Genomic DNA, 144179 nt, shown 5'->3' with positions numbered 1-144179 from the left:
GCACACCTTCAGTTTTGCATGTTTTAAGGAGCTTTCATACGTGTGCAACCTGTGTTAGGAATTGCCTTACAGACCAAATACATACAGATTTAATAAACAATATGCACGATTCACTCTGTGCACAGCTAGCCCTTGCCATTCAATGAAGTTTGCCAGTGCTACCAGCTGGCAAAGTTTTATGCCCGTTCGCTCAGCATAAATCCTCCTAGATGATAGCACGCTCCTCAGATATGTTAATTCTCTCACTACGTAGCAAAATTAGATCAGACGTCAGTATATGTTAAAGTTGTATTCACAGTAAACCTATTTTATGGGTTTCTGAATGAATTATACTTTATTAAGTTATGAATTTTATCATACAGTAATACATTTGGGGCTCTGAGAATCAGAAGGGCCTAAAGCACATCACTGTCAATTGTGAGTTTATAGCATTTATTCATGCTTCTGAAATATGTTGATCTTATGGCGAGCCAGCTTTATCTGTGCTGTAGGCACACATTGCATGTATGAACATTCATGAAAAGCTGTATCGCTGGTTTCTCTGATATTCACTGAAATGTGAGATTGACAGCAGTGTGCTTTGGGCCTTTATGGATCTCAGAGCCTCATTTGTATTAGAATACAAATTACCGTGTTGGTAGACATTAATGCTTGAGTTCAATAATTTTCACAAATGGCAGTTTGTGCTTGGAGTTCGTGGTTTACTGTGTGGGGGAAGCATGAACTATGTTGAATCTGTTTTAAATGCTAACAGAAACATAAAGCTGTGAGAACAGGTCATGAGTCATGCTTGGGTGGCTGTCAATAGAGCACTTACCTGTGAAAGGCAAAGATCCCGAGTTTGAGTCTCGGCCCAGAAGACAGCTTCAATCTGCCAGGAAGTTTCATATCAGTGCACACTCCGTTGCAGAGTGAAAATCTCATTCAGGGAACAGAAAAGTAAATTACCAGGAAAAGTTAGATGATAGGAACTAGGGCCTCTGAAACAGATCCTTTGATCGAGAGAGTGACAAAATCAAATAAGCACGACTACAAGTGAATGTTTAACAAGGAAGTGTACAGTTAGCACAAGATGTGGGTGCAGCGTAAGAATACCTAATTTTCAGCCTGGAGGTAAATTCGTGAACTACTACGTCTGTTAGTGGTCTTGTAAATTTGTCCAAAGAAATGGAAAAGCATGAAAACTCCCACTTACACAAAAAAGTGAAAAACAGAGCTGCGAAAGCTTACACATTATTTCTTAATCACTTACTTATGTACAAAACAAAATTCCATGAAACCAATTCTTTCTTTTATCAGATAAGTTGTGCATCTTACTATTATTGTTATTATTGGCAGTAGCAGTAGATGGGTAAACTTGTTGATGAGCATAACTGTTATGCAGCAGATGCTATTAATTTCATGCTCTCGAATTTGGATAGACTAAGATGTTTTAGAGTTTAGGTGGGCAGTGGAACACCACTTTAAGGTGGCTCTTGGGTAGGATGTCCCTCATTTCAGAGCATGATGATAGGTTATCAGAGCCCTGGTGAAAGATGTAGTTCAGTTATTCCAGTCCAGGGTGGTATTGGGTGACATCCCTACACCCTCCAATTTACAGTTCACACACACACACACACCACACACCACACACCACCCACCACCCACCACCCACCACCCTCTCCTTACATCCCCTCCCCATTCTTCTCTTCTCTCTCACTCTGTTTACCAATGCACCGACAATTTACAGTTTACACACACACACACACACACCCACACACCACCCACCACCCACCACCACCCTCTCCTTACATCCCCTCCCCATTCTTCTCTTCTCTCTCACTCTGTTTACCAATGCACCGATCCACGTTTCCTGCTCCACTCCTTTTTTCCCACCTCCCAGCCCCACAATGTCCTGTCACTGTCCTTCGGCATTCTAGTCCCTGCACGCTCCACCAAACAGCATTTGTCTCTCTCCCCACTAGTACACAGCTATTCCTTCCCCACACTTCCAAATTACTGCCTGCATCCCATGCGATAGTTGCATTCTGGCCCAAGGTGCTGGAGTCAGTGGTCATGTGTGCCTGAGGTGTGCTTCCTTGTGTGTATGAATGGTGTATGCTTCTCTTTTGCTGATGAAGACTGTAGCCAAAAGCTTTATGTAAGTGTCTTTTAATTGTGCCTGTCTGCCACTTGACGTGTCTTCTTTACGGTAAGTAACAATCTGTCTTTTCCTACGTTGTTGATATTCGTATCTGGAGTTTTCATTGTATTTACAAGTTCAGTTTTGCAGTTTATGTATTGTTATACATCATTTGGCACATGCCAGTGAGCTTCCTATTTTACCATAATTCATGTTTGCTCTCTGACAAGTCTGGTATTCTCTCACTAATATGTTGGAGATCCTATTTCCATTGTTATTAATTTCTGCCATGATTGATGTTATCCTTGAAGCAGAGGCTGTATCAGTACATGTAACTTGATTCATTTCTCCCTGATTTATGTAGAAAACTAAATGTTTGAACTGCCCTCTGACTTTGCTTAAATACTCTAAATATGTAGGATAAAAGCAATGTCCTGTTAAGAAGTATACCATGCCCTAGTTAGGTTTTGTATGGGCTAGTTTTAAAATTGACCCTCAGTTTTGGGAAATAATTAGTATAAGTCCTCAGTCCTTACTTGTTTTCCTCTACTCTCTTTGCCATGTATCATCTCACGAGTTTTTATTCTGGAGTATTTTATTGACATATGATTCAGTGATGCTCAGGATTTCGTCTAGGTTTCTAATATCCTCTAGCCCTACACCTGAGAGTCAACTCTGTAGGATGTTAGTAATGGTGTTGCGCCCAAGACGGAAGTGGTGTGCCCCTTGCTGACTGCAAAACATATTGTAGATTGTGATGTGGTGTGCTGTTAATGTGGAAGTGGTCCAAGTTTGAATGTGTCCACTTTGTGCATTATTTTTGCTGCTTTGGGTACTGTCAGGTTATAAGTGCGCTGTAGCCCTTTTTCTCATCTTTGCATATGTCTAAGTACTTGCTTGCTTTCTAAAAGACAACTTTTCTGTCATTTGACTGTACTTAGTCAGATGTTAAAAATATCATTTAGAAACTTCTGGATGACTGATCTGCAATAAAGAAAAATCCTAGTCATATACTATATGCAAAAGTATTAGATTCTCCCCAATTTATTGTTGCATTTATGGAGAGTTTTCTCCTTTGCATTAGTTAAGATATTTTATTTGCAATGAAAGTGAGTTTGTTAGCCACACCATGGCGTACCTGCTGCATCTTGATACTATTATTGGGTGGATAACTGCCCCCCCCCCCCCAACAGATCCTCTGCATATACTACATCTACATTCTCTTCTGAAAGCCACTGTATAGTGAACAGCACCCTATATTGTATACTATTGCTAGTCCTTCCCTTTCCTGTTTCACTCTTGTGCACAGTTAGGGCAGAATGATTATTTGTATGGGTTTGTACAAGTCCTAATCTCCCTTATTTTGTCTGCATTGACCCTATGCAAGGTGAACTTTGGAAGAAGTAGAATTGTTTTGTCAAACGTGCTGATGCTGTAAACTACATCAATAGTATTTTGCAAAAAGATTGTCTTCTTACCTGCAAGGATGCTGTTTGTATGATCGTTTCATTCCTTTATGTCAGGATGAGGACACAATTTGTTAGGGGTGTTACTGTTAAGGAAAGTACATCACTTGATTAATGGACATGCCTTGTCTGAAGCCAAACTAACATGGTCTGAGGCCATAAAACGTTGTGAGACTGCAGATGGAAGCCCATAAGGAATTTTGACACACAGGTGACATTCATATATTTTCCCTTTTTGGTTAGACAGATGAGTGAACATTTTCCAAAAGACTAGTGTTGCTAGATGTTGCAGGACTTCCAAATGGATACCATCAGGCTCAGGGGCTACTGTGTTTTGGACTTGCTCACTGCTAGTGCAGTCTTTTCTTGTACACACATACATATGTGCAGATTGTGGCATTAGCTTTGCATTTCTGTCCTGAGCTGTAGGTACACGCTTGGTCCGTCTGGAACTCATTGCTGGATGGAAGTATGCACAGCAGAATCTCCCCCCCCCCCTTCCAAATTTGTCTTCATACTTGAGTTATAAATAGACAACATCATGGATGTTTATGCACCCGGTCAGGAATTTGTATTGTAGCCTATTCTCTACAGCCTAATTAAGTGGCTATATACTTCTCCCAATTATTGTTTCTTGTATTACTTTACTTTTTCGTGTCTGCAAACCAAATTGTAGTCTTCCAGCCCAGTATTGGGCTATTTCCAGAGTTTCTTTCTTGTCCAGCCACAAATCATTGAGGTTGCATCTGTCAGGGCAGTTTGGACAGGCCAGGAGGCATTCCATGTGTTGCACAGTACACAATCGTACTTGGTGTCATCTACATTACCATATCACCACCTGATCATTTTTGTTTTCACCTGAGCCACCAGTGTTCTTATGGGGTCAGAGTCCTCCATGTTTTCCAGTTTGTTGTGAACCAGGCACTATCCGTGCTGGCAGATATTCATGTAGTGGTTCTTCAATGGCCATGCTTAAGAACCTCGTACAGGATGTCTGTTGCCCAGGCTCGCACTCAATGCCAAAGAGAGGATATTGGTTATCAATGATTTATCTGTGAATTCATGACATGTTCTTTGGGGGCTGGGACTCACACCGGCAGCTCTGTAAAGATTTGGTAGGGCAATGGGTTTTATACACTCTGTCACTATTCGACATGTCTCATTGAGGCTTATGTCGGCTTTCTTCACGTGGGATGATCTTGTCAATACCTGGCAGGTTTATTTGGCTGTAGAGAAGCATATTGCTTGTATGGTGGTTCTCAGGATAGTAGGGTTTGCTCTCCTTTTGCTATTTATGAGTTTTATATCTGGAGGCCACTGTCATATGGATCTTTTCACAGTGGTGTCTGTATGTCAGAGATCTGTCTAATGTCACATCCAGATAGATTGGTTTATCTGTTTATTCCAGTGTGCTTTTATTCCAGGAAAGACTCACTTTCACTTTATTTGCTGAGATTGTATTAAATTCAGTAGCTTTATAATAGTTGTAGTCTTCTTGTATCATAGTAATCTTTCTGGTCATTTTTCTTCTTTCACTTCCGGTAGTGTTTCTTGATATATAAAATGTCGAGTTGCACTAGGGCTGGAATCCATGTTAAACTGCAGCTCCCATTATAATGGGCTGTGTAAGTCAGTTCGAAAGTCAAAGGAAGGCAGTGGCCTGCTAGGTCCAGCAAGACTGTGCCTAATAGATCACTGTGGCATTCAAAACAAACTTCAGATTGGTGACTGCTTTACTTTTAATAGTTTCTAAAGGTGATCTTCCAGGTACTTTGCTGCAAAGGAAGGTTGATGACCATAAATGTGCTGAAGTCAAAATTCAGTGACAATAAAATTTCATTCACTGTTGCCCACAGCAACATTTAATGATGATTGCCAAATAGAAAGTGGAAGTGTCGTTCCCTCTTTTCCATTGTGTGCAAGCAAATCACTGCCCCTCCACACTGACCTATTTCTCCCCTCCCTCCCCTGCTTGCTTGAAAGATCTTGCTTGCAGTGATAGAGCCATCTGGTGATGCATGTTGTGTTCATGGATCAAAGAGAAAATGTTGCCACTCCTACATTTAGGTGTGTTTGAATGTACCATTGCACTTTTTGTAGATTTAGGAAACTTTCTCTTTTCACTGTGCTGTCCACTTCTTTTCACAGCAATGTCTCTAACAAGGTGTCATAAGACATAACCACCTCCACAATGTGATCTCTACAAAATTCTTTTAAAAAGTCATCTGCACACCTAGAGAATGATCCTCATGGCTAATAAAATTGGACGCAGGCAGCAAGTAACATGTAGAAAAAAATAAGATATGAACAAGTCCAGATATGCTTATGAATTCCTCTTCTTTGTAATAACTGCCATATTCATCCTACTTGTTGAGCAGAATTTTGTAGACAACTTAGTACATTTCAGTCTTCGATATCGTTGCCCCCTGCACTGATACATTGTCATGAAGAAATGTGAAAAACAACATACTAGCTATATGAAAAACAAAATGTTTTAAAGAAAGTATGAGTAATGTCTGTAACACTCAGATCAGCTTGTATATATTGAGTACAACACTTGCAATAAAATACTTGTATTGAATGCTTGGATGCCATTACACATTTATGTTGGATGGAAGTCTTAGAGAGCATTCGCAGATAGTAATAGAATTCATGAAATGTAGGTGTCAATCACAATCCTGTATGACAAAGTTTGCAGTGTTTACATTCTGTTATGTGGAATATATATGTTACAAGTTTCTTCTGTCAACGAGAAGCATTTTGTAAGTTTGAGGGTAGCATGTGATCCTGTCAGCCAAAATGCTTCATAAATCTATTGCATCTAACAAGCAATAACCCCTCACTGCTCTCTCTCCGCCTCCAAATACCATAACATATACCTTCCTTTATTTCCAAATTATTGGGGTTACTACTTCTAATGAATTGCCTTTCCTGTTAACTTACAGTCTCCATGTGTAGTTGATTTGCATTGCTAGAAGCCTTACTATAACATTAACTTAATTGTAAAAATTATCCACTAACAGTGCATATAATTTCACTTCCATCCTGTCAAGCAATTTGTAAACTTGATCATGTCCACTGAAGTCTCAGCCATTATCTCCACCATATATGTGAATCAACTTATGAGGTTGTGCAGTTCATGATGTTTGCCTTAAACATATTGTTTCACACCAGCCAACCTCTCAGCAAAACAGTTCTCATGTCTTTGCGTTCACAAAATGGATGACACAGTTTGTCTTTTTTGTTGTTGTAACCACTGGATGAATGTTATGAATAGGAACATTTGAAATTTGCATGCAATAAATTTTAAAAAAATTTCAATGCAAAACACATTTATAGTGTGTTTGTTTTGTTGGTAAGGCACTAAAAATCATTTGCATAAAAAAGGGTTCAAAAAGTACCAATGGAATTGCCTGTGATGAGACAATCTCTTGTTCTGCATTTGAAATTGGGACTGTTTATAACGCTACAGGTTGAACCAAAGCCACCGACTCAGTATAGATGCTGGCATCTTTGTGGATTGAGGATTTGTTAGTACAGAAATGTGTATTTAGTAGCTGTTTGTCTTTGTGTTGTGAAACTTCATTCACATTAGAACTGCTCTTTTGATTTTTTGAACAATGGAGGACTGAAATCATCTTCATCTGAAAGTTGTCGCCAAGAAACACACTTTTAATCAGGGTTGAGAAAAACCCATGGTTGCATTCGGGAGAACAATGGTTCAATCGCGCATTCGGCCATCCTGATTTAGGTTTTCCATGATTTCCCTAAATCACTCCAGGTAAATGCCGCGATGGTTCCTTTCAAAGGGCACGGCTGACTTCCTTCCCTAATCCGATGGGACCGATGACCTCGCTGTCTGGTCTCCTCCCCCCAAAAAAGAACAAAAAAACCCCACGGGGTTAGACTGGATTTTTTTGTGATGTTTTGTACTGACAGTTAACTAATTCAGTTTAAAATCCTACAATTAATTTATTCAAAACACTAACCCATTCTTAAAACTACTTTTAATGGAGAAAACAGATAAATTCTTCAAGTAGACAGCACAACTATTGCACAAGTTGACAAGCTATGGATCAATCTTTTAGAAACTTCTGGTATGGAACTGTGTAAGATCATAATAAAAAAGACCAACAAAGCACTAGAACCCTTTCACTATCTTATATCAAAGATTCAGAAGGAGAAGATTAACTGCTGAACAAGTAGAAAGTGCTGAAAACTGGTTCATGGAGATGCATCCAGGGTGGACATGTTACATCTTTACAGACTGCTGATTCTCATTTTTCTGCCACTATGTTTTCTGGTGCAGTTATAACACAGTTCCATCCAAACAAATGGTGGAAGATAATGGCACTGAAAATGAACTTACCAACAGGGTTTGTGGAAAGCCCCATTTTTGCCCTGCGAACATTGCATCCATTGCGAGAGTCTTCTGTATCTATGTGTTTGCTTGGTCAGAATTAAGAAATAATTTAAAGAAAAGATCTGAGAAATTAGTGAACATCTAGAAAGCTTCCAAAAATGACAAAATTTTTAGTCATTACAATTCTCCATAAAGTTTTCCCCTGGAACTGTAAATGTTATTTAACTGTTTCTCACATTTCAAGAAACATTAAAACCCTGTTATAATAAAATAAATTCCTGTGATGGTAAATAGTTGCTGTCAATAAATATGATGGCTCTTGTTAATTCGTGTAATGGTAACTTGACATACAAAATGTTATAAAATATTCATAATTAGATATATTTGGGGCTATTTACTTTTTCAAATGGGTATATTAAAAAAAAATAACCCTTACTTTTTTGGTCTAGTTAAATTACACTACCTTTTTGATTATAATGGAATTATGTAGAATTCTGTGGGAATAATTATATTATGTGGAAAGCAGAACATCTCACCTTTAGTAGTATGTGATATAGCATAAAGAAATATCAGAAAGTAAGCTAAACACAGGAAATAGTGACAATAGAAGCTGATAAGTGTTGTTGCAATAAATGAATGTATTGCTAAGTGACACCACAATGCTGTGCCAATTGCATGACACACAACACTTGGGTTATTACTGTAATAAGCATTAATATCTTATTTAGTCTTTGCTTCATTGTGTGATGTGAAGTGGGAAGTCTACAGTTTGCTTGTAGCCTTCCTCGGTAAGCCCTATTGAAAATTTATCTGTTATCATATATGCATGCGTTATTTCCATGTTCCAAGATCTATGTGGAAACCGTCATATGTTCACTTAATGTCTTTGAGCACAAACCAGTTTCTTACCTTTGTTAAGGCTTCCTGTTTGCTGCCAATATATCTATATTGCTTCTCAGTCTTTGTCTATTGTGTGTGTGTGTGTGTGTGTGTGTGTGTGTGCGTGTGTGTGTGTGTGTGCGTGTGCGCGCGCGCACGCTCGCGCGCAATTGCTTTCAAAACATTTTTTAAAAACTTACTGGGCATAATCAAACAATGGAAAATCCATGATGGAATGTCACAATAATATGAAAAGGATAGTTGCTACTCACCTTGTATTGGAGATGCTGAGTCGCAGATAGGCAAAACAAAAAACCTGATGACCAAAGTCTCTGGCTTCAGCTGCCAGTCAGTGTGGTCATTTGTGTGAGCTGTGTTCGCATGAGAGAGAGAGAGAGAGAGAGAGAGAGAGAGAGAGAGAGAGAGAGAGAGAGAGAGAGAGAGAGAGAGAGGGGGGGGGGGGGGAGTCCACTGGTGGACACAGTAGAAATTTATGCCTCACGCCTTGTCCCCATTGGCAGACACATGCTTCCAACATGTTTATATAGTTCAGTACCTTGGATTAATTTGTATTTCTTGTTTAAGTTGATGCCTGTATATAGGAAATCAGGTACATTAATGTGCTCATTGTTTCGAACAGTTCATTATTGTGTCTCTCTAAGGTCAAAATTAGGAACCCCTCTCATCTGCATCATTGGACTGTGGCATCTATTTGAATCATGTCGAAGTGGGCTTCCACTAAGTGACCGCTAATAACTTGACATATCATAAAAATAGTGAAAAATGAGGCATACTCATTAGCTAAAGAAAACTCAAGTATGAGGCAGAATCATCAGAGTAGGCACATAGCACAAGAAATAAGTCACCTCCAGAAGACATCATGCTTACACTGTTTCAAACCACCCTTGGCTCAATAATGGACTGAATTCACCAAGAAAAAGAATCCACAAGTATGCTGTATCTAGCTGAAGCCACTCATTGATGATTAGACCCCACAGGGCTACTAGATTGTAAGGATGATGACTGATGATTCACCCACTGTTCCAAATAGCCCCAGGAATGTGAGAGGTAATATCTGAGGATTTAACAGGTCACTCAAGATGTGACAGGTTGACCATATGTTTTTCAAACCAGGAACACACACTTCATACCTGTCAAGACTGCTGTTGTCATCTTGGGAGATGGGAGTGTCCACAGAATACACATCATGAAGATGTAGAAGAGAAGGCAACAGTGGGTCCCGAAGAATGTGGAAATAAAAATGATAGTTTATGTTTACAGTAACCTGAATGATTGTGCCCGAGTCATTGTACAAAAAATACCTCCAAAAGCATCTTCAACCTAAAGTACCCCCTCTACACACATTGGTCTGTCACTGCACTCAGTGCTTTGCATCATCTGTAAAAACACACAAAATTGCAATTGTTGGACCACACTGCAACTCTCCCCTAAGCTGCCGTCCAGTTTGTGTGATGCTCGACTCTTTACACTTATGCAGCTCCATGTGCCACTGTGAGCAGTGGCCACTTGTAAAGTTTCTGACTCCAAATGGCAATCACAATGTTATCTAAAAACTGGCTGAGACAGACCTGCATTCAAACAGAACAGCAATTCCTGTTAGGCCTGAAACATTGTAAATGATAAGGCGTGACATCTGTCTCTGATACCTGAGGTTAGCACCTTTTTATGACTTCTTCTTTCACTATTCCATATGGCTGTGAGTCATACTCTCTTCCTTGCAGAAATTTTGAACAATCTTCATTCATACACCAACAAAATGATAACTTTATTCTCAGTGTAGTCATGGATGCAGATAAACACAACAGATCATTTCTGTTGTTAGTCCATGGCAGCCCATCTTACTACCCTGACTCCACGCAACCAAATATCGTAAACAACACTTCACTGCCATGACTTGCATCAGTGGTAGGGGTTCACATAGCTACCGAATACCAGTCCTGCACCATGAACAGGGCTCCAACATAACCAGTGTGCTTTTTTAAAGGGTGACTACTATTCTGTCCAGAGAACTTGCTAGTGATTAAGTTTGTTTATACAGTAAAGGAAGGAAGAAAAAGACAATATGTACTGAGAAATATATTTTCCTGTTATCTATGAAAGTATCTACAGATTCCTTTCATAGCTTATACAGGTTAGCTTTGTGAGCAAAACCCTAACTCAGGCTGCATTTTACAAGGGTATTAAGTGAGTGCAGACTAATAACATAAGAATGCTGAGAACCGAGTGATGATTAATAAAGCAGATTGAATGATTAAGATGTGAGCAAGCAGTACATTGACTGGGTGTTGAAAGAAAGTACGTATATATAGTTTCTTTGTCAGTGTTCAGTTTTATAAGAAAAGTGGGGGTGATACATACGTCTTGCCCCCTAGTAGTGAAATGGTATAGAAACAACACTTTCTGCCATTATCAATAATATGATACTTGTATAGTTCACTGAAGCTGACTATTTTTAGTGGAGAAATGAAAATGGAAAACAGAAAATAGATAAAAGATCACTCAGCTGTTACAAGCAGCATCAAGCAAAGGCTGAATCAGAGTTCGTCAGACAGAAAAGTCCTTATGGCAGATTTTGTACTGTGTACTTCAATTTCACATAAAACCACTTTAAGAGTTCATTAAGCCATACTTTTTTTGCTAGTGCAGTGCAGAGTTGGTCTCAGTCAAGTATGGATTTTGACAATTTGTTGGAGAATATTCCATTTATCAGAATCTGATGATGTGGATAACCCTCACAACTGGTACTATCCTGTTAAAATCAGTCTAAACCATTCACAATTTTGTAAATTTTTCGTGCTATACCAAACTGGATCTTGCTGGCCTCCATTAAAAATAATAACAAAATTTTACAGTGATTAATTTATTTCACAAGTTTAATATTGGGAGAGAGAGTACTGAACTGAAATAGTTATAGCAATATTATTTTACAGCTGGTGGCCTGGTGAGCCAAAGCCTGTACTGACACGCAGATTATGGACTTAGCCCACTATCTGTGTCTCACTTGTGGTTAAGTGTCAGTTATGTATCACATATAGTATTTTGTATTAAATGAAGCTTCATATGACATTAAGCAATTACTTAAGAAGTACATGTGTTACAAACTGTAGCCCATTTTCAAGTTAAGAGTCATGATTAGGAATAAGGAATTATAAAAGAAAGGTCAGGAAAAAAACATATTTTATTTGATGAAAACAGTGAAAATCTAACAATCATATTTAGTAAAATGTTACAAAAACATTTCTGTATTGAACAAATTGATGCTCAGGCCAATGAACCTCTCCACGGTTCATCATAATTTTCAACTACTAAATTCTTATGGCGTTTCAGATGCACGACCACAGAATCATCCTTTGGAGCTGCTGACAGTAACTCAATCCGAGTTACAACCAGAAAATCTGGATTGGAAGAACTTGGTCCACGTATTATATCAATCTCATCACCAACATTTACCTGCAACAAAAAGTACAAATTGCTGGTATCGTTTATCATGTGTCGTTAACAGTGTGAAGAGAAGTGTATACATCTGCAAAATAATGGGGTTTACAGCAACATATGCACTATATTTTGGGAGCTCATACTGCTGATCACTGTGAACAAACAAAAAGGGTGTGAGTAAGTAGTCTATTCAAAATGACTGTCAAATGTTTGAATGTAAACATTATTAGATTACTGCTTGTTTAGGAGTTATATTAAAATCATAAATATTGTAAAATATGTTTACAAAATTCTGATATGTGATTTAACAAATTTTAGAAATTGTACAATATTTCTACGATGCAGCTGATGGTTACAGCCAAGATTCCTACATCTTCCTATGCTGACCCAATGACAGTGTCAATTACAATTGCAGTGGACATGGGATAACTGAAAGTGGACCTTTGATCCTTGAAAACGAATTGCCTGGTTATATGAAACATGTTTCTTATTACACCAATTCAGGGGTCATGTCTAGGTACTTTGTCATCCAGGCAAGCAGCTGCTCACAACATGTACCAAACCACAGATGAAGGCTTGTGGATGCAGCATTTTGCTTTGGGAACCTGTGGCAGTAATTGAAGACTCTAGAGAGCTGTGGACTATGAGAACATTGTTGCTCACCGTCGGCATCCCTTCATTCTTGATGTCCTCCCTGATAATGATGACATTTTGCAGCAAGAAAACTGTATATACCATAAGGCGACAATCGTGGTACAATGATTTGACGGTCATGACGGTGAACTCATGCTGATGTTTGAGCACCAAATTTAACTGATCTGAGAAGCTGTCAAGTGACAGCTCTGTGCTCACAAACCTTCGCCCAATAATTTACTGGAACTGTGTAACCTGTGCATAGAAAACTAGTGCCACATGCCTCCAGAAACCTACCAAGGACTTACCAAATCCATGGCATTCAAAACTGTCACTGCATTACATTCCAAATGTGGACCAACACCCTTTTCAGCAGGTAGTCATAATGTTTAGCTCATTAGTGTAGCAGACAATTGCCTTGCGTGATACTGTGCAAGTGTTTGAATTTGAAGGTGTCTGTTTGGGCCAGTTTGTGCAATGTATGTCCAAGTATTTGGCTGTTTTCTAAATGATAAGTTTTTTATCATTTAACTGTACTTACAATCAGATGTTGAAAATGTCATTTGGAAACTTTTGGATGTCTGGTCTCCAATAAAAAGAAGATTCTATTCATATACTATTTGCAAAGTTAGCATCTTCCCAATTTTTTGTTGTATTTATGGGGAGTATTCTCTTTTAGCACTGAATAATATATTTTATTGGGAGCAAAAGTGAGTTTGTTCACCACACACCAATGTTATGTATCCTACATCACACCTCTCTGCTGTTGCTTGATACTAGTATTGGCTGAATGATTCCTCCCCCCCCCCCCCCTTCCCCTCAACAGATCACCTTCATATGCTATACCTACATGCTTCAAAAGCTACTGCACAGTGCACGGCAGCCTACACTTTGACAATTGCTTGTCCTTTCCTTACCTGTTTCACTCTTCTAGGACGAGCAAGGGGAAAAATTGACTGTATGGCTTTGTACAAGCTTTAATATGGAAAAAATAAGGGAGTTATTTTGTGCGTATTGGCCTTATGGGAGATGAATTTTGGAGGAAGGAGAGTTGTTCTGTCAAATAAGCTGATGCTGTAAACTTCTTCAGTAGTATTTAGCAAAAAGATCGTCTTCCTACCTCCAAGGATGCCACTGGTATGACAGTTTCATTCCATTATGTCAGGAAGATGATCTAATTTTTCAAAGCTGCTACTGTAAACTAACGTGCATTTTTGATTTATGGACTTTCACTCTCTGAAGCCAAACCAACATGGCATTTAAGCAGTAATTTCTCCTGCACTCCATATGTGACTGACACAGAGGTAGAAAAACACCAACTGTGGGAGTGGGGCGATATGTTGTAACTGAGGTAAATTTCTCTTTTATTCCATGTCAGACATTTTCCCCAGCATATTCCTAACTTGTAGAATTCTTGGGTGTCTTGCTGTGCCACATAGTAATTACCCCACAATCTTTCAGAAACCACATTTGTTGCCATCTTCAGGTGGTCCCTGATGCCTGCTGCTCCGCACCTGCCATTGGATATAAGCCCTCCACCATTCCACTCCTATTGCTATTCACATGGCTGCTGTGGTGGTGGTAGTGGTTGTGGCCCCAGCTCCAAACTCTGATCTCTAGTGTCTGTGCTGCCACTGTTGGGTACAGGATTTGATGCCCAACTCAATTGCAGCACACTATTTGCTTTAATTAGACCATTTTGGACCCTGCTTTCAATGGCCTCTTTAAATACACAATCAGTACGGCCAGTTTTTATACTATGGGAGCTGACAGCTGATTTGGTGGTCTGGCACAATTTAATACAGCATCTAGGTTCATGGCACCTCTCTTCTACTGTGTGTGCAGTTTTCCCACTGTATGCTTTGCACCACTGGCAAGGGATTTGGTAGACTCCTGGTCTGTGAAAGCCTCGATCATCCTTCACTGAGTGTGGTAATGTCATGCTTTTGTCTAGGTACACACTTTCTAAACATATGCCTTATCTGGTTGATGCTGTATCCATATCTTTGGAACGTCATCTTGAAGTGCTTCAGCTCAGTTGGAAGACTGCCTGAGTCACAGGTGGATCATGCCCTATGAACAAGTGTGCATGAAAAGCCTTCATGCTGGGAGTCATGGCGTCTACTGGAGGCACCCTGATACAGACCAGTGTGTGTTGGTTTCCTGTACACACTGTGTCCCAGCTTGCCATGTGGTTAGAAATGGAAGGGTACCATCGTGTTCCACACCCACGGTAACCTGCATGTTGGGGTGCAGTGAATTCAGGTTATGGAGAAATTCATTTAAGGTGTCCCATCCATGTAGCCAGACAACAAACATGTCATACACGTGACAATAGAAACAACTTGGTTTTAGTTGGGATTGTTCTGGGACCTTCTCTTAGAAACCCTCCATGAACAAATTCACCACAACCAGTGACAGGGGCATCTCATGAGGATGCTGTCCATCTGTTCATAATAATTTCCATTGATCACGAAGTATATTGAAGTGAGCATAAAGTTTAAGAGTCTTGTCAGGCTGGTGTCAAATTTGTTTGCTTATCAGTTGCATGGAGTCCTTCAGAGGCACCCTGATGAAGAGCGACACTACATCAAAACTCATCAACAGGTCACTATCGTCGAGTGGAAGTTCTTTTAGATGATGTGCAAAATGAATGGAACAGCAGATGTGAAGTCAAATTTCCCCAGAGATGGGCTCAGAATGGCAGTCAGGTGTTTTGTCAAGCCGTATGTCACTGCTCCTATATTGCAAACTATAGGGTGCAATGGAGTACCCTCTTTATGGACCTTTGGCAGCACATGTAGTCGTGGCTGCACAGCAGCTAAAGGTTGAATTTTCTTAACAGTTTTTGCATCAAAGATACAGTGAAGAAGTTTGATGGGTTTTCTCTGGAGGCAACTTGCGGAATCACCTTCTATCTTCCTATCTGCTACGTCATTGGGAAGTCCATATATTTTTCTGGATGTATTCTGTGTGATAACAGCATTCCCTTTATCAGCAAGCAGGGCAACCAACACTGGCTCGTTATGTTACTAATGGATAGCTGCTCTTTCCGCATTTGGAATGTTGTTTTTCGGTAGTGCGGCACTAGTGAGTATATGACACATTTCATGGCATACTACTCTGGCCTCATTGGTCGGCAGAGCATCAGTGACCTGTTCCACACTTATTATGTCCACAATTGGTAGTGATGTAGAAGTTGAGTCCTTTTCCTAGCACCAACATTGTTGCATCGTTGACTGTTCTTCCTGTAAAGCTGATCACAGTTTCTTAAGTAATCCTGCACGGTTTTCTGTAATGCTGCGATGCGGTCATACTTTGAGGTAGGTTGATTCTAGAGTTTCTTCATTTGCTGTTTGCCTGTACCTAAGTGACGGAGTCAACCCACTTCTATGAAATAGGAGAGAAAGCTGAAACTATTGTGGATTGGACATCTAAAATTTTTTTCAGGTGGTATCCAGGCAGAAGCAAGCACCAAGCTGGCTTACGTTGTGATGAAAACTGCCACTGCAGTCCTTACATCGTGAGATATCATGGCGAAAGATGGTATCAAAATACCCTCTCAACAACTACGCAGGAACACGAGTGAGCAGAGCAGATGCTCCATATTCTGTAGCTTGTCCAGCATCTTACACTTCCTGCCCATAAAGGTATTTGATATGCGATCTGATGTTTCCCTGACATATTTCGAACTTGTAGAAATCTTGGTAGTCATGTCATGATTACTCCATGATTTTTTGGCAAACAGCCATCTTCAAGCAGTCCCCGATGACTGCTGCTCGCCTCCTGTCAGCACCCTATATATGCTGGCCATTACCCCTCCACCACTCTGATCCTGTTGCTATTTGTGTGGCTGCTGCACTTCCTATCATTATACAGCTGGTACATTTGTCACCCGGCCAGATGGGTGGGACAGTGTAAGTGAATTTCTCCATCATCTGAATAAGCTTCACCCCAATATACAATTTACTATTGAGGTGGTACAAGATAGCACCCTTCCATTTCTTGATGTACTAGTGGAACAAAAATCACATGGCAAGCCAGGACAGTGTGTGCAGAAAACCCCCACACACTGATCTGTATCTGTATGCCTCCAGTAGTCACTATGACTTCCAATGTGAAGACATTCCAATGAAATCAGTACAGCAGCATGCAGATAAGACATGCATCTGGGCAGTGTGTTCAGCCTGAAGAAACAGAACAGCACAATACACTACTGTGCATCCTGTTTTTTGGCAATACTTTCAGAAGAACTGGCAGGATCTTGGTATGACATAATATTAAATGTGAATTTTGTCTATCCCCTAAAACATCGACACTAGTAAGCTCAGTAAAGGACGGTGTAGGCTTTTCTAAATCAGGAGTTTACAAAATCACTTGTCAGAATGGCAAGCAATACAGTGGAGAAACTGTATGAATAGAGATTCTGTAAAGATGCATGCCATACTGAAACATGCCAGACAACTAGATCAGTCATGGCTGACTGTAGTATAAAAACTGGCCATACTGGACTACAAAGATACCAAAATACTTGGGCAATTTTCTTCCAACTGACACTGCATGATTTAGATGCCACATGAAATAAGAGCCCAAGATGGTCTAGTTAATAAAGCTAATGACCTGCAATGGAATCAGATGTTGTACTTTGCATGGAGCCTATAAAAAGAAAACTGTTCCTGTTCAGTGAGGTCTGAACCTGACAGTGATAGCATTGACACTAGAGACCAGAGTTTGAAGCTGGGTGTTGCTACGTCCACTGCTGCTGCCATCCACAGTGGTGGCCACACTGCTAGCAATAGGACTGAGCGGTGGAGGGGGTTAATGGCTAGCACATATGAGGAGCGTTTGAAAAGTCCATGCAAAGTCTGAGAGATGGTAACACCAGCATGTATTAAGGTCATGTTTGGTTAGTAGCATCTTTGGAAAGAATGCAAACCAAGTTTCAGCCATATTTTGTGTTTGGTATTCGTGTGAATCAAGTCGAGTGATTGTCAAAAAACGGACAAAAAAGAATTTTGTGTGGTGATTAAACATTACTTTATGAAAGGCAAAATGCCTCAGGAGACTAAAGAGAAGCTTGATAAACATTATGGTAATTCTGCATCTTTGATTAGAACAGTTTATAAGTGGTTTCAAATTTTCAGTGTGGCCATATGGGCACAAGTGATGCTGAACGTTCTGGATGCCCTGCGGAGGTTACGACTCCAGAAATCATTGATAAAATCTGCGATTTGGTGATGGACAACAGAAGAGTTTAAGTGCGTGAGATTGCTAGTGCTCTAGGCATCTCAAATGAATGGGTACATAATATTTTGCATAAACATTTGGATATGAGAAAGCTATCCACAAGATGGGTTCTGCGATTGCTCATGCTGACTAAAAACGGAATAATGTGAAGTGTTGCAAGGATGGTTTGCAGCTGTTCAGGAAGAACTTTAAGCATTGTTTCGTCACTGTGGATGAAACTTGAATACATTACTATACTCCTGAGACCAAACAACAATCTAAACAATGGGTTACCAAGGGAAAAACTGCACCAAAAAAGGCGAATACCATTCCTTCAGCCGGAAAGGTCATGGCGACTGTCTTTTGGGATTCACAAGGGATAATCCTCATCAACTATCAGGAAAAGGGTAAAACTATTACAGGTGCATATTATTTATCATTATTGGAACGTTTGAAAACCAAGCTGCAACAAAAACGCTGGCGATTGAACTGTAAAAAAAGTCTTTTCCATCACGACAATGTACCAGCACACACCTCAGCAGTAGTGGTCGCAAAATTAATTGAAATAGGATTCCAACTCATTTCACATCCCCCCCCCCCCCTTTCCCATTCTCCAGATTTGGCTCCCTCAGACTACTATTTGTTCCCCAATTTGAAGAAATGTCTGGCAGGACCAAGATTTTATTCAGACAAGGTGGTGATTGCAGCATTTAATAGCTATTTTGAGAACTTGGATAATTCCTATTATTCGGAAGGGATCAACAAATTAGAACAGTGTTGGATGAAGCGTGTAAGTCTAAAAGGAGACTGTTGAAAAACAAAAAAAGTTTACCCCAAACACGTGAGTAGTTTTTATTTTTACATGGACTTTTCAAACGCCCCTCGTATAGGACAATGAAAGGAGCAGAGCAGTAGTCATCAGGAACCATCTGATGATGGCAACAAGTCTGTTTGCCGAAATATCATGGAATAACTGTGACATGACCAGGCTGACATGACCTGGTCGGCCACTTGAGAATCTTACAAATCCCTATTGCAGTACTTGGAGACTGATTAGTGCATGTGCCTCCCTTGATACAGAATGCTCAAAGTGACAGACATAAATTTCTGTATTTCTGATCATTAAAATATTTTTCACGTTCCTACCCTGTGGTAGGAAAGTGAATAGTGTTGCAAATTTTCATGACATTAGAGAATAAGAAAACAACTGATAATGATTATAAAGTGAGCTCAAAAAGGAATCAAGTATTTAACAATTGTAGCCTACAAATATACATTACAGAGTAAGTCTTTATGGTGGTTTCACTAGCTTCCACAAGTAAACAAAAACATTCACAGCGCTACAGTTGCAGAAGTACCATAGGCTACTGTAAGTAAGTGTAGACTCATTTCATTTGTTTTTGAAATGTGTAGCTGGAGTCAGCCCAAACAAATGCTGCTTATCACATCTCTCTTGCGAGACCCAGTGTAGATGAAAAGTCTCAGTTTGTTTCCTGTTACAAACAAAATTTTTTGAAGCAGAATTTTACATGCTCATATGATAGAGCAGTCCGAGATTAGTCTAATGCGATTTTTTTTTTTTTTTGTATGTATTAACAAGGACAGTAAACCTTGGAAAAAAAAAACTAGTACTGTGCTGTCACACGGCTTTAGCAGATAGTGCAGGCCACAGCAGTGCTGTCACTGCTAGACTACTGGTCATTCCTCAGGTTTTACTGTCCCTGTTAATACATACTGATAAAATAAGTATCACATTAGACTAACCTGGGGCAAATCTATTGTACACGCACATAAAATTCCACTTCAAAAATAATTTTGTTTGTAAGGGAAAACAAACTGACACATGCCATCGATATTGGGAAGGAAAAACAAACAAAAATTCAAAACAGCATTTTCTATTGGGGAATAAACTTGTATAATAATATGGCCATGGAGATGAAAAAGATTACTCAAAGCAGTTTTTATAGAGGCAGCTAAAACATTCTTCATAAGTAATGCATACTACACAATTAAAGGAGTACTTACTGGACTCATGGGAGTAATTAATAATGAAATGTGAAAATTATAATATATTACAATATGTGATCACAGTGTAGGCCTAACACTTTTACAAGAAAAATCATGTATTCGTGGTATATAGAGTGTAACAGCAATGTCTTATCTCTTTCCTGAGCTCAACATCTTACTAATCACATGCAAATGCTGATTCAGTTTTTCAGGTAGCCTAAGGGGGAGGACATAAAGACGTCCATATTAATGAGCCTAAAGTCAACTTTCCATATAGACTGGGAAGTGCAAGTTGCACAACAGCATATTTGTGGTTGAGGCGTCACCAGCGGGTGTCCTTCGTGTGTACAGCAAGGCAGTGCAAAACTATGTTTTATATTATAAGTTATCTGGTGCAAATTTTGTTAAATTAAAGAACTTTGTACAATAGTGACCAAGCAAATGAGGCAGTGTGAATGTTAAGACACTGATCTCATATTCGTGATGATGGATTTTGCTGTGTCCAGCCATCCTGATTTAGGTTTTTCTAAATAATTTCCGGCAGATGCCAGGATGGTTCTTTCAGCAAGGCCACCACTGACCATTTGTCCTATCTTCACAACAAATATTTATGCTACATTACATTAATAGTTTTTCCATAGAATACAACAGTTGTGGGCAAGTGCTCTACCAACTGAGCTACCCAAACACGACTCTCAACCCATTCTCACAGCTTTATTTCCACCAGTACCTCACCTCCTACTTTCCAAACTTCACAGAAGCTCACCTGCAAATCTTACAGAATTAGCACTCCAAGAAGAAATGACACTGCGGAGACATGGCTTAGTCACAGACTGGAGCATGTCTCCAGAATGAAATTTTCACTCTGCAGGGGAGTGTGTGCTGATATGAAACTTCCTGCTAGATTAAAACTGTGTGTCATACCGAGACTCAAACTCAGGACCTTTCCCTTCCACGGGCAAGTGCTCTAAACTGAGCTACCCAGGCTCTCAGGATGGTTCATGAGTTGTGCTTGGGTAGCTCAGTTGGTAGAGCACTTGCCCGTGAAAAAGAGAGATCCCAAGTTCATGTCTCAATACAGCAACTTCATATCTAAAAATTCATCTGTTGAGGAGGAGGAGTTGTCATTCAGAAATTCTTTTAATTTGTTTTAAAATGCTGACTGGCTATTTGTCAGACATTTGATGCTGTTTGGTAAATGACCTAAGACTTTTGTGGCAACATAATTCACCCCTATCTGTGCCAAAGTCAGATTTAACCCAAAATTTGAAGATAATCCTTTCTTCTAATGTTGTTATGCACATTGCTGTTATTTTTGAATTGAATGGGTTATTAATAACAAATTTTATAAGTGAACAATACTATGTGATCAAAAGTATCTGGACACCATCAAAAACATGTTTTTCATATTAGGTGCATTGTGCTTCCACCTACAGCCAGATACTCCATATCAGCGACTTGGTAGTCATTAGGCATCATGCGAGAGCAGAATGGGGCACTCAGGAGAACTCATGTGCTTCAGACGTGGTCAAGTGATTGGGTGTCACTCGTGTAACACATCTGTATGCGAGATTTCCACACTCCTAAACATCCCTATGTCCACTGTTTCCAATGTGACAGTGAAATGGAAATGTGAAGGGACAGGTGCAGCACAAAAGTGTACAGGTCGAGCTCGTCTGTTGACTGACAAAGCCACCGACAGCTGAAGAGGGTCTTAAAGTGTAATATGCAGACATCTATCCAAACCATCACACAGGAATTACACACTGCATCAAAATCCACTACAAGTACTATGACAGGTGGGAGGTGAGAAAACTTAGATTTTATGGTTGAGCGGCTGTTCATAAGCCACACATCATGCTAGTAAGTGCCAAATGACACCTCACTTGGTGAAGGAGCATAAACATTGGAAGACTGAAGAGTGGAAAAATGTTGTACAGAGTGATGAATCACGGTGCACAATGTGGAGATCCAATAGCAGGGTGTGGGTATGGTGAGTGCCCAGTGAAAGTCATCTACCAGAGTGTCTAGTGCCAACAGTAAAATTCGGAGGCAGTGGTGTTATGATGTGGTCGTGTTTTTCGTGGAGGGGGCTTGCACCCCTTGTTTTGCATGGCATTGCAACAGCACATGCCTACATTGATGTTATAAGCACCTTCTTTCTTCCCACTGTTGAAGAGCAATTCAGGGATGGTGACTGCATCTTTCAACAGGATCGAGCACCTGTTCATAATGCACGGCCTCTGGTGGAATGGTTGCACGACAATAACATCCCTGTAACAGACTGGCCTGCACAGAGTCCTGACCTGAATCCTACTGAACACCTTTGGGATGTTTTGGAACACCAACTTCGAGCCAGGCCTCACCGACTGACATTGATACCTCTCCTCAGTGCAGCACTCCGTGAATAATGGGCTGCCATTCCCCAAGAAACTTTCCAGCACCTGATTCAATGTATGCCCCTGAGAGGGGAAGCTGTCATCGAGGCTAGCGGTGGGCCAACACCATATTGAATTCCACCATTACCAATAGAGGGCGCCACAAACTTATAAGTCATTTTCAGCCAGGTGTCCAGATACTTTTGAGCACATAGTGACGTATTGTGAAGGTACTGTGAATGTCCCCAGATTTTTAAATAAATGTCTGAAAAGTGATCTTGGGTGAACTTTAGTTATTATTCTGATTATGCGCTTTTGTGCAAAGAATATTTTTTCTCTTACTGATGAATTACCCCAAAATATTAAACCCCCCTGCCATAAGTAGTTGAACTCAAATGTTTCAGAAGCTCATCAATGTGTTTCTTCTAATTCAATTTCTCCTCCATGCACACACTCAGAAATTCGGAATAGTCTGCCTTAGCAGACTTCAGTTCAAATTCTATATTTATCAATGGTGTTATGTCATTTACTGTACAGAACTATATATAGTAGATTTTCTCAAAATTTAGTGAAACTACATTTCCAGAGAACCACTTAATAATTTTTTGAAAGGCATTTTTTACAATTTACTCACCTAATTCTTGTTTGTTGGGTGTGATTACTATACTTGTATCATCAGCAAAAGAACTAGCTTTGCATTCTCATGAGCACTGCGTGGCATATCATTAATATGTATTAAGAGTAGTAAGGGATCCAAGACAGAACCCTGTGGCACATTGTTCTTGATATCTCCCTAGTTAGAGGATTCTGCCTATTTTTGCAGACTATTTGTACTGTTAACTTCAACCTTCTGTAACCTTCCAGTTAAATATTAATTGAACCGTTTGTGCACTGTCCCACTCATTCCACAATACTTATGTTCATCTATAAGAATATCATGACTCTGACAGTCAAAAGCCTTTGAGAGATCATAAAAAATCTCAATGTGTGACATTCGGTTACTCAGAGAATTTAATATTTGATCAGTGAAAGCACAAACAGTATTTTCTCTTGAAAAGCCCTTCTGAAAACCAAACAACATTTTGTTAGCACTTTTTTTTTTAAGCTACTCTTGAATGTGTTACTTTTTCAAGAATTTGGATAAGATGTTGGAAGTGAGACTGGGCAGCAGTTGTTAGCAACAACTCTATCCCCCTTTTTAAACAATGGTTTACCAATAGCATATTTCAGTCTATCCAGAAAAATGCCCTGTTTCAGTATGCTACTACATTTGTGGCTTAGTATCCTACTTTGTAACAAGCTTTTAGTACTCTGTTGGAAACACCATCAATTCCATGCAAGCTTTTACTTTTGAGTGAATTTATTATTTTCCTAATTTCAGTAAGAGAGGTGGGCTGAATTTCAGTTTTGTCAAATTGTATAGGTATTGCCGCTTCCATACACAACCTTGTATTTTCTAATGAACACCTGGATCCTGTTTTCTCAACTACACTTAAAAAATATCTTATGCTTCTGGCTTTTCATTAAATTTGATAGAAATATTGTCTTCCGGTGCTTTCGGCTGTCCTGTTTCCCTTTTAACAATATTCCAAATTATTTTAATTTTATTATCAGAGGTGCTAATCTCAGACATAATGATAATGCACATACCTCAGGACTTTAATAACTTTTCTTAATATGCTGCAGTAGTTTTTATAATGTCTGATTTTTTTGTTCTGGATCATTATTCCTTCTAGCTACAAGATACATTTCCCTTTCCATTTACAAGATATTTTTGTCCCTTTGGCAAGCCACAGCTTTTTAGATGGTTTCTTATAATTACGTTTTCTTAGGGAAACTGTTTTCAATCACAAAGGTATCATGAAACGTATTCTACGTGTTTGTATATTTTGAGTTACTTATTTTCATTTTATTATGACAAGTCCTATATCAATGTTAGACAATCCTGGATAAATAAATCACATCAAGTCAAGAAAGAACTTATTTTGTGATTCTGTTGGTAATGCACACTGAATGTGAGATTACACCCTATCCTCTGATTTTCATCAACTTGTCTCTTCCCGGTGCAAAATACTTTATCCTGTGATCCTGTTTTTGTTAAAGCATGAAGATGGCTGAGTAAACCCTCAACATATAGTGCAGATCAGATAAATAATATTACTCTATTATGTAGTGTATTTTATGTCATTCAGTATGTAATATGTACAACATAAATATAAAATCCAATCTGCATGCTATTAAACAGTCAGAACAAATGAATTCGTACTAACCATTCCTGATTATTATTTGACATATCTGTCAATGGAAAATCTTAAGAGCTTCAAAGTAGTATCTTACCAAAGAAGTGGCAATACATATTTAAGACCTTTGTCTTGTACACAGGATTGTGCACCTACCCCACACTGCATGTGAAAAATTTAGGGGAAAAATGAACACAACACACGAAATTACAAAAATCTCTAGTATGGTTTGGGGGGGGGGGGGGGGAGGGGGAACAAAAAGCATGAACCTGAGTAGGAGTATGGGCAATACAATACATAAACTTATACAAATGGGCATTTGCTTTATTCTTCTAATGATAAATCTATCCACAAACCCCTCCGCAAAAAACACTAAATTAAACCATTGTTGCATCATATCATAGTGAATTCTGGTAAGATTATTTCCAGTAGGTCATGCTGAACTTACATGTACACTTTTCTTAAGTATCTTCTTCCCATTTACTCGTATTCGACTTTCATAAAAGGCTGTTTCTACCTTGCTGCAAATGAGAGAACATTATGCATTAAAACAATACGGCAGTTGACCAAAATCACACACCGGTATCAACAACTCACTGACTTTCGTGCCATTCCCATTCCAGCCTTTATAATCAGGTCAACACGCAGCGAAGTGACATTAAACTTCTTAGTGCTTATGCTTTTATCTGAAGGGTCTAAAACTTCTGATACACTGTCAATATCATCGTCTTCGTCTTCCTACGAACAATAAGACGTTATATATTACAGAATTTTAATCACGAATTAGTCAAATTTCACTCTGATGTAAATTATTTATGGAATAGCTTTGCCGTGTGCTTATACTCACTTCGGCACTCTCTCGTTTTTTCGTATACTTGAACCTGTGCGCCTGTATTTCGATTTGTGGCAATGTGCCTACTACATTAATTCGTCTCTGTCCATAGCCTACAGGGACTCTAATCCTAGCACATACAAATGACCGTGCTGATTTATAAAATAATCTGCTTATTCTCACACTAACCAAACCTGGTAACATCTTGTTGCATTGTTTGTAAACATTCACTTGCACTGGCAGTTCTGCAAAGTGTATAATCTACAAGCAGTTTTTTCCCCCCTGAGAGCACAGATATACACAGAACACATCTTTGTCGGCTGAACTTTGGAACACAAGTCAAAAGATCAGTTTTTTTCCCCTTACAGCATAGATATACACAGACCACACAGGCTCCAATCTTTGCCGTGCTGAACTATGGAAAACAAATCAAAAGGTTCGTTCCAGTTCACACACGCAACAAAAGTATCGCTACGGTTAGTAGCATACTGCAGCTGCAAGCATGAACTCCCTGTTTTTTAGTGGCGCAACCTGTGAGATGCAACTTTTGTCGCGACACAAAAAGTTCAGCTTGTTTGTACCACAGTCTAACATGAGAGTCGCGACATTCACTGCAGTAAAAGTTGTTACCGTTTTTACAGCTGGAGCGACCATAGCTTTCCAAGCGGCGAGAAAGGAGAACTTCAGATGTTTTATGAGCATATGTTTGTTTTGCATCTCTTCACGAAATATTTGAATTATTATTATTTTTTGCCTCCAAGAGGCTGCGTATTATCAGAAGGCATAGATTTTTCTAAGAATGATTCTAAAATAAGCGCAAATAGGGGAAAAAATCATGAATGCAATGGCAAGTTACAACGGATTCGTGAAGAAACATCTGTGACGTTGGATAGAACTGCAGCTTACCACTTTGATATCGACGGGATATAAACACATAGATTCACACCTAAGGAGCGCAGACATGTACCACTACATGCAAAAGGGATCGACCCCCATTTGTTGATCTGTAGGCCTACTGTGTTTTACTCATTGTCGCCTGTTGCAACAAGTATGACCTTCATCATATTATTCCAAGTAGGACAAGCAACTGCCAAACAGTGGGAAAAATACACTGTGAGCATAAACCCCAAGCCATGAAAGCCACTAACATTACCAGAAATGCTATCATATGTCAAATTTGCCATTAGAGACTTTTCATCCAATGAAATATGCGCTAGTTTAACAATATCGGTGAAACGCTGAGCCGTAACTTTTGCGTTAAAAGGTTGAACATATTATCACTTATCCCACATGTAATTTGTATGCCTGCCACATACCTCTGTAATGCACGCACTGATGGAAACATAAAACAGCAAACAGCTTATTTTTCGCTTTCAATCTTGCAGATGGCATGCTAATCTGGCTTAACAAGTCAGAGGCATCCTTTTTCACTTGATCCTTCTGATACACTTTCTGTTACCGTCTGTGCATAAAATGATAAGCACTTTCCTTGTTCCCTAACAGTTTTGCACGAAGTCTTGAGATCTGCGCTTTCTGATACTACTGAACTTAATTTTACCACTTCATCGTCAAAGCAGGTCTGTGTTGACGATGCAGGTGAATCTGGCACTGATATATGGAGAATGAACTGGCTGCGTCTGTGTCATATGAGTGTTTTACAGCTTTAGACGGTTTATCAAACCATGTGGCAGTGGCTTATTTCGAATGTCAAACAATGTGGTTTACTGCATTTCACGTGAATTTATTATTGTCTGCATTCATGAACTGATTTTGTTCGACATGTAGCGGAAAAAACTTAACATTATTATAAAGGTAAACAAGGTCTTTTTTCATAAGATGTTCTTGTCTGCTATTCACTATCCATTTTCTTACTCCTAAAACGGAAAATTAATCATCAATATATATGTAGCATGCAAGCAAATCCTCACGATACAGTTTAGTAACATGATGGTGTATACCTTTCAGGGTCCTTAGGAAAGACAAATCTGTTATCTTCTTGCTGTTGTTGCTGCCGCAATTTATTGCACTACGCTACGTTCCCATTTGTAAAAACCATTGTGCAAACCAAAATAAAAAAAACTACTATTCGCTTTCGTTTTCACGATCGCGCCGAGCAGTTTAACTTACTGGCCGCTTGATGCGCTGCTTGCGCTGTAGGCAACAAAATCGAGGCGACGTATCCAGAGTGTGATGTGGCAGCTGTTAAACTAAAAATTAATTATTCGAAATGCCTGTATAGTGAATATAATAAGATTCTAAAATCTAGGAAAAATGGCGTGTCTGCCGATGATATTTACATTCTAGCTGTTGGTTAGTTTGCCATTGCAAACAGCAGATTCGTCTCTGAGTATTATTTCTTTTATAAATGCGTTTCTTTCCCCTGATTAATCCCTGTACGAAATCTATTTTCGGATCCAATAGTTGGATTTTGTCTTCCTTGTATTTAACTCTTGTCAGAGCCTTAAGGCCATAACTTGCACTATAACATTCATACTGGCCCTTTTGGTTTCAGTTTACGCCATATTGAAGGCTGCGCAACTACGTAGAATTTATGGCGTCCTGTGTGAATGGTAGCTCACAATGCCATGCTGAAGCTGACGCGCTAGAAACGGGCCTTGGCCTTGGCCCGAGGTGTAGGAGTTTTGGCTTATTACAGCCTTTCCTCCTGTTCCTGATGATGTGATGATGATGTGGCCTCACTGTATGGTGTGTCCTCTCGTGGTCCGGTGTTGGTCCTGGCTACTAGCATGCATGCCTGCATGCTAGTAGTTTACTTTAGTGTTTGGGCTCTTCTTTGTCTCGCGTGTCTGTAGGTCTGCGGACAGCTTCCTCTCGCCATCGCGAACCTCCTTCCTCAGTCGTATGTCTGCATCCTCTAGGATGTATTCCCAATCACACGGCCTGAAGACCGAGTTCGCGTTGATGGTGTTGAGGTCTTTCTTCATAACGAACTCGAGCAGAATTGCCTATGCCTGCTACGTAGCTCGTACGGCCTGTGTGGGAGCGACGGCTTCCATTCCCCTTCCACCTGGGCGAAGAGGTACGGGTTCTTTTGGGCATTGTAGCACCCATCCCGTAACATGATGGCAATCTTCTTTAGCAAGTCTGGCATGTTTGTGCTGTCCGGGAAGGGCATGATGTCCGAGCGTAGTTTGCCAGCCTCTTCTTGTTTCCCCTGTTGTTTTACCTCCCCGCCGGGAGTTGGGGAAGGGGAGGACAGTGCCATGACCATGGATGTCTCTCCAGTTTCCTGTATTGGTACAGGTTCCGGGGCGACATCCATTTGAGTGGCCACGTCCTCCTCCGACGGAGGGTCCGTCTGTGTGATGGCGTCCATTCCCACCGGGAAAACCACAGGGGAGGTGGGCGTGGGAGTGGGCACCTTCTTGTTGTTCTTGCAGCTCCTCATGCAGCTGCTGGAGCTGACGATGGACAGCGAAGAGTTCTTCTTTAAGCACGGCCTGTTCAGCCACAACGGCGGCTTGGAGGCCGGCCATGGCGTCATCAGTGGCAGCTTCGTGTCGGCGTGGCTCGCACCCCTCGCCAGAGCGGGGGGGGGGGGGAGGTGCAGGGCGGCCGTCGTGGTGCTTGACACTGCCGCAGGGCATGGTGCGAGTTGGCAGTGTGTGGACCGCCACAGTTCGCGCAGCTGCTGGCCACCCCACGAGGCTTTGTGCAACTGCTGGTGTCGTGTGCCACCGCGCACTTCAAGCATGTGATGACATTCTTGCAATCGCGCGCAGTCTGCCCCAGCTGCTAGCTCTTATAGCACTGCACGATCTTGCTGTTCTGCTAAGTGCGCTTGCGCTTTGGCTGCCATCGGCAGTCGCTGTTGTTCCCTATGACATTGATGAGAATTTATAGTGGGGCTGCAATCTGCTTCCCTTTCCGTCCAGCCATGGCGTTGGGCTAGTGTCGTTGGTGTGCGCGAGCAACGGTAACGAAGTGAGTCGCAGTGAGTCGAGCAGCGAAGTGCGTGCGTGAGCGCGTCGAGGGCGTGTGTGTACATGCGTGACAGCAAGCCACAAGCTGTGGTGCGATATTAGATGTGTGTGTGAACCCGGCAAGATTCTCCCAGTTCCTTTGGTTTCTGACTGGCTGAAAGCTTTTTCAGTTGTGGCCAATGGACGGTTGCAATTAGTTACGACTAATGAGAGAAAATTCTTCTGACTGGCTCCAAAGTGTTTAATGACAGTGCTCCAAAGAGATCAATTCCCACATGCCCAGGCCTATATCCTGGACTCCGCTGCTTGACTTGCTGCAGCTGACTTCATTGCTTGTCTCTCTCGCCCGACGCCTTTGTAATCATGTCCAAACGTGGAAAGGCAGGAAGAGGCAAGATTGTTGCCATCATTGAGCTCCCACTAAAGGCAGTTGGGAGGGACAGTAGTGACAACAAGAAGAAAAAGTGGAAGATTGTGGCACAATTACTGTGCTGTTGTTGTGATCTTCAGTCCTGAGACTGGTTTGATGCAGCTCTCCATCCTACTCTATCCTGTGCAAGCTTCTTCATCTCCCAGTATGTACTGCAGTCTACATTGTTCTGAATCTGCTTAGTGTATTCATCTCTTGGTCTCCCTCTACAATTTTTACCCTCCTCGCTGCACTCCAATACTAAATTAGTGATCCCTTGATGCCTAAGAATATGCCCCACCAACCGATACCTTCTTCTAGTCAAGTTGTGCCACAAACTTCTCTTCTCCCCAATTCTATTCAATACCTCCTCATTAGTTATGTGATCTATCCATCTAATCTTCAGCATTCTTCTGTAGCACCACATTTCGAAAACTTCTATTCTCTTCTTGTCCAAACTATTTATTGTCCATGTTTCACTTCCATACATGGCTACACTCCATACAAATAGGCCCTACTTCCAGGAAAGACTTCCTGACACTTAAATCTATACTCAATGTTAACAAATTTCTCTTCTTCAGAAACACTTTCCTTGCCATTGCCAGTCTACATTTTATATCCTCTATACTTCGACCATCAACTGCTATTTTATTCCCCAAATAGCAAAACTCCTTTACTACTTTAAGTGTCTAATTTCCTAACCTAATTCCTTCAGCATCACCTGACTTAACTCGAATACATTCCATTATCCTCGTGTTGCGTTTGTTGATGTTCATTTTATCTCCTCCTTTTAAGATACTATCCATTCTGTTCAACTGCTCTTCCAAGTCCTTTGCTGTCTCTGACTGAATTACAATGTCATCGGCGAACCTTAAAGTTTATATTTCTTCTCCATGGATTTTAATGGTTCAAATGGCTCTGTGCACTATGGGACTTAACATCTGTGGTCATCAGTCCCCTAGAAATTAGAACTACTTAAACCTAACTAACCTAAGGACATCACACCCATCTATGCCCGAGGCAGAATTCGAACCTGCGACCGTAGCAGTCGCGCGATTCCAGACTGACCGCCTAGAACCGCTAGACCACCGCGGCCGGCATGGATTTTAATACCTACTCCGAATTTTTCTTTTGTTTCCTTTACTGCTTGCTCAATACATGGATTGAATAACATCGGAGAGAGGCTACAACCCTGTCTCACTCCCTTTCCAACCACTGCTTCCCTTTCATGTCCCTCGACTCTTATAACTGCCATCTGGTTTCTGTACAAATTGTAAATAGCCTTTCGCTCCCTGTATTTTACACCTGCCACCTTCAGAATTTGAAAGAGAGTATTCCAGTCAGCATTGTCAAAAGCTTTCTCTAAGTCTACAAATGCTAGAAACATAAGTTTGCCTTTTCTTAATCTAGCTTCTAAGATAAGTCGTAGGGTCAGTATTGCCTCATGTGTTCCCATATTTCTATGGAATCGAAACTAATCTTCCCCGAGGTTGGCTTCTACCAGCTTTCCCATTCGTCTGTAAAGAACTCGCATTAGTATTTTGCAGCCGTGACTTATTAAACTGATAGTTCGGTAATTTTTACATCTGTCAACGCCTGCTTTCTTTGGGATTGGAATTCTTATATTCTTCTTGAAGTCTGAGGGTATTTCGCCTGTTTCATACATCTTGCTCACCAGATGGTCAAGTTTTGTCAGGACTGACTCTCCCAAGCCTGTCAGTAGTTCTAAAGCAATGTTGTCTACTCCCGTGGCCTTGTTTCGATTTAGGTCTTTCAGTGCTCTATCAAACTCTTCACGCAGTATGATATTTCCCATTTCATCTTCATCTACATCCTCTTCCATTTCTATAACATTGTCCTCAAGTACATTTCCCTTGTATAGACCCTCTATATACTCCTTCCACCTTTCTGCTTTCCCCTCTTTGTTTAGAACTGGTTTTCCATGTGAACTCTTGATATTCATTCAAGTGGTTCTCTTTTCTCCAATGGTCTCTTTAATATTCCTGTAGGCAGTTTCTATCTTACATCTAGTGAGATAAGTCTCTACATCCTTACATTTGTCCTCTAGCCATCCCTGCTTAGCCATTTTGCACTTCCTGTCGATGTCATTTTTGAGACGTTTGTATTCCTTTTTGCCTGCTTCATTTACTGCATTTTTATGTTTTCTCCTTTCATCAATTAAATTCAATATTTCCTCTGTTACCCAAGGATTTCTACTAGTTCTCGTCTTTTTAACTAGTAGATCCTCTGCTACCTTCTCTACTTCATTCCTCAAAGCTACCCATTCTTCTTCCACTGTATTTCTTTCCTCCATTCCTGTCAATTGTTCCCTTATGCTCTCCCTGAAACTCTGTACAACCTCTGGTTTAGACAGTTTATCCAGGTCCCATCTCTTTAAATTGCCATCTTTTTGCAGTTTCTTCAGTTCTAATGTACAGTTCATAACCAATAGATTGTGGTCAGAGTCCACATCCGCCCCTGGAAATGTCTTACAATTTAAACCTGGTTCCTAAATCTCTGTCTTACCATTATATAATCTATCTGAAACCTGTCAGTATCTCCAGCCTTCTTCCATGTACAGAACCTTCTTTTGTGGCTCTTGAACCAAAGTATCAGAAGATGGGACACTGAACCAGGACCTGGGAGGGTGTGGCTGCATGTGTGAAGTACAGGAAACCGCATGATATGCGCAGCTGTGACAAACCAAGGGGTACCGCGGCCACATGTGTGAATTGTGACAGTGTGCACGCTGCAAATACGCGCAGCTGCAGTTACCTGAAGATATGGAAGTGGCCGAAAATGGTCACCACACATGAAAAGGTGGTCCTAGATGGCAAGGCGGATGCCCCGCCCCATTTCAAGTACTGGAAGCAGGCTGCACAGCCGTGAAGATGACTTTGGTGAGTTCCGCGAAACTTTGCAGAAAGCCATTGATGATGCCATTGCTGCACTTAAATCCACCATGGTGGAGGAGAGGGCAGAGCTGGATGAGATGTACCGACAAGTGACACAATTGAGGGTAGCCCTGGCCCTCGCGTCTCGCACAACATGTGTAGATGCACCAACCCCTACCAGTACAGGGGCAGATGCAGAAATGCAAAGACCATTTCCCTGGGCGATGCAGAAACTTAGGCTGCTGGGGAGGTGATCATGGAGTCAGGCACACACGGCGACTGCATGAAGATGGCACCCTTGGAAACACTCAACCCTTCAGCTTCTGCACTTACACAGACCACAGAGGAGATGCCCATGGAGGCTGATGGAGAAGAAGATGAGCTGTTTTTCGACTGCTTGCCCCTTCCCAACAAGAACTGCACGAGGGAGCTTCTCACCAAGATCGCAGACTCTCTGTAAAATGGTAGCTATCCCCATCATAGAAATCCATATCCTTTAACAGAAACTTATTTCCCGAAACTTATATCCCTCCTCTCCCACATAAACCCTATACATCCATTGGGGGTGTGAATCCCTAAACCAGAAGATTAAAGGGAGGGGTCTGGAGCTAATCAATTGCTACGAGATCTTCACCAATGCAGACTGGAGGTACATAACAGAGAAAGCTGTCCTGTAAATCAAACAGAACTTGCTGCCAGTGGACCACTCCCATCAGACCAAAATAGAGTTCTGACATCCAGGAAACAAGAAGAATAAGAATAAGAAGATGCCAGAGACATCTGGCAGATAATTTCTTTTGTTCCATATAACGCATAGGCCCATCCAGACCCAGAGGTATCAACAATTCGACTAGACAGGAACAGAGGAGGAACAGCTTCCAACAGCTTAAACACCTGTGACTTGGGCCAAGGCCAAGACCCATCATTTAGTGTCAGCCTCACTGTCAGTGGCCAAGGCTATTTGTGTCCAGTCTTGCATACTTCAGATCAAAGAGTAGACCTTGTATCTGACTAAGTGCTTCAGGTGTTTCGCTTTTTAAGTTTTTGTTACAAAGTCCAAGGTAAGCAATTGTCACATGATGGCACTTTTACTTTTTGTTCAAAGTAACTTGAATTTACCAATATTTTGAGTTTTATGAATGCAATTCATTCCAGAAGGGAAATACATTCGTTAGTGATTTAAATTACATGTCCAGTGTAGATGATTTTGCTTTAAATCAAAGGAGCAAGAGACTGAAGATTACTTTGAGAATGTGGTGCCTCAGTACAGTGATTCTGTATTTTTGGAACACTTCTTTGTGAAACGCCACATGGTAGAAGACCTTGCTGAGAGGGTCAAGAATTCTGTGTATTACAACCATCAGACTAGTGCCTATGAAAAACTAATACCCTTAAAGCAAATATTAATTTTCTATGGTGTGATAGATATCAGATAGCATCATTTAGATATGTGGGAGACAGATTTGGCATATCTATAACTACCCTGTTCAGTATCATTCAAAGAGTGACACATTTTGTTAACAGTTTAGTCATCGATGTGATAAAGTGGCCACCTACTGAAGAAAAAGTGGTGGTAGTCACATTTCTGTTGAAACGGATTTCCAGGAGCTGTTGGTGCCATTGATGGAACTCTCATAAAGACTAACAGACTTTGGGATGATCCCAAATCCTATTTAAATTGGACCTTGTTTTATTCCATGCAGTTTCAAGTAGTTGCAGACCACAATGGTTGCGTAGGGGATGTATTAGTTTTTACTAAATATGACGTGCTCCCATGTTTATTTACAGATCTGTTACAAGATGGTTATATTACATCTTGGCATTTCGAGGGGAGCCAGTATTTTTCTTAATTTATGGCCAACTATGAGCTTGAGAACGTAAGTGTCCTGCAATATATGTTAATGCCATAAAATCAAATATTTCAAAATGGCATAAAAGTCCGAAACCTCGGTTCTACTTAAATAAACAATAAAACAGTCAGATGGCAGTGTGTTCTTTTAAAAAAAAATATTGTATGTCTATTGCTCAGCAACATCAAAATATATTGTGTAGCTTCTCAGTTTCTGGGCATTCTAATTGGAGGAAAGTTAAATTGGTCTGTGCAATTCTACACCTTTAAATAAGACTCAGTGTGGGAAGCTATGCCCTGCACATGTAACTATGATGGTTGGTTGGTTTGGGGGAGGGGGCTAAACAGCAAGGTCATCATCAGTCCCATTTGTTTAGGGGAGGATGAGGAAGGAAGTCAGTTGTGCCCTCTCAAAGGAACCATCCTGGCATTTGTCTGAAGTGGTTTAGGGAAATCACAGAAAGCATAATTCAAGATGGCTGGAGGTGTGTTTGAACTGTTGTCTCCCAAAATGTGAGCCCAGTGTGCTAACCACTGCACCACTTCACTTGGTAATTACAATGCTTGATGATATGGTTGATATCAAAGTTGCTTTTTTTGGCTATTTTCCCTCTGTTATGTCACATGGCATAATTTTTTAGCCAATCAACCCTGTGCCAAAAAAATCTATATTGAACAAAAGAGAGGAGTTTCAATCATGAGTGGTATTTGTCCAAGACATTCTTGCAGGAACTCCAAATATTAACGAAACCTCAGAACTTGCTTCCTCTGACAATTTTTGTCTCTAATAACCATTGCTGTTTTACATCTAACAGTGCACACAATGATAACAACAGGTCAAAAAATGATTTACATGGGGAACTAAAACAACTAAGTCTTGTACAAAAAGGTGTTAAGGATACTGTCACACAAGTTTTCATTTCTCATCTACCACATATTAAAGTCCTCGTTTGTGTCCAGTCTACATTTAAACCTAAATTAAGAAAGTACCTTATGGACAAGTCATTCTACTGTCTTGATGAGTACATGCAGATTAATCAATAATTGTCTTTGTAAATTTATGTTATCATTTGTATTTATATTCTGTTGTTGTTGTGGTCTTAAGTCCAGAGAATGGTTTGATGCAGCTCTCCATGCTACTCTATCCTGCGCAAGCTGCTTCATCTCCCAGTACCTACTGAAACCTACATCCTTCTGAATCTGCTTAGTGCATTCATCTCTTGGTCTCCTAGTCAAGGTGTGCCACAAATTTCTCTTCTCCCCAATTCTATTCAATATCTCCTCGTGAGTTATGTGATCTACCCATCTAATCTTCAGCATTCTTCTGTAGCACCACATTTTGAAAGCTTCTATTCTCTTCTTGTCCAAACTATTTATTGTCCATGTTTTACTTCAATGCATGGCTACACTCCATACAAATACTCTCAGAAATGACTTCCCAAGACTTAAATCTATACTTGATGTTAACAAATTTCTCTTCTTCAGAAACACTTTCCGTGCCATTGCCAGTCTACATTTTATATCCTCTCTACTTCGACCATCATCAGTTATTTTGCTCCCCAAATAGCAAAACTCCTGTACTACTTTAAGTGTCTCATTACCCAATCTAATTCCCTCAGTATCACCCAACTTAATTTGACTACATTCCATTATCCTCATTTTGCTTTTGATGATGTTCATCTTATATCCTCCTTTCAGGACATTGTCCATTCCATTCAACTGCTCTTCCAGGTCCTTTGCTGTCTTTGACAGAATTACAATGTCATCGGTGAACCTCAAAGTTTTTATTTCTTCTCTGTGGATTTTAATCCCTACTCTAAATTTTTCTTTTGTTTCCTTTAGTGATTGCTCAATATAGAGATTGAATAACATTGGGGATAAGCGACAACCCTATCTCACTCCCTTCCCAACCATTGCTACCCTTTCATGTCCCTTGACCCTTATAACTACACCTGGTTTCTGTACAAATTGTAAATAGCCTTTCACTCCCTGTATTTTACTCCTGACACTTTCAGGCTTTATATTTATAATGTTAGACATAATTCAGCTACTTTGTTCAATATGGTCAACACGTGAATATCCTTTTTTCTGTACGTGAAGTAATTTGTCATTTATACTTGCTCTATATGTTATTAATTTTACTTCAGCTTTAAGCTTACTCACCAATTCACTATAGTTTTGTTATTGCACATTTGTTTATTCTATCCCTATAATGACACAAATCTGGCACAGTCCACATTCTTTGATCCATCATAATATTGATCAGTGGAATTCAATAAAATAAGAAAGAAAAAATAAATAAAAAGAAGAAAGTAAGTCAAAGTATAATTATTAGATCATCATTGCTTCTATCCCTTCCCCCCTCTCAATCTGATAATTAAATTTACTACACTATGTACAAATTTCACCATCTACAACTTCAGGCATAGTCTACTGAACAAACACCCGTAGCTGCTGTTGTTGAAATAGCTGCCACTTGTTCCTTAGAGCTGATGTACTGAACATTCAGATGTTCTTCATCATCCACCTCACATATTAAAATATATCTAATATCCACTTGCTTTGGTTGTCTATGTTCCTACTTCTGTTATAAATGTATCCTTAACTCATTATCTTCACAAAGTATTGGAGTTTTCACAAATATTTTAAATTCTTCAAGAAGATTCTTCAGGTACAGGGTATTTGTTGTAGCTGTCATCAAGTCAATATATTATGATTCTGTGGAAGATAGAGAAATATGCATATGTCTCTTCATAGCCAGATGAGGTGAACTATATGTCCTGTTGAAGATTTTCTGTCCTCACTTCCCCAGTCAAAATCAACATAGTGTAGAAGGGGATTTGAATGTCCCTTTTTGCAACACAGACCAATGTCAAGTGTTCCTTTAGCGTACTGAAGAATTCGTTTCAAACCTTTCCAGTAAAATTCTGTTGGTTTAATTTGATGTCTACCAAACTAGTTTTACATCTCATCTTGTAGCTGTTATCACATACATCAAACAACCTGTTAATTCTATCTTCATTGCATTTGACTTCCATTGGTGTTTAATAAGTTTTCAATGTAAAGACGTTGACTAAGAAATATTTTGCTATTGATCCTCAGTATATTTACTTGAAGGAATGTTATTCCAAGTTCTTCAATTTGAAATTAATTTCTTCTTAATATAAATGATCTTACTTTACATTTACCATCAGCTGGAATATCATCTACAAATACAGTAGCAAATAAGTATTATAATTATCATTGCTTTCAACATACAGGCATCTAGCAACTTCAGATTGCCAAAACTTGATTTCCTTCATAAAATTGTGAAGTGCTGTGTTCAAAGTTCTTGGTGGCTGCTTTAGTCCATATAAAGTTTTTCTGTGTTTGCTTAAAGTTTCTACCTTAATCACTACACCCTGAGGAACTTTTGCATCAGTTTCTTCAGTCAGTTCTTCATGCAGCAATGTATTTTGTACAGCCATTTGTTCCGTAAATAAACCATGTTCACTCATCACATTAAGAAAAGTTCTCATTGTTGTGGTTGAGCAACTGGAGCTCATGTCTCCTCCAGCCACATGCTTTTATCTCAGCATAATCTTTAATGACTAAATGTGCCTTATGCCTTTCAATATTCCCAGATGCATCTTTTTTACTTTGGACACCCACTTATTGTCAATGGCTCTTTTTATTTGCTGGAAGTGGTGCATAAGTCCAAGTTCCACTAGATGAGAGAGGATCCAATTTTTCCTTTATTGCTTTTGTCCATTCTTCTTCATCACGCCGGCCCGTCACATCTTTAGATTTCTGAGGTAAGTTATCCACAAATGCTTCTGCATTCAAGGCCAACGCTTTTTGCATTCAATGCCAACACTTCATAATCCTCCAAGTACCTAGGCTTTCTTGTTACACTATTGCTTTTCAGCAGAGGTTCTGTTTCCTTCACTTCTGAAGTCAGGGGCTGTCATTATCTTCAACAGTTTGTTCAGTTTCCTCAAAGTTTGTTTCATTCAGATGTCATTGAGCTTCTGCTATGTTCTGTGCTTTGTTGTCCATTTAAACAGAGTCCTTCAAGGTCCATTCATTATCACTTTCACATTCAGATAAAAACTTACCTTCTTTAAAAATTACATCTCTTCTAGATACAGTCTTGTGTCCTTTGGGACAACACAATCTGAAACAAGTGGAACAATATACACTCATAAAGTATTTTAATGACTCATGGCAGACTTAATTTTCAGTAGTTCCTCTGGAATGTAAAAATATGCAACACACCCATACACACACAGTTTCTTCAAATTTGGATTCCTTCCATACTGTAGCATGGCTGGAATTTCTCAGTCTGAAACAGAAATAGAACTATGATTAATGACAGATTTCTGAGCCGAATTGCCTTCCAAGTTTGCATCCAAGAACCACAAAATCTGCCTTTTCAATGATACTAGGATTTTATCACTCTGGCTCTCAGTTTTGCCGAGGTCTGCACCTTATGGTAAACTCGAATTGCACTCTGTTTCTTTCAAACAATTTCATGTGAAATGTATTCAGGACCATTGTCACACCAAAACCTGATGATTTTCATATTAAAAGGAGCAGTGGTCATTCAACAATACACTTTAAAATAATGAAACACTTTGATTTTGACTGAAGAGTGTAAACTGTTCAAGAGTGAGAGTAATCATCAGTGAAATTCACTATACATTTCTTTCCACAAAAAGAAATGGACATTATAGGACCAAACACGTCACTATGTATCAGTTCAAATGGTCTTTTGTCTCGAAATTGAGACTAAATAATTATGTGGTAATCATGTTGGTTTAACCTCTATGCAGGTCAAACATTTATTTACAGTTTCATAAAACTTCACTTTGTTCAGTCCCTTCTCTAGAGAATGAAGTTTTGTCATATTTTCAAGGTTCAAATGTCCTAGTTGTTTATGCCACAAGTCTCTGTCACTGTCTTACAGAGTGTTTCAAAAATGAACGGTATATTTGAAACGGCAATAAAAACTAAATGAGCAGTGATAGAAATACACCGTTTGTTGCAATATGCTTGGGACAACAGTACATTTTCAGGCGGACAAACTTTCAAAATTACAGTAGTTACAATTTTCAACAACAGATGGCGCTGCAAGTGATGTGAAAGATATAGAAGACAACGCAGTCTGTGGGTGTGCCATTCTGTACGTCGTCTTTCTGCTGTAAGCGTGTGCTGTTCACAATGTGCAAGTGTGCTGTGGACAACATGGTTTATTCCTTAGAACAGAGGATTTTTCTGGTGTTGGAATTCCACCGTCTAGAACACAGTGTTGTTGCAACAAGACGAAGTTTTCAACGGAGGTTTAATGTAACCAAAGGACCGAAAAGCGATACAATAAAGGATCTGTTTGAAAAATTTCAACGGACTGGGAACGTGACGGATGAACGTGCTGGAAAGGTAGGGCGACTGCGTAAGGCACCCACAGAGGGCTACGCGCAGCTAGTACAGCAGGTGATCCAACAGCGGCCTCGGGTTTCCGTTCGCTGTGTCCAAATGACGCCAACGTCCACGTATCGTCTCATGCGCCACAGTTTACACCTCTATCCATACAAAATTCAAACGCGGCAACCTCTCAGCGCCGCTACCATTGCTGCACGAGAGACATTCGCTAACGATATAGTGCACAGGATTGATGACGGCGATATGCATGTGGGCAGCATTTGGTTTACTGACAAAGCTTATTTTTACCTGAATGTCTTCGTCAATAAACAGAACTGGCGCATATGGGGAACCGAAAAGCCTCATGTTGCAGTCCCATTGTCCCTGCATCCTCAGAAAGTGCTGGTCTGGGCCGCCATTTCTTCCAAAGGAATCATTGGCCCATTTTTCAGATCCGAAACGATTACTGTATCACGCTATCTGGACATTCTTCATGAATTCGTGGCGGTACAAACTGCCTTAGACGACACTGCGAACACCTCATGGTTTATGCAAGATGGTGCCCGGCCACATCGCACGGCTGATGTCTTTAATTTCCTGAATGAATATTTCGATGATCGTGTGATTGCTTTGGGCTATCCGAAACATACAGGAGGCGACATGGATTGGCCTCCCTATTCGCCAGACATGAACCCCTGTGACTTCTTTCTGTGGGGACACTTGAAAGACCAGGTGTACCACCAGAATCCAGAAACAATTGAACAGCTGAAGCAGGACATCTCATCTGCATGTGAAGCCATTCCGCCAGACACGTTGTCAAAGGTTTCGGGCAATTTCATTCAGAGACTACGCCATATTATTGCTATGCATGGTGTATATGTGGAAAATATCGTACTATAGAGTTTCCCAGACTGCAGTGCCATCTGTTGTTGACAATTGTAACTACTGTAATTTCGAAAGTTTGTCTGCCTGAAAATGTACTGTTGTCCCAAGCATATTGCAACAAACGGTGTATTTCTATCGCTGCTCGTTTAGTTTGTATTGCCGTTTCAAATATACCGATCATTTTTGAAACACCCTGTAAACACAAGCACTACACATAAAACTCTTAGAAGGTATGATTGAAAGGGTACATGCCTGAATCTTTTCAATGAGCTGAAGCTATAACTTTATCACCTTTTCAAATTGAACTCACTGAATTTTTGGAAACAATGCAGTATCCAATCCAGCCTCTTCCAGTTTACACATTGACAATAAATTTTTTAGTTAACTGGACACTACAAGAACATCTTTTATTTGTATTTGAAATTTCTTTCCACAAAAAATACTTTCAGCATCAGCTTCTCCAACATTTCTGGCAAACAAAAATGTACCTGTTTTGGCAACCTTTATTGTTCAACAGTTCCAGCTCATGTAAAAATGTTTCAATCCTAAATTTCCAGTTGCTAAAGATCATGCCATCAAACAGTGGTACGCTGTATTTCTGCATCTTCTGAGCCATTACTGTAAAGTATGTATTGAATTAATTAATTTGTTTTTCTATCTTTATTTGTTGTCCTATAAAACCTAACACCTGTATTTGACAGGTGATGTATTTCATAGGGGCTATATGCAAAAGCTCCCCCCATGAACCATGGACCTTGCCATTGGTGGGGAGGCTTGCGTGCCTCAGCGATACAGATGGCCGTACCGTAGGTACAACCACAACGGAGGGGTATCTGTTGAGAGGCCAGACAAACGTGTGGTTCCTGAAGAGGGGCAGCAGCCTTTTCAGTAGTTGCAGGGGCAACAGTCTGGATGATTGACTGATCTGGCCTTGCAACATTAATCAAAACGGCCTTGCTGTGCTGGTACTGCGAACGGCTGAAAGCAAGGGGAAACTACAGCCGTAATTTTTCCCGAGGACATGCAGCTTTACTGTATGATTAAATGATGATGGCATCCTCTTGGGTAAACTATTCCGGAGGTAAATAATCCCCCATTCGGATCTCCGGGCGGGGACTACTCAGGAGGATGTCGTTATCAGGAGAAAGAAAACTGGCGTTCTACGGATCAGAGCGTGGAATGTCAGATCCCTTAATTGGGCAGGTAGGTTAGAAAATTTAAAAAGGGAAATGGATAGGTTAAAGTTAGATATAGTGGGAATTAGTGAAGTTCGGTGGCAGGAGGAACAAGACTTCTGGTCAGGTGACTACAGGGTTATAAACACAAAATCAAATAGGGGTAATGCAGGAGTATGTTTAATAATGAATAGGAAAATAGGAATTCGGGTAAGCTATTACAAACAGCATAGTGAACGCATTATTGTGGCCAAGATAGATACGAAGCCCACACCTACTACAGTAGTACAAGTTTATATGCCAACTAGCTCTGCAGATGACGAAGATATTGAAGAAATGTACGATGAAATAAAAGAAATTATTCAGATAGTGAAGGGAGACGAAAATTTAATAGTAATGGGTGTCTGGAATTCGAGTGTAGAAAAAGGGAGAGAAGGAAACGTAGTAGGTGAATATAGATTGGGGCTAAGAAATGAAAGAGGAAGCCGTCTGGTAGAATTTTGCACAGAGCACAACTTAATCATAGGTAACACTTGGTTTAAGAATCATGAAAGAAGGTTGTATACATGGAAGAACCCTGGAGATACTAAAAGGTATCAGATAGATTATATAATGGTAAGACAGAGATTTCGGAACCAGGTTTTAAGTTGTAAGACATTTCCAGGGGCAGATGTGGATTCTGACCACAATCTATTGGTTATGACCTGTAGATTAAAACTGAAGAAACTGCAAAAATGTGGGAAATTAAGGAGATGGGACCTGGATAAACTGAAAGAACCAAGGTTGTACAGAGTTTCAGGGAGAGCATAAGGGAACAATTGACAGGAATAGGGGAAAGAAATACAGTAGAAAAAGAATGGGTAGCTCTGAGGGATGAAGTAGTGAAGGCAGCAGAGGATAAAGTAGGTAAAAAGACGAGGGCTGCTAGAAATCCTTGGGTAACAGAAGAAATATTGAATTTAATTGATGAAAGGAGAAAATATAAAAATGCAGTAAATGAAGCAGGCAAAAAGGAATACAAACGTCTCAAAAATGAGATCGACAGGAAGTGCAAAATGGCTAAACAGGGATGGCTAGAGGACAAATGTAAGGATGTAGAAGCTTATCTCACTAGGGGTAAGATAGATACTGCCTACAGGAAAATTAAAGAGACCTTTGGAGAGAAGAGAACCACGTGTATGAATATCAAGAGCTCAGATGGCAACCCAGTTCTAAGCAAAGAAGGGAAGGCAGAAAGGTGGAAGGAGTATATAGAAGGTTTATACAAGGGTGATGTACTTGAGGACAATATTATGGAAATGGAAGAGGATGTAGATGAAGACGAAATGGGAGATACGATACTGCGTGAAGAGTTTGACAGAGCACTGAAAGACCTGAGTCGAAACAAGGCCCCCAGAGTAGACAACATTCCATTAGAACTACTGACGGCCTTAGGAGAGCCAGTCATGACAAAACTCTACCAGCTGGTGAGCAAGATGTATGAGACAGGCGAAATACCCTCAGACTTCAAGAAGAATATAATAATTCCAATCCCAAAGAAAGCAGGTCCTGACAGATGTGAAAATTACCGAACTATCAGTTTAATAAGTCACAGCTGCAAAATACTAACGCGAATTCTTTACAGAAGAATGGAAAAACTGGTAGATGTGGACCTCGGGGAGGATCAGTTTGGATTCCGTCAAAATGTTGGAACACGTGAGGCAATACTGACCTTACGACTTATCTTAGAAGAAAGATTAAGAAAAGGCAAACCTACGTTTCTAGCATTTGTAGACTTAGAGAAAGCTTTTGACAATGTTGACTGGAATACTCTTTTTCAAATTCTAAAGGTGGCAGGGGTAAAATATAGGGAGCGAAAGGCTATTTACAATTTGTACAGAAACCAGATGGCAGTCATAAGAGTCGAGGGGCATGAAAGGGAAGCAGTGGTTGGGAAAGGAGTGAGACAGGGTTGTAGCCTCTCCCCGATGTTATTCAATCTGTATATTGAGCAAGCAGTAAAGGAAACAAAAGAAAAATTTGGAGTAGGTATTAAAATTCATGGAGACGAAGTAAAAGCTTTGAGGTTCGCCGATGACATTGTAATTCTGTCAGAGACAGAAGAGCAGTTGAACGGAATGGACAGTGTCTTGAAAGGAGGATATAAGATGAACATCAACAAAAGCAAAACGAGGGTAATGGAATGTAGTCAAATTAAATCGGGTGATGCTGAGGGAATTAGATTAGGAAATGAGACACTTAAAGTACTAAAGGAGTTTTGCTATTTAGGAAGTAAAATAACTGATGATGGTCGAAGTAGAGAGGATATAAAATGTAGACTGGCAATGGCAAGGAAAGCGTTTCTGAAGAAGAGAAGTTTGTTAACATCGAATATAGATTTAAGTGTCAGGAAGTCATTTCTGAAAATATTTGTTTGGAGTGTAGCCATGTATGGAAGGAAATATGGACGATAACTAGTTTGGACAAGAAGAGAATAGAAGCTTTCGAAATGTGGTGCTACAGAAGAATACTGAAGATAAGATGGATAGATCATGTAACTAATGAGGAGGTATTGAATAGGATTGGGGAGAAGAGAAGTTTATGGCACAACTTGACTGGAAGAAGGGATCGGTTGGTAGGACATGTTTTGAGGCATCAAGGGATCACAAATTTAGCATTGGAGGGCAGTGTGGAGGGTAAAAATCGTAGAGGGAGACCGAGAGATGAGTACACTAAGCAGATTCAGAAGGATGTAGGTTGTAGTAGGTACTGGGAGATGAAGCAGCTTGCACAGGATAGAGTAGCATGGAGAGCTGCATCAAACCAGTCTCAGGACTGAAGACAACAACAACAACAACATATCCAAAAGGTTGTTCATGTGGCATGTGTGACCAGTAATGTAAAACTGTTTATGGAAAGTTTTTGAGTACCTATATTTTAGCATTTGTCCTCTGTAATTTACAACAATAGGATTCGCACAAATGGATACATACTATGATTACTGGACAAGAAGATTTCAATGTGGCTGCATGTAATGAGATGCCACAATGATTCTGTTCAAGAGACACTGTTTTTGTGGAACTATGTAACTGTAGTTTTTACAATGTTTATTGGCTAAACAACCAATTCATATTGGTCTTTATGTATAATTTTATGTACGTAAGCTATTTATTTATCTAGATTTTTGGAAGACAACCATTCATATGTATGATGCAAAATTTGTAATGGAGCAACAAAAATGATTTTTTATTTATTTATTTTTATTGTACTTTACATTAATTGTTTCGATGGCGAATAAAGGTGCTGCAATGCCCTTTATTTCAATTTGATGTGCCCATTGGCTGTGGATATCCACCTGTAGATGAAATGCTTGTTGTATGTTCAAATATATAACATGCATGCACATTACTGGTATTTGTGTTTGTGTGCTATTTGTAGATTTGTTATTATAATTCACTTCATTGATGTGAAGATTAATAGAGGGTTTAGACACATCCAAATTTAAAATGTGACACACCCATTAGTTATGGGCATGTTCTTATACATGAGGCAGGGCACTAACACCATTGAAATGTTCTTGGTGCTGTTGGCTATGTCAGCCTCCAGTTTTATTTTGACTTGCTGAGAAGCATATGTGGATTGTCATACTCTTTCTGTAAAATTTTTAAAGTATTATAATTTTGATGTTCTATTAAGATCAGGCACTTTCAGTGTTAGTATGTTAGGATTTAAATAATTAATTTCTATTGCAGTCGAACTGTTTGTTGTAACTCCAATTTAGTTTTCACTGTTCATTGACAGCCATATTCCGTCTTTTTGTAGTCACAGTAGGCCAGGCTTGAAAATGAACCAGTTAGTTCAAAACAAGTAACCAAACACATGTGCTGAAACTGTTGACAGATTCATTTATAAATTCTTCATGAAATAATAGTTTTATTTGACCAAAGTTAAAATGAGTTGAACTACTGAAAAGATAAATAGCTTTGTGTGAAATACTTTTCCAGATCACAATAACTTGAATAAAGTAGCAGATACAAATAGCCTAAACAGCAGTTTCAAGACAGGTGTTGACTTTGAAGTAAAAGGGAAAATAATGAAGAGTTCTATAATGCCCAAAAATATACAATTATCAGTCAGAACATTATGACCACCTACTTACTATCAATATAAGCCTGCTCACAAGATAGCAGCATCACCCAGAGGAATGACTGCTAGCCAGACACACACACACACACACACACACACACACACACACACACACACACACACACACAGAAACAGTATGTGTAGTTTCTGTGAGCATGCTGTCTGAGTGTAGTATGGGGAAAGTGCCCTGGTCTATCTGAATTTGACTGAGGGCAGATTGTGATGGCCCAGAGACTCAGCACAAGCATTTTGGAAACTGAATAACTTGTTGGATGTTTGAGTAGTGCTGTGGTGAGTGTTTTCAACATGTGGCGAAAGCAAGGTGAAACCACATCCAGGTATCATGGGGTTGTACGACCACTCCTCATTACAGATGCCGTACATTGTAGGTTGGGCAGATTAGTAAAACAGGACAGGCAGTGAACCATGGCAGAACTAACATCAGACTTCAACGCTGGGCAGAGTACAAGTGTGTCTGAATGCACAGTGCACCAAACACTTCTAATGATGGGCTTCTGCAGCTGATGATCTACACTTGTGCCTTTCTTACTGCCCTGATATCAGCAACTATGACTCAAATGGACACATGGCCATTGGCACTGGATGTTGGTACAGTGACAGAGCATTGTATGGTCTGATGAATCCCAATATTGTCTTTATGAAACCGGTGGGATGGCACGAATCTGTCGTCTTCCAGGCGAACAGCTCCTTGACACGTGTACTGTGGGACAGAGACAAGCTGGCAACACCTCCATTAGGCTCTGGGGAACATTCATGTGGGCATCCGTTGGTCCAGTGGAGTTCGTGTAAGGCACCATGATTGCCAAGTAGTATAGTATGCTGGTTGCTGACCATGTACACCCTTCATGTTAATCATGTTTCCCCGAGGATAGTGGCATTTTTTAACAAGATAATGTACCATGTTGTGAGGCTATAAGTGTGATGGAGTAGCTCTAGAAACACAATGGTGAGTTCCAATTGACATTCTCGCCCTCCAACTTGTCAGATCTGAACCTGATTGGACACATCTGGGATGTGATTGGACATGGTGTCAGGTCTCATTGCCCTGTCCCTGGAGTTTACAGGAATTGGGTGACTTGTGTGGGTAGATTTGATGCCAACTCCCTCCAGCGACCTACCAAGGCCTCATTGCTTCCATGCCACAATGTTTGACCGCTGTTACCTGTGCCAATTGAGACCTGTTAAAATATTTGTAGATGATATGAAGACAAATGTGTTATTTGTAAATGAGAAATAATTAGTGAAAGAGGAAGGCGAGTGCTACTATACAGATTTACTGAATACTTTGAGATGATGGGTTCATGGTCCTTATAAACTACCATCCATGGCGATGTGTCTGATGCACCTATACAAATCTCTATTTCAGGGAAGTAGACCTAAAGAAATTCTGCTGAAATTTAGATTTAGAGCTAACTGCATTAGAGTCAGTAGATGTAAAAATGTTTACTGTTTTTATATACCATCCTTCAAATGTAAATTTTGAAAACTTCACAAAGTTGAAACATTATTTATGTCATGTAACATGTCTTCAGTCAACAGTAGCATTGTTTGATGTTTTTAATGTATAAGAAGGTGAAATAAGTGTAAAAGAAAGAGTTTTCTTGAACTTGGTAAATGATATAGCAAATGGACTTCCAACAAGAGCTGATGTATGTCTGAACACCATAATCACACACATAGATATCTGGTATTAGAAAATAAATGAAAATGATCCAGTGCTAACAGATCAAAGTTCATGTATTATGGAGCTTCACTTGAAGACTATGAGAAAACTGCAGTTAAATACATAGTATTTGAGTCATCAAATGATGTCCAGTGGCTGCACAAAAGGCATTATTCAACATGGTGGCGTTGCTGTCAGGGTTGCTCCGCACCATAATCCATAGGTAGTGGTCACCTACTGCAGTGGTAGACCTTGGGCAGCCTGAGCGAGGCATGTCATCAACAGTTCCTTTCTCTCTGTATCTCCTCCATGTCTGACAACATCGCTTTGGTTTATTCGGAGATGCCTGGACACTTCCCTTGTTGAGAGCCCTTCCTGGCACAAAGTAACAATGTGGATGTGATCGAAATGCAGGGCTGACCATCAAGGCATGGTTGAACTACAGGCAACAAGAGCCATGTACCTCGTACCTCCTTCCTGGTGGAATGACTAGAACTGATCGGCTGTCAGACCCCCCCCCCCCCCCTTTTCCTTCTAATTGGTGCTGCTCCTGCATGGTTTTTTACATCTTTGGGAAAGTTTAGTGACATCTATGAACAGTCAAAGGGACTTTGTCTGTGATACAATATCCACAGTCAACATCTACCTTCAGGAGTTCTGGGAACCAGGGTGATGTGAAACTTTTTTTGATGTGTGTAGAAAATATTTTGAATGTCATCTCACCAGAGTGAATTTTTTAGGTGAATCAATTAGCAGAGGACATCTAATAAAAGTACTGATTAGTCATATGTGTTCCTTTGTAAGAGAGAAAATCATTGGCCAGGAATTCAAAAAGGTAAAAGCAATATTAAATTATTTAGAGCAGTTGGATATATTAAAAAGGGGAGGGTGAACATTCAAGCAGAGTGGAGGTAATTATAAGATGTGAACTGGTGGAAATAGTAGAGGAGAGTGAAAAGTCCCAAATACTACCAAATTAAATGGAAGAACAGCAATAAAGGTGCGAATAGAAATTATCATGGGAAAATACATTTTGGAGGACAGTCATTTTTCAGGAGATCACGGTTGTTCAGTAGGAACAGTTATTATAGAGATTATGGAAACCTACAAAATCTCATGCTAGGGACCATACTGAGGGACCAATAAGGTCACCCAAGAGGTTAAGAGATCCAAATCCTTTGGTTTAATTAATTTAGAAGAAGAGAGGTTGTTGGGAGTTGAGTTACTACAGGAAAGGATAGTTTCCAGGGAACCCTGTAATATCAAACCCCTTATTCTATGTATGACACAGCGTGTCAGGTAGTTGTGATGTTCACCTGTTTTACCTCTTCATTGATAGTGTGTATTGTTATACTGGCTGGAAAGTGGAGGTTGGAACTTCAACACTGACTACTGTTATAGATGTAGCCGAAATTGGTGCAATTGCATTTCACAGTTCTTTGCTTTCACTGTTCACAGCCCCCCAATACTACACAATTATACGGCCAGTTCACTGTTGGTAAATGTTGATAAGCCTCATTAATAGGTTGCAGGCAACATCAGCATACTGCTACAATAGTTTGTTGTTGAACATCTACAAGCAGTTAAAATCTAACCACACAGTTAAAAGTTCCTGTAGAATAATACATGTTACAACACATTTCAAATAAATTGTCATTAATTGTTCTAACACATGGCCTATTTGTGTTACATTTATTCCACTGTTAAGTGATGCATTGTTGTTAGTTTAACTAATACGTATTTCCCATATGAAAATCAGCTGTGGACTGACTGTCTTGGGACCAAAAATCAGTCGTTTATATATCCTCACAATAATAGGCACTGAAACTATACATTGTTCGATGTTACAGAAATTAACTGAATACATCGAAAAATTGCTCCTTTTTAACACATTGGACCCGATGGACGTACTAGATATGTTCACTGTGTTTTAACCATAAAATCCAACGGACATATGTCATACGTTCTTCACTTCTGACTTATTTGTTAGTGATTTAAACTGTGTTTTACATTTGTAAGTGGCAAGACTAATTGTTTAGCTTGTTGTAAGTGCATTGTTGATGGCTAGCACACTCGTTTCTCATGAATGGTACCAGTGTTACGTGAACTGTGCACGCGCTCGGAATATTGTGGAAAGTTGTTTTGTTCTATGTTGGCTGCTATGTTGTGCTATTGTGTGTATCCTTCAAGTGTGTAAAAACATAAATAGTGAATATGGCTATCAGACATTGATTGTAAAAACTTAGAGATTGAAGAACTCTTGTATAATGGCTCAGAACTTGACGATCTTTTGGACGACATTGGCGAATTTTTCAGAAGACAATGATGACTCACGTGAGCTGGAGGGTGAAATTTGTGCTGCTGGTAGAAACACCAGTAGTGAGTATGAAGAAGCTAATGCACAAATTTCTATTAGTCAGGCTTGTCATTCAGTTCAGTAGCCTACCCTTTATAATGAATGGTCTCATTGTGATACACTCCCTGAATTACCTCTGTTTGAAGAAACAACTGGAATTCAGGTTCTTGTCGATACATTATCAACAGAATTAGACTGTTTGTTGCAATTTTTTGAACATAGCATGTTTCTAAAAGTAAAGCCAGAGACAAACATACAGGGTGGTCCATTGATTGTGACCAGGCTAAATATCTCATTAAATAAGCATCAAACGGGGAAAAAAAAAAAAAAAAAAAAAAAAAAAAAAGAGCTGCAAAGAACGAAACTTGTCTAGCTTGAAGCGGGAAACCAGATGGCGCTATGGTTGGCCCACTAGATGGCGCTGGCGTAGCTCAAATGGATATCAGCCGCATTTTTTAAAAATAGGAACCCTCATTTTTTACTACACATTCATGTAGTACGTAAAGAAATATCAATGTTTTAGTTGGATCACATTTTTCGCTTTGTGATAGATGGCCCTGTAATAGTCACAAACATATGACTCACAATTTTAGACAAACGGTTGGTAAGAGGTAGGTTTTTTAAATTAAAATACAGAACATAGGTATGTTTGAACATTTTATTTCGGTTGTTCCAATGTGATACATGTACTTTTGTGAACTTATCATTTCTGAGAACACATGCTGTTATAGCATGATTACCTGTAAATACCACATTAATGCAATAATTGCTCAAAATGACTTCAATCAACCTCAATGCATTTGGCAATACGTGTAACGACATTCCTCTCAACAGCGAGTAGTTCACCTTCCGTAATGTTGGCACATGCGTTGACAATGCGCTGGCGTATGTTGTCAGGTGTTGTTGATGGATCACGATAGCAAAATCCTTCAACTTTCCCCACAGAAAGAAATCTGGGGACGTCAAATGCGGTGAATGTGTGGGCGTGGTGTGGTGCTTCGACGACCAATCCACCTGTCATGAAATATGCTATTCAATACCGCTTCAACCACATGCAAGCCATGTGCCACATAAATCATGTTGGAAGTGCATCGCCATTCTGTCATGCAGTGAAACATCTTGTAGTAACATCAGTAGAACATTATGTAGGAAATCAGCATACATTGCACCATTTAGATTGCCAATGATAAAATGGGGGCCATTATCCTTCCTCCCATAATGCCACACCATATGTTAACCCGCCAGGGTAGCTGATGTTCCACTTGTCACAGCCATCATGGATTTTCCGTTGCCAAATAGTGCATGTTATGGCGGTTTATGTTACTGCTGTTGGTGAATGACGCTTCGTCGCTAAAATAGAACGCGTGTAAAAAATCTGTCATTGTCCCATAATTTCTCTTGTGCCCAGTGGCAGAACTGTACATGACATTCAACGCTGTCACCATGCAATTCCTGGTGCATAGAAATATGATACGGTTGAATCGATGTTGATGTAGCATTCTCAATACCCACATTTTTGACATTCTCGATTCTCACACAGTTTGTCTGCTACTGATGTGTGGATTAGCCACGACTTGGGCATCATCATTTGTTGCAGGTCGTGGTTGACGTTTCACATGTGGCTAAACGTAACTGTCCGGTGAACGGGCCGGACACTTTGATGATGTCGTCCGGGATACCGAGCAGCATACATAGCACATGCCAATTGGGTATTTTGATCACAATAGCCGTACATCAACATGATTCGACCTTTTCTGCAATTGGTAAACAGTCCATTTTAACAAGGGTAATGTATCACGAAGCAAATACCATCCGCACTGATGGAATGTTATGTGATACCACGTAATTTTGTGACTATTGCAGCACCATCTATCACAAAGTGAAAAAGTGGTCCAACTAAAACATTCATATTTCTTTATGTACTACACGAATATGTAATAAAAAATGGGGGTTCCTATTTAAAAAAAACGCAGTTGATATCCGTTTGAGCTATGGCAGCGCCATCTAGTGGGGCCAACCATAGCCCCATCTGGTTTCCCCCTTCAAGCTAGACGAGTTTCGTTCTTTATAGTTTTTTTCATTTGATGCTTATTTCGTGAGATATTTGGCCCAGTCACAATCAATGGACCACCCTGTATATGCTACTGATACTATTTATGAACTTTGCAGTCACAACAGATTCAAACCAAATTCTTTACAGAAGAATTGGAGAACAGTGAGGATACATGAAGTAAATCAATTTTTTGCAATCGTTTTGCATGTGTGTGTTGTAAAGAAACCTAAACTTAGGGATTATTGGTCCGGAAACCCTGTGTTTGCCTCACCATTTGCTTCTCAGCTAATGTCATGCGACAGATCTGTTGCCATATTCAGGATGCTGCATGTGAACAATAATGGACTATGGCCACCTCAACAAGAACCAGGCCATGACCCTATGCGTAAAATAAGACCTGTTTGGGACTTTTTCACTGAAAGATCCAGGAAAGTCTTTTATCCATCACGAAACCCGACTGTGGATGAAGCAATATATGTCCTTTTTGAGGAAGAATTGGATTCTGTGTTTATATGAAAGACAAACCAGAGAAATATGGGATAAAACTATATGTTGTAAATGATGCTCCAACAGATTACATGTGCAATGCTGAAGTTTACACTGGAGGTGGAAATGTTGACAATTCTGTCAAATCTCTGCTGCTGACACTATATTCCTCTTACTCGGGAAAAGGACTACAATGTGTCTAAAACAGGTGTTGACAGAGGAGACCACCTGATGAGTTACTATCCCTTCTAGCAAATGACTGTAAAATGGTGGAAAAAGCTTTTCTTCCATATTTTAATGAGGGCAGTTGTGAATCACAATATCAAAATACCAAGAAAGTGTGCATTAACAGATTTTATCTATAAATTAGCAAAGCAAATTGGTTCAAAAAGGAGGAGCAGAAGTAAATAAATGTTCATTAAGAAAAATCTCAATATGTATAACACAAATAGCCTAATACATGACCATGAAACAAGATCTTGTCACCACATCCATCTAGATAGAAAGAACAAGGAAAAGACACAAAAAGTATATTTTATAATGGCATAAAACTGTATAACAAATTACCACAGGAAATTCGAAAATAAATGAGCCCCTCACTTTCAGACAAAAGCTTAAAACCTTCTTAGTAAGTAAAAGTTGTTATACTGTAAAAGAATATTTAACATAGATGTAGGTTATTAGCAACATATGACTTTATCACCAAAATATGATGTAATTATAAATGTATGTGTGATTAGTTATAAAAACTACACAAAATATGAGAAATCTGTTTCATGGTAAATGTAAATGTGTGCTCATGTATTATAAACTGACGACATACATACAATAAATATTGTGCCACAGATGAATTAATAAATAAAACATACATTCAGCATCTGGAGTTGCAAGTGCAAACAAACTCACAGCACATCATTATCCTGAGAAACTTCCACCAGCAGAAAAGAAAACAAACCCAGCTAGAAGGTGCAAGGTCTGTTGGGAACAAGGGAATGCTGCAGGGAAGATAGTGAGGAAAGAGGCCAGGTACTACTGTAGGCCATGTAACACAGGCCTTTGTGTTCCCGAGTGTTTTGAAAGATTTCAGACCCGAGTGAAGTTCTCTAATTTGTAAAAATGAGTAAAGAAATGCACAATTAAGCACTTTACCTATAAATGAAGCATTTAGTAGCTCCTGCTGACAAGTGATTTTAAATCGATAGCCTACCATTCCCTATGATTTTGAAAATTTTGTCCACTTTGAGGGAAAATAAAAATTCTGGAAAACAGTATCTTTGGAGTAGTAAGTCCCTCTACAATTCGTTTGTGCTAAACGTATACATATTCATCAAGAGGAAAGATAGAAAGTTAAGCTGATATACTGCCTAAAGAGGTATGTGCATCAGTAAATTTATTAAAAAATTGTAAATTGTAGCAAATATCCTCAGGATCTGGGTATTGAGTGGATTGCCAACCCTTTAGGCGGCAGTGTGTTAACAGTTCCTGCTAGCATTAAGATTGGGCCGAATTATTTGCTTAATTAATGACATTAACAGATATAGTTATACAAAGAATACCTTTGACTAACCTGGTAATTATTTTTGAATTAATTAAGGGCTGGCTTTGCTAATATGTTTTCAAATAGAGCCAAATAAATAATTTAAGAATCCTAGTAGGTCTTCTTCCAAATGCTTATAATTAATACAGAATTTATATTTGTTTTTAAATCAACAATAGAATCTAAGTCACGAAACAATTATTGATTTCACCCTATAACAAAAGATATTAACTAGGCGTGGTCAAAATAAGTTAGGAAGTTAGTTATGGATACGAAACTAAGCACACAATTAGGCCTAGTGCTATTTTCCCTAAGACAGAGGGCCAACCTTTCTCTTAGATTGTAGTCATGCATGTTGATGATAATTAGGCAAAAATGAAAATAAATTGAATTTAAGGAGGCAGATGGCAAAGTAAAGAGATCCCAGCTTGCTTTGTCACTTACCCCCTCACTGGATTGACCAGATAGATATTGCAAATGGCTAACTGGGCAATTCAATGACCACAAATGACTCCAGGAAGTGGGTGTAACAACCTACACACAAAAGAATATTAAATAAGAAATCTCTTTATCAAAAACCACAGTACATATGTTTTTCAAATTTCTGCTTATATGAACAGGCCATATGACAATCTCCATACAAAATATTTCCATATAGTTTACTGTACAATGGCACAAAATATCCACAAATTATGTTTTTAATAAAAGTAGGCATCTTCGGGTCATTCCACGTCAAATCAACAAATGAAACCATCGTTCTCAACCTTACCCTCTTGAATTTAAATGAAATTAAGTATGCCTATAGTACTCATAAATAGTACCAGAAATTAATTTTTTCACATTTTTCTGACAAAAAGTTACCGAGTAATGGACTTTCAAAAATTGAAAAAAAGTAATAAAATTTGACCCGTGGAACAATGTTGTTTTCTTTATAACTCGTGTTGTAGTTAAGCTAGAACAATAAAATTTACTTCATTGGAAAGCTCTTTTGAAGAGTTTTTATATGATACCAAACATCATTAGTTTAATATATAGATACATATTGTTTATAAAAACAACATTGTTGAATTTATCGAATTTTGAAAAATTGTATTTTTAAAATTCTCAAAACAATATATGTGAAAGATACACTTTACGTCTACATATTCTGAAAGTTTCAACTTGGGATGAGCATGGGATCACTATCAAAAGCAATTTTATGTTTACCACGATTCTCCAAAATCACAGTCAGATAGGTGAATTTCTATTATTTTGCTACACATGAAAATATTACAGTATTAGATTTTGTTACATGGTCCACAAATTGTACTTTTGAAATGAATAGCTGCTTATTAAACTTTAGTGCTAAATATTTATTAATAGCTGTAAAACGATGGGGGAAAAAAGGAAGCTATCTCTCATTTTAAAGATTATATATAAAATATGTAAATAAAATAGAAAGAAACTTCCACATGGGAAAAATATATTAAAAACAAAGATTCCAAGACTTACCAAGAGGGGAAAACGCCGGCAGACAGGCACAAGAACAAAACACACAAACACACACACAGAATTACTAGCTTTCGCAACCGATGGTTGCTTCTTCAGGAAGGAGAGGGAAAGACGAAAGGATGTGGGTTTTAAGGGAGAGGGTAAGGAGTCATTCCAATCCCGGGAGCGGAAAGACTTCCCTTAGGGGGAAAAAAAGGATAGGTGTACACTCGTGCACACACACACACGCACACATATCCATCCGCACATACGCAGACACAAGCAGACATATTTAGGCAAAGAGTAAGGGCAGAGATGTCAGTCGAGGCGGAAGTACAGAGGCAAAGAAGTTGTTGAAAGACAGGTGAGGTATGAGTGGCGGCAACTTGAAATTAGCGGAGGTTGAGGCCTGGCGGATATCGAGAAGAGAGGATATACTGAAGGGCGAGTTCCCATCTCCGGAGTTCGGATAGGTTGGTGTTGGTGGGAAGTATCCAGATAACTCGGACGGTGTAACACTGTGCCAAGATGTGCTGGCCGTGCACCAAGCTGACCGATCCATCATCATTCTTCCGGCTGACAAGGGTTCCACGACTGTGGTACTTGATCGTCGGGAGTATGTGGCTGAGGGACTGCGTCAGCTTTCAGACAACTCTACATACAAAATTTGCCAAGGTAATCCCATTCCTGATGTCCAGGCGGAGCTTCAAGGAATCCTCAGAACCTTAGGCCCCCTACAAAACCTTTCACCTGACTCCATCAAACTCCTGACCCCACCGACACCTCGCACTCCTACCTTCTACCTACTTCCTAAAATTCACAAACCCAAACATCCTGGCCATCCCATTGTAGCTGGTTACCAAGCCCCCACAGAACGTATCTCTGCCTACGTAGATCAACACCTTCAACCCATTACATGCAGTCTCCCATCCTTCATCAAAGACACCAACCACTTTCTCGAACGCCTGGAATCTGTACCCAATCTGTTACCCCCGGAAACCATCCTTGTAACCATTGATGCCACTTCCCTATACACGAATATCCCGCACGTCCAGGGCCTTGCTGCAATGGAGCACTTCCTTTCACGCCGATCACCTGCCACCCTACCCAAAACCTCTTTCCTCGTCACCTTAGCCAGCTTCATCCTGACCCACAACTTCTTCACTTTTGAAGGCCAGACATACCTACAATTAAAGGGAGCAGCCATGGGTACCAGGATGGCCCCCTCGTATGCCAACCTATTTATGGGTTGCTTAGAGGAAGCCTTCTTGGTTACCCAAGCCTGCCAACCCAAAGTTTGGTACAGATTTATTGATGACATCTTCATGATCTGGACTCACAGTGAAGAACAACTCCAGAATTTCCTCTCCAACCTCAACTCCTTTAGTTCCATCAGATTCACCTGGTCCTACTCCAAATCCCATGCCACTTTCCTAGACGTTGACCTCCATCTGTCCAATGGCCAGCTTCACACATCCGTCCACATCAAACCCACCAACAAGCAACAGTGCCTCCATTATAACAGCTGCCACCCATTCCATATCAAACGGTCCCTTCCCTACAGCCTAGGCCTTCGTGGCAAACGAATCTGCTCCAGTCCTGAATCCCTCGACCATTACACCAACAACCTGAAAACAGCTTTCGCATCCCGCAACTACCCTCCCGACCTGGTACAGAAGCAGATAACCAGAGCCACTTCCTCATCCCCTCAAACCCAGAACCTCTCACAGAAGAACCCCAAAAGTGCCCCACTTGTGACAGAATACTTCCCGGGACTGGATCAGACCTTGAATGTGGCTCTCCAGCAGGGATACGACTTCCTAAAATCCTGCCCCGAAATGAGATCCATCCTTCATGAAATCCTCCCCACTCCACCAAGAGTGTCTTTCCGCCGTCCACCTAACCCTCGTAACCTCTTGGTTCATCCCTATGAAATCCCCAAACCACCTTCCGTACCCTCTGGCTCCTACCCTTGCAACCGCCCCTGGTGTAAAACCTGTCCTATGCACCCTCCCACCACCACCTACTCCAGTCCTGTAACCCGGAAGGTGTACACGATCAAAGGGAGAGCCACGTGTGAAAGCACCCACGTGATTTACCAACTGACCTGCCTGCACTGTGACGCTTTCTATGTGGGAATGACCAGCAACAAACTGTCCATTCGCATGAATGGACACAGGCAGACAGTGTTTGTTGGTAATGAGGATCACCCTGTGGCTAAACATGCCTTGGTGCACGGCCAGCACATCTTGGCACAGTGTTACACCATCCGAGTTATCTGGATACTTCCCACCTACACCAACCTATCCGAACTCCGGAGACGGGAACTCGCCCTTCAGTATATCCTCTCTTCTTGATATCCGCCAGGCCTCAACCTCCGCTAATTTCAAGTTGCCGCCGCTCATACCTCACCTGTCTTTCAACAACTTCTTTGCCTCTGTACTTCCGCCTCGACTGACAACCCTGCCCTTTCTCTTTGCCTAAATATGTCTGCTTGTGTCTGTGTATGTGCGGATGGATATGTGTGCGTGTGTGTGTGTGCGCGAGTGTACACCTGTCCTTTTTTCCCCCTAAGGGAAGTCTTTCCGCTCCCGGGATTGGAATGACTCCTTACCCTCTCCCTTAAAACCCACATCCTTTCGTCTTTCCCTCTCCTTCCTGAAGAAGCAACCATCGGTTGCGAAAGCTAGTAATTCTGTGTGTGTGTTTGTGTGTTTTGTTCTTGTGCCTGCCTGCTGGCGTTTTCCCGCTTGGTAAGTCTTGGAATCTTTGTTTTTAATATATTATATATAAAATGATTGTTTGGTGTTACTATTTGCAATCTGTTCAGTATTTTATTTCTGGTTAATATTGTCAGCAATTTTCACCTATTGTTGAAAGTGACCCACACATTCTTTTGTTGTGAGGCAGCTGTAGTGAAATTATGTGATTAACTCTGAAATGTGTTTTGAATCTAGCTTGAAGGTACTTTTGTACAAATCTCACAAGAGTCTATAAGTTTGTATGCCTACAACCAGTTAATGTTTGCATACTATTAACATAATGAAATATTTTTTACAGGAAGTGAAAGAATAGAGAAGTAATATTGTGCAGTATAGAATATAGGAAGCTGGAGCATTCAACTTCAAAAACATTTTTTTAAATTAATTTGTTCACTTGAGAAATATAAAATGCCTAAAATTTCAGCTTTGTGCTGTAATCCATTTAATGAAGAGGGCCACAGAAACCACAAGAAAAACTTACGGCCTGTTTCACCTTTCTTAACTTTAAATCAAAAAGTTTGTGACAACTGCTGTAAAAAAATTGCACAAGTAGAAATTTGTGACACATCTAGCACAGAAAATTATGATGATCTACTCTATTCTGCCGTGAAACAAGAAAGTGAAAAGGTTTTATGTGATAGTGACGCACAAAAAATTGCAGCAAGTGAGGCCTTAGAAAGGTTGAATGCTTCTTTGCAGTCCGTTGGTGAATCGCCAATTAAGAAGAAATGACTAGAGTGAAGCAAAATATCCTAAGGAAAAACTAATTAAATTAACTTCAACAATTCAAACAAAGGTATTATTGCTTCCTTCCGAAAAAGAAGAAGAGGTAAATGATCATGCAGAATCTGAGATGATCAGTCAGCTAAAAGATAAATTTTGTTCATGTACAACTCGAAGTAAACAGATGGAAATTCTTACCATTTTACCTAAAAGCTGGAGTGTTAAGAAGCTTCAAGATGAATTTAATGTAACAAATTACATGGCTCGAAGAGTAAAAGATTTGGTGAAGGCCAATGGAATTTTGTCTTCACCAAACCCAAAACCTGGGAAGACTCTTTGATCAAACAACTGCTGATTTTGTTGGAAACTTTTATTGTTCTGATAAGATAAGCAGGGCAATGCCGGGGAAAAAAGATTTTGTGCTTGTGAGAGAGAATGGAGAAAAACTGCAAGTACAAAAATGGCTAGTTTAAGTCATTTGAAAGAAATGTATGCGAACTTTGAAGACAACCATCCAGAGCTCCACATTGGATTTTCGAAGTTTGCGGACCTATGTCACAAAAATTGTGTTTTAGCTTGAAGTAGTGGTACACATAGTGTGTCTGTGTGTACTACCCATCAAAACTTCAAACTGATGCTGACTGGACATAACGTTCCTCAACTGACAAAGGATGAAGATAATCCAATAAAAACTTACAAAGACTGCATTGCAAGAGTTGTATGTAATCCGTCATTACCTGCTTGTCATTTTGGTGAATGTAAATTCTGCCATGGCCCAGAAACATTTAAGACATATTTACATGATTTGTTGAATACTAATGATATTGATAATATAACTTATCAGCAATGGGTTTCTGTTGATCACACATCTCTAGAAACAACCATAAAATCATCTGACAACTTTATTGATTGTTTTTTTGATAAATTAAAATATATGACATTCATTTGTTGCTAGTCAAAATCGACCTTCCAATAAAGATACTGAGAAATGAACTTAAAGAAGGTGAGGTCTTAGCGATCTGTGACTTTTCTGAGAATTACTCCTCCGCATCTGTAGTTGCAGCACCAGCATTGGGTGAGGCAGAGAGGGGGCCTGGGTGAGGAGGCATGGAGGGAGTGGCTGGTTTACTGCCAGGGCCACCAGGTAGCTCCTCAGCTGAGGCTGTTGACTGGAGTGACCTCGCATGGCCTTGCTGAAAAGTACATGATGGGATGTGTGCAGTATTGCCGACTGTAGCAAAGAACTCGTCATTGTGGTGAGTTGTTAACATCTGATGATTTTATAAGCATCATTTTCTAGGCATAGGTGCATCTCTAATGGGTCAGTGGGGTGTGATAAAAGTTGCAACTGGAGACCTTCCAGTAGTTTCACTATTCATAGCAACCACAAAGCGGTGTCAGGCAAGAAGGAGGGATTGATCAATGCTCTGGTCTTTTGCCACAGCTGAGATTGTGTCAGCTCACTGAGCAGTACCTAGTGCACTAAGTGATTAATGGCTTCTTGTGGAGTTCTTGACAAGTGCTTGAGAATAATAGATTTTGCTTGTTCATAGCGGTCCCATCTTGGTGCCACAAGGATGAGATCAGACGTCAAAGCCATGTGCTCATGCAGAGCTGCAATCAAAGATACGAACCACACTTTATTGGATAGGGCTCTGTGGATGTTGAGGATGCTGTCCACAAGAGCAAACCATGTCTTTGGGCTATCCTTGTTATGTGAAGGAAGTTATGGTAGACATCCTGAAGAAACAGGCAGCAGCAGAGTGGTGAACACAGACGATGTTGCGGCAGCCTGCGGAATATCTGGACACTCAACTTTGCACTGTTCTTGACACTCATGCATATAACCCAACATGGCAGACATGGTTGCAGGGATGACCGGCTGGGTAGAAACAGCCATGGCCTCCAAGAGATTCGGTATGCATGACACAGTACTTTGTGGAGGTTTGTTGACTAGTTCTAGTGTACTGGGAATGCTCAATCTAGGAGTGCCAGATGATGCGGTGGCAAAAGTCACATTGATCATTAATAAATGGTCACCATTCATGCACTGTTACTGTTGCACTGAACTAAACACTTGTGGTTTATCATCGAATTCAATGAGGTTATGTGAATCTGCCAGCAATATGGTGCCATGGTGCAGAGCCAACAGCGTTGTTTGTAGGTTAGAATTAGAAAGGGTAACATATGGATTTTGTGACACAACAACATTATTGCATGCACAGAAACCCACCAACAGAGTGGAATAATGAGTAAATTGTCCTGGAAAATGTTCACAGGGCATAAGAGAATGTGCAGCAATGTCCATTGTCTGGCACTTTGTTGAGCTAGTGAAATTTGGTCACAGTTTTCTGTTTTCACATGATTCAAAGTACAGTGGTGGAAAATTGAAGCAGAAGACGTATGTGTAGGTATAGAACCGGTGGACGGAGTCAGTAGCTGTGTCATAACAGTCATTGCTATTGTAGGCCACATTGGTATTTCAATCACAGAAATTGTGCAAATCTCTGGATCCACAGAAAACATCTAACATAGGGTCACCAGAGTGGCGAGTGATAGTATTACAGTGAAATAATAGCATTTAACACCACTTTATTGTAATGATATACTGAAATCATTTCAGGTTACAAAACATAACAACAACACAGAACAAAGCTAGACATCAAATGAGTTCGAAGATCATCATAAAGAGAGATCACATGGATTGATGTATCTAGCTGCCACAGACCTTTTATTGTTCTGTTCAGACATTCCACGATATTTGCCATCTGGTGGGTGAACGTTGAGTAGTGATGTATTCCGTACCTGTGCATCATGGTTTCGAAATACCTTTGGAAAACTCTTCAATGTGATCAATATGGAGGTTGTCTGGGCATTGATTCATCCCTGTCTGCAACAAATGTCAAACACCTCTCTGACATCCCTCTCTGTTTTTGTTTGAATGGGTTATGCCCAAGCAAATGTATCAATGACCATGAAAAGTATTTGAATCTATTATTTGTATGTGAATGTTCCCACATATCTACAAGATCAGCCTACTATAAGTTAATCAGACCTTTAATCATAACATGTTTTGCATGCCAGTTTGTGCAGTTCTCAGACTACTGTCTCCATACTTATGTCATTATATATATCTTTCTAAGCTCGGAGATTATTGAAACAACATCATTCAAAGAGCAGTATTATCAACAGCAACTGATAGCTAGACATCAAATGAGTTCAAAGATCATCATAAAGAGAGATCACATGGATTGAAGTATCTAGCTGCCACAGACCAGTCGCAGTTGATATATTAGCTCATTGGCATCGTCATAGTATATATACTGTGGGGGTCGATAGGTGATTCTTTTATGATGGATGTTGATACCATCACCAGTGCTATGTCAATGATCTAATACAGATTTTATAATACTTCTTTATTCCACACTGCTCTGGTTTCCCACTTTTGTATGTACACCAGTCAACTGCACTATTTCACTATGCATCTTTCCAGCTTTAGGTGAATAATTTACAGTTTTGTGAGGTTTAGGAAAATGATGTTCATTAGACTTGTTGTTCTTTGACATTCCCTATTATCTATCTGTGTTGCTTTTTTTTAAAAAAAATATAGGCTGTGTGGTTTTTCATCGCTGACACCAAATGTCTTGTCTGTCCTAGCACTGCTGTGATACTTAATAAAGACAGCAATGCTGTTGTCATTGTGTAATTTTGCTGGGAGTTCATCAGGAGATCCAGTAACTGGTATAAAGGTTTCTGTCAGTATTTGCTGTTCAATCCAAATGTCCTAACCTTAGTAGTTGAAACATTTCCTGAACAGCCTTCCTTGCAGCAATGGCCTCATACGTAGTTGCTCTTAATATACAATAAACAGATTCCTTTGCAGGGTGAACCTCATATACATTCCATCCAATTCTACACTCCTGGAAATGGAAAAAAGAACACACCATACTTGCTCCGGACACTGCGAGAGGGCTGTACAAGCAATGATCACACGCACGGCACAGCGGACACACCAGGAACCGCGGTGTTGGCCGTAGAATGGCGCTAGCTGCGCAGCATTTGTGCATCGCTGCCGTCAGTGTCAGCCAGTTTGCCGTGGCATACGGAGCTCCATCGCAGTCTTTAACACTGGTAGCATGCCGCGACGGCGTGGACGTGAACCGTATGTGCAGTTGACGGACTTTGAGCGAGGGCGTATAGTGGGCATGCGGGAGGCCGGGTGGACGTACCGCCGAATTGCTCAACACGTGGGGCGTGAGGTCTCCTCAGTACATCGATGTTGTCGCCAGTGGTCGGCGGAAGGTGCACGTGCCCGTCGACCTGGGACCAGACCGCAGTGACGCACGGATACACGCCATGACCGTAGGATCCTACGCAGTGCCGTAGGGGACTGCACCGCCACTTCTCAGCAAATTAGGGACACTGTTGCTCCTGGGGTATCGTCAAGGACCATTCGCAACCATCTCCATGAAGCTGGGCTACGGTCCCGCACACCGTTAGGCCGACTTTCGCTCACGCCCCAACATTGTGCAGCCCGCCTCCAGTGGTGTCGCGACAGGTGTGTATGGAGGGACGAATGAAGACATGTCGTCTTCAGCGATGAGAGTCGCTTCTGCCTTGGTGTCAATGATGGTCGTATGCGTGTTTGGCGCCGTGCAGGTGAGCGCCACAATCAGGACTGCATACGACCGAGGCACACAGGGCCAACACCCGGCATCATGGTGTGGGGAGCGATCTCCTACACTGGCCGTACACCTCTGGTGATCGTCGAGGGGACACTGAATAGTGCACGGTACATCCAAACTGTCATCGAACCCATCGTTCTACCATTCCTAGACCGGCAAGGGAATTTGCTGTTCCAACAGGACAATGCACGTCCGCATGTATCCCGTGCCACCCAACGTGCTCTAGAAGGTGTAAGTCAACTACCCTGGCCAGCAAGATCTCCCCCATTGAGCATGTTTGGGACTGGATGAAGCGTCGTCTCACGTGGTCTGCACGTCCAGCACGAACGCTGGTCCAACTGAGGCACCAGGTGGAAATGGCATGGCAAGCCGTTCCACAGGACTACATCCAGAATCTCTACGATCGTCGCCATGGGAGAATAGCAGCATGCATTGCTGCAAAAGGTGGATATACACTGTACTAGTGCCGACATTGTGCATGCTCTGTTGCCTGTGTCTATGTGCCTGTGGTTCTGTCAGTGTGATCATGTGATGTATCTGATCCCAGGAATGTGTCAATAAAGTTTCCCCTTCCTGGGACAATGAATTCACGGTGTTCTTATTTCAGTTTCCAGGAGTGTATTAATCTTTACAGTTAAGTCATCTACTTTCTTTCCAATTTCATCAACCTTTACAGCTAAGTCATCTCCTTTCTTTCTTAGAATGATCTGGGTATACTTCTCTAGATCCTTAACTCTACATTTGACAGGCTGAAATTTTTCATCAACCTTTACAGCTAACTTATCTACTTTACTTCTCAGACTGATCTGAGTATACACCTCTATGTCCTTAACTCTACATTCAGTAAGCTGAAATTTTGCATCCATGCACAGATGAATTCGATGTCTATGTATACCAATCCTCTCGGGTGTAGTGTTTGGAATGCATGCAAACTTGTCCATTGCGTGACATACTCACCTCTTTCTTGCTGTGTATATAGAAACTCCTCAAAGTTATGTCATTCAATTTTCTTGTTTGATCAATAATTAGAAATCCATACTGTGTGTGATTCCAGCAATCTTCACATATTTACAGAATGAGATTTTCACTCTGCAGTGGAGTGTGCGCTGATACGAAACATTCTGGCAGATTAAAACTGTGTGCCGGACTGAGACTAGAACTTGGGACCTTTTCCTTTTGCAGGCAAGTGCTCTACAACTGAGCTACCCAGGCACAACTCACGCCCCGTCCTCACAGCTTTACTTCTGCCAGTACCACGTCTCCTAGCTTCCAAACTTTACAGAAGCCCTCCTGTCAACCTATGTTCGGTAGGGTTCATGTCGTTATCCTGAAGGAAGTCACTCACAAGATGTGCACGATGGGGCACAAATTGTCTTCCATGAAGACCAATGCCTCACCAATATGCTGCTGATATGGTTGCACTATCCATCGGAGGATGGCATTTACGTATCGTACAGTCCTTATGGCGGCTTCCATGACCATGACCGGCGTATGTCAGCCCCACATAATGCCACGCCAAAACAGCTGCAATCGCTGGACAGTGTGTCTAAGTTGTTCAGCCTGAATGGATTGCCTCCAAACATGTCTATGACGATTATCTGGTTGAAGGCATATGCGACACTCATCGTGAAGAGAACATTCCAATCTTCTTATATCTTTACAAATTCACTGAATGACATGTCTGTTCCTACATGCGCTTGGTAAATGTGATTTAAATTTGAACTGTCCTGTTTGAATGCAATAATGAGGTCTGCATTATCCACACCAACTGTTCAGGACTCTGGAATATGTCTGACTTGCATAAAATACATCAGCACCATCTGATGACCAAATCAAAAATATCTTCAAATTTGATCCTGGTTTTCCATTACAACATCAGCAAATGTGAACATGGTGTTTGGCTTCACTTTTTCTGATGGGAGGGATTTCACTACTTTGACTAAAAGTCATGTATGTTATACCACTGCACCCTGGACTATGTGATTATGTTGAAACAGCTTTTTTGAAAATACACATACATGCCCAAAGTGGACTTCATCTGGTTGTGTTAGCAATTCCATGAGAACATTTGTCTTGCCACAGCTTGATGAAGCTACAATTATTGCCCTCTTATTGCAGAGGGGCTAAGTGGAGACACATCTGCATGAAGTCAGAATAGAAGTGGGGTTTCTGTGAAGTGTCTCTGGTGATAGTAAAACATTGTCAAAGTTCAGTTATTTATTACCCTTGTTTACAATCATCTTGTTCCATACTGGCTTTGTAACTGATGCCTCATTCAGCTGCATGTTGGATTCCCACTGATGGCTGCTGAGTCAACTTCTTATCTGCAGGCTCAGGTGAACAGTGAGTGACCATGCACTGCAGCACACTGGCAGTGTAGCTATGGTTCATCATGGTGGTCTTGTGCTAACTGCTGGAGTGTGCTTGATACCACCCCAAATTCTATGTTGACCCTCGATGACCCTCTAGGATGTGATGCTGGCAGTCAATCTCCTTCCTGCCAGTCAGGTAGGTTTCATCACCCAGAGGCATCTAAATGTTGAACAGGAATGTGGACCACATGAGGCCCTACTGCTGATTTCTGCACTGAAGTTTGGGGTTGTCAGCATTCTGCAACGTGGTGTTGTCAGAAGACAGTCAGATTCTCCATCATCAATGGTAGGTGGTGAACAGTATGAAGCTCATCAGGGGGAGACCATCATCTCAGGTACATCCTTGGCTTGTTCATAGACTGTTCTTCAGTATCTAGGACATAGATATGCTACAGTATCATAATAATGGAATTGAGTGCTATTACTGTGAATGCCATTGATCCCAATGATCAATTCTTTGAGAGCTGGACAGCTTGTATATTTCAAGGGAGTTAATGTGAGGTTAAGATGTGATGCTTGGTTTGTAATGACTGCATGTGTCCTTATTCTGCTATATTCACTTAACATGTTCTTAAACGCTATGTAGGTTCTCTGATACTGGTTCTTATGAAATAGGTACAGTTTCTTCTGACATCTCTTACGAGCTAACTAATATGTGTATCATGTTTCTGTTGGTTGTCTGTCCCATGCTATTTTCTGCTGAGCTCATTCTCTCCCTCTTGTCAAGGTGTTGTAGCATGCTGAGGCCTTACACACTTGTGACATACCACTTATTTCCTGGTTCTGTCCCTGTCTTCAGTGTGACTACAATTTGCTTGTAGCAAGTTGGAAGAGTTTCAATAAAGATTTCTAGTTTTCTACCCCTTACTGTTCTGTGCCATAACACTATTATCAGGAATGAGTACCCCATTCTTCTTCTTTGTCATCTTGTTCAGGTATTCTTCCATGCTATCACAGGACCAGTCACTTACAACAATGTCCTGATGTTTCACCAATCCTGCCATGATACTGACTACATCAGATTTTGATATGCAACGGGCTTTTAAAGAAAAAAAGTAATAATAATCATATGTGTAGCCACTATAGCACAGTCACTTTACCACCTGAGCTACAATGGATACATTTCAATCAGTCAGAATTTGTCCATTCACACCTCTTCATAGCTAGATATAGAAAAACCTGGAAGTTTCATCTGTCATTCAGTTTGATGTGGACTGAAGAAAAAGGAGAAGAAGATGTTGACTGTAATGACAAACAAATTTACCATTTTCTTGCTAAGCACCCATTATTCTGTTTTACTTATTTTCGTTCCACAGCACAACATAAGGATGGAGTGACTGAGGCAACTTGCTGCTGTTGTGACACTCTAGAAATTGTACTGAAGATCTTGCCAGTGATTATTCAGTAAATAATTCCATCTGAGCAAGTTTATAATAGGGGGCATGAACAAAGTAAAACAGTGTTTGCAGTAATATATGTTTTTTATTGGGTGCTCTACATAAAAAAATCAAATAGTTATACCTTTATCTTCACACCTGTGCAGAATTTAGCACATGAAGCTATCTTATAAGCACATAATTCAGCGTGTATTTCTCTCAGAGTGATGAGTTCCTTTATCTTCTCCTCCTGCCACCATATTAATGCAAAGTTCTAAATTGTCTGCATGCACATTATACATATGGAGTTAGACCACTAGTTCACAATGTCTTTGCATACAGTTTGAAAACAAGGCTGCCCATGGTTCACTCTTTCCCACTCAACTGATAGCACCATCCATAGGCTGAACAAGTTTATAATGGTGGAGTGATGCAAATAAATGGATCAACCTCCAGAGCTCACTGTGAGTGCTGTACCATCAAAAATTGATGTTGGGGATAGTGTCAGACCAGTGCAGTAAATGTCCAGGACTGAACGAGATGGACAATACTCAGTGGTCATCCAATTGGTGTTGGGTTCTGTATGACACAGTTCATCTAACTCCAACTCTGTAAACCACAGTTTAACACTGCTCAGTGCAGTTTCATCTTTAACACAGCACACCAGTCACTGTTCGCTGATGCTTCTACACCAGTATTTAAGTGCTTTGAACTACTAGCTGTTAAATTATAAGCTGAAGTGAAAAGATGTAGAGCACTGGGAGGAACTGGCAGCTTCTCATCCACCACATCAGCACTCTGTCCTTGTAGTAACACCAGAATTTTCTGGGACAGTGTGTATGTCGGAGACCAGTACTGAGCTGCACAATGTGGTGTAGGACCCCCAGCACAATTCTTCTTAGAGTTGTGGACTGGTTGGGTGTTTGCATTACACAAATTGATGAGCAGGATGGATAATAGCAGCTTTTTTTTTTCCTGCCCCAACAGTTGGCCAGGTGCACTACAGGATCCCGTGGTGCTGCTGCCGCTGCCAGTCTCAAAAGTCTGGAGGTCGCTGCTGGTCCCAGCTAGCTGGTGGTAGCTGCTGCTGGCCTGGATATGCTGGAGGTTGCTGAACAAAGAAGAAGAAACAATAAGCATCCAGAGACAAAGGCATGAAGTTGAACAAAGACATGTAATGTGTTAATAACTTGAATACACAATATTAAAGGTCCACAATAATCCTTATTTAATATTTCAACATAGGAATCACACAGCCAATTGGTTGCAAATAGCTGTTTGCAACACTGACCTAGGTTTCAACACTTCTATGGATGTTTCCATCAGAATGAAATTTTAAGAAACTCTAGAAAATATTACATAAAAGTTAAGTTTGACAGAACCATTAACCAAGATGAGAATTGTCATGACATACAAAGGTTACTTACACAAAGTTTCATTGCAAGAAGGCAATGGTCAAAATTTTGAGCAGATATGCTCAAGTCAAAAATTAAAATTAAACATGTTCCAGCCTTTGGCACATATGCCTTGCTAGGAACATCTGGCTGATTGGCCCAGTGGATTACATTACTGCCACAAAAACAATACAAGTTGTGCTGTCTATTGGCCAGCAACAGCAACATGTGTCCATTTCAAACATTATAACAGAATTAATTGAATTAAACAATAGTTAATTATAAAAACAAAATACAGAGGAAGTGAGTTTAATAAATTTTTGAAAATACATAGTAGTCAAGCTAATGAAGTATAACTATTAGGCTATGCAGAAATTTCCATTATGTAAAGCACAGAATATTCTAGAATATTTATACAAAAAATAGCTGCATGGAGGTAACTTTAGTAATACATATCTATGAGATTAAAAGAAAACGATGCTTCAGAACTAGAGGCAGGAAAACATAGTAAAAAATAAAGGTATCAGCATTCTCCGAGTAGTGAATTAAAGTTATTAAAAAAAATTTGTTATGTAACTGTCACTGTTCACTGGGGATGAAGCCATCATTCTTAGAAATATGCTTGAAAATCTCCAGCTCTTTGGGAACATTGAGCCTATGACCTTTCTTTTCCCTATGTAAAATGAAAATTTCTTCAACACTTTTCAGTTTGTAACTGGAAATTAACAGATTATTAACAACAATGGAATTATATATATTAGTGCCTTTTCTCCCCAATAAATTTCCTTGCACATGACACTAAAAGATCTTCAAGTTTGACCTATACAATAAACATGACATGTATCACAAGTGATTTTATAAACCCTTGAATTGTGTATAGGAGCAACTGTGGACTTGAGATTGTGAATAAGATATTTTTCACAAGTTTTTGTTAGCGGAAAAGGTAACTTTGCATCCATATTTTTTAACCAGAAGATCACAAATTCTATAAGAAATAGGGCCTAAAAATGGAATTGAAAAAAACATTTTTTAATACTTCTTACTGTCAAAAACATCACTGATGCCTAAATTGTTCACTTTGGCATCAGTTTTAACCTTGAAGATCTTTTCAAAGCTGACTATCGTTATTTTCTAATTCAGAAGTGAAGCTGATTCTTTTGTGAAGAATATTAAAAATTTCAAACAAATGTTCAGTTCGTTCCTGGGAACCACAGTATATGATAAAAATATCATCTACATTCCAAGAATATGACAAAATGCCCAAATCAACAGCAGCAAAATTATTGAGGATTTTTTCCTCCAGCAAATTAATGAAAATATTGGCCAAGTGCCTCAACGATACAGAGAGCCATACCGTAGATGCAACCACAATGGAGGGGTATTTGTTGAGAGGCCAGTCAAACATGTGGTTCCTGAAGAAGGGCAGGAGCCTTTTCAGTAGTTGCAGCAGCAACAGTCAAGATGATTGACTGATCTGGCCTGGTAACATTAACCAAAACCTGCTTACTGTGCTAGTACTGTGAACGGCCGAAAGCAAGGGGAAACTACAGCCATAATTTTTTCCTGAGGGCATGCAGCTTTACTGTATGATTAAATGATGATGGTGTCCTTTTGGGTAAAATATTCCGGAGGTAAAATAGTCCCCCATTCGGATCTCCGGGCGGGGACTACTCAGGAGAACGTCATTATCAGGAGAAAAACACTGGCATTCTACGGATCGGAGTGTGGAATGTCAGATCCCTTAATTGGGCAGGTAGGTTAGAAAATTTAAAAAGGGAAATGGATAGGTTAAAGTTAGATATAGTGGGAATTAGTGAAGTTCGGTGGCAGGAGGAACAAGACTTTTGGTCAGGTGATTACAGGGTTATAAACACAAAATCAAAAAGGGGTAATGCAGGAGTAGGTTTAATAATGAATAAAAAATAGGAGTGCGGGTAAGCTACTACAAACAGCATAGTGAACGTATTATAGTGGCCAAGATAGACACGAAGCCCCTGCCTACTACAGTAGTACAAGTTTATATGCCAACTAGCTCTGCATATGACGAAGAAATTGAAGAAATTTATAATGAGATACAAGAAATTATTCAGGTAGTGAAGGGAGATGAAAATTTAATAGTCACGGGTGACTGGAATTCGAGAGTAGGAAAAGGGAGAGAAGGAAACATAATAGATGAATATGGATTGGGGGTAAGAAATGAAAGAGGAAGCCGACTGGTAGAATTTAGCACAGAGCACAACTTAATCATAGGTAACACTTGGTTCAAGAATCATAAAAGAAGGCTGCATACATGGAAGAAGCCTGGAGATACTAAAAGATTTCAGATAGATTATATAATGGTAAGACAGAGATTTAAGAACCAGGTTTTAAATTGTAAGATATTTCCAGGGGCTGATGTGGACTCTGACCACAATCTATTGGTTATGATCTGTAGATTAAAACTGAAGAAACTGCAAAAAGGTGGGAATTTAAGGAGATGGGACCTGGATATAATGGCTAAACCAGAGGTTGCACAGAGTTGCAGGGATGGCATAAGGGAACAATTGACAGGAGTGGGGGAAAGAAATAAACTGGAAGAAGAATGGGTAGCACTGAGGGATGAAGTAGTGAAGGCAGCAGAGGATCAAGTAGGTAAAAACATGAGCACTAGTAGAAATCCTTGGGTAACAGAAGAAATATTGAATTTAATTGATGAAAGGAGAAAATATAAAAATGCAGTAAATGAAGCAGGCAAAAAGGAATACAAATGTCTCAAAATAAGATCGAGAGGAAGTGCAAAATGGCTAAGCAGGCATGGCTAGAGGACAAATGTAAGGATGTAGAGGCTTATCTCACTAGGGGTAAGATAGATACTGCCTACAGGAAAATTAAAGAGACCTTTGGAGAAAAGAGAGCCACTTGTATGAATATCAAGAGCTCAAATGGAAAGCCAGTTCTAAGCAAAGAAGGGAAAGTAGAAAGGTGGAAGGAGTATATAGAAGGTCTATACAAGGGCGATGTACTTGAGGACAATATTATGGAAATGGAAGAGGATGTAGGTGAAGATGAAGTGGGAGATACGATACTGCATGAAGAATGTGAAAGAGCACTGAAAGACCTGAATCGAAACAAGGCCCCGGGATTAGACAACATTCCATTAGAACTACTGATGGCCTTGGGAGAGCCAGTCCTGACAAAACTCTACCATCTGCTGAGCAAGCTGTATGAGAGAGGCAAAATACCCTCAGACTTCAAGAAAAATATAATAATTCCAAAGAAAGCAGGTGGTGAGAGATGTGAAAATTACCGCACTATCAGTTTAGTCAGTCACAGCTGCAAAATACTAACGCAAATTCTTTACAGATGAATGGAAAAACTGGTAGAAGCTGACCTCGGGGAAGATCAGTTTGCATTCCGTAGAAATGTTGGAACACCTGAGGCAATACTGACCTTACGACTTATCGTAGAAGAAAGATTAAGGAAAGGCAAACCTACATTTCTAGCATTTGTAGACTTAGAGAAAGCTTTTGACAATGTTGACTGGAATACTCTCTTCCAAATTCTAAAGGTGGCAGGGGTAAAATATAGGGAGCGAAAGGCTATTTACAATTTGTACAGAAACCAGATGGCAGTTATAAGAGTCGAGGGACATGGAAGAGAAGCAGTGGTTGGGAAGGGAGTGAGACAAGGTTGTAGCCTCTCCATGATGTTATTCAATCTGTATATTGAGCAAGCAGTAAAGAAAACAAAAGAAAAATTTGGAATAGGTATTAAAATCCAGGGAGAAAAAATAAAAAACTTTGAGGTTCGCCGATGACAGAGACAGCAAAGGACTTGGAAGAACATTTGTATGGATTGGACAGTGTCTGGAAAGGAGGATGTAAGATGAACATCAACAAAAGCAAAATGAGGATAATGGAATGTAGTCGAATTAAGTCGGGTGATGCTGAGGGCATTAAATTAGGCAATGAGACACTTAAAGTAGTAAAGGCGTTTTGCTATTTGGGGAGCAAAATAACTGATGATGGTCAAAGTAGAGAGGATATAAAATGTAGGCTGGCAATGGCAAGGAAAGCATTTCTGAAGAAGAGAAATTTGTTAACATCGAGTATTGATTTAAGTGTCAGGAAGTCGTTTCTGAAAGAAGAATGTTGAAGATTAGGTGGGTAGATCACATAATTAATGTGGAGGTATTGAATGGGATTGGGGAGAAGAGAAGTTTGTGGCACAACTTGAATAGAAGAAGGGATCGGTTGGTAGGACATGTCCTGAGGCATCAAGGGATCACCAATTTAGTATTGGAGGGCAGCGCGGAGGGTAAAAATCGTAGAGGGAGACCAAGAGATGAATACACTAAGCAGATTCAGAAGGATGTAGGTTGCAGTAGGTATTGGGAGATGAAGAAGCTTGCACAGGATAGAGTAGCATGGAGAGCTGCATCAAACCAGTCTCAGGACTGAAGACCACAACAACAACAACATTGGCCAAGTACAGGGTATTTCAAAAAGGACTTTACAACTTAAGAAATTCATATAAATTTGTTGAAAGAAGGTATAGAGCTGGGTTTAGTGTTATTTTATAGGGAAACACATGTTTTTTCACCTTAAAGTAAAGATGTTGTATGTGGCTTCCATTGGTTATCCAGCAAACATCCCATTGGAAGTCAATTTCTCCCAAACTCCCTGTAGCATTGCAGGTATAACCTGCTCAGTGGTGGCGTAAATTCTTGTTCTAAGTCCAGGTAGAGAAGCCAGCATAGGAGGTACAAACACGATATTCTCGATGCATGCCGGTTTGATTTCATAGGACTGTTGACAAAACATTGTCTCACTCACTCAATGATGTTGTCAGATGTGCTTGGAAAACCTGATGATTTCCCATGTATTATTGAGCACCCTGTTTTTACAGAACATTTATGCCACTCATAAATCATAGGTGTACTAGGAGGATCTTTAGCGTACTTGGTATGGAAATTATTTTGAACTGTTATCGGTAAATTTGATTCTTCAACCAAAACACACAGCTAGCATGCTCGGGTCCAGTGAAGGCAACCATCTTCAAACACAACTGCCAAGAGCACTCCTTATGGTGTGATTCGCCACTAGCAAACTATGCGAGACAAAACTTGAGTATTCCCCTACAAATTGATGCTACAGTCACCTCTGTAGGTACTATGAATTAATTTATTTGAATATTCATAGTTGTAAGGGTGTTTTGAAACACCCTGTATGAAGTGTGAACAGTACATATCATGGGTTAGCAAGATTTCTTCATAAAAAAATAAAAAAAAAATCCTTTCTATCTTGAAATAATTATTCTATCATCAATATCAAAATCTAGTCAGTAAAATCAAAGATTTGCAATGTGATCAAGAAACTAAATTCTTTTCACTAGATATTGCAAACCTGTATACTAAGTTACCTGTTCAAACAACTATTGACATCTTATGTTTATGGATGGGGTCTGCCTTTAGCAAAACACAATTTTGTTTTTTAACCCAAACATATTTCACTGCAGTTGTAGCATCTTTAGTGGGCTTTTATTTTATGGCTGTTAAAGATAAAGAATGTTCTTTACTGTCTGCATACATGTAAATATTAGTTTTTAAAATTTTAATTACAGATATTTGAAGAAACACTTAAAATCATGAATTCATAAAACCACACCAGGAAAACCACACCATATGGTAAAAAGGTATGAATTCATACATTTATGTGTTTCTTCAATTATCTGTAATTACAATTTTAAAAACTAATATTTACATGATACAAACAGTAAAGAACATTCTTTATCTTTAACAGCCATAAAATAAAAGCCCACTAAAGAGGCTGCAATTGCAGTGAAACATGTTTGAGTTAAAAAGAAAACTTTGTTTTGCTAAAGTTGGACCCTATCCAAAAACATATGTATTGTTAAAACAAGTACAGAAAAAAGAGCTTCAACCACAAGATAATATTGGCATCACTATGTACATTTAAAAAAGATGTTTCTTGTGAGCAAGTCACTGACCTAACTCGTTTGCTAAAAATAGTAATAAAATACAACTGTTTTGTTTTCAGTGGAAAACTACCATTAGCCTGATGGCCTGACAATGAGTACTCCACTGGCAGCCATCTTGGCATATATTTTCATTAGTTCACTGGAAGAAAAAGTCTGATGTTGTTCCTAGCAAGGCATACATGCCAGAGGTTGGAACATGTTTGATTTTAATTTTTGACTTGGGTATACCCGTTCGAAACTTTGCCTATTGCCTTCTCTCAATGTTACTTTAGGTAATTAGCTGTGACAATTGTGATCTTGTTTAATATTTTTGTCAAATTTAATTTTCTATGTATTATTTTAAAGGGTTTCTTAAAAATTCATTCTGATGAAGACATCATTAGAGGTGTTGAAACCTAGGTAAATTTACCTAACAGTTATCTGCAACTTGTTGGGTGCGTGATTCCTTTGTTGAAATTGATATATGGTTCCTGAGAGACAGCCATGTTTAGAACTCCTTTATTTAATAGTTTGTTATGAACTGGATTTTGGCTTCTTATGGCATCATCAGATAACTTAATACTAATCGGATAACCCACACAACTTCAGCAAGAATTCATAGCCACAAAAAGATTGCTGTACAAAGGTATTTGACATTTTATGACTATATAAATACAAAACACAAGAATAATGTAATATCTAAAGAGAAACTGAACAAGCAAATCTTATATTACAGTATCTTGAAATATTATTGTTATATAAATGTATAAGCAAAAAATTCTGTACAAGTGAGTAACGGAACACATATTGCTGTTTTATTTGTCGCAACACTATACATCCAGATATTAGCAATAGGATGGATAGGGTGTGTGTGTGCTGTGTGCGGGGGTGAGTCAGACTGCAGCGCATTCACGTCACTCAAGGCAGAGGTCCAATGTGGAGGCTGGCCACCTGGCCTCGCCCGTTCTTCCTGTGAGTGGGCAGGTGGCTGCTCCTTCAGCAGGGCTGAAGCAGGCACATGGGGGCAAAGGCTTGCTAGCTATTGGGAGCTCCAACATTAGGCAGGTGATGGAGCCCCTTAGTGAAATAGCGTACAGGGCTGGAAAGAAGTCCAACATGCACTCGGTTTGTCTGCCGGGGGGCCTCATCCAAGATGTGAAGATGTGGAGGCAGCCTTGTCTGCAGCTATCGAGCATACGGGGTGCAGTTGTCTGCAAGTAGTTGCTCACATCAGCACCAATGATGCCTGTCACTTGGGTTCTGAGGCAATCCTCAGTTCGTTCAGGCAGCTGGCGGATTTGGTGAAGACAGCTGGCCTCGCATGCGGGTTGCAAGCAGAGCTCTCTATTTGCAGCGTTGTTCCCAGAGTGGATTGGGGTACTTAAGGTTTAGAGCTGAGTGGAGGGCCTCAACGAGAGGCTTCGTCGACTCTGTGATGGTCTTGGTTGCAGATTTATAGACTTGTGCTATTGGGTGGGGAATTGTAGGATGCCCCTAGACAGGTCAGGGGTGCACTACACAAAGGAAGTGGCTATTCAGGTAGCAGATTACTTGTGGCGTGCACATAGGTTTTTTTTAGGCTAGGCAGTAGTGCGAGGTGTCCTGATGAACACTCACCAGTGAACGTGCAGGCAGGGAAATCAGGACGTGCTCAGTGTAAAGACACTTCAGCTGTCAAGATATTAGCAGTAAATTTTCAGAGTTTTCGGAATAAACTTCCTGAATTTACTGCCTTCCAGGAAGCGTGTGGCACGCAAATTATTCTTGGGACTGAGACCTGGCTGAACCCTGAGATAGGAAGTTCTAAAATATTTAGTGAGGGTTGGAACGTATATTGGAAAGACAGATTATACACTATAGTCGGTGGTGTCTTCATTGCAGTTGACAAAAGTATTGTGTCTACTGAGGTTGAAGTAGAGTGTGATTGTGAAGTTATCTGGACACGTTTAACAGGGTTTTATTACCGGCCACCACGATCCACGATGACAGTTCTAGAATCATTCAAAGGGAGTCTTCACACTGTATCACAGAAGTACCCGGATCATACTATATTAGTCAGAGGTGACTTCAACCTACCTAGTATAGACTGGGACGTCTATGGATTCATTACAGGTTGTACAGACAAGCCGTCGTGTGAACTGCTTTTGAACACATTGTCTGAAAACTGTCTTAAGCAGCTAAATCAACAGCTAACACATAATGGAAATATTTTGGATCTGGTAGCCACGAACAGACCAGACCTCATTGACGGTGTCAGTGTTGAAACAGGGATTAGTGATCATGATATTGTCATTACGACTATGGTTACAAAAGTTAAAAAGTCGGTCAAGAAGACTGGGAGAGTATTCTTACTAGAAAGAGCAGATAAGCAGTTGTTAGCATCCCACTTAGTAAATGAATCGACTTCATTTACTTCTGGTATGATGACATGGAAGAATTATGGGCAAATTTTAAACACATTGTAAATCATGCATTGGAGAAGTATGTGCACAAAAGAGGGTTACGGATCTAAAATACCCACCGTGGTTTAACAGCGCAATTCGGAGAATGCTCAGGAAGCAAAGACAGTTGCACTCGCGGTAGAAGAAAGATTTGGAGAAAGAGGACAGGTGAAAGTTAGTAGAGATTTGTGCTGCTGTAAAAAGAGTGATGCGTGAAGCATACAACATCTACCACCATCATACCTTAGCAAAAGATCTTGCTGAAAACCCAAGGAAATTGTGGTCTTATGTAAAACCAGTAAGTGAGTCGAAGGTTTCCATCCAGTCAATCACTGATCAGGTAGATCACATAACTAATGAGGAAGTATTGAATAGGATTGGGGAGAAGAGGAGTTTGTGGCACAACTTGACCAGAAGAAGGGATTGGTTGGTAGGACATGTTCTGAGGCATCAAGGGATCACCAATTTAGTATTGGAGGGCAGCATGAAGGGTAAAAATCATAGAGGGAGACCAAGAGATGAATACACTAAGCAGATTCAGAAGGATGTAGGTTGCAGTAGATACTGGGAGATGAAGAAGCTTGCACAGGATATAGTAGCATGGAGAGCTGCATCAAACCAGTCTCAGGATTGAAGACCACAACAACAACAACAACAACATCATTTGAGGCTGACTGCAGTACAGTTTTACTGCCACCAACTTATATTTCGCGGAAAGACCACAAAGGTAAGATATGAGAGATAAGTGCTTGTACAGAGGCATATAGGCAGTCATTTTTCCCTCGTTGTGTTTGGGAGTGGAACAAGGAGAGAAAATGCTAGTTGTGGTACGAAGTACCCTCTGCCACGCACCGTATGATGGATTGCGGAGTATGTATGCAGATATAGATGTAGAACACTACTATGTCATGTGGACAAACTGGTGAATGTGATGAACAGACCAAGGAAATGGAGGGGGTAGGGGGGGAAGGAGTATGGAATTTGTAATAACAAGCATTTCATCTAATGGTGAGACAAATAATAACTGGATGTTGCTATGTTATAAAGGTGAGTAATGGAATGGTGTTTGGTCATTGAGGACTTGAGGACCACATGAAGGTTCTTTTTTTGGTGTTTATTAATGGCTTTAACTTCAAGTAATGTTATTCTTCTGCCTTTAGTACCTTTATGGAGAACATGACATTTCACATTATATGAATGACATTCATTTCAAACATGTTCAGCAAAGGTGGGATCTTTCTTTTCCAGTTTCCAACTCCTTTAATGCTTACTCAGTCTAGTTATAGTAATTATAACCCTACCTGATTGATATACATATAATCTGCCACACAGTTTGCAGGAAATTCTATGAACTGCACTTTGTTCTAAATATGGAATATTATCTTTATTGTTGAACAGAAAATGGGCAATGTGGTGCTGGTGCATTAAGGTGGAGTATATCCCCTAGATTTCAGTTTCCTGGCAAGAAACTGTGAAGTTCTATCCACATGTAGGAAGGGGCCCATTTGTGCTGCCTGTGGTGGATAAAAGAATGCTGTCATCCTCTGTCTCTTCTTTTTGCTGAGTATGTTGTCAATTAGGGGTAGTAGATAGTAGGCAGTGCATTATGGACTGGAGGGTGCAGGTTTGAGTGTTGTAGGATGCTGGGAACTGGGTGATTTTACTGTGTCTGTAGAAGTTACTTTCCTGTATATCTTAAGAAAGTGCTGTTGCTTACTGATGTCAATGATGAGATATAAAAGGTTGACAGAGTCTCCTTCCAACACCAACATCCTTGTAAACTTGATTTACTGTGGTGTGAATTGAAACGTTGAAAACATTTAATTAAGTATCTGGTGGTACCTGTCCACAAGTGAAGTACATCATCCACACACCTAGTCCAATACTGTATTTTAGAACTTAGAGACTCCTTATCTAAAAATGTTTGCTCAGAATTATCCATAAACACTTCAGCTAATAAGGGGCTCAGTGGGGAACCCATTGCTAGCTCATCTGACTAACAGTATGGAGCCTGTTGAAACTGGAAACAATTTTACTTTAAGTTTGTTTCAGTTGCCATTCTTATATCTTCCATGTCCACTGAATTTGTTCAGTTGTTATGTAGCAATGCTTTTAAAATTTCCATTGCCTCTGCATGTTGGAAATAGTCTGCTAACAATCTTTATAAAGCTATGAATTATTGCTGAAGTTATATACACTATCTGTTTAGTATTAAGTTACCTGACAATGGCCTAAGGAGCCGAAAGCAAGTCCATATGTCTATGTGCCTCCAAGCACCAATGGAATATTCCATAAATATTATCAACATGTAATGTATACTTACTTCTCCACTTCTTCTGTGAGGTTGAGGCAGATGACGATCTTAGTGGCTGTTGGTGCTTCATGGTTCTTCCACTGACTGACTGTGAGTGGGGCCAGTGAGCTGCCACACTCACCTAATATCCCTGACGTCATGATTACATGACTGGATGTAGCATTCCTATTGGCTCCTGCCAATTTGCAAGTGGGGTTGGAGGAATGCTGTATTCCTATTGGTTCCTGGTGGAACAAAACCTGTTTCAATTGTCCTCAGTCGAGCCCCATACACCAAATTGAGCAGCTGTGGTTCATTCAGCCTGAAGTAAGGGAATAGGAGGGATTCATGGCTATCATCACTGAAAAGGATGCTTACAGGTAATACTGTTATTAATCTGATCTCTCATCTTGTTAATTGAACACATTATCACAGTACATCCTCAGGAGGACTCTACATACTGAGATACTGCAGTAAAATAGTACAAAACTGAGCCAAAGCATCCAGCAAAAGACATAATATATCACAATACCTCTATTTTTTTTTACATCAGCACAAGAGCACTCCATAGTGAGATCCTTTCTGTTCAACAGATCAACAAAGTTTCAGGGATGGGAGCCAATTGGAACGCTGCTGTCACCTTGTAGTGGCACATGGAGCCAGAGCCTTAGTAGGAGCCTGACACCCATATCATGAAGATGTGTGTGTTTGGCACTCTGTCTGGTGCCCATCAGTGCCTGGGTAACAGACACTCATGAAAATGACCATAAATGGTGGCTTACATATCACAATTCATTCCATACCTTTGTGCTTACAGTTATTACATCATGGAAAGTGGGGGCATGGGGTTGCAGGTATGAGCTTTACCCAAGTTGGGGAGGGGAGGAGCCCTGTCTTCCACAAATTGATTAAATAAAGAATATGCAAAGTGAATTGAACAATATATTATTATGTCCTCTACAGTGTAGTTGACATTGATTTGAATTTCGTGTCATGAGATCCTTCCTCTCCAGCAGCTCAGCACAGACTGAGTGTTTTTCCTGCCAATTCACAAGTGGTGGAGGATAAGGGAAGGGAGAAAGAGAAGGGAGGAAATGGGGGAGTGAGGGGGAGGGCTGGGGGATTTTACAGAACGGAGAAAAGTGGCTCAGAACTGAACTGGGGAAAGAGTAACAAAAAAAGGTCTCTTCCCCAGAGGGGTGGGGGAGAAGGAAGGGGAGGGGTGCGAGAGGTTTCTCAGAAGGATGTATCATCCCAATGAGTCATAAATCAACTCAATGGGGTCATAAATTACTTAACAGAAAAATAGATTACCATCATAAGTCAATGAGCTGTCACAATTTAATTAATTAGTATATCAATTTGATATTAAAAGAGGCCCTGTACCCCTCTTTTCCCACACCTTTATGTAAACAGAGTCTCAAAGAAGAGCTCCATTCACCAGTCAGTCTGAAGCACATTGACAAACAATGTGTCTTATTACTTAGTTAACATCTTACTACATATTTACTTTTGTGGCTTGGTGGACTATTCACCTGTCTACCTATAAGTCTAGACGTGCAGTTCAGCAAAGTCCTTCAAGGCATGCTCACCTGTAGCAAACCCCATGACCTGTTTTACACATAAGGAGTTAAGGAAATAAGGTTGATGGTACTGGAATTGCTGTCATAGATGCAAGATTACCTCAGTATGTTTTTGCCCATCCATACAAATAACTTCCCTCCATATCTTTCAGATTATCTGAAATTTTCTCCACAAAAATGGCAAAGCCATCAAGCAAATGCTAGAGATTCATCTGTATTTTTTTTCTGTGACAATGAAGTACATTGTTTCATGGTAATCTTTTTCAGATAGGATGCTATCTTAGAGCAGTTGTATTGCTGCTTACATTTTCTCCTATTGTTTGGTAAGGATGAGATAACAGTGTTTCATTTTATGGACATCATACATGAATGATGCATTGTATGTACAGTATTTTGAGGTGCTACTACATCACATACTTAACTGTAACTCTAACTCTGAATAAATAGCACAGTTCATAATATAAATACCATCTTCCCCATTCTTTATTTGTAGTTATGAAAGCTTTATTGTTGTAGAAGTTTTATTTTTATAGAAGTTTTATTGTTGTAGAAAAATTTACAGGTCAGCCTCTAGCATTAGCTTGATGACCTCGCCATTTTCTTGGAGCAAAGCAAACAACATAATCTGACAATGTTCTTTAAAGGTTGTAATAAATATTACACTCATAAAAATAATTAAGGAAGGTGTTGTATTAAAGCGCCGGCAGACAGGCACATGAACAAAACACACAAACACATACACAGAATTACGAGCTTTCGCAACTGGCAGTTGCTTCGTCAGGAAGGAAGGAAGGAGAGGGAAAAATGAAAGGATGTGGGTTTTAAGGGAGAGGGTAAGGAGTCATTCCAATCCCGGGAGCGGAAAGACTTCCCTTAGGGGAAAAAAAGGACAGATGTACACTCGCACACACACACACACACATATCCATCCGCACCATGTGGAAGTTTCTTTCTGTTTTATTTATAAGGAAGGTGTTGGTATGATTAGGTAAGGAAAGACCGATAAATAAGAGATATAGTTAGCATAAATTAGTAAATGTTCATTATGACTGAAATATAATTTTATAAATAAGCATATTTGTTATTATAATTCTGCTGGTCTTACAAATAAGAATTTACTTGTAGAAGTTTTCTTTCACTTATAGAAGTTTCCTTTCTTCTGGCTGCCTTTTGCAGCAATATTTTGCCAGTTTACCAATTATATAGCTCCAAACTGGGAGCCCAACTACAAATTAGAGTGCTACAAGTCATTCATATTGTGTAATGCTTGATTAATGAAATTTCACTTCCAAAATGATCTTGATCTCTCATAAGAGAAGCAAATTATTAATTTTTATATTCTATTAGAAAGTTGTTTTAGCTCTTATATAAATTGCAACAACAGTAGGAAAAATGTTTAATTTATTTTGTAGACTTTAGTTTAAAAATAAGATATATCCTAAAAAATGTTACAATAAAGTACGCAGAAATTTGCAAAGATATGTACAAAATTGTATACAAAGACAGGAGATGAAACACATTCTGCTGGTCTGTAGATGGCCAAGTGGACATGGTCACTGATGTCAGAATGCGGATGGTGCAAGACTATATCCCAAGTGGCGCAAAGAGCTCAGCTGTGGAAATCTCATCATCTGTATCTTGTTTGCATGGATCCAGCTCTGTGTCACTGAAAACTGGTTGCTCTCGAGCAGCACGGGCCCTCTTTTCACTGTAAGATACAAATAAAAATTACATTAGTTGTGTTGATTATGGAGAACACATTACAGAAGCACATGTTATTGCTGTTACTATTGTTCCATTTAGTTGAAGACTATTTTCGGTTGACCCAAAAGTGGTTGCTACTTTAAACCCCTCTTTTTTCTGTCCACTAACTTTTAGGGTTCTCTTTCAGTTATGTCAGTTGATGTTAGGTGGATTAGCACCACAGATGATTATCTCATAAGTCATCATTAAAGTGGGTAAAGAAACCTCTTATACTTTAATGGATATTTAGCTCTGTCCATTTTTTTGCTTTATTCATTCAGTTTGAACAGTATTCCAATGGAAGTGTATTGTTATTTGCTTGTGTATTGTAAGTGCCTAATACAGAAAAATATTAATTGTGGTGTAATGTTTCTGTTTTTGTGGGTTGTTGGAAAATATAGAGCCAAAGAGGGTCGAACACAGCTCCAAAACAAATATTCTCTCTTGAAATGAAAGTGTTACTGTCTTATTCCAAATCATGAGTATCTTTCTGATTGTTTTACGCACTGAATTTTGTGCCACTACTCACGTCTAACATCAAGTTTTGACAGTTAACGTTTTCATCAAACAAGCATCAGCCTAGCACAGAGGGTGGGAAAAAATATGAAAATACAAAATATTACCATGTATAATGTAGTGACAAAAAACCGCTGTCAGTCAAAACAGCTTCCAACAGGTTATGTATGGCTTTGAAGTTACTCTTATACCATTATTCCTGAAAAATAGTGAAAACTCTGGTTATGATGAGGGAGATGGACAGCAATCATGCACCCTTCGCTCCAAAGCAGACCACAAAGTTTCAATAATGTAGTGACGTGGTGACAGTGGAAGCCAGGGGAGATGCGACAATTCATCTTTGTGATCATAGAATCAGTCCTGGATGATGTGCACTGTGTGAACAGGGGATCTGTCATCTTGGAATATAGCATCACCACTGGGAAACAAATAGTATACCTATCAAATGATGTTTTTCCAGTGATCCATAGTCCAGGTTTTAGGGATTTGGTAGCAGGCTTTTCCTGTTACAGGTATTAGTGTCACTGATGAGTGGTTTTGGAATTCCAGCTCACCCCACAATTTCATGCTTGTGAAAATCCAATCATATTGTTTTGCTGCAGATGGGGTTAGCATGTGCAACATTCAGTTTTGTAGTGACTTCTGCAAGTGTCGTCCTATTATTTTTCGCCATAATTCTCTTCAGTGACTATCATGATCACTCAGCACACACTTTTGTTTACTGTGTGACTTAGTGTATAATGCTTTCCTGCTTTCCCTATATGCTATATAAATCTTCAAGATGGTGCATCATGAAACACCAAGCACTTTGGTTACCTCGGTTCTGGAAGCACTCACCATATGAGCACCAACAGTTTGCCCAAGTTCAATTTCACTCAACTCCGCCATAATGTACTCACAACTACATGAGCACTTTCCTGATCATGACTGACACTTGCAACATACTGAGGGCATTTGCACAGATGCCATATTTGATCAAATACAGCAGTGCCACCTGCAGCCTTGGCTAGCATCTAGATTTATATTGAAGCATGCATTTCTCGCAGCATTTCTGTTATTTGTCCAACCCCCGTATGACATTGTGCTGAACAAGTTTTAGCACAATGAGTGGGAGTTAGGTATCTGACTGAAGCATCAAAGTATACATATTTTCTCTTGAAATGTGTTTAAACCGATCCATTGTAGATCAGAAGAAATAAAAAATCAACAGTTACAACAGTACGAGAAAAAATGATCTTAAATAAAACAAATCACATAAAATACTGCACAAGATGTGGCCACACCATTAGAAGTAATGCATGAGTGAAATCAGTAAATGAAATGAATACTCAAAATTCTTAAGTGTTTACGTTGACAAGAATCTGAACTGGAACTCAAATTTTTAAAATCTGTGATTCTCAGGTTACAGGTAATATCAGATTTTGGAGATAAAAATGTCATAATAGTTAACCTACATTTAACATGTTCATTAAATTAGGTTTTGTGTCATCATATATTGGGGTAACTCTTCACTGATTATGAAAATTTTTGTTGCACAGAAGTGTGTAAAACAGCAATATGTGGCATCCACTCTAAAACCATAAACAGTTGGGCACAGTGACAAAAACTAACAGTACCTTTGTGCTCTTATGAAGTTTGCTATCAACAACCAATCACAGTTTGAAAACAACAATAACATTCATAAATGTAATAGTAGATGCAGAAATGACTTTGCTTAGCCTTAGTGTGACACAGAAAGGAGTGAAGAATTTAGATATTCAACTGTATTCAACCATTAAAATAAAAGATAATCCACTCAATGATTTAAGAAATTTAGTAGCTAATAAAATTAACTTCAAATGCCAACTGAAATTGTATCTGCTTGACAATTCCTGTTCCACAGAAGAAGGTGTAATAATGTGGTGTGTGTGTGTGTGTGTGTGTGTGTGTGTGTGTGTTAAAGAGAGAGTGAGGGATAGATGTCAGAACATAGATACGCTTAAATCAGTGTACATTAAAAAAAACTGAAGACAGTCATGTTTATCGTCAGTATGTTGTCATATCTTTCACTGAGAAATTGTTTCCACATTATAACAAGATATAGCAATTATATTCCTTGGCATGTGCAATTCACTATGTAACACTTTTGCTTGGCAGAGGATAATTAATATTGCCACTAGGTCTTTCATCACCTGCCTAATTATATAAAGAGCCAGGCTGACAGCAAATCTGAATTTTAAAGAAAATTGAAACATCAGGGCAGCTCATTCTATTCTACACAAGAATTTTTGTTTAAAATCTTTAATATTATACAACACAAAAAATTACACACTTACTTCAATTACTAAACATAATATGTTTTGCTGTTAAATTAGTTTGTAACAAGTCATCCTACAACCACATCTCAATAAAAATTAATGTAAAAATCTATTGACTGGCTAATTGAACATCATTATAATACATTACACAAATGTCTCACTAAATTTAAAGTATCTTAATGTACAAATCAAAAAATTTACAAGATTCTATCTTATGTATTAAGTCTCTCATTGAATTAAATATATTGTTGTACCTTTTAATGTACAGAAATGAATATCCTAATTATAAGTCTAAAATTAATAAAGAGGGATTTGCAGAAAAGTCTGTTAAAAGCTGTATTAAAATTTTGTACTGCCACATGTCTATTGAACAATGGAAAATCCAGGCTGGAATGTAACAGTATTATGAAAAGGATAGTTCACACTCATCATGTAGTGGAGATACTGTGGCACATACAGGAACAGCAAACAGACTGTTAGAAAGTGAGCTTTTGGCCAACACAACATACACACAAGCAATCACACAAATGCAACTTACACACACATGACCACAGTCTCTGGCTGCTGAGGTCAGACTGCCTTCAGCAGTACATAATGCAAGTGGCAACTGGATGGTGAGAATAAGGAGGAAGCTGGAACAGGGAGGGGGGGCAATAGCAGGGTAGAGGTAGGGGATGGTACAGTGCTGCTTGTGAGAGCATACAGGGGCAATGTGGAGAGATGGTAGGGCAGCTAGGTGTAGTTGGTAGATTAGATGGCAGGCTGGAGGGAGGGAGGGAGTAGTGGAAAAGGAGAGAAGTAAAACGGCTGAGGGCACATTGGTGGAAAAGAGGCTGTATAGTACTGGAATGGGAACAGGGAAAGGGTTAAATGGTTAAGGACAATGACTAACAAAGGTTGAGGCCAGGAGGGTTATGGGAATGTAGGATATATTGCAGGGAGAATTAGACCTGCGCGATTCATAAAAGCTTGTTGATGGGGAGGATCAGATGGCACAGGCTGTGGTGACGCAGGCACTGAAATGAAGAATGTCATGTTGGGTGGCATGCTCAGCATTGAAGTGCTCCAATTGTTTCTTGGCCATAGTTTGTCGGTGGCCATTCATGCAGACAGACAGCTTATTGGTTGTCATGCCCATGTGGAATGCAGCAAAGTGATTGCATCTTAGCTATCAGATCACATGACTGGTTTCAGAGGTAGCCCTGCCTTTGATTGGTTAGGTGGTGCTTATGACTGGACTGGAGCAGGTGGTGGTGGGAGGAGCTATGGGACTGGTCTTGCATCCAGGTTTATTACAGGGATATCAGCCATGAGGCAAAGGTTATGGAGCAGAGGTTGTGTAGGGTTGGGCAAGGTTGTTGTGTAGGTCCAGTGGGCAAGATGTTGTGTAGGTTCAGTGGGTGGCAGAACACCACTGTGGAGGTGTGGGAAGGATAGTCATGGCAGGAGAGTTTAGCAGATGGTGAGAAGGTATGCCAAGGAGGTTTGGTCCTGATTGATATGGTTTTGCAGGACTGTGATTGTGAGGGTAAAGGATTGGTGGAATCTGCATAGATGGAGGTCACTGTAGAAGGAAGGTTGGCAGCCGGAGATGGTTAATTTGATGGTAAGGCAATTTGGAGGGATTCCATGATCCAAGAAACAGTGCAGGAACAGTTTGTTGGACTGGGTTCTGGCTAGGTGATGAGGAAACTTTTCTGTATTGACACAACCACCGAGGATGTTCCATTGTGGCTGGTTACTGTGCCTGCACAGAGAAAATCTCTGCTCTTGTTGACCAACACCTTCAACTTATTACCCACAACCTATCCTCCTATATAAAAGACACGAGTTATTTCCTCCACCGACTCTCCACAGTTCAAACCTCCAATCAGAAGGATGGACATGCAAAGGTTCCACAGTTCCCTGTTCAAGGCACATGGTGTCCTGCTCGCCACTACTGATGCCGCCTCCCTTTACTCTAACACTACTAATGCCCATAGCCTTACTGCTATTGAACACTACCTTTCCTAATTTCCAACTGATTCCAAAGCAATAACCTCCTTCATAACTGCTATGACCAATTATATCCTCACCCACAATTACTTCTCCTTTGAAGGCATTACATACAAACAAATCTGGTGTATGACTGTGGGCACCTGTGTGGTGCCATGCTATGCCAACCTATTCATGGGACATCTAGAGGTATTATTCCTAAACACCCAGAACCCCAAACCTGTCACCTGGTTCAGATTCATTCATGACATCTTTGTGATCTGAATCAGCCAGCCAGTGTGGCCGAGCTGTCCTAAGAGCTACAGTCTGGAACTGTGTGACCACTACGGGTGGAGGTTTGAATCCTGCCTTGGGCATGGATGTGTGTGATGTCCTTAGGTTAGTTAGGTTTAAGTAGTTCTAAGTTCTAGGGGACTGATGACGTCAGCAGTTAAGTCCCAAAGTGCTCAGAGCTATTTGAACCATTTGATCTGGATCAACAAGAGGTTATCCACATTCCTCCAGAATTTCAATACCTTCTCCCCCATCACTTCACCTGGTCCTATTCACTCCAACAAGCCACCTTTTTCAATGTTGACCTTCATCTCAAAGATGGGTACATCAGTACCCATGCCACTACAGACCCTACCAGCACCAGCAATAGCTCCACTTTGTCAGCTCCACCGATTTCATATCAAGAAGTCCCTTCCATTCATCCTAGCTGCCCATAAACATTGCATCTTTAGCGATGAGTGGCCCCTCTAGAATATACAGTGGGTCTCAACGAGGCCTTCACAGACTGTAATTATCCTCACAGCCTTGTAGAAAAATGGTTCTCCCATGCCTTAATGTCTTATCTCTCCATTCACCACCACCTCTCAAAGTCCCACCATTTGGCCACAGAGGAGCATTCTCCTTGTGATGGAATAACTGCCTCACATTCTCCACCAGGATTTCGACTACCTCTTGTAGTGCTCTGAAATGAGGAATGTTCTACCCGTTGTCCTTCCCACCCCGTCTACAGCAGTATTCTGCTGCCCACTGAACCTACACAACAACCCACCCATCCCTACACATCCCTGCTCCATAACCCTTGTCTCAGAGCTGATATCCCTGTAATAGACCTAGATGCAAGACCTGTCCCATAACTCCTCCCATCACCAACTGCTCCAGTCCAGTCACAAGCATCAAACCCATCAAAGGCAGGGCTATGTGTGAAACCCATCATGTGATCTACACTACTGGCCATTAAAATTGCTACACCACGAAGATGATGTGCTACAGACATGAAATTTAACCGACAGGAAGAAGATGCTGTGATATGCAAATGATTAGCATTTCAGAGCATTCACAAAAGGTTGGCGCCGGTGGCGACACCTACAACGTGCTGACATGAGAAAAGTTTCCAACCAATTTCTCATACACAAACAGCAGTTGACCAGCGTTGCCTGGTGAAACGTTGTTGTAATGCCTCGTCGAAGGAGGAGAAATGCATATCATCATGTTTCTGACTTTGATAAAGGCTGTATAGTAGCCTATCGCAATAGCAGAATATGGAATCAGTGGGTTCAAGAGAGTAATATGGAACGCCATGCTGGATCCCAAGGGCCTCATGTCACTAACAGTCGAGATGACAGGCATCTTATCCACATGGCTGTAACGGATCATGCAGCCACGCCTCGATTTCTGAGTCAACAGATGGGGACGTTTGCAAGACAACAACTATCTACACAAACAGTTTGATGACGTTTGCAGTAGCATAGACTATTAGCTCAGAGACCATGGCTAAGGTTACTCTTGATGCTGCATCACAGACAGGAGTGCCTGTGATGGTGTACTCAAAAACGAAACTGGGTGCACAAATAGCAAAACATGCCATTGGTTACATGACTTGGTTACCTCTTGTTTGCATTGACAGCAATTTGAAAGTGGACGTTACATTTCAGATGTGTTATGACCCGTGGCTCTGCCCTTCATTCAATCCCTGCAAAATCCTACATTTCACCAGGATAATGTTGCAGGTCCTGTACAGGCCTTTCTGGATACAGAAAATGTTCGACTGCTGACTTTGGCACAGAAAGGGGTAAATTATGCTGCCACAAAAGTCTTTGGTCACCTACCAAACAGCATCAAAAGCCTGACAGATAGTCAACCAACATTTAAAAACAAATTAAAAGAATTTCTAGATGACAACTCCTTCTACTCATTGGCTGAATTTTTAGATATAAATTAAGGGAGGGGAAAAAAACTAACTTAAACTTTAGTGTCATGCAATATTTTTTGTAATGTAATATCGTGTACAGACATCTTTCATTAACCTGACACGTTCCACATCATCACGACGTGTCATATTCATGATCTATGGAACAAGTATTAATCTAATCTAATCTGCCCTGGCCAGCACATACTCCAGATCTCTCACCAATTGAAAACGTCTGGTCAATGGTGGCCGAGCAACTGGCTCGTAACAACACGGCAGTCACTACTCTTGAAGAACTGTGGTACAATGTTGAAGCTGCATGGGCAGCTGTACCAGTACATGCCATCCAAGCTCTGTTTGACTCAATAGCCAGGCTTATCAAGGCCATTATTACGGCCAGAGGTGGTTGTTCTGGGTACTGATTTCTCAGGACCTATGCACCCAAATTGATTGAAAATGTAATCACATGTCAGTTCTAGTATAATATATTTGTCCAATGAATACCTGTTTATCATCTGCATTTCTTCTTGGTGTAGCAATTTTAATGGCCAGTAGTGTAAAAGCTAAACTGCAATCTTTGTGCTGCATACTGCTTGGACATGACAACCAACAAGCTGTCTGTCTGCATTAACAGCTACCTACAAACTGTGGTGAAGAAACATTTGGACCACCCCATTGCTGAGCATGCCACCCATCATGGCATTCTTCATTTTAATGACTGCCTCACCACAGCCTGTGTCACATGGATCCTTCACACCAACACAAGCTTTTCTGAATTGCGCAGGTGGGAATTCTCTCTGCAATATATCCTACATTCCCACAACCCTCCTGGCCTCATCATTTGTCCTTTTCCATCTACTGTCAGATCCACAACAAAGTACACACCACAATTTTAAATGTAACATCTGCAGTGACATCTCTGGTAGTGGTATTGAACCTGTAGTCAGTGGGCTTTTGCACAGTGTATACATAAACAATGTTTGTTTTAAATGTAACACCTGCAGCAACATCTCTGGTAGTGGGCTTGAATCTGTAATCAGCGGGGTTTTGCACAGTGTATACATAAACAATGTGAGAATGGAATGTTGTGTTTTGTCTGTTGCATTTTAAAATGAGTGCAAAATATCTGAATCATCATGAGGCAGTGTTTCTTGCAAATCATCTTGTTGGAGCTGGTTTCCTATTTAATGCATGGTGTATGAAGCATGAGAGGTTGCTTCAATGGACTGTCAAATACCCAGTAAAAGTACATGCTTGGGGATGTGTCTCTAAACACAGTTTTGTCTATTTGTACTTATTTACAGCTAATTTAGGTGCTGAAAAAATGTTCAATGTATATCAAGAATGCCTTCTGAGGTCTGTTAAGAAGCTATTTTGTTTGAATGAGGCAACCTGGGTGGTTCAAGAGGATAATGAGCCAAGACATTGCATCCGTTTCAGTACATCATGGAAACAAGACAATGCGGTGTCCACAATGGACTGGCCTGCATTGTCTCTGGATGCAAATGTGATCAAAAATGTTTGATATTATATTAAGATGAAGGATAAAGGAAAGCCAATATACACCTGGAATTATCTGTCATATAAAATCAGGACGATATGGAGATAATTACCCAGAGAATATGCAGAAAATGTCGTGAAAAGAATGCCAAAAAGGTTCTAAGCTATAATCAATAATAGGGCAATAAACATGTATTTTTAATAGTGTCTCTTATTTCATGTAGATAACAGCACACACTTTCTTGTGGAATGGAGTGTAGCCCTTCCCTGTATCCAGTCAAAAACTACACAGCCCTCCATCCCACTAACACATCCTCAGTCTCTTTACTTCTCTCCTTTTCTGCTACACCCCTCCTCTCCCCTCCCTCCGTCTAATCTCCTTACTGCACCTAGCTGCCCTACCGTCTCTCCACCTCATCCCTATATGCTCCTACAAGCAGCAATTTAATGTCCCCCACACCTACCATGCTATTCCTCCCTCTCTCTGCCCTAGCCTCCTCCTTACCCCCACCAGCCGATTGCCTCTCCCTTCGTGCACTACTGCACGCAGTCTGGCCTCAGCAGCCAGAGACCTTGGTCATGTATGTGTGAGTTACATTTGCATGATTACATGTGTGTTTGTTGTCTATTTTTGATGACGGCCTTGTTGATCAAAGGCTCACTTTGTGACAGTAATTTTGTTGTACCTCTCTGTGACTCAGCATCTCTGCTATATGGTGAGTAGCAACTATCCTTCTCATGATATTGTTATAACTCTATTGAGACTGACTTTAATGTTCATGTAATCAAAAAAAATAATTAATTTTGCCAGTTGTATAATGAACTGAAATCCACTTAAATATGTGAGAAACAAAAGTTTACCTGGGATAGTCTTGAGGAATTCTAGTAACGAGTTCTGAAAAGTTAGAAAAATGTACCATATCTTTGTTCTCTTACTTAGCACAGATTTTTAGTTAATTTGAAGTGGGTTATTTGTTCAGAATACTGTTGAATTAATAAAACCTCAGTCTTTGTTTTAAAAGAGTCAGTTCCTATAAAGTTTAACAGAATTTCGTTTCTCTGGCTGCGTTTTCCCATTTTTGCCTGATCCAGAGAGGAAGATCACCCTTGGAAACAAAACAGACTATGTCTGATTTTCATTTTTTAAATTACATTTGATGTTCAGTACATCATGTACCTGTGAGCACCTGCCCAAACATGGATAATTGGTGGATTGAATGAATGTAGATGTAATTGCAAAAGAAAGCTTATGGGTGAATTTTGGTGGACTTTTTTGGTATAGCTTTGTGGCAGAGCCTCATAAACAGCAGTTGAGTTCAACTTCCATAGCTGGCTTGAGGCGCCTCTCGGGCCAGTCCAGCATTCTCTGTGTGGGTTTCCGTAAAGGGCGCCCTCATGAATGGTTCTTTCAGAGCCATGCGACAGGGATGCATTTGTTCAAACTTTTAGACATTGAACTGATGGAAAATTTTGTGAAAGAGTAAACAGATGCGGCCTCTCCTGTTTTCTGATTGGAGGAGATATCTGGTACCACTAAAGAATTCGTGTTGTTAATTGATGTGCTGCATCTGTGCATATTTAGTTGGTGATTTTGGACGGGAGTTTGTTCAGATTTTTCGAATAAGGACCTTTATGTAAATTTTAAAGTCATTTGTTAGAAGCATTATGGAGTCCTCACAGGTGATAATCTCACTATCATTTAGTTAAATTCAGATGGGATTGAATTTATCTTCTATCCGGTCGTGTCTCACTTCATTTATCGTGATTCTAATTGAGTTTCAGCTCTGACTACTCAGCTTTTGCTTGAAAATCGTGGGGGTTATTCTGTGAATGAGTCTTTGTGTGTGTGAAGATATGCACGTCAGTGTTGCACCATGACCCAGCCTATTCCTTGCTGAATAACGATGGTTAATGCAATTTAGGATTGTGGAATCATAGAGCTAGAATTTTTGTATGTGTTCCGTGTTTAACTAGGTTCAGGGGTATGCTCCACTTTGTAAATAAATGTGCTCTAATCAACAATTTAGTTCATTAAACTTTTCTCCGGTGTTTTCCAGCACGCAATCCTTCCTCCTGTGATCATTAACCTCTTGCACCTGACCGAGCGAGGTGGCGCACTGGTTAGCACATTGGACTCGCATTCGGGAGGACGACGGTTCAATCCCGCGTCCGGCCATCCTGATTTAGGTTTTCCGTGATTTCCCTAAATCACTCCAGGCAAATGCTGGGATGGTTCCTTTGAAAGGGCATGGCCGACTTCCTTCCCCATCCTTCCCTAATCCGATGAGACCGATGACCTTGCTGTTTGGTCTCTTCCCCCAAACAACCAACCAACCATCTTGCACCTGTAACAGAAAGTTACTAGAAACATTTAATAAAGTTCAGTCCCCGAGCAGTCGGCTCTAAGTGGGCTAGTTAGATTTCTTCCCCTCTGAGTATTTTATTTGGGACTGAATGCAGGGCAAAACTTGAGTTTACGTTTCTGGGGCTTCAGATGACTTGACACTCAGGGGGAAATTTTAAGCAGTATTTTCTCCAGTAGGAAGATCGCGGCTACTAAAAGTCTCTGCTACAGGGTGTAACATCGTCCCAGCAAAGAATCAGCTACTAATATTTAGACTCAAAGGAATTACAGACATTGGCTGCAAACGGGCATTGATTGAAATCAATCCAGACACAGTGGTTAATGCAGCTGTACGGACTACCATAGCACACCTCACCATGAGATGCAGATTCTCAACTTACCCACACACTGCTAATGTAGTGCCCCTTGCCCATTTCCATCATTAATTGTAGAATTTCGCCAATTCCGTTAAGAGTCCAAGCCTGGTGTGCATCTGCTCTGAAGAGATTTAGCTGCTTGAAGTTTCGGATGAGGTTATCTCGAAAACTATACATCGGGTAAAAATAATGGGTAAGACAAGTTCGTAAGCTCAAAGGGTGACATCAAATGATACTACACGTGATTTCCAGTCCCCGTCCCCAGTAACATTTTGGTCAAAAAAATACAGTCCTATCAAGAAACCGTTTAAAATTCCACACGAGACCATTAACGACCATTTGTCAATGGGTCTGTGCCAGTGTGGATTGACAGGGACCAATAATGACAATCATGACGATTTAAGTTGCCATTGTTTTTGAATGTGACTTCATCGGTGAACATAACATTGACAGAAATGCACGCGTGTTTGCATATTTTTCGTCGTTAATGCATGTGTCAGTGTGATATGATACACATGATAATTTTGTGGCTTCAAAATCCTCAAAACAGTTGATTTCGGTATTCCAGTTTGTCTCTAAATCGCATGGCTACTGATAGGCACAAGAGAGAACGGTAAGGGTATGAGCGACATTTTCATTGTATTCGCGATGACGAGTTGGACATTGCATGTATCCATTTCGAGCTCGTTGAGTGCAATTTCGAATAATGTTTTCGCTTGGATGTCGTCTATTTGGGAAACGATCCGCATACAGTTGCGCAACTGCAGCATAATTGTTATGGCATTAACCTAAAATCAGAATTGCATCAACAGTCTCTGCTTTATACTGATCCATAGTTCGCAGTTTGGCTATGGTAGCGCCACAGTCGGGTGAATAATGCAATTGTGAAGAGTTCCCTAATGAGATTTTAATACCATTCCGTCTCCCTCCATCAAAAACTGTGGCAGGTGGGATACATTTTGTAAAAAACTGGCTTAGTTTGAGGTAATGAAAGAATTGGTGCACATTTTGTATCGATTGGATGCATCCTTCTCAAATCATTCTAAATGAATGGGAGTTCTTCCCCAAATTTAATTTTTCTCGATTTCAGCTCCATCTGTCAATGGTTTAAAAAATGTTTCAGACAAAACTTGATTACTATTTTGTGGAGAATGCGAATCTGCAATAAAAAATGGGTGTTCGATTTAAGATCAAAAAGTTGCTCCCTGCCCCACCCCAAGGGGCAGGGGCTGGGGGTCACGTGTAGTATCATTTCATGTCCCCCTTTGAGCTTACAAACTTGTCTTACCCACTATTTTTACCTGATGTATAGTTTTTGAGATAATCTCATCCTAAACTTCAGATGGACCACCCTGTATATGTACACTACTGGCCATTAAAATTGCTACACCAAGAAGAAATACAGATGATAAATAGGTATTCATTGGACAAATATATTATACTAGAACTGACATGTGATTACATTTTCACGCAATTTGGGTGCATAGGTCCTGAGAAATCAGTACCCAGAACCACCACCTCTGGCCGTAATAATGGCCTTGATATGCCTGGACATTGAGTCAAACAGAGCATGGATTGCATGTACATGTACAGCTGCCCATGCAGCTTCAACACGATACCACAGTTCATCGAGAGTAGTGACTGCCGTGTTGTTACGAGCCAGTTGTTCGGCCACCATTGACCAGACGTTTTCAATTGGTGAAAGATCTGGAGAATGTGCTGGCCAGGGCAGTAGTTGAACATTTTCTGTGTCCAGAAAGGCTTGTACACGACCTGCAACATGCGGTCATGCATTATCCTGCTGAAATGTAGGGTTTCGCAGAGATCGAATGAAGGGTAGAGCCATGAGTCGTAACACATCTGAAATGTAATGCCCACTGTTCAAAGTGCTGTCAGTGCGAACAAGAGGTGACTGAGACGTGTAACCAATGGCTCCCCATACCATCACGCCTGGTGATAAGCCAGAATGGTGATGACGAATACATGCTTTCAATGTGCGTTCACCACGATGTCGCCAAACACGGATGCGACCATCATGATGCTGTAAACAGAACCTGGATTCATCCAAAAAAATGAGGTTTTGCCATTCGTGTACCCAGGTTCGTCGTTGAGTATACCATCGCAGGCGCTCCTCTCTGTGATGCAGCGTCAAGGGTAACCACACCCATGATCTCTGAGCTGATAGTCCATGGTACTGCAAACATCGTCGAACTGTTCGTGCAGATGGTTGTTGTCTAGCAAACGTCCCCATCCGTTGACTCAGGGATCGAGCTGTGGCTGCACGATTCGTTTCAGCCATTCGGAAAAGACGCCTGTCATCTCGACTGCTAGTGATACGAGGCCATTGGGATCCAACATGGCGTTCCATATTAGCCTCCCGAACCCACTGAGTCCATATTCTGCTAACAGTGATTTGATCTCGACCAACCTGTGTATGAGAAATGGGTTGGAACCTTTCCTCATGTTAGCACGTTGTAGGTGTCACCACCGGCGCCAACCTTGTGTAAAGGCTCTGAAACGCTCATCATTTGCATATCACAGCATCTTCTTCCTGTCGGTTAAATTTCGCGTCTGTAGCACGTCATCTTCGTGGTGTAGCAATGTTAATGGCCAGTAGTGTATATATATTGGATAGTCAATAAACAGCAAGCGTCTGTTAGTGGAAACATTGTGGAACATTGGTACTCATACAACTTAACACAAGCCGACACATTGCAGCACCTGACGTTCAAAGACAACATTGCCATTAGTCACATGGTCTGGTTGGTATATGCATATGTGATGCATTTAGCATCCACATGTGGCATGAGAGGCTATGAGTCTGCATAACTAGAACAGAGTAATTTGTAATGATGAACCTTGTATTCAAGTGTATTTTACTGATATTCGTACAAGGAAAGAAATATTATACTACATTTTGTGGGGTATAGGCCTCTAGCGATGATGTAAAGCCTGGCAAATACTTAAGTAGCCAAATTTCAACATTTAGAGCTTTGACACATTTGTTTTTGACTGAAGTCTCTGACTTGAGATGGGTCTGGTATCTTGCAGTATTACTAACTTGTGAAATGCATTGGGGATGAAGGGCAAAGCACTGTACACCATTTCTCACACCTAAGAGTTTCCAATTCGTTGAAAAATCCTCGAGAATGGTATAGAGAACTTAATTGGTTTCAGAATTCAGATAGTAATGGCTCTATAAAATTCAGATGTAACAATGTGGTTTGCAGTAAGTACTGGGAGATGAAGAAGCTTGCAGAGGATAGAGTAACATGGAAAGCTGCATCAAACCAGTCTCAGGACTGAAGACCACAACAACAACAACAACAATGTGGTAGCCTGGGGAAGGCATGTTACTTCATTCTCATGTTCATTGAAACAGTATTGGTCATTTACAGTGTTTTGAGAAGGTGTACTATCGATTAGGAGCATATATTTAATTTTGAGAAAAAAAACTGCATTATTCAATAAGTAATGCCAACTGAAGGAGTGGGGTGGTTAAGACAGTGAACTCGCATGTGATTGGATCGCAATTGGAATTCCCAAATTATGTTTTGTCCAGCTGCAAAATACAGCTGAGGCATATAATAAGATGCCAACAACTACCTAGGTTAAGTACCTATGGCTCTCGTCAGCGCTTCAAGTGTGGGAACCCTTTCTCCTGCAACTGATTAAATGAAGTATATGTGTCAATATATTACTGACTTTGATTTGAATATCGTGATGTGAGATGCAGCACAGGGTGAGTCTTTAACATTTTTGCTGGGATGTGTGGGGAGGGAGGGGACAGGAGTAGGAGGGTGGGACGTCCCTTGCTGGTGGCACTGTGCACTACCTCAGTCAAGATGAGTGCACACATGAAAATTTTCCAGTTAGACGCCACCTCCAAACTGCGGCATTCTAATTATGTAATTAGAGCATTTAGCATCTGGATGTGAGCTTTCCCCAATAAATAAAAGTGAGATCCAGCCCCTGTGAATTGAATTTTATAAATAAATTGTATATCCTATGCTATATAAATGACATTGCTGTCAGCATATCCTTCCTCTCCAGCACAGACGGCAGCTAAGAGCCCATGGCAAAATCCATTCTCAGTCAGGCATTTGCCTTGGAAGGAGTTCTCGTGTGGATCAGTATTCCGCTGGGGTTTTGCCGGGTAAACACTGCTTTTTTGTGGCTCGTTCCTACGGCGACCAATGGCCCATGCAGGCCAGGCAGTGGGTTGGTACAGGAGGAGAAGCAGAGAGAGAGAGAGAGAGAGAGAGAGAGAGAGAGAGAGAGAGACAGCATGTGTTTCGACAGGAATTTCTCGGATGCTTTTGTTCAGTGATTAGTGTGACTTCCGGTCTGTCAGTCGTTGTGCACTCGTTGACATCTCTTGGACACCGGCACGTCGCGTGTCCACTGACGGAATGCGTCGCTTTGTGAGATGCCGAGTGATGTGCATGTGCTGTGTGAGAAAGAACTGGGTACAGGTGGCTGACCGAGCGAGGTGGCGCAGTGGTATCACACTGGACTCGTGTTCGGTTTTCCGCGATTTCCCTAAATCGCTCCAGGCAAATACTGGGATGGGTTCTTTGAAAGGACACGGCCGAATTCCTTCCCTAATCCGATGAGACCGATGACCTCGCTGTTTGCTCTCTTCCCCCAAATGACGGTGTGTGCTTCACGATCGAAAGATTTTGAACGGTGTAATTACGGATGATGGGTGTTTCGTGATGATATTCTTGCTTTATCGCAATGAAAAAGCATCGAAATCGTTTAAATATTCAATTGTTTAAATATTCTATCCCGTAAATTGTTTAAATGAAAAATATTCTACATATTGTCTAAATTGTTTAAGCAACATTTCATACACTGCAATCGAGTTCCCAACAGATTTTTTACATAAATAAAGAAACTTTATTGTTTAAATTGTTTAGGGAATATTCCATACACTGCAATTGATTTCCCTCCAAATGGCCTATCAACTGAGTCCTTTTCCCGCCTATTTCCGGGGGGGGGGGGGGGGAGGGCTGGAGGTTTCCCAGAGGGGGAGGGGTTAATCAATTGATCAGTTTAATTATTTAGTCAATGAAACTGACAGAGTGAGGGGGGGGGGGGCTATTCGTATAATTCAGGCCTGAAAAGTGTACCTGAACCAGTGTGGGGGAGGGGTAGGGTGAAGGGGAGGGGTGGAGTGATATGGGAAACCATTTAATCAAACAATAGGTTATAGACTTGTCAATCAAAGGAAAGGATTATCCCCAAGGATAAAAATATATTAAGGACCTGTCAATGAAAGGAGAACGATGGTTTTGCCCCTGAATGTATGCTTCTCCGTTATGTAGGTATCCACAATGTGGGGAGACACTGTCTACGCCATGCTACTAACGGTCTTCTACAACTATGAAGGTGTTATTTTGTCTCATGTCCTGGTGCAAAGATCAACTCTGATGTGTATTGTGCTACCCCCAGGAAACGCAAGAAACGATTTCAGTGTGTTCATTGCCCCAAAAATGCAAATGAACCTCTCCGTCTTCATGACAACGCAAGGCCTCACGCAAGGCTAATAAGACTTCATTGGACTGTTCTTCTTCATCCACCCTACAGCCCAGATCTCGCAGTTTCCGACTGCCATCTGTTGGGCCCAATGAAGGATGCACTTCGTGTGAGGTTGCAGCAAGACATTGGGTCCACCATCGACCAGTAGAGCGGTACAATGCGGGCGTACAGTTCCTCCCAGTAGGTGGCATAAGACCGTCGCATTAAACGGAGGTTATGTTGAAAAACAGGATTTTGTAGCCAAGAGAGCGGGAAACAGTGTCGTTTATTGGAATCCTGAATAAAACCAACCTGCCCTAAGAGAAAAAGTGTTGCATTACGTATTGAACGCCTCTTGTAGAAACAGGTTTCTCTCTCTTCATTCCTTGTTGAATCGGCATTATAAAGAATCACGTTTCGCACACAACACTTAGAAAAAAGCCAAATGTTGTTCACTATTACATTGTTTTCTTATAACATCCACGTAAGCAGGCCACGATGGTCAGTTAGAACAGTCAGGGACCAGTATTAAGTGAAGCATTTAGAGATTTTATTCATTCCCCTATGTGCCACTCACATACGGACTGTGAAGGCAAGATTAGACCGAAAACAGTACGCACACGGACACTGAAGCAGTCCTGCTTCGCGTGCTCCCTTCTCCAATAGAGAACCCTTTGCCATGCACTTCACACTGTTCTGCAGAGTGTAAGAGTGGATGTAGATTAAATAATACTGCAGAAATCAGACTCTGACAAGATCAAAACGCAATTTACACCGTCAGCAGTTATTAGATATTTTGCGAAAATTGACATATGTCCTCCGAAAGGATCTGAAATAACTTATTCTAAAACAAATTTTTTATTGTGCGTCTATATCACTTTACTTTTTTTTGAATTTTTTTAAAAAATATGAAAAGCAATGTAATGTAATAGAAATATGGGATATATAGAGGGTATTTCCAAAAGATTCATCCAACTTCACAAGATAACATCCTTTACTTGGATGAAGATGTAAAATTAGGGTACATTTTAACATAAGCACAGACTTCAGAGTTGTTATTTTCAAGAAAACTGCCGGATTTTACAAGCGTATGTGTTTTACATAGATATTCATAGAATGGATGGTTCAAATGGATCTGAGCACTATGGGACTTAACATCTGAGGTCTTCAGTCCCCTAGACTTAGAACTACTTAAACCTAACTAACCTAAGCACATCACACACATCCACGTCCGCGGCAGGATTCGAACCTGCGACCATAGCAACAGCGCGATTCCGGACTGAAGCGCCGGGCACCGCTCGGCCACCTCGGTCGGCAGATATTCATAGAACACTGGTTTACGTTTTACAATTTCCTATACGATTAAAGTTTCCATTTACCTTTCACAAATGCTCCACGTGCCCTCCTTCGGCTGCACTACAAACATCCAGACGATAGTGACTCATTTGATACTTCATGCGAGCATGTTCTGAGCTCCTGCATTCACTGTTGTTGCTTTTGTTGCTTGGGAGCATGATGGAGTGCATGCATTGCCATACGTTATGATCACACACCCTATCAAGAACCATGTCCGGTCTTTTTTTATGTCCAGGAGACCATCACGATTCGCGGTGGCTTCAGCGTTAACTATTGTCTTTCAATAAAAGGGTGATTTCTGTTCGTCTCAGTGCGTATTTCTTTCAGTTACTTTAAATACTTCACTGTACTGTACAGTACTATGCTGTACTGCGCTATACTGTAGCAATTCCTTCTATGTATGGTCCAAGAATCATTGAGATATGTTACATGGCAGTGACACTTCGAAATACTTTCGCTCTTGAGTTTTACATGCCAGTGTATTTTCAAAACTCTACATGTCGTTATCACCATCGTGTAGGGCTTGTAGCAACTGAATTATGTTGTAGTTTGGAACATACAACCCGGTCATCAGAGGACTTCCATCTCATGTGTGATGAAATGTGACCAACCTGCTTCGACACATTCCTCTATACGAACGAAGATTTATGCGATCTACTCCATTCCCCTGTCACATCCTGGGTATAAAATCGGGACTTCAGTTTCATAACTAAGGTGATTCTAAGTCGGCAACAGGTGTTTGTGGTGTATTGCAGTCTCCGTGTATACATCTGCTTGACAGATGTCCTGTTTACAGAGTTAGTGGCGGTATGATGTGTAATTTCACATGTCAAACGCCGCTGCTATGCATTTATCTGTTTCATTGTAAGAGGTATTCCTCATTACTAACGATCATTTCCTATAGGAGTGATACAAGCATAGTATAATTTCTGAACCGTGATTGGATGTGGACAGTGGACACTATACATCCCTAGAAAGCTATATGTTGTATGTATCACACAGAATCAATGTTAAGGAAGTAGTTTTTTTTTTATTTTACAGTTTGTCACCATAGATTATCATAGAGGAACCTGAAAGAAGGATGTCTGTCATGCGCAGAAAATATATTTCTTACACTGGAATATTAACAGCATTGCATTCCACATGACTAAAAGGTCGAACGATCTAACATTATAGAGTGTTTTAAGTGCAGAACCATATAGCCTTATGAGTGCATGTGTTTATGTTCTCTCCTACCATTACCAATCACAGACACTAGAACAAATCTTTAGAATTGATAGTGTACTTGATTTATGCTAAATGCTTCGAACTCCGTCTGTCTGAAGCTCCATTTTGCATAAAGGCAACCCGTTTCTCGTTCTTCTTAACCGTCTGCTATTAACAACGCTTTCATATCTACCACTATACACCGATAAGGGGTGCTAACCTCCTCGCCATGCACAAATCTGAAGAAATCTTGTGTATTTGGATAGGTGCGGAACAGCAATTATGGGCTCGGCACACCACATTCGCTCACGAGACGAGGCATGTAGCAGACTACTTCTGGTCAGTTGCAGATGAAATCGGTGACAGTGTTGCAGGGTGGGTTGGTCAAAGACAGTGCAAGGAGATCTTTCAATCTCTAACTTTATCTTAAGAACGCGAGAATGCCCTGTGACATCCATCTACATAGAGCAAGATCGTAAATTACGCACTATGCTCGAAGTGCTAGAAATATGTAGATCGCTGTCTGGTATACGTTGATGTATATGTTCGACAATTAACAATGAATGGACGTACTGCACAGTCATCTGTCTACATTCACAATGGTACTCGCAAAGTAGAGGAGAGGTGGTTTAGCGATGATACAGAATCTGGGAGGCATGATGCCGCATCATTGGTCAGTGCTGAAATTATGGTAAAATTGCTAAAATTGTTCGCACTTCGACTGTGATGCTTATAATTACAGTGCACTGACAGTGTCTCTTCCACCCCATCTGTCCACTGGTTCGCTGTTGGTTACAGCATAATAATTGTCTGACATCGCTTGTTAGAGAGGGAGAAAGAGTCTTGGTGTAGGGGCAACACCTACTGGGGATGGCTAGCATCGAAACAGTGATCACATACATGACTGCAATATGAGGAATCAATCGAAATTAATACAGAGCCATCAGCTATCCAGTCACTGTGACAGATGAGTTTAAATGTTGAGGCCATCAGTGACCTTTGAACAGCAGTTTGAAACGCTCCACAATGCCACAAAACTCTCCCAGTCCCAGTTTCCTTACTGGTGATATATATATATATATATATATATATATATATATATATATATATATATATATATATATATATATATATATATATGTGTGTGTGTGTGCGTGTTGCGGGAGCAGCAGCAACAATATTATTTACACCATGAAACGTCTAGTTTTCTGTGAGAGGCAATGGATCGAAATCTGTTAATGTCAGTTTAGAACCTGACTCAGACCTCGAAGTCGATGCGGAAAAAACAAAATGTATGGCGGTGTAGAAAGTGTGTTACAGCAGAAAAAAACAATGTTTTAAACAACACAGGGTCACAGGGAGCCTTTCTTGCTACTGATAGTCTGTGGGGTTTGGTCCTCCTCCTCTTACAGCACAGGTGTTGACACTTTACACTGGTCTGTGCAGTGGATCGATACCTGTGTATTTAATAGGATTACCACATAGTCTCGTTGCTGGCATGCATATGGTATTTGTTTTCGATGTATCGGGAGAGAGAGATGCGGTATATATCTTATCGAGTTCTCTATTGGATGAAGTTTTTACAGTTCGTTATTTTTCTCTGTTGGATGATACAGAATAACGATGATAGAATGTTGGGGTAATAGACGTCAAGGGACCCTGAGGGATGAAGATCTGGTTCAGATTGCAGTACCTGTCTGATGTTGGATCTTCCTGATTTACCTGATAAGGAACACTACCGTTACTGTTTGTACTTTGTTTTATACTACCTCACTTTGCAGAAGTAGGTTTCGATTGGTGCTGACTTTACATTCATACACGAATGGTGGAGCTATCACAACATGTTCCCATTTCCACCGAATGGTCAAAACACGCCTCTTAGCTGAATTACTTTCTAAAAAATGGTTCAAATGGCTCTGAGCACTATGGGACTTAACTTTGAGGTCATCAGTCCCCTAGAACTTAGAATACTTAAACCTAACTAACCTAAGGACAACACACACATCCATGCCCGAGGCAGGATTCGAACCTGCGACCGCAGCGGTCGCCCGGTTCCAGACTGTAGCGCCTAGAATCGCTCGGCTACCCTGGCCGCTACTTTCTAAATTCGGTCATTTTAATATGAACTTACACAGTAGGCGATGTGTAACCGCACTTTCGGTCTGTTAATACACATTCCAGCGATCACCGTCTCTATTCAATGTCGCGGTATTTGCATTGGGCTAGAGTGTGTCTGTGTGGCGGCTGATGACTTGCGACCATTGGCTGTGGTTGATGATTGCCCAAACTCACAGGAAATATCTAGTGCTCCAAGGAGCATATAAGGTGTATGTGCTTATGCTATCTATCTTCGTGGTACATGTACGAGTGTCTGGCTATATGCTGAACGCAGAAGTGGCGATTCTGTATGGCGCAGCATATGAATTGTGTGTCAACTACATCGAAAAAGTATGTAGTGATATAGCCAGGCTGGAGGTCGACTTCACGCTAAAATATTTAAACTTTCCTTGACAGTAGCAGAGTAGTGTAATTGAGGAAGTGTCTTTCTGTATTTAATGATCTGTAGACCACTTTTGCGGGGTTTAGCTGTCAGTGCAATGTGGCGATCTGTACAAAATAGTTTTGCCACTGAAAGTCTCGTCTGCAGAAAAAGGCAGCAGCAGCAGCAGTTTTGTTGGTAAATTCAGTAAGAGCCAATAAGAATGCTTCATTAATTCACAAGACATTCTTCATTCTGGGACATAGGAGCCTCTACAGACTGATTCGAACAAGATGGGGGCAAGGTATCTATGGAATGTTCTGAGAGTGACATGATGTATTCTTTGTTCAAGTGTTCAAAGAGAAGTTGAAGCAGGCTATCTATTTCTTGAGTAATGCATGCTGTCTCTCATCCGCCATTGTGACACTGGGACATCTCCAGCCCAGCAGGTGTAGGACACCGAAAATTCCAGCCATTCTTCTCTTCTGTCCGACAGTGCTTCGAATTCTGTTTGCATAATTGTTCCGATTCTCCCGTCTGTGCTTAGACAGTGCTCTCTTTCCAAACAACACTAATGCTTTTACGAATAACGGTGTTTTCACAAGCAAGCACAGACATGATATAGACATTTAGTGGTGAGAACATGAGTTAACATTTACCGTTTCTGAGATGTGTGTTGAAAGCAGGACGTTATAATTTCTGGGAAGGTTAACACATGATGGATGGGGTGCCTCGTTAGGACCATCAGGGTGAATGCATTTGGTGTTATTCTTGGTTATTTTCGCAAACAGGTTCTGTTAGGACAAGGATTTCCATGCAGACAAGGTGAGACATCATGAAAGCTCCTACAACAACAAAAGCGATCGTTAACTATTTCTGCGGAAGGGTTGATATGTAATGGATGAGCTGTTTCGTTAGGATTGCTAGGAAGAATGCATCCTGTGCTATTCTGGGATATTTTCGTAAACAGTTTTTCTGAAAGCATTGCAAAAGAGTTCTGTTGTGTGTCCAGAGAGAGACTTGGCTGTTATTTACAGAGACTGAGATATCAGTATAGCACTGACAACCTTTTGGCTGCACCTGCAAGGGTGAGTCGCTAGGCAAACACCTCGCTCAGCAATTATGCCAGCACTCGACTCACAGGTACAAGGGCAATAAGTCAGCCACTGTGGCTAGGTAAACACATGCCCACCCAGAGGCGTCTTGCATGTGGAAGAGGCTCGACCGACATGTGCACGCTGCCCCACCCCAAACACATCAGTGTACTGCTTTATTTCAGTAATTTACGATCATTTTGCAGGTCTGTAGGCTATTTGTTGTGACCCCAAGCACAAAAGGGCGAGTGTTTTGTATCAGTGTAATAAATAAACTATGTAAAATCCATCCCTAAATAAAGTGTTCCAACATTCCACTGAAAATGAATAAAGTACACTCCTTCCTCTCTAGCAGCTGGACACAGACTGAGTCCTTTTCCTACCATTTTTTCCCCTGACCTCCATCCTGGAGTATGTCATGCAAGTGACAACAGTGCCCTCTGATGGCGGTACTGTGTACTATTTCAGTTGGACTTCGGACCTCATGGTGAACACGCTGGATGTAATTATTGCCTATGACAACTCAAATTGTTTAAATAAACAATATATGGAAAATAAAGACTTACAACCACTGTATCCAGCAGGACAGCACAGAGCGATCATTTTCCTGCCACTTCCAAGGAAGAGGTGATGGTTGAATGATGTAGGTTAGTGGAAGTAGACCTATTTTCCTGCAATTTTCTTGGGGAGGGATGAGGAAGGAGGGGGAAGGATAGGTTTGTGGAGGTAGCCCAATTGATCTATTTTCCCTCCACAATTTGAACTTCTGACCATGACGTCATTGCAACATTGCCACATCTGTCGCCACCATCTTTGATATGCCATCTCGAGTAAATTTGGCAACAATGGAGAATGGAGTAACGCCCGCCCTGCCCTAGTACTGTGGGGTTCCCAAACACTCGAGTAATACTGAAGAGTGGGTCGCACTAGTGTTCTATATGGCGTCTCCTTTACGTATGAACCACACATTTCCTAAAATTCTTCCTGTACATTGGAGTCAACTATTTGCCATTCGTGCTACTGTAATTGTGTACTAGTCCATTTCATATCTCTCTGCAAAGACGTTACGACTAGGTATTTAATAGAGGTGACTGTGTCAAGCTGTAGACTAGTAACTCTGTTTTTGAACAACACTGATTTTGTCATAACGATCTATACCATTCCAGCAGACGGCAATTGCTGCCTAATTTTAATATTTTGGCTATATATTTTTAAACAGAGAAAAGTAGCTGCAGCCCCTCATCTTCTTCCACAGCCACTGCCATGCCACCAAATGAATCACCGACATACAACTGGCGCCAATGTAAACTTGTTTCAGTGCATGAGTTGAAAATTACCCCAAGTTTTTACAGTGGGACGTTTGGGAAAGATACGTTTTTATATTGGCTAGCACACGGATGTGACTGTTGGGAGAAAGATGGTGGGTGCGTCATTTATTTCAGGAATATCCGCTATTTCGGTAGCAAAGGAACAGTGGGTGATGGAGCATTGCGTGTTTACTTCCGTTACCTTTTTTCTATACGGTTTTAATCGCACAACTTCAAGTCACAATATGATTTTGCTTTCAGAGCAACACGAAACATCCTTAAGGTCAAAAAGTTAGGACTTACACGACAATATCGCCTTTGAAGGAGACGCAATCATGAGCAGCTCGAGATGATCCGCGTGTTAGCTTGTAAACTGTCTGTGGATGAGTAGTGAATCTGTGAGAAAAATGTTAGTTTGGATTTAAATTCCGTCCGCATAAAATACTGGTGGTTCAGCAGATGAAAGATGATGACTGTGAACAACGATAAGACTTTGGGGTGTGTGTGTATACAAATGATTTCTGAAGATCACTCAAGCGCAATCGTGTTTATGAGCAACAGGGCACATTTAAATTCGAAAGGTTCTGTTAACAAACAGAACCATCATTTCTGGGACCCTGAACGGTGTTGCGTAGTTTGTGAAATACCTCTCTCTCCAGACATGTAGCTATGTAACGTCCTGTAGTTGCCGTCAGAATAATAACCGGGGTTTACTTTTCTGAGGATGACGGTGTAGCCCTGACAGTGAACTCTGAACACAAGTTCTTTCTGCCAGAATTAGGGAGACCACGTATGAAACCAAAGAGTGTATCTTTTCAAGAGGATGTAAAATCGCACAACTGCAAATGAATCCGTGGAAGTTGTCAGGAACGTGCAAGTTCTTTGGGCGCCTTAAGTCTCGTTTCGGTGTCGTGCTATGGCTAACGTGATCGCTAGACTTGTCCGCTTGCGACTTTTTACTGAGGAAGTGTTCGAAAAATCGTGTCAGTGTTAACAAACTCAATAGATTCGTGTAGTTGAGAGCTGCCTGGGTTAAGCTTTGAAAGGTGCCTGACTTATGCATATTTTGTGGCAGAGTTGAAAATTATATTCAGGGGAACTGGGTCGTATAATTTTTTGTAACAGAGCATGTAAATCAAGCAGAAAATGTTAACCTTTGATTTAGCACAAAGATATCTTTTTCCTTTGAAATCCGTCGCTTCTTAACCGTGTATTTTAATTCACTTAGAAGAAGTAGTCTAGGAAATTCTACGCAGTTTTTGGAAACAACTTATATTTCCAGACAGATATTCATTCTGCACATTGTGATTAAAAGAAATACTTATGAAGGCAGGAATGCAAGTCTCAACTGAAAGAAATGAAATGATTGTATGGCGTTTATTGCCTAGTGCAAGTCTTTCTATTTGATGCCACTTTGGCGACTTGTGCGTCGCTCAAGATGAAATGAAATGATTAAGACAACACAAAAATGGCTCTGAGCACTATGGGACTTAACTTCTAAGGTCATCAGTCCCCCTAGAACTTAGAACTACTTAAATCTAACTAACCTAAGGACATCACACACATCCATGCCCGAGGCAGGATTGAAACCTGGGACCGTAGCGGTCGCACGGTTCCAAACTGCAGCGCCTAGAACCGCTCGGCCACCCCGGCCGGCCATACGACAACACAAAGAACCAGTTTCTGAGCAAAGAAAATTTTCCTCTTGCCCGTCCGGAGTTCGTGGTCTAGTGGCTAGCGTTGCTGCCTCTGGATCACAGAGCAGAGCGGTGTAGCCTCTCGGTTCAAGGCACCGTGTCACGGTTCGCGCTGCTGCCCCCCTCGGAGGTTCGAGTCCTCGCTCGGGCATGGGTGTGTGTGTGTGTGTTGTCCTTAGCGTTAGTTGGTTTAAGTTTGATCCCATAAGAACGTACCCCGAATTTTTCTGGATCAGGAGGTCGCTGGTTCGATTCTCAGCCGGGTTCGGGACTGGGGACTGGGTGTTTGTGTTGTCCTCATCATTTTATCATCATCATTCGTGTCAGTGGCTAGATTGGACCGTGTTAAATATTGGACTGTGAAAAAATGAGAATTTATATGGGAGCGGATGACGGCACGGTTGAGCGCCCCACAAACCAAACATCATCATCCACTCTTGCCGGGGACAGGGTGTTTGTGTTGTCCTCATCATTTTATCATCATCATTCGTGTCAGTGGCTAGATTGGACCGTGTTAAAAATTGGACTGTGAAAAAATTGAGACTGTGTATGGGCGCTGATGACGGCACGGTTGAGCGCCCACAAACCAAACATCATCATCCAATCTGGCCGGGGACAGGGTGTTTGTGTTGTCCTCATCACTTTATCATCATCATTCGTTTCAGTGGCTAGATTGGACAGTGTTAAAAATTGGACTGTAAAAAAATTGAGTCTTTGTATGGGCGCTGATGACGGCACAGTTGAGTGCCCCACAAACCAAACATCATCATCCACTCTGGCCGGGAATAGAAATCCAGATCTCACGAACTAGAGGCCATGGCACTAACTACTAGTCCTCGAGCTGCGGTCTCTTTTTTATTGTAGAAGAAGCATGTTAAGAGAAAGAGAGCGTCGTGTAGTTATCCACTGGAGTACGCACTGGAAGGCGGGCAGCGTCGCGAGTGCTCCCCTCTTGCGCGCGGGTCGGCAAAGGTCGCTCTCACAAGAGGACTCCTCCGCCTCCGCCGCCGCCTCCGCAGCCAGCAGGCCGGCCACCGCGCATTCCGCCTCCAGCTGGTCCGCTGACATCCCCACCAGTTGCGGGTTCACCATCAGGTTGTTCTCCGGCGTCCCGAAGCGACCCATCACCTGATCCACAACAAGGACATTTGCACTTACTGCAAGTCTTATACCTACGATTTGCTCACAAAGACATCCGAACGTTTACTCTCTATAGCATGAGCCGTGACTCTAAATATTTCTTTATTGCAGTTAACAAACCAAAACAGCAGTCACTTTTACTAATTTCTGGCTGTGTAATCTATAGAATAATACATCTGGAAAAATGTCGTACCTGTCTGTTTCAACACGTCTCTCCAAAGCTACTAAATGAATTTTCAGGGGTTTTTCGTGGGTAACTGGGGCATAGATTGCGGCACCGTGTAGGCTTTTTTTTTTTTATTCAAAATCGGACTACGGAAACAATATCCATGCGCATTATGAAAATGTTTGTATCTATGTACGTATTTCCATATTTCGTTGAAACAACTCGACTGATTTCAACCAAACTTGGCATACATATCGCTTACTGTGTGGAAAGAATCGCTGTAGGGGAAAGAACCACCTTCCTATCAAAAGGGGTGGGGTGTAGGGGTGAAAAAGTAGTGTAGGCCACGACGCGCGAATCCCCAGTTGTTATCAGTCCAGTGCTTGTGAACTAGTTACAGTGTTTATATTTACAACGTTTGTCATTTTAATGATGCGCTTCTTTATGAAATATCAATCGTTATGATCGGCCAAAGCGTTCAGATTTTAGCATTCAGGTTTTTGTTACAAAACTTATTAATTTCACTTTAACAGTAAATCCTAAACTATTATAAATATGATCAATATACAAGTTTTATTAGGATCACTATGAAAATTTATGAAGGATGGTAGATAAAAATTACTGTGGCTCGATTCCGTGCACTACTACAGAATTAAATAGTTTCCATAAATGTTTCCCTTTATGACCGATCTTAAAAATGGTTCAAAGGGTTCTGAGCACTAAGGGACTCAACTGCTGTGGTCATTAGTCCCCTAGAACTTAGAACTACTTAAACCTAACTAACCTAAGGACATCACACACATCCATGCCCGAGGCAGGATTCGAACCTGCGACCGTAGCAGTCGCACGATTCCAGACTGCGCGCCTAGAACCGCGAGACCACCGCGGCCGGCTGGGCCGATCTTAGTTCCCCCATGTTTAACACTAATCTCCTTGGCCACAAAAGCCTTCTACTGGGTTTCCCTGTGTCGTAGGTTCTCGTCTGTGTGACTCGCACACTACAGCGCTTAGGCCTCAATAGACAATAGACGCCTGTGAGTTTCACCAAAATGGTTCAAATGGCTCTGGCACTATGGGACTTAACTTCTGAGGTCATCAGTCCCCTAGAACTTAAAACAACTTAAACCTAACTAACATAAGGACATCACACACATCCGTGCCCGAGGCAGGATTCGAATCTGCGACCGTAGCGGTCCCACTGTTCCAGCCTGTAGCGCCTAGAACCGCTCGGCCACCGCGGATGGCGCTGAGTATCCCCATCTGGTGATGAATCTGCGCCCTTTGTGGCAAGCGGTCCTGGACGACAGGGTTTATAGGCTGACTCTTTCGACCATATATTTAAATGAGAGCGCAATGCTCGGTAACTCACATGCTGTCAGTAATGAGTACTGAGGACATTATATACACTGGGCAGCTACCAGCATGATTCATTTGGAATGAAACAGATCAAGATAAAAAGGCTGCACAGACGAAAAACCGTCTTGAACGCGACCTAACAAAACGTAAATTTTTGTTTTCTGCCTTTGTGGCAGTAGAGAACTAGTAGCACACAGTACCATGTCAGCTGAAAAATTTACTGCTGTTAACGATCCCGAGACTCTAAACAATAAGTCTGAACACAGTAATCGTGTGCATAATGTTTCAGGCCAATGTGATTTCGCCTTAAGGAGTACGTGGAAAGAGTGAGAACAATTTAAGTGCGTGGAGTACTAAGTCGTTGCCCTACAGTGGCGTTCAGGATTCCACTTATTAAATTAGAACAACACTTCAAAATTCTGTTAGACACTCCATCAAAACCACATGATCTCTTGTTTTTCAGTATATTTATAATTCCATTAATTTCAGTGGGGGATGTTGGTGCTAATTCATTGGACACCACCTCGGTTCCTACATGTACTTGGTAGATATGTTTTAATTTCATATTGCCCTGTGTGAAAGAGATAATAAGGCCACATTATTCCTTACCAACTGCTTTGGAATCTTGACTATGCCTGGCTTAAATAAAAGATATCGGCTTTTATACAATGGCCAATTTTTTTTTTTTTTTTTTTTTTTTTTTTTTTTTTTTTTTTGCGTATCTCATCTTGGTTTTTCACAACAGCATCATCAAATGTGAATATACTATTTGGCTTTACTTTCTCAGATGGTGGACTATCGCAGTTTTTGCTGAATGTCTGGTAGGTTACTCCGTCAACGTTGTACAAAATCTCTTGTAACAGATGAAATAGTGTTTTTGAAAATATGGGCACATGATCCAAGCGCATCCTGTCAGGACGTGTTAATAGCGATTGGAAAAGATTAGTCTTCCTGAAGTCCGATTGTCAAACAATCGAAGCACGTATGTTAGCGGGAAGTAGGTAACGATTCTTCTTCTTCTTCTTCTTCTTCTTCTTCTTCTCCTGGTTTCCAATATTATTGGAGGACCAGCCGGTTACTATGAGACCCTCGTGACGAGGGTGCTTTGTACACTTCATCGTGGTGTCAACTATGCGCCTAAGTTAGCATACAGGAGACTCTCTACACTTTTTTGTTTATTTTTTTATAAATTCTTGCACGCAGTAGTGTATATGAAGACATTTAAGTAAGATTTTAGTACTGTGCCTACATCTGGCACAGCTGGCTCACACATTTTTACTTGTTAGGTGCACAAAATAATTTGTAAGGCTGAGCGACGCTTTGTTCTGATGCATGAAGAATTTTGCGCACCATCTCCAACAGTTTGTTCCACATTCGCTCATAGAATCTATATACATATGATTGCCAGCTTTGTCGGGAGTATAGAGCGCGGTGGATTGCATAACTCGAATATATTAGATTTAAAAAAAAGTCCTCCTGTAGATGAGTGCACATTCTCTTGTTCGATAATTTAACTGTGCATAGGAAGTCCCCTGCTATCGCTGTCTGATAATCCGGTACCAGTGAGCGAGAGTGATCGAGGGAACCGAAGCAATAGTAACAGGAGAACATGGGCTCGGTGATAGCCATGAGAGAGGAGAAACATTAAATGAGATCTACAATAAATTTCAGTTAATAACAGCCGACGTCATTTAGTATCACGAGAGGGGGAGATAGACTAGGAAAAGGCCTAGAGACATGTGAATATCATTTGGGTTACATCACGGTGTGACAGAGATTCCGAAATCAGACAATAGATTGTAAGGTATACACAGAAGCAGATATAGATTCAGATCACAATTTAGTATTGATGAAGAGCAAGCTGAAATTTAAGTTGATTCCCTGGAAGAATCTACGTGTAAAGAAGTGGGGTTCTGAACTACTGAATAATGATTATGTGAGTTTGAAGTTCTCCAAGCCGCTAGAAACTATGACAATGAATGCCTCAGTAGGCGATTGAGGTGAATAGGAATGGGAATCTCTAAAAAGGCAGTCACAGAAGTTGGGCAGACAAGTATATGTACGAAGGAGATAACTGCAAAGAAACCTTGGATAACATGGATAACAGAAGAAATACTTCAACTGATCGTTGAAAGAAGAAAGTACAAAAATGCTCAGGAAAAGGAAGGTATACAGCAACATTATTCACTTAGGAATGAAATAAATCAGAAGTGCAGGAAAACTAAATCGACATTGGAATGAAAGCAAGACTTAAGAAAAATCACGACAAGTTCATAGGATTTGTCGACCTACAACAAGCGTTCGATAATGTAAAATGGTACAAGATGTTTGAGGTGGTGGGTTTGGGGAAGGAGACCAGACAACGAGGTCATCGGTCTCATCGGATTAGGGAAGGACGGGGAAGGAAGACGGCCGTGCCCTTTGAAAGGAACCATCCCGGCATTTGCCTGGAGCGATTTAGGGAAATCACGGAAAACCTAAATCAGGATGGCCGGACGTGGGATTGAACCGTCGTCCTCCCGAATGCGAGTCCAGTGTCTAACCACTGCGCCACCTCGCCGGTACAAGATGTTTGAAATACTTAAGCGAATAGGAGTAAGTATGGAGAACGACCGGAAGTATGCAGTATGCATACGAACTAAGACGTAAAAATAAGAATGGAAGAACAAGAATGTAGTGTTAGGATTAAAAAAAACTGTAAAACAGGATTGTAATCTTTAATCCTTACTGTACAGTCTATACATCGAAGAAGCAATGACGAAAATAAAAGTTGAAGAGTGTGATTAAAATTCAGGGTGAAGGGGCATCAATGATAAGATTCGCTAATGAGATTGCTATCCTCACTGAAAGTGAAGCATTACAGCTCCTGTTGAATGAAATACGCAGTCTAATCAGTATAGAATATGTATTGAGAGTAAATCGAAGAAAGACGAAAATAGTGAGGATCAGAAAAAATGAGATTAGCGATAAACATAACATCAAAATTGGTGGTCAGCAAGCAGACAAAGTTAAGGAATTATGTAACCTTGGAAGCAAACCAACAGACAGACGAATCAAGGAGGACATAAAATGCACACTAGCACAGGCAAAGGGGTCACTTCTGTCCAAAGGAAGTTTGTAGTATCAAACTCCGGCCTCAATTTGAGGGAGACATTTCTGAGAATGTGCGATGGAGCACGGCGTTGCTTGGAAGATAATCGTATACTGTGGGGAAATCGAAAAAGAAGAGAATCGAAGCTTTTGTGATGTGCTACAGAAGGAAGGATAAGGTATGAAATGAGGAGATTCTCCGCAGAATGGGCGAGGAAAAAGTATATGGAAAACATTTATAATAAATATGGCCAGGATTATATGTTAAGCCATCAGGATATAACTTTGATAGTACTTGAGGGAACTGTACAGAGTAAAAACTGTAGGCAGAGACAGAGGTTACAATGTATCCTAGAAACAAATGATGGTGATGGGTGCAAATGCTATTCTGTGGTGAAGAAACTGGAGGACCGGATAAAACCAGTCAGATTACTGATGACCGAAAAAGTAACACAGTACAATAGAATCTTTATTACGTATTTCAGTATGTCTTACACACGATCGGCTTCACGATTGAAAGTTTCACATTCGTTTACATTTCAAGACCCCCTTTGAATGTAATTTATTCGATTAACTTTGGAATGTGTGCGTGTATGTGAAACACCACACAACTGCCCTTAAGTGGTATTCCTTACAAAATTATACACTGCATATTTGATAGCAGGAAAAATAAATTAGCCCTGTGACATTCATACCAAGGCTGAGAATCTTGACATATGAATAATCTCATTCAAAAAATTTTCTAACAAGTTATCCATCTGACCAAAATAATTGTATGAAATTCAATTAACGGCTCTCTCTCCCTTAAGAATCATATACAAATACAAATGATGAATGGTACTCATAACTTGAAAGAAAAGTAGTAGGTTTTAAGAATTTCATTTATTTGGACAAAACACAAAAATGCAGAATGAATATGCCCTTCATAATCAATATTGAATGTGAATTATAGTGTTAAAATTGACATGCAAGTATAACGGTCTACTGAATGATGACTAGAGCTGAGAAATCGTCGACATCGAGATTCCCTACACTGGCAGTATTGGACATTTGTGCTACATCGTCGTGGCTGCATCTGCTGGTGTGATGGCTTGGCTTTTGTGCTGCATAATGGGTTCACTGAGGAGCAGAAAGATGTCTGTCTGCTTCTGGTGCCCAGGAGAGAGAGCAGACCACACCCTGGTATTCCTCTGTTTGGGTGGCAGCATCCTGTCATAAACTCATACATCCACAATGAGAGACCAGCATCCCAGGCACACTCTGTTCATTGAGAAGAATGTGTGCCTCATCCTTTACCAGAGATGGGCAAAACTGATCATTTCAGAGATCAGATCATAACTGCTCACTCAATGGAAGGAACTAGCTGTTTGTCATGACTCACCATTCGCCAGTCACTCACAAAAATAAATAAAAGGTTTGCCATTTTACTTTAGGCCATTATGCGTATATTTTTATCTGATTTAATCCTGTTTTGAAAGCTCACAGAAAGAGAAGTAATAAATGTCTGTTATGTCCTTAGTAGTTTTGAGAGATAAATTGTCTGCAATTCATTTGATGTAATAATTAAAAATATGCAAAAAATCCTAAATACTTTTTTATCAAATGGGAAAATTTTAAAAGTAAGAATAATTCTTGTTATGGTTTTATACTATTACTGGAGACGAAATACAATGTTGGAAATACAGCATAATCGTAAGTAAATTTAAGTATTTACACTCTTCATTTATAATTAATATGATTATAGATGTACCCCAAAAGGAAAAAAATAATCAGTATTATGATTTATAAATACAATTTTGTCTATTTTACTTGAAGTGACTCAGTTTCTTTTCACTATGAATATTTTCCCTACTTTTGAAAAGATACGCTCACAGGGAACTGACATAGTCGGGATGCATAATATTTTCAGAAGTAATTGTTATAGTGTTGAGTACAGGAATTTTATGGCTTGCCACCAGTTTAAGGAATCGCTGTTTCTATGAAAGTAGGCCTCAGATAAATATTTGTCTAGTTCGGGAATCGCTGCACATAACTTCCTTGGAGCTGATGACATGCTCCAGACAGCTGTTAATATGTTATCCACAACTGCAAAGAGATATAATCTGTTTATATCTTCAAGAAGAACAGCAAATATTTCTTTCAAGGGCCAGAAGCCAATTCCCAGCAAAATAGTAAGAAATGGTCAGGAAACAAAAAGCGTAAATTCGTTCAGTATCTTAGGAAATATTATTTGATTCATCACAGAAACGGACATACAAAAGAAAGTAGAAATTTTTAATTACATTAACAGAAAAATATATAGAACCTTCAGAACTGAAGCAAGAAAAGAGATTCTACATAAGTTCTAAAAGGCGATTTCAGAACCATTTGGAAATGAAATGTGGACTTTAGGAAGAAGGAGAAAAAGTTGGAAAGATCAATAACTTCAACCAAGATGGTGTAACAGGTAAATGTCCAATACATGCAGACAAAAACAGAAGACATCTCATATTAAAAATATTATGATTTTTTAAAGTAACTGTGACGTAATAAGTTTTGAACTATATTTAAAACCCTGTTCTGATCTAAGAGGTGTCCTGAAAGCATTAAACTGATCAGTTTAAATAAATAAACAAAAATTTAAAAACAATGTATACATGCACTATCATATATGTAAAAATAATTATCTGAATACATACTACTGTTATGATACAGAACATCATCCAGTAAAGTCGAACTTGGATGGAAAGGCACTGAGTCAACAATGCGAGCTGCAAGCTGAATCTGTCAGTGAGCCAAGAGCACAGAAAGCAGAGCGACTGCAGAGTTGCTGCATGCGACTGGTCGGCAGTCAGAATTGACCGAAATGTGAGACTGTCTGGCGATCGGGATCGCCCAGCGTGCGGGATAGGCTGGCAATCAAGATCGCCAGGTGCGCTGTGGGGAGCGGTCGTTTTGTGATGCGCTCCGTTCAAACAGTGGCTTATAACAGCTGCTTGCGTAAATCACATTGTCATCAACAACATATGCTGAGTATAATACTACGTCAAAGTATAAGAAGTAACAACTCACTTAAAAATATGTAAACATATATTGGGCTTCTGAAATTTGAGATTTTCTTATCAAATCAAATGCTGAAATACAGCACCTATTGGATCATAAACACATTGCTAAGGTGTGAAATTTTGCGGATGGCCGGCCGCTGTGACCGAGCGGTTCTAGGCGCTGCAGTCTGGAGCCGCGCGACCGCTACGGTCGCAGGTTCGAATTCTGCCTCGCACATGGATGTGTGTGATGTCCTTAGGTTAGTTAGTTTTAAGTAGTTCTAAGTTCTAGGGGACTGATGACCTCAGAAGTTTAAAGGTGCTTAGAGCCATTTGAACCATTTTTTTGTGTGGATGCTTTCACTGCACTGAAGTTGGTGAAGCATGGTTGACTGTTGCTTTAGCCCAGACTGATTCAGCTCTTCTTCCGTTGACAACCAGTAGGGAGAATTTTCCATCCCGTGACCATACCGCATAAAGGACATTTATGGTAAGCCAGTCTTACGCTTCTACGAGAACTAATACACCCGGTAAATTTTTATTGACAAACCTACGTGTGTAATGTCTCGACGTATATGTCAACTGTCAGAAGATGATTCTGTGTCTATTTTTCTCAGGAGTAACGGTAGGATATTTTTCTTAGGAGTAGCAGAATTGATATGAAATTATTTTTATTGGTGATATGACTGTGTATAGTATGTAATATCTGTAGCGTAAGCCAAGTACCCGCAAGGCTACATCGAGAACCTCTTGTTTGAAGAATATAACAGACCTTTAAATAAATACACACTGATTTTGTTCCCTGGGTCTTCACTCAGAGCGTTCTTAATCAGGTACACAGCACTGTGCCGCTTGACCGCTGATAAGACTCCGATTATGAAGTATCTCAGTGACCCCTGGTGACTAGTGCCCGAGAGGTCAATCATATCATTCGATCGGCCCTGCAGGATCGCACAGCCGCATCATGTACCTTGAGTCCGGAGACAGGCTTGTTTGCAGCAAGACTTCTACCCACACAGAATTTATTTATTTCTATAATTTTTTGAGCAATTACCCAGACTGTAGACTAGATTGGTACAGATATCATGTCGCAAAGCACATATAATATAATATAATATTGAGCTCCATCGTTCTGGCCCAGACGGTGCAATCCTCACCGACCGACCGCCGTGTCATCCTCAGACAATGGAGTCATTCGAATATGGTATGGAGGGGCGTGCGGTTATCAAACTACTATCCGGGCCGTTGACGGCTTTGCATACCTTGGAGCCGCTCCTTCTCACTCAAGTGCCTCCTCAACTGGCATCACGAGGCTGATTGGACCCCGTTCTAGTGCTCCCAGAAAGCAAAAATCCCTGGCAGTACTAGGAATCGAACGCATGTTCTCAGTGTGGCAATAAGCCCCACTCGCCACTCAACTACAAAGGCGGCCAAGTAAAACACATATTTGTTCATGATTCACTTCACAGTTACAATGTCATAAATTTGTTATCTTATTTGCGTTTTTTATGAAGACTATGAAACTTATATTAAATGAGAAGTTGGAAGTGCCCTACATTAATAATGAGAAAATAAAATAAAGAAACCAGGAAAGCTACACGTGAGAGTACACTGCTTGAAAATTGCTAAGAAACAGTTCAAAAATGGTTCTAATGGCTCTGAGCCCTAAGGGACTTAACATATGAGTCATCAGTCCCCTAGAACATAGAACTACTTAAACCTAACAAACCTAAGGACATCACAAACATCCATGCCCGAGGTAGGATTCGAACCTGCGACCTTAGAAGTCGCGCGATTCCGTACTGAAGCGACTAGAACCGCTCGGTCACAACGGCCGGCAAGAAAGAGTTGACACTTGGTAAGAAACAACTGACAATTACTATGTAACAACCGACAACTAGTGTAAACACCCGACCAACGATATTAAAAGGAAACATAGATGGCAGCCTGTTCACGAACGCTCTGTATGAATTCGACACCTCGTGCAGTACGGTGCGTGACGAAGTTTGTTGTGAAACTGATAAGTGTGGCATTCCGTGAAGGTGGGAATGCTATGCGAAAACATGCCGGTGGTCGTAGGCGGACCAACACACTGCAAGAGGATCGATATGTAACCCAAATGGCAAAAAGCAACAGACATCTCAGACCTAGGCAGATCGTTGCGGATGTTGCAGTCACTACCGGTACACGTGATTCTACCAGAACCATTTAGCGGAGATTAAATTAGGCTGATTTGTATGCTCGGAAGCCTGTTGAATGCATCCCACTTCTAACACGCCAGGATCGGTAAATAGTTCGTTGGTGTAGGGAGAAGCATGTGGTTGGGTCTGCAACAGTGGGCCAGAGATAAGAACTTCGAGGAATCCCGCTTCACTGTGGCAAGTGATTATGGCCACCAGTTAGTGTGGGGACAGAAAGGGGAACTCTATACGCACCATAGAATGTTCATGAACGTCACTGGTATGACCTAAACGTTATGGTATGGGCAGGCATTATGCAAAACGGCCCAACACCGCTGCATATATTTCCGTGAGGTACTGCTACAGATCAGCGGTATTGCAGGGAGATTATTGTGGATCATGTCCGTCAGTTTAGGGGTGCGGTAGGACCAGAATTTCTGTTTATGGACGATAATGTCCGTGCACAAAGGAATGCTGAGTTGTCGGACACATCTACATCTACATGACTACTCTGCAATTCACATTTAAGTGCTTGGCAGAGGGTTCATCGAACCACAATCATACTATCTCTCTACTATTCCACTCCCGAACAGCGAGCGGGAAAAACGAACACCTAAACCTTTGTGTTCGAGCTCTGATTTCTCTTATTTTGTTTTGATGATCATTCCTACCTATGTAGGTTGGGCTCAACAAAATATTTTCGCATTCGGAAGAGAAAGTTGGTGACTGAAATTTCGTAAAAAGGTCTCGCCGCGACGAAAAACGTCTTTCCTGTAATGACTTCCATCCCAAATCGTGTATCATATCTGCCACACTCTCTCCCCTATTACGTGATGATACAAAACGAGCTGCCCTTTTTTTGCACCCTTTCGATGTCCTCCGTCAATCCCACCTGGTAAGGATCCCACACCGCGCAGCAATATTCTAACAGAGGACGAACGAGTGTAGTGTAAGCTGTCTCTTTAGTGGACTTGTTGCATCTTCTAAGTGTCCTGCCAATGAAACGCAACCTTTGGCTCGCCTTCCCCACAATATTATCTATGTGGTCTTTCCAACTGAAGTTGTTCGTAATTTTAACACCCAGGTACTTAGTTGAATTGACAGCCTTGAGAATTGTACTCTTTATCGAGTAATCGAATTCCAACGGATTTCTTTTGGATCTCATGTGGGTCATCTCACACTTTTCGTTATTTAGCGTCAACTTCCACCTGGCACACCATACAGCAATCTTTTCTAAATCGCTTTGCAACTGATACTGGTCTTTGGATGACCTTACTAGACGGTAAATTACAGCATCATCTGTGAACAATCTAAGACAACTGCTCAGATTGTCACCCAGGTCATTTATATAGATCAGGAACAGCAGAGGTCCCAGGACGTTTCCCTGGGGAACACCTGATATCACTTCAGTTTTACTCGATGATTTGCCGTCTATTACTACGAACTGCGACCTTCCTGACAGGAAATCACTCATCCAGTCGCACAACTGAGACGATACCCCATAGGTCCACTGCTTGATTAGAAGTCGCTTGTGAGGAACGGTGTCAAAAGCCTTCCGGAAATCTAGAAATACGGAATCAACCTGAGATCCCTTGTCGATAGCGGCCATTACTTAGTGCGAATAAAGAGCTAGCTGCGTTGCACAAGAGCGATGTTTTCTGAAGCCATGCTGATTACGTGTCAATAGATCGTTCCCTTCGAGGTGATTCATAATGTTTGAATACAGTATATGCTCCAAAACCCTACTGCAAACCGACATCAATGATATAGGTCTATAGTTAAATGGATTACTCCTACTACCCTTCTTAAACACTGGTGCGACCTGCGCAATTTTCCGATCTGTAAGTACAGATCTATCGGTGAACGAGCGGTTGTATATGAGTGCTAAGTAGGGAGCTATAGTATCAGCGTAATCTGAAAGGAACCTAATCGGTATACAATCTGGACCTGAAGACTTGCCCGTATCAAGCGATTTGAGTTGCTTCGCAACCCCTACGGTTTCTACTTCTAAGAAACTCATGCTAGCAGCTGTTCGTGTTTCAAATTCTGGAATATTCCATTCGTCTTCCTTGGTGAAGGAATTTCGGAAAACTGCGTTCAATAACTCCGCTTTAGCGGCACAGTCGTCGATAACAGTACCATCGGCACTGCGCAGCGAAGGTATTGACTGCGTCTTGCCGCTTGTGTACTTTACATACGACCAGAATTTCTTCGGATTTTCTACCAAGTTTCGAGACAACGTTTCGTTGTGGAACCTATTAAAGGCATCTCGCATTGAAGTGCGTGCCAAATTTCGCGCGTCTGTAAATTTTAGCCAATCTTCGGGATTTCGCGTTCTTCTGAACTTCGCATGCTTTTTCCGTTGCCTCTGCAACAGCGTTCGGACTTTTTTTGTGTACCACGGGGGATCCGTTCCTTCTCTTACCAATTTATGAGGTATGAATCTCTCAATTGCTGTTGCTACTATATCTTTGAATTTGAGCCACATCTCGTCTACATTTGCATAGTCAGTTCGGAAGGAATGGAAATTGTCTTTTAGGAAGCTTCTAGTGACACTTTATCCGCTTTTTTAAATAAAATTATTTTGCGTTTGTTTCTGATGGATTTGGAAGAAATGGTATTGAGCCTAGCTACAACGACCTTGTGATCACTAATCCCTGTATCAGTCATGATGCTCTCTATCAGCTCTGGATTGTTTGTGGCTAAGAGGTCAAGTGTGTTTTCGCAACCATTTACAATTCGCGTGGGTTCGTGGACTAACTGATCGAAATAATTTTCGGAGAAAGCATTTAGGACAATCTCGGAATATGTTTTCTGCCTACCACCTGTTTTGAACAAGTATTTTTGCCAACATACCGAGGGTAGGTTGAAGTCCCCACCAACAATAACCGTATGAGTGGGGTATTTATTTGTTACGAGACTCAAACTTTCTCTGAACTGTTCCGCAACTGTATCATCGGAGTCTGGGGGTCGGTAGAAGGAGCCAATTATTAACTTAATTCGGCTGTTAAGTATAACCTCCACCCATACCAATTCGCACGGAGTATCTACTTCGACTTCACTACAAGATAAACCACTACTGACAGACACAAACACTCCACCACCAATTCTGCCTAATCTATCTTTCCTGAACACCGTCTGAGACTTCGTAAAAATTTCTGCAGAACTTATTTCAGGCTTTAGCCAGCTTTCTGTGCCTATAACGATATCAGCTTCTGTGCTTTCTATTAGCGCTTGAAGCTCAGGGACTATTCCAGCGCAACTACAACAATTTACAACTATAATTCCGACTGTTCCTTGATCCAAGCACGTCCTGTATTTGCCATGCACCCTTTGACATTGCAGCCGAACCCGTACTTTCCCGAGGCCTTCTAACCTAAAAAACCGCCCAGTCCACGCCACACAGCCTCCGCTACCCGTGTAGCCGCCAGCTGAGTGTAGTGAACTACTGACCTATTCAGTGGAACCCGAAACCCCACCACCCTATGGCGCAAGTCAAGGAATCTGCAGCCAACACGTTCGCAAAACCGTCTGAGCCTCTGATTCAGACCCTCCACCCGGCTCTACACCAAAGGTCCGCAGTCGGTTCTGTCGACGATGCTTCAGATGGTGAGCTCTGCCTTCATCTCGTAAGCAAGACCGGCAGCCTTCACCAAATCAGATAGCCGCTGGAATCCAGAGAGAATTTCCTCAGATCCAAAGCGACACACGTCATTAGTGTCGACATGTGCCACCACGTGCTTGGATCAAGGAACAGTCGGAATTTTAGTTGTAAATTGTTGTAGTTGCGCTGGAAAAGTCCCTGAGCTTCAAGCGCTAATAGAAAGAACAGAAGCTGATATCGTTATAGGTACAGAAAGCTGGCTGAAGCCTGAAATAAGTTCTGCAGAAATTTTTACGAAGTCTCAGACGGTGTTCAGGAAAGATAGATTAGGCAGAATTGGTGGTGGAGTGTTTGTGTCTGTCAGCAGTGGTTTATCTTGTAATGAAGTCGAAGTAGATACTCCGTGCGAATTGGTGTGGGTGGAGGTTATACTTAACAGCCGAATTAAGTTAATAATTGGCTCCTTCTACCGACCCCCAGACTCCGATGATACAGTTGCGGAACAGTTCAGAGAAAGTTTGAGTCTCGTAACAAATAAATACCCCACTCATACGGTTATAGTTGGTGGGGACTTCAACCTACCCTCGGTATGTTGGCAAAAATACTTATTCAAAACCGGTGGTAGGCAGAAAACGTCTTCCGAGATTGTCCTAAATGCATTCTCCGAAAAGTATTTCGAGCAGTTAGTCCACGAACCCACGCGAATTGTAAATGGTTGCGAAAACACACTTGACCTCTTGGCCACAAACAATCCAGAGCTGATAGAGAGCATCATGACTGATACAGGAATTAGTGATCACAAGGTCATTGTAGCTAGGCTCAATACCATTTCTTCCAAATCCATCAGAAACAAACGCAAAATAATTTTATTTAAAAAAGCGGATAAAGTGCCACTAGAAGCCTTCCTAAAAGACAATTTCCATTCTTTCCGAACTGACTATGCGAATGTAGACGAGATGTGGCTCAAATTCAAAGATATGGTAGCAACAGCAATTGAGATATTCATACCTCATAAATTGGTAAGAGATGGAACGGATCCCCCGTGGTACACAAAAAAAGTCCGAACGCTGTTGCAGAGGCAACGGAAAAAGCATGCGAAGTTCAGAAGAACGCGAAATCCTGAAGATGGGCTAAAATTTACAGACGCGCGAAATTTGGCACGTACTTCGATGCGAGATGCCTTTAATAGGTTCCACAACGAAACATTGTCTGGAAATTTGGTAGAAAATCCGAAGAAATTCTGGTCGTATGTAAAGTACACAAGCGGCAAGACGCAGTCAATACCTTCGCTGCGCAGTGCCGATGGTACTGTTATCGACGACTGTGCCGCTAAAGCGGAGTTATTGAACGCAGTTTTCCGAAATTCCTTCACCAGGGAAGACGAATGGAATATTCCAGAATTTGAAACACGAACAGCTGCTAGCATGAGTTTCTTAGAAGTAGAAACCGTAGGGGTTGCGAAGCAACTCAAATCGCTTGATACGGGCAAGTCTTCAGGTCCAGATTGTATACCGATTAGGTTCCTTTCAGATTACGCTGATACTATAGCTCCCTACTTAGCACTCATATACAACCGCTCGCTCACCGATAGATCTGTACCTACAGATTGGAAAATTGCGCAGGTCGCACCAGTGTTCAAGAAGGGTAGTAGGAGTAATCCATTTAACTACAGACCTATATCATTGACGTCGGTTTGCAGTAGGGTTTTGGAGCATATACTGTATTCAAACATTATGAATCACCTCGAAGGGAACGATCTATTGACACGTAATCAGCATGGCTTCAGAAAACATCGCTCTTGTGCAACGCAGCTAGCTCTTTATTCGCACGAAGTAATGGCCGCTATCGACAGGGGATCTCAGGTTGATTCCGTGTTTCTAGATTTCCGGAAGGCTTTTGACACCGTTCCTCACAGGCGACTTCTAATCAAGCTGCGGAGCTATGGGGTATCGTCTCAGTTGTGCGACTGGATTCGTGATTTCCTGTCGGGAAGGTCGCAGTTCGTAGTGATAGACGGCAAATCATCGAGTAAAGCTGAAGTGATATCAGGTGTTCCCCAGGGAAGCGTCCTGGGACCTCTACTGTTCCTGATCTATATAAATGACCTGGGTGACAATCTGAGCAGTTCTCTTAGACTGTTCGCAGATGATGCTGTAATTTACCGTCTAGTAAGGTCATCCGAAGACCAGTATCAGCTGCAAAGCGATTTAGAAAAGATTGCTGTATGGTGTGTCAGGTGGAAGTTGACGCTAAATAACGAAAAGTGTGAGATGATCCACATGAGTTCCAAAAGAAATCCGTTGGAATTCGATTACTCGATAAATGGTACAATTCTCAAGGCTGTCAATTCAACTAAGTACCTGGGTGTTAAAATTACGAACAACTTCAGTTGGAAGGACCACATACATAATATTGTCTGGAAGGCGAGCCAAAGGTTGCGTTTCATTGGCAGGACGCTTAGAAGATGCAACAAGTCCACTAAAGAGACAGCTTACACTACACTCGTTCGTCCTCTGTTAGAATATTGCTGCGCGGTGTGGGATCCTTACCAGGTGGGATTGACGGAGGACATCGAAAGGGTGCAAAAAAAGGGCAGCTCGTTTTGTATCATCACGTAATAGGGGAGAGAGTGTGGCAGATATGATACACGATTTGGGATGGAAGTCATTACAGGAAAGACGTTTTTCGTCGCGGCGAGACCTTTTTACGAAATTTCAGTCACCAACTTTCTCTTCCGAATGCGAAAATATTTTGTTGAGCCCAACCTACATAAGTAGGAATGATCATCAAAATAAAATAAGAGAAATCAGAGCTCGAACAGAAAGGTTTAGGTGTTCGTTTTTCCCGCTCGCTGTTCGGGAGTGGAATAGTAGAGAGATAGTATGATTGTGGTTCGATGAACCCTCTGCCAAGCACTTAAATGTGAATTGCAGAGTAGTCATGTAGATGTAGATGTGCCACCACCTGCAGCTGGCTGCACCCTGTGCTCTTCATGGCATCCGGAAGGACCCTTTCCACATCAGGAATGACTCCTCTCAGAATGCACACGGAGTGCACACTGGATTTCTTTCCCTCCTTAGCCGCCGTATCCCTAAGGGACCCCATTACGCGCCTAACATTGGAGCTCCCAACTACCAGTAAGCCCACCCTCTGCGATTGCCCAGACCTTGAAGGCTGAGAATGATCCTCTGAAACAGGGCAGGCAGCTGCATCTGGCTCAGCCAGAGACAGTGCCTGAAACCGGTTTGTCAGATGCACCGGGGAGGCTTTCTGATCAGCCTCCGGGGACGCCTTTCGCTGCCTGCCACGCCTTGGAACGACCTCCCAATCAACCACAGGCGAGGGCTCAGCCCCACTGCGGGCAGCAACCGGGGCAATCACAGCGGCAGACCGATCTGGGGACAGACGGGACGAGGTTGACATCCCCGTGATACCCAAGTCCGGCTCCCCACAGTGGTGCCCATTGGCAACAGCCTCAAGCTGCGCGACCGAAGTCAGCGCCGATTGCAACTGTGAGCGAAGGGATGCCAAGTCAGCCCTCATCCGAACACAGCAATCGCAGTCCCTGTCCATTCTAATCGATGTTGAACAACAGTTACTGAAACACGAGTCCGTGCCTAGATAACGCAAGCGAAACACGCAAATAATGTATCAACTAACCTGTACAAATGCCTAACGACCGCGCTACAATCTGCTGAATTTACGATTACAGTAACTAAAACTCGAAATTGCACCTCCTGTACGAAACTCACACGCAATTTAAGTAAGAATCTACAAAGTAAACACTAAAGCGCGATGCCACAACTGTCAAATACTATAATACGCCCGAAATATGAATTAAACAATGCAAGTACCGAAAAACACGCAAAGAAATTAATTAAACTATCTAACAAATAAGTAAGCTAGGGTTATACGACTTGCTGCTGCAGCTGCTTATCCAACGGCGGCAGGGAGCACACACTGGAAAGTAAAGATATTGAGCCTATGAAATGGCCTCCGTACTCCCTGAAATGAAATGGCCATCGTTCTCCCCGGACCTAAATCCTATATAGCATGGTTGGGATGCTATTGGCAGACGTGTTCCTCATCGAACGCCTCCTCCCTGAACCGTGCAAGAACTGAAAACCCGTCTTGAGACAGGAGTGGTACAATATCTCCCAAGGACTCCTCAACAATTTGGTAGCCAGCACGTATAACAGGTGCAAAATGTACATTAGTGCCAGAGAGGATATATCCTTTACTGAGAGCCAGATATCGACGTTGATGTTTGGAGTATGACCTGTGTCAAACATGAGCATGCCTGTTATCCTGTTTTCTCTCGTGGTGACAACTGTGCCATTTTTAGTTGTCAATTTACTACTCTACGTCCATTTTGTGTGCATTATGTTTCATGTCGTCCACCGGCGCCTGTATTTATTCGTGTCCAACATTGTCTCTGTTCCTTAGCAATTGTCTGTGTAAATAGAACTGGAACTTCAAGTCAGTGGTAGCGATGGCGAACAGAAGACAAAATTTTTGGAAGGTTCTAGGAATGTGCGGAGCATCACTAAAGGAAAGGAAGTACTGAGGCGAATTTTTGGGTAGTTCTTATCTATTCTTGTCTAAAAGCAGACGTTAACCCAACTGAAAGAAGCGTTCATGCGCCTATAACATGGTACTGCAGCCTTACGAAAGTGTGAAGGAAATGTTCAGGAACAGTGAATCGAAATCTTTGGAAGAAAGATAATTCTGTTCTTGGAAACATCTTAAGTATTCGAGAAAGAAAATGGAACAATTCTGGGCCGGCCGGAGTGGCCGTGCGGTTCTAGGCGCTACAGTCTGGAACCGTGAGACCGCTACGCTCGCAGGTTCGAATCCTGCCTCGGGCATGGATGTGTGTGATGTCCTTAGGTTAGTTAGGTTTAAGTAGTTCTAAGTTCTAGGGGACTGATGACCTCAGAAGTTGAGTCCCATAGTGCTCAGAGCCATTTGAACAATTCTGGTGCCTTCACCCTATGTCTCTCGCTGTAACTATTAGATAACGTCAATTGGGCGGGTTCCAATACTGGTATACAGTATCTGTACATTTTAATTATTTCATATATCAGTACACAAATGGAATAGGATTGACAGATGTTAATATTTGGTATAAAGTTGTAAGTAGGTGCAGCTGGCTGTTAACAGCGCGTAGCGTTGCGCAGTTGGAGGTGAGCCGCCAACAGTGGTGGATGTGGGGAGAGAGATGGCGGAGTTTTGAAATTTGTAAGACTGGATGTCATGAACTGTATATACATTATGACTTTTGAATACTATTGAGGTAAATATATTGTTTGTTCTCTATCAAAATCTTTCATTTGCTAACTATGCCTATCAGTAGTTAGTGCCTTCCATAGTTTGAATCTTTTATTTAACTGGCAGTCGTGGCGCTCGCTGTTTTGCAGTAGTTCGAGTAACGAAGATTTTTGTGAGGTAAGTGATTTGTGAAAGGTATAGGCTAATGTTAGTCAGGGCCATTCTTTTGTAGGGATTATTGAAAAGTCAGATTGCGTTGCGCTAAAAAAATATTGTGTCAGTTTAAGCACAGTCATGTATAATTTTTCTAAGGGGACGTTTCATATGGCAAGGGACTGGATAACAGCATTGCTGGTTCTAAGGACAATTAAAAAAAAAGCTTTGTGAGTGCACAAGTGGTGGTTTATGGACTTGCTATATTCTCTGCAAGAGTCTTCAATGGTGATTGTGCACCTGTACAGTCGCAACAGATGGTTGCTGGCCATCTCTACAAGGACTCCAGTGGGTCTACACCTTTGATGACAAACCAATACCATTATTTCTACAAGGACTGCAGTGGGTCTGCACCTCTGGTGGCCCACCAATACCGTAATCTCTAACAAGACTACAGTGGTATGTTCTGTGATGACCTACCTACCTACTTAGACTGACTCTGCGGTGGGTTTGCTCTGTTGTGGCCCATTACGTGTCATCATGTCAAAAGTGAGTACTGTCTTTCCGTTGGAAGGACAAAACTACTTCTTCAAGACTGCATGGAAATCCACTACTTCCGTGCGCATTGTCTTTTACTGCTCAGACTTTGGAAAACAAATGGCAGTTTTACTGTGATGAATGATCAGGACTGTCTTTATGAACTGTGAGAAAAGTTTAGCTTTTGACCAACACTGTATTAATAAGTGTGTGCATTTGATATCTTTCTTAATGTAATTATGAAAAAAATTTTCAAAACTGTATTGGCCAGTGCCCAAAACAATTTGTAAATTTTTTTGTGGGGAGCATGGGGCTATGTAAGTAGGTTGTTTAGGTTTTTTATATTGGTAACGCCACGTAGCGCTCTGTACTACCAAAGCCATTAACTACTAATAGGCATGTGGGTAGCAAAGGAAAGATTTTGTTGCAAACCAAATGATGTATTTTTATACCTTAATAATGTGACATCCAGTTAAGACACAAACATAAATCGTCATTGACATCTAGTACAAGGGTATATAATCATGAATAACATTCAGTCTCCAAGTAGAACATGTAAAGATCATTAGCCTACGCTCACACTTCAAACATCTATCCTCCTTCAATGCTAACTTCTCACATCGAACACCCATCACTGCTGGCCGTTCACCTCCAACTGCCCAACAGTACTTTCATCGTTGCTGGCGACTAACTTCCAACTGCCCAACACTATTGTCGATTAACTTCCAACAATGAGTCCAACCAGCCACAGAGTCTGTTACAAAGAAAGCGCAGTCAGAGATCCAATGCAAAGCGCTACACAGCGCTGCCAACACAGAAGCAGCCCACTTGCAGTGCGAATTAAAGTAAATCTTGTAGGACATTCATAGTTAGGAAATCGGAGTGACAGAAACTTGACATCTCCTGTATAACGCTGGTGAGTAAAATTCCTGGAACAGATCAACTCACAGGACGGTGGAGGAATAGAAAAACGAAGAAGAGAAAGGATTTCTTGATAGGGAGGACGCGAGATTTATTTTGGGTAGTCATCAACAGATGCAAAAACAACTTAGGGCGTGCCCCAAAGGAAGTGTGTTGGGAACCTTTCTGTTCATGTTGTATATTAATGAACTAGCAGGCAATCAGAATTTTGTATCTTGCGTTATTATCCCTAATGAAATGTTGTCTGAAAAAAAGCTGCATAAACATATAGTGAGTGCCCAGTAAAATTTCAAAGTGATGTGAAACTGGTAACTTGCTGTAAATGTTCTTAAATGTAAAACTGAACACTTCACAAAACGCGACTACCTAGTATTCCGTGGGGCCTAGGGATACAAAATGAAATATCGCATAGGCTTCGTCTTAGTTAAAGCAGGCGACAGATTTGGGTTCATTCGTAGACTTTCAGTGTTCATGAGTAGGATGCAAAGAGATTACAAAGTAAAATGCTTATAAAATACTCGCACGACTCATTCTAGGACATTGCTCAAATGAGCAGGACTCTTACCAACAACACTTAAAATACTGAAGATATACAAACAGAGGCAGCAAGAACGCTTATTAGTTTGTTTGACACATGGCGCAGAATCACGGAGATGATAAAAAATCTGAACTGGTGAACACACGCCAACTATCGCGCGAATGCCAACTTTCAAGAGACAGCATTAAACGAAAAACCCAGGAACATACTACAACCGCCCACTTGTCGCGTCTGTGGGAGCCAATAACGCAAGATTACAGTAATGACAACGCGCACAGCGGCATTTGAGCAATCACTATGCCTGCTGCCCATACGCGAATGGGGCGGGAAAGGAACTCATTATGTGGTACAGCGAGCAGTGCCCCCCGCCATGCACTTCACAGTGGTTTGCAGAGTACTGACATACGCGTAGGTGCTGTGTGGCAATCGAATCAAAACACTTGTGCGAAGTAAGAGAGTGCAGTGGCCTTGATGCGTAGTAAGGCTGTATGGAAGTTCGGTGCCTAGAGATTTAACGAAATGAAACACCACAGAAAGTGTATTCTCTGTGGACCAAGATTGTGTTGATGGATGGATAACAAACTAATCCAGCTGAGGATATCGGAAAGCTGGAGGAGGGTGGTACTAAATCAAAGGAAATTGAAGTAACTTGTTAAAAGCAGTGCGTATAGTGCAACACTAGTTACCAGTGGGTAATAATGATGATGGTGTTTAAGTGTATCGTGTGAATGAAATGATCGTGCTGCAAATTTCTTCGTTTGCGAAGCTCCAGCAGATGTTAGTGGTGTAGTTTTCAGATACGAGAGGCACCACTCTCCTGGACCGAGCGAGGTGGCGCAGTGGTTAGACACTGGACTCGCATTCGGGAGGACGACGGTTCAATCCCATGTCCGGCCATCCGGATTTAGGTTTTCCGTGAATTCCCTAAATCGCAGCAGGCAAATACCGGGATGGTTCCTTTGAAAGGGCACGGCCGACTTCCTTCCTCGTTCTTCACTAATCACATGACACCGATGACCTAGCTGTCTGGTCTCCTTCCCCCAATCAACCAACCAACCAACCAACCTCCTGGCCACATGCTCGGCTAGTACCAGGCTCACAGAAGCAGCCACCTGTAGCGTCTCCACTGACCTGCGACATGTAGAAGAGCTTCTCGGACTCGGGCAGTGTCTCCCAGGCGCTGGCGACGGTGGCCTTGAGCTTGCTCTTGGATGTGCCAGGGTACATCCAGTGGTAGAGCGTCCGCGTCCGCTTGCTGAACAGCGCCCGGGCGGCGCGCTCCACCTCCTTATGCACAGCTGGTCCCTGACAACAACGTACTATTTACCTCCACTACCAGTACAGATCGCTGCTTAGTAAGTAAGTCAAGATGAAGTTTGTTCTTCTGCTTAATGTAATGTATTTAACAGACGTATCAGGGAAGTGAGGGCCATTCGGTCATTAAATATATGCACCATCAGACTGGAACTATCTGGACACTCTTGTGTAATGCGAAATTGACCACTAGATGTCATCAGAGGCGAGTGTAGTGTTATCAGCAGAGAAGCAGTAGCAACCGACAGGGTCGATCAGGAGAGCTCTGAGACATAAAAAGTGGAGAAGTCATTGGATGTCCAGCAGCGTCATTTAAACCCTTCTACTGCAGCCCACGTCGACTGCCGGTGATGTGACTGTGAAGTGGAAACGCGAAAGAGCAACCACAGCTACATCAAGACCAGACAGATCTCATGTACTTACAAGCGGTGACTGTCGAGCATTGCGGACGGTGATTACAAAAAATTACATGAAATCGGCAGAATAAATCACTACTGAGTTCTAAAGTGCTAACAGCCTTGCACCTGGCACAGTTTTATGCGTAAGAGATGCAATGGTGCCTGGGATACAATGGTCAATAGCTTTTTGTAAGGAACATATTTCTATAACCAGTGCTAAGCGAAACATGGGGTCTACATCTAAATCTACATCCATACTCCGCAAGCCACCTGACGGTGTGTGGCGGAGGGTACCTTGAGTACCTCTATCGGTTCTCCCTTCTATTCCAGTCTCGTATTGTTCGTGGAAAGAAGGATTGTCGGTATGCTTCTGTGTGGGCTCTAATTTCTCTGATTTTATCATCAGGGTCTTTTCGCGAGATATACGTAGGAGGGAGCAATATACTGCTTGACTCTTCGGTGACGGTATGTTCTCGAAACTTTAACAAAAGCCCGTACCGAGCTACTGAGCGTCTCTCCTGCAGAGTCTTCCACTGGAGTTTATCTATCATCTCCGTAACGCTTTCGCAATTACTAAATGATCCTGTAACGAAGCGCGCTGATCTCCGTTGGATCTTCTCTATCTCTTCTATCAACCCTACCTGTTGCGGATCCCACACTGCTGAGCAGTATTCAAGCATTGGGCGAACAAGCGTACTGTAACCTACTTCCTTTGTTGTCGGATTGCATTTCCTTAGGATTCTTCCAATGAATCTCAGTCTGGCATCTGCTTTACCGACGATCAACTTTATATGATCATTCCATTTTAAATCACTCCTAATGCGTACTCCCAGATAATTTATGGAATTAACTGCTTCCAGTTGCTGACCTGCTATTTTGTAGCTAAATGATAAGGGATCTATCTTTCTATGTATTCGCAGCACATTACACTTGTCTACATTGAAATTCAATTGCCATTCCCTGCACCATGCGTCAATTCGCTGCAGATCCTCCTGCATTTCAGTACATTTTTCCAATGTTACAAATTCTCGATATACTACAGCATCATCCGCAAAAAGCCTCAGTGAACTTCCAATGTCATCCACAAGGTCATTTATGTATATTGTGAATAGCAACGGGCCTACGACACTCCCCTGCGGCACACCTGAAATCACTCTTGCTTCGGAAGACTTCACTCCATTGAGAATGACATGGTGCGTTCTGTTATCTAGAAACTCTTCAATCCAATCACACAATTAGTCTGATATTCCATATGCTCTTACTTTGTTCATTAAACGACTGTGGGGAACTGTATCGAAAGCCTTGCGGAAGTCAAGAAACACGGCATCTACATGTGAACCCGTGTCTATGGCCCTCTTAGTCTCGTGGACGAATAGCGCGAGCTGAGTTTCACACGACAGTCTTTTTCGAAACCCATGCTGATTCCTACAGAGTAGATTTCTAGTCTCCAGAAACGTCATTATATTCGAACATAATACGTGTTCCAAAATTCTACAACTGATCGACGTTAGGGATATAGGTCTATAGTTCTGCACATCTGTTCGACGTCCCTTCTTGAAAACGGGGATGACCTGTGCCCTTTTCCAATCCTTTGGAACGCTACGCTCTTCTAGAGACCTACGGTACACCGCTGTAAGAGGGAGGGCGTGGGGAGGGGGGGGGGGGGGAGGGGGCAAGTTCCTTCGCGTACTCTGTGTAAAATCGAACTGGTATCCCATCAGGTCCAGCGGCCTTTCCTCTTTTGAGCGATTTTAATTGTTTCTCTATCCCTCTGTTGTCTATTTCGATATCTACCATTTTGTCACCTGTGTGACAATCTAGAGAAGGAACTACAGTGCAGTCTTCCTCTGTGAAACAGCTTTGGAAAAAGACATTTAGTATTTCGGCCTTTAGTCTGTAATCCTCTGTTTCAGTACCATTTTGGTCACAGAGTGTCTGGACATTTTGTTTTGATCCACCTACCGCTTTGACATAGGACCAAAATTTCTTAGGATTTTCTGCCAAGTCAGTACATAGAACTTTACTTTCGAATTCATTGAAAGCCTCTCGCATAGCCCTCCTCACACTACATCTCGCTTCGCGTAATTTTTGTTTGTCTGCAAGGCTTTGGCTATGTTTATGTTTGCTGTGAAGTTCCCTTTGCTTCCGCAGCAGTTTTCTAACTCGGTTGTTGCACCACGGTGGCTCTTTCCCATCTCTTACGATCTTGCTTGGCATATACTCATCTAACGCATATTGTACCATGGTTTTGAACTTTGTCCACTGATCCTCAACACCATCTGCACTTGAGACAAAACTTTTGTGTTGAGCCGTCAGGTACTCTGTAATCTGCTTTTTGTCACTTTTGCTAAACAGAAAAATCTTCCTACCTTTTTTAATATTTCTATTTACGGCTGAAATCATCGATGCAGTAACCGCTTTATGAACGCTGATTCCCTGTTCTGCGTTAACTGTTTCAAATAATTCGGGTCTGTTTGTCACCAGAAGGTCTGATTTGTTATCGCCACTAGTCGGTTCTCTGTTTAACTGCTCAAGGTAATTTTCAGATAAAGCACTTAAAAAAATTTCACTGGATTCTTTTGTCCCTGCCACCCTTTATGAACGTTTGAGTCTCCCAGTCTATATCCGGCAAATTAAAATCTCCACCCAGAACTATAACATGGTGGGAAAATCTACTCGAAATATTTTCCAAATTATCCTTCAGGTGCTCAGCCACAACAGCTGCTGAGCCAGGGGGCCTATAGAGACATCCAATTACCATGTCTGAGCCTGCTTTCACCGTGACCTTCACCCAAATTATTTCACATTTCGGATCTCCGTCAATTTCCTTCGATACTATTGCACTTCTTATCGCTATAAACAAGCCTCCCCCTTCTCTGTCCAGCCTGTCTCTGTGGTATACATTCCAATCTGAGTTTAGGATTTCATTACTGTTTACGTCTGGTTTCAGCCAACTTTCTGTCCGTAGTACTATATGAGCATTGTGACCGTTTATTAATGAGAGCAGTTCTGGGACCTTTCTATAGATGCTCCTGCAGTTTACTATTAGCACATTAATATTGTTATTCCCTGTTGCATTTTGCCTATTCCTACCTTGCCGCATCTCAGGAGGCGTCTTGACGGGCCTAGGGAGGGAATTCTCTAACCTAAAAAACCCACATGTGCACTCCACACGTACTCCGCTACCCTTGTAGCCGCTTCCTGCGTGTAGTGCACGCCTGACCTATTCAGGGGGACCCTACATGTCTCTACCCGATAGCGGAGGTAAAACGCGACGCCGCTGGACACTGGGTGACTAGAAACAAGTGATTTGAAGTGATGAAGACGAATGCTTCGCCAATATGCTGCCGATATGGTTGCACTATCGATCGGAGGATGGCATTCACGTATAGTAGAGCCGTTACGGTGCCTTCCATAACCACCAGCGGACTATATCGGTCCAACATAAGGCCAACACAAAACAGCAGGGAACGTCCACCTTGCTGCACTCACTGGACAGTGTGTCTAAGGCGTTCAACCTGACCGAGTTGCCTCCAAAAACGTCTCTGACGATTGTCTGGTTGAAGGCATATGCGACAGTCATCGGCGAAGAGAAAGTGATGCAAATCCTGAGTGGTCCGTTTGGCATGTTGTTGGGCCCATCTGTACGGCGCTGCATGGTGTCGTGGCTGCAAAGATGGACCTCGCCAAGGACGTCGGGAGTGAAGTTTCGCATCATGCCGCCATTGCGCACAGTTTGTGTCGTGACACGATGTCCTGTGTCTGCACGAAAAGCATTATTCAACATGGTGGCGTTATTTTCAGGGTTCCTCTGAGCAATAATCCGTAGGTAGCGGTCATCCACTGCTGTAGTAGCCCTTGGGCGGCCTGAGCGAGGCATGTCATCGACAGTTGCTGTCTCTCTGTATCTCCTCCGTGTCCGAACAACATCGCTTTGGTTCACTCCGAGACGCCTGGGCACTTCCCTTGTTCAGAGACCTTCCTGGCACAAAGTGACAATGCGGACGCGATCGGACCACGATATTGACCGTCTAGGTAAGGTTGAATTACAAACAACACGAGCTATGTACCTTCTTCCTGGTGGAATGACTGGAACTAATCGGCTGTCGGACCCCCTCCGTCTAATAGGCGCTGCTCATGCATGGTTGTTTACATTTTTGGACGGTTTTAGTGACATCTCTGAGCAGTCAAAGGTCAAAGGCACTGTGTCTGTGGTACAATATCCACAGTCCACGTCTATCTTCAGGAGTTCTGCCAACTGGAGTGATGCAGAACTTTTTTTTGACGTGTGTATAACGAATCTCATTCCTGTTACATCATTTTCTGTTGCTATTGAAAATACCCTCTATTCATATGACTAGAAAACTTTTTCTTTTTCCCATTTCACTCCAATGATTCCCCACTATACTTAGATTGAGTCTTAGCGCTTCCCTTTCCAGATTTTCTAGCTTTCCTCACACATTCAAACTTCTGACATTCCACGCCTCGACTAGTAGAACGTTCTCCTTTCGCTGGTTATTCGATTTTTTTTTCTCATGGGCACCTCGTCTTTGGCAGTCCCCTCTCAGAGATGCGAATGGTGTATTACTCCTAAATCTTTTGTTTGGAGAGATCATAGTGACACTTTAAATCACAGGCCACATGGCGTGTTGATATGTGTTATGTGTCTTTAATGCAATGGTTTGCACTGCTTCTGCATCCTAATGTTATTGATCATTGCTGATTATTCCACCTTTTAGGGGCAGTTTCCCATCCAAAGGACAAGATAATGCCCTGAAGCTCTCTCCGCTCTACTGCCCGCTTTGACAAGACCGTTCCTAGAATGTGGGTGTTTATTAAGAAAATATTCATTCATTGAGATCAGTGTGGGACAATCTTCAATGCAGAAGTTGGCGGATGCTCTCTCGAGGTGTTTTTGGGCGCGAACCATATGACGAAACTAATGTCAGTTCTAAAACTGGAGTGTGATAAAGTCTTAGCACTGTGACAGGAATGCGCCAGCACCTGGAGAAAGCTGGAGATCTATCTGCGGCATGCAGACAGGTGCAACAGAGCTTAATTGTCACTCCTGGTACGGCATTTGTGTAAATAAAGGTACAATGATTCCTATCCTATCGTGCCTGTGATGGCAACAGCACACCAGGACTGGTAATTTTCTGAGGGAAATTGTTTGCACATGCAAGATATGTCTGTGAACTGTTACATCAGAGGGGTGTTGGGGGAAGGGTTAGGAGAACTGTGCTACCGCCATTTTAAACTTAGCACAGTGGTCTGTGCCGTCAGGGGAAAACTCAGTCACCATCTATAATTTTTACAAGCGTCCATTAGAATTCGCTATTTAGAACACGCAGTCTGGCAACAGTGCAGGCTGCGCTCCTATGCTCAGGTCTACCGTCATGGATTATGTCATCACAGGGCTGAGGGAAACCCGGGAAACCTGACAAGTATGCGGGATGCATCCCCAGATCAGCCACTTTGAATCGCCATTTAAATTGCCGATGTTTCAGGCTGCACCCATATCCCCAGTTCAGTCATCTTGGAACACATATTGGATTATTTGAATTTCCCACCGATGGAACAATTTTTCATCTTGGATTTTGTGAATGTCTCTCCACGAGTACGTCAATGGAAACCTGCCAGTGATACAGACTGCACTCGGAATGGTACAGCTACAGTACTACCAACCCACTATTTTCCTGATCGATTTAAGAGACACAATGGTAAAGTAATGTTTGAATGGCCAGTTGAGGATTTAAACTTGGTTCCTTGTGATTCTGATCTAGAGCGCTAACCACTGTACGAACTTCTTTTGTGGCTCTGTCTTTTGTTAGCTTATTGTCAGATTTAACATGTACGTAGATAAGCATTGTGTTAACAACCTTTTAGTGCAGGATTCCATTGTTTCAGGAGCCTTAGCAAATATTTTTGTAAACCACACTGAACAGATCATTTTCACAAAAATAGTAGCAAAAGAATACAACATATTATATTGGTTCAGGTATATGGATTACATCCTTTGCTTAATAGATGAATCACAAACAAAAACTGAAAAACTACATACTGACATCAACAAGATACATAAAAATATAAAATTCACAATTGAAAGAGAACATAACAACAAATTAACTTTCTGGATATAACAATCAAAAAAGAAAATAATAAGCATATGTTTGAAATTTACCGTAAACCAGCAACGGACATTATTATTCCCCAACCCTCAAACCACCCACAAGCACAAAAGCAAGCAGCACTTCGACACATGCTCCATAGACTCAACACAGTACCATTCACCAAACAAAGCTACCAAAAACAACGGGACATAATAATGGAGATAGCACAAAATAATGGTTGCAACAGTAACACAGTCACATAGCTAAACAACAAAATTAAAAGTAAAGTAAAAACAGAAAGCTCCAAACGACAGACAACAACACAACAGAACCAAACACAAATACGCAGCCCCATAACAACTACACAGGATAATCAGAAAAAGATGAAAGAAAACACAAGATGGTACACAATGACATACAAACACAAACTCACCCACAAAATCAACAACATTTTGAAAAGACAGCGAATAAACATAGAATACACTACAGACAGTTCTATACAAAAATACACCCCAAAACTGACAATAAACAGAGACATATACCAGAAAGCAGGTATATACCAGGTATAGTGTAACACTTGTGAAGGCACATACATAGGGCAAACAGGATACAAGGAACACATGAGAGCCTGGAAATATGGGACAAATCACTCCACATTTGAGAACACCTAAGAGAAAATGACCACAAACCAACCAATAGAGGAGATGACATGAAAATAATTAGAATCAAAAATAAAAAACACCTTCGGACCATGCAAGAAAATTACCACTTACATAAAACCAAAGTAGAGAGGAAAATCCTGTTGAATGACCAAGTATACATGCCAAGCAATTCATTATTTACACTAATAGATAAAATAATAGAATAATGTTCGCAAGAGTATTAATATAATAATAGTGTCCAATGTAATTATAACAGAACCCAACATCTTTACACTTACTCATCCATGATCCCTCCACAGAATATTGAATCGAAAAGTCAAAACAGCTGTCACCAAAGTTTTCAGCCACTCGCTAACAGCTAGTACACCCGTTCCCTCCTCCCCAAAAAAACGGCTCTATCCCCCTCTCTCTCTCACTCAAACACACACACACGGTATAAAAATCGTAAATAGAAGTTAGTAACGATCATATACTTCGTTAGGTTGGCAACAAATAGGTAAACGTACCAAAGAAGATTAAACACGTAATGGAGTCGCAATATTTACGCTGTGAAAAGAAGTGTACGACGAAATAGTTGTATCGAGTGACAAAAGAACAATAGTCCAACACAAAAAAGAGTGAGAAACATGGTAAATAGTGTGCGGTTGGCGAGAACACAAAGGTGTTATTATATGGCAGTGATGAAAGTGGTAGTGCGACCTCCGGACCAGATGTGAGGAAACACAGATCAGAACATCGTAAGTAATTACTTTTTTTTACAAAAAATCTCGAAGTGAACTGTTTGATAATCTATAACTAACAAAACTGTATCGTTATAGATCCCACTGATGATGCCTTAGAACAGGAGAAGGCGAAACGCGTATGGGATAAATAAAGTAACTAGCAGCAGGAAAAGGCAGTTTGATTTGCAAAACAAGTATTTCCATTGATCTCTTCATTGTTGGTAGAGACAACCGCTATCGATAAACATCCTCAACGGTATATATCGATAGCGGTTGTTCAACAGCTGAAAATAACAAATTCTACTGGAACCTTACGAATGTGTCCTGTCTTTCAAAATCACAGTGTTCAAGAATAGGAACGTTTGCATGCTACACTATTGTTCACGTTCAGTGAGACATGAAACGTCACACACTTCTCTCGTGATTAGCAGATTACTGTGGGTTTTTCCGCACTGCTGATCCGAGTACATTTCGTCACCACGCGTTCTCTAGTCATAGCAGTATAGCCAACTGTCAGCTTGATCTGTCAGTACGATGCTGCGCTGACCGCTATACCAATGGAACGCCCTTCTCAGTGTTCAAAGGATGGTAATGACCTGCAATTGCACATCCGATGGACTTGCTGTGTTGCAGTGTCCATCTAAAACTTTCAGTAATGTTAGCTACACGTAATAGCCATGATGGTGACGCGTCATACATGATCTACGAAAATGACTTTCCTGAGCTGAAAATACTGAAAATAAGCTCAAGTAAGGATGAAATTTTAATAAATACATCGCTAGGTCTGGAAATACTGGAGTATCTGCTACAGGTAACATTCGATCAGTACGTTCATGGTGTTGCACTTTCCACTTCAGTCATCACAGCTATAGCGCAGTAATTAAACAAGGTATAAAAATAGACATTTTCAAGTTCTTAATATCAGTCAGAGGTTTCTTTTCAGGCACTCGTCATACCAGACAAGCCGAGAACGTGGCGCAGATATTCAGAATGCTCCAACAAAGTGGCAGGGCTCACCATTTTGACGGGCAGCGCCGCAGGCGTGGCTTGCGTTGCCTTCTGGAACTGCAGCTGCTGGCGCTGGTGGTGTTGGTGGTGCCGGTGGCGCTGTGATGACAGGTCGCCACCCTCTATGGCATCCAGTGCCTCCTCCACGTCGCCAAAGTGCAGACGATCGTCTCGCCGCCGCTGCTGCTGCAGCCATCCGTTACCAGTCAGTTTCTGAGAGATCTACCTCTACATCTACATACACACTCCGCAAGCCACCGAACGGTGCTTGACGGATGGTAGTCTCAACCACTACCAGTCATACACAATATTGCAGTGCCTTTGTTGCTCAGAAGTACAACGCAAAGATCCTTCGGAGATGCACGCATGTCCAAAGCTACACGGACTGCGGCGATTACAGGCGTGACGAAATACACTCGTGCTCATAAATTAAGGATAGCGCTGATACATGGTGAAACAACAATCTGGTGGCCAGTTTGCGGGTATAAATCACCTCTGGGTATGACCATGCGGTGTATCTGACATGCAGTCGTCGCACGGTTGCGCTGGCAGCAGTCTACATACGCAGAGGTGTGTTGGTGCATGTCGGAGTACGGTGCAGCGAGTAAGTGTGCAGAAGTGTGTTGAAAATGGCTCAAAGAACACATATTGATGACGTTATGAGGGGTAGAATAGTAGGGCGACTGGAGGCTGGTCAAACACATCAGGTCGTAGCACGGGCCCTCCGTGTGCAACAAAGTGAGAGCTCAAGATTATGGCAACGATTCCAGCAGACAGGAAACGTATCCAGACGCTACAGTATGGAACGTTCACAAAACCACAAAAAGGCCGATATCTCACCATCGGTGCCCGCAGACGGTCACGGAGTACTGCAGGTAGCCTTGTCGGGATCTTACCTCAGCCACTGAAAGAGTTGTCTCCAGACACAGTCCACAGACGACTGAATAGACATAGATTATTCGCCCGGAGAGCTGCAAGATACATTCCACTGACCCCTGGACACAGGAGAGCCCCTAAAGCCTGGTGTCAAGAACACAATACATGGTCATTGGAACAGTGGTCCCAGGTTATGTTCACGGACGAGTCCAGGTACAATCTGAACAGTGATTCTAGCCGGGTTTACATCTGGCGTGAACCAGGAACCAGATACCAACCCCTTAATGTCCTTGAAAGGGACCTGTATGGAGGTCGAGGTTTGATGGTGTGGGGTGGGATTATGATTGGCGCACGTACACCCCTGCATGTCTTTGACAGAGGAACTGTAACAGGCCAGGTGTATCGGGACGTCATTTTGCACCAGTATGTCCGCATTTTCAGGGGTGCATTGGGTCCCACCTTCCTCCTGATGGCCCGCAGCTCGTGGTCGTGCGGTAGCGTTCTCGCTTCCCACGCTCGGGTTCCCGGGTTCGATTCCCGGCGGGGTCCGGGATTTTCTCTGCCTCGTGATTGGCTGGGTGTTGTGTGATGTCCTTAGGTTAGTTAGGTTTAAGTAGTTCTAAGCTCTAGGGGACTGATGACCATAGATGTTAAGTCCCATAGTGCTCAGAGCCATTTGCACCAGTTTTGAATCTCCTGATGGATGATTACGCACGGCCCCACCGAGCTGCCGTCGTGGAGGAGTACCTTGAAACAGAAGATATCAGGCGAATGGAGTGATCTGCCTGTTCTCCAGACCTAAACCCCATCGGGCACGTTTGGGATGCTCTCGCTCGACGTATCGCTGCACGCCTTTAAAGCCATACGACACTGCAGGACCTCCGACAGACACTGGTGCAAGAATGGGGGATTATACCCCAGCAGCTGCTCGACCACGTGACCCAGAGTATGCCAACCCGTTGTGCGGCCTGTGTACGTGGGCATCGCGATCATATCCCATATTGATGTCGGGGTAGATGCGCAGGAAACAGTGGCGTTTTGTAGCACATGTGTTTCGGGACGGTTTTCTCAGCTTATCACCAATGCTGTGAACTTACAGATCTGTGTCGTGTGTTCACTATGTGCCTATGCTATTAGCGCCACTTTTGTGTAGTGCCACGTTGTGTGGCACCACATTCTGCAATTATCCTTAATTTATGAGCATGAGTGTAGATTATATGTATTCTCAGTTGCAAATATGGACAATCTTCAGCTGTATAATGGAATGACGACGATTCTATTAAACAGCTGATGTTTGACCGTATTCGCAATTGTGAATACGTTTCATGTACTACTTGCCATTGCCTTTCCTGTTCCACTCCAGATAAAGCGAGGAAAAAACGACAGTCTACATGCCTGTGTGTGAAACCTTCTTTCTCTTTTCTTGGTGGTCCTTACGTAAAATGTACGTCAGCGCAGAAGTATCTTCCATATTCAGCTTCAAATGCTTGTTCTCTAAATTTCCTTAGTAATGATCGCCGAAAAAAAAGTCGTTTCTTCTCCAGGGATTCCCATTTGACTTACACGAAGCATCTCCGTAATACTTGCATGTTGATCGAACCTATAGGAGCAAACCTGGCAGCCCGCCTCTAACTGCTTTGACATCTTCCTTTAATCTGACCTGGTACGGACCTCAAACTTTCGAGCATTACTCAACACAGGTCATACTACTCGGTCTCCTTTACAGATTAACCACACTTTCCTAAAATTCTCCCAATAAACTCAGTTCCATCATTCGCTTTCCCTATTACTCTCGTTATTTTCTCGTTCCATTTCATATTGCTTCGCTATATTATGCCTAGATTTTTAGTCGACTTGGCTGTGTGAAGCAGTACACTACTACATCTACATCTACATCCGTACTCCGCAAGCCACCTGACGGTGTGTGGCGGAGGGTACCCTGAGTACCTCTATCGGTTTTCCCTTCTATTCCAGTCTCGTATTGTACGTGGAAAGAAGGATTGTCGGTATGCTTCTGTGTGGGCTCTAATCTCTCTGATTT

General features: G+C 41.2%; 2 protein-coding genes across 2 annotated transcripts; both read right to left on the bottom strand.

Moving 5' to 3' along the window:
* Positions 1 to 12011: 12011 nt before the first annotated feature.
* LOC126266680 (mitochondrial transcription rescue factor 1) lies at positions 12012 to 26298 on the bottom strand. Its single transcript, XM_049971106.1, has 4 exons — positions 25618 to 26298; positions 25372 to 25508; positions 25219 to 25291; positions 12012 to 12301 (listed from the first exon to the last, which is right to left on the bottom strand). Exons 1-4 carry the CDS (start codon positions 25804 to 25806, stop codon positions 12113 to 12115), a joined length of 588 nt encoding a protein of 195 aa, XP_049827063.1. The 5' UTR covers positions 25807 to 26298; the 3' UTR covers positions 12012 to 12112.
* A 56599-nt stretch (positions 26299 to 82897) lies between these two features.
* On the bottom strand, positions 82898 to 138295 carry LOC126270694 (uncharacterized). The gene is made up of 4 exons (XM_049974095.1): positions 138257 to 138295; positions 132180 to 132353; positions 109989 to 110197; positions 82898 to 83164 (listed from the first exon to the last, which is right to left on the bottom strand). The coding sequence occupies exons 1-4, from the start codon at positions 138293 to 138295 to the stop codon at positions 83041 to 83043; spliced, it is 546 nt and encodes a 181-aa protein (XP_049830052.1). The 3' UTR covers positions 82898 to 83040.
* Between the last annotated feature and the right edge of the window lie 5884 nt (positions 138296 to 144179).

This window comes from Schistocerca gregaria, chromosome 1 (assembly GCF_023897955.1).
Source record: "Schistocerca gregaria isolate iqSchGreg1 chromosome 1, iqSchGreg1.2, whole genome shotgun sequence".
Taxonomy (NCBI): Eukaryota; Metazoa; Arthropoda; class Insecta; order Orthoptera; family Acrididae; genus Schistocerca; species Schistocerca gregaria.
Note: the sequence above shows the minus strand (reverse complement) of the source record. Positions and strands in the feature narration are given on the sequence as shown.

What these genes read in the sequence shown, in the direction of transcription:
- LOC126266680 (XM_049971106.1), bottom strand. Translation starts at nt 25,806, where the DNA reads ATGTTACCAGGTTTGGTTAGTGTGAGAATAAGCAGATTATTTTATAAA. An exon ending in AAAAACGAGAGAGTGCCGAA is followed by an intron (nt 25,509 to 25,617) that starts GTGAGTATAAGC and finishes TATTGTTCGTAG; the next exon opens with GAAGACGAAGACGATGATAT. An exon ending in GGAATGGGAATGGCACGAAA is followed by an intron (nt 25,292 to 25,371) that starts GTCAGTGAGTTG and finishes TCTCATTTGCAG; the next exon opens with CAAGGTAGAAACAGCCTTTT.
- LOC126270694 (XM_049974095.1), bottom strand. Translation starts at nt 138,295, where the DNA reads ATGACTGAACTGGGGATATGGGTGCAGCCTGAAACATCG. An exon ending in GGGTGCAGCCTGAAACATCG is followed by an intron (nt 132,354 to 138,256) that starts GCAATTTAAATG and finishes CGTTGTTGTCAG; the next exon opens with GGACCAGCTGTGCATAAGGA. An exon ending in GCGACGCTGCCCGCCTTCCA is followed by an intron (nt 83,165 to 109,988) that starts GTGCGTACTCCA and finishes TGTATCTTACAG; the next exon opens with TGAAAAGAGGGCCCGTGCTG.